The 144,179-nt window shown below is 40.1% G+C and overlaps 1 protein-coding gene across 1 annotated transcript; it reads left to right on the forward strand.

Annotated features, from left to right (window-relative positions):
- The first annotated feature begins 30,114 nt into the window (after positions 1-30,114).
- PLA2G4A (phospholipase A2 group IVA) lies at positions 30,115-116,420 on the forward strand. Its single transcript, XM_082312097.1, has 19 exons — positions 30,115-30,188; positions 47,311-47,409; positions 47,576-47,716; positions 55,017-55,098; positions 71,629-71,777; positions 75,419-75,532; positions 78,848-78,885; positions 81,071-81,212; positions 88,959-89,095; positions 93,079-93,301; positions 94,737-94,851; positions 99,070-99,207; positions 99,529-99,621; positions 102,163-102,234; positions 104,219-104,461; positions 109,620-109,804; positions 112,258-112,453; positions 112,669-112,826; positions 113,847-116,420. Exons 3-19 carry the CDS (start codon positions 47,684-47,686, stop codon positions 113,976-113,978), a joined length of 2,250 nt encoding a protein of 749 aa, XP_082168223.1. The 5' UTR covers positions 30,115-30,188; positions 47,311-47,409; positions 47,576-47,683; the 3' UTR covers positions 113,979-116,420.
- The last annotated feature ends 27,759 nt before the right edge of the window (positions 116,421-144,179 follow it).

The raw sequence follows: 144,179 nt of genomic DNA on the forward strand, positions 1-144,179 counted from the left end.
ATCATGTTATGTCTTGCCAAGACATATGACTCTAAGCAAAGGCAAATGATTTAGAAATTGTTCAAATGCTTTTATGCTTTTTGAGACAGCCAACTATGTAATGGCATAAAAAACCGGCTGGCTTGCTGGGCTCAAAAGGAAGCCTCCAAGGGAAATAATGCCATTGCAATACTCATCAGGAAATAAAGTCTCGCTGGTTTTAATTTCTTTTCCCTAGAATTTTCAATTAGTGAAAATGTATAATGAACAAAAATATAAAAATAGAAAATAATTAAGGAGACACAAACACTGCAGTGGCTGTAAGAGATCAGACCCACAGCCCATCTAGTTTATTATTTGCTAGGGAAAACATCTGACATTTCCTTTTGGTGCTTGAACTCTGTTATAGGTTGAAGCCTGTGTGCTGCGAAAGAAATGTCATTGACTTATCGTTTTATTTGTGTACATTAGTGAACCAGAACCCAGTGAACTGTACTGCTGCAGAGCACCTTTTGCCTGTAGGAATGCCCCTTTACAAAAAGCAAAATGAGGGGATACCTCCTGAAAGGATGTTTTCTCAGAAAAGGGTATGTGTTTATTTGTTCCAGATACTGAATTGTCAGCATACAGGTTAAAGGACTAACTCATGTCTAGCTGAACATCTCCTTGCTGTTTGTAAGAGTAATGCATATGATCTTGTGAACAGTTTTTGTTCTTGTACTCCACGCAATTCGTCCTATATCATGAATTTTGATGGAGTTTCTTTGTGGAGCAATTGTAAATTTGGTTTAATATTGACATGACTCTCTTCCACTATTTTTCTGTTTAGCCAGAGGTGGTCTCTAAAATATTTTTGGATTTATTTCCTATCCTAACCCTCAGTGAAGATAAATCATACAAACTCAACTGAAAACATTTCAGCTTGTCTGGTTCAGTTGTTTCCACTAGCTGTGGAAATTCTGTGCTGGTGCCACTTTGTGCCTTGCTGTGTGCTCCTTATAGGTAGTTCATTAAATCAATGAGGGCTTTGCAACATGTTCTGGCAATGCATGTTATTTTAGGTTTTCATTTCGCATGGCAGTTTTCCTGGGATTGTTTTGGAGAGAGCTGCCAGAGACCTCGGGCCAGGCAGCCCTCAGCTTTGGCTTGAGGACAGGTTTGGATGGAAATAGCAGGGTATATTTCACCATTATAGAGTTCTGTCTAGGGACCTAATTCTGTGCTGGTGTCCCCAAGGAGTTGTTGCTTCTTTGAGCCACCACCAGTTCCTTTGAAGTGACTGGTTCCAGACCATTGCAAAGGCTATCACAATCTTGTGATAGGCCTTCAGTGGTTTCTAGGTCAGCAGATGGTGGCAGGGCTGATGGGAATTACCATTCCCTGCTGGCTCCCGGTAAACTTTTCTTCTTTGCTTGCAGCTCCTTAAGAGTTTCAGCTCTTGCTGGAAAAAAAATGCATGACACTCTGCAGTGTATGTCTTTCCTCTTGACTTGAGTTTTGGAGGGAAGGGCCATAGCTCCTATGCTTATAGCTCCCCCATGGCTTGCTCTAACCACAAATACAGCTCCCAAAAGGCTCCTCCACCCTCTGTCCTGGACTTGATGAACTCGGATGATTCTGGGTCAGGCCTGTGAGGATCTCGGGGTAGGTCTTAATGGAAGTGTGGATGTGGCAAGCAAGACCTTGTGAACTTCCTCTCAGTGAACTCATTTGAAATAGCTGGCGCTCCTGCCTGTATCAATTAAATATGGAGTGTTTCACACAAAGTAGTTCTTAGGTGTTGTAACTTAGCTCTTGGGGATTTTGAAATGTTTATAGAATTTCCAGAGGGTAGGAAAGAGAAGAAATATTTATGTGTAGAACATTTTGTCGTTTCACTTGGCTGGTAAGAATGATTAGCCCCCTTGCCCAAGGCTCCTTATCCCCTGCTCTTTAACACTAATGAATGTAAATGACATAAAGGCAGTACTGTGAGAAGTCATATGTTATTGTCACACTATGAGCAATACTGAATGGGGAAGAAAAAACACCAACAAATGCAAAGCACTTTGCACAGCAGGAATTACTAGGTAATCCGGGTAAGATCCTTTTTCTATTTGCTGCACTTCACTGTGCATGCAGTATTACGGTATCAGTTGATTTGTTACCTGCTCCCAAACAAGTCTCTGCAGCTCCATGGAGATTTACATTGCAATGTTGTGGATATTCTACGAGTCTTATCCTGGGGAAGGAATATTTTAGTGTTTGCTAATTACCCGGAAGTCCTCCTCAGCACAAGGCAGTATAAGATTAATGTGAAATAAAGAACTTATGCACAACATCAGAATTTGGACAGTTAAAATGTTGTGGCAAAAAGGAGTGAAACAAGCCTGCATGCAGAAGTCTATCTTTAGATCAAATCCTAAAGGTCTCTTACACTGCTACCAGCCCATCAGCTGGATAACACTTACCTAACTGTGTAACTTGGGAACTGGTTCCTATGCAAAAAACTATGACTTTAAGCCTGCAGTCATCAAAACTAGTGTTGATTGGGGTAATGTGTTTCATTTTATACCCTAAGCCTGTTTGGATTTCATCCAGGTGAAAATCTCAAAACCTCCCGTTCCCAGGGTGTTCTGATTCCAACTTAATTAGGAGGGTAATTTTAATTTTCCTCTTGCTAAACTGTTCCTTTTTGCTCAGATGCTTAACTAAAATATTAATGAGTTGTTAACCTCCTGTGGATTAAAAACAGGCTTTTCCACCTGGCATAGCTATGTCCTTGTCTTAAGGTGAATCTTTTCTCTGACTTTGAACTTCGCATTTTGTATAGCCGTTTTTAACCATCTTTTTTAACTACCAGTGTCTGGGGTCAATAGCAGTATCAGTCCTGATTTTGGGATGGAGTGCTCAGCCCTGAACTCTAATTCCAGTTGTGCCCAAGGTCAGGCATTCATGAACAGAAGCACTGCTAGGAAAGCTACAGAACATATCTTTAAATATAGTAATCCCTGCCATATCCATATTCTTATCCAGGTCTGAAAGGGTATATTTGAAGCTTGCGGCAAACATTGCATTCCCCATTTGCATAATTTTTGTTTAAAATACAGCACAATGCTTTTTCCTGAATATGCACAAAGTGCTTTGTTTTGACAAGAGCTGAAAGTATTTTAGTCCAGCCTGGCATACAGACTCACCCATCTGCTCATTCCATGCATCTGTCGTAGATTAGAAGCGTGGCTTCCTAGAGAGGTTTTTTTATGAGTATGGTTTATGTTTTTTCAGTTGCTTGAATCAGTGCTGAAAGACATCAGGCAGTTAGGAAAACATGAAAAACAGAAGCTGGACAGACAGATTTGGAAGAAAACTTGCTGTTACTTTATGTCCAAGAGCACATCTAGAGCAGAACTACCATGATATGGTAGTGCTGCATGGTTTTTCAGATACAAGATGAACTGTGGCCGAAGAGCTTCCAAACTGGAATGGATTTGTGTAAGGACCCACATAAAGCATTTCATTATGTCTTGCACTGGATGGAGGATTTGAAGGATTCCTCTTGTGCTCAAAGAAGTTATGGAACAAGAAGCTGCCAGTATATTTGATGTGAATTTGTGCCTGATTCACTTGATGGATTTCATTGGCCAAGAGCTGATATATTTGCTGAATTAAATATCACTTCAAAAGTAACTCTCTGTTCCTGCTAATTTGAGAATAAGTCATCATTTTGTTGACATCTGTACAAAAAGGAGTAGATTACTGAAATCTCCTATTCTTCCTCCTTCTAGCTTGTACCCTCATCTTTTTCCAGTGAGAAAAAAACTGAAAATGCCTATTTTGACTGGGTATTGCAGCTAAGGAGGAAGATACATATATAAACCTCTGGGAAAAAAAAAGGAAACAAACTTTATTTTGCTAACTTCAAAAATAAAAGATAATAATTAACATTAAGGTAAACAACACTAACAGAAATAAATGTTTTGTTTAGTTGCTGAATAAAGTACCATTAGGCAAACTAGATTACAAATTTGAATTGACATGCAAATTGTACAGGGAATTAATCCTAAAATTATCCATACAAATTTTGTGGTAGTGATAGCCACCTTTCTTGTTCTTTGAATTCACACCACCTCCTTTTGCCCATATGACGTGACATGGTATGGGTGTTGTGTGGGAGAGGATTGTTTGCCTTCTCTAGTTACAAGAACTGTTCAGCTCACAGAGGTTGTCAAAACCCCCACCTCTTGAAAAGCTTGGGGATTATGGTGAGCTGCAAGCTCTGCAACACCAGGTTATTCCTGTGTAGCTGGGATAGTGTCTTCAGTTCAGAGACTGGACTTAATAAATGATGGGCATGGCTAGTTGATAATTTTTGGCTTGCTGTTGTTGTTTTGCCTGTTTGATGGCCCAGAGAATAAGGGTGAAAACTTAACAAGACTGAAAATGATCATCTGTTTGTAGGTTCTCCCCCTGTTGTCTTCTCACTTCCTTTTCAAAAAGGAAAAATGTTAGTTTTCAAAATATTTGCCAACTGAAAATGCACAGCAGGTTGCTCTCAGTTGGGTGTGTACATACGTATGATTCAAGTTCCTTTTTGCTGAAGTTCATGAGAGTGTACAAGTCATGAATTGCGATGTACATACGTGCCCTCTTCTATCTCCTCTCTCAAGTTCTAACCCCAACATTTTCCTTGTCAGGTTTCCAATTTTTTTATTTTTCATGAACTCAACTAAATAAATATGCGTAAGGCATAATAAAGTATATCTAAACATAGGAAATTAAAAGTAATTGTAAAAAAAAGTAACAAAAAGAAGAAGTATCAAACAAATTAACATTTTTGGGAGAGGACACCGTTTATCCACACAGCTGATAGCTCCCAAAGAGATTACTGATCTGCTTGCCAAGGAATATAGTTAAAGAGGGCTAATTTGAGTAGGATCAAATTACATGCAGGTCATCACAGTCCACCCAAGTATCCCTGTATGAACCTGTGCAGTGTAATTTAAACTGAGATAGCTTTTTACATTTTTCAGACTCATTTTAGATGTAAGTAAAAATAAGGAGGTTTTCATAGAATCATAGAATGTCCTGAGTTGGAAGGGACCCACAAGGATCCTCGAGTCCAACTCCTGTCCCTGCATAGGACAACCCCAAAATTCACACCATATGTCTGAGGGCGTTGTCCAAATGCTTCTTAAATATTGTCAGGCTTGGTGCCATGACTATCGCCCGGGGAGCCTGTTCCAGTGCTCTGCCACCCTCTGGGTGAAGAACCTTTTCGTGATGTCCAACCTAAACCTCCCCTGGCATATCCTCCTGCCATTCCCTCCGGTTCTATCATTGGTCGTCAGGGAGAAGAGATCAGCGCCTGCCCCTCCTCTTCCCCTTGTGAGGAAGCTGTAGACCGCGATGAGGTCTCCCCTCAGTCTCCTCTCCTCCAGGCTGAACAGACCGAGTGACTTCAGCCTCTCCTCGTACGGCTTCCCCTCTAAACCCTTCACCATCTTTGTGGCTCTCCTCCGGACACTCTCTAGTAGCTTTGTATCCTTTTTGTACTGTGGTGCCCAAAACTGCACACAGTGCTCAAGATGAGGCCACACCAGTGCAGGGTAGAGCGGGACAATCACCTCCCTTGACCGGCTGGCAATGCAGTGCTTGATGCACCCCAGGACTCGGTTGGCCCTCTTGGCTGCCAGGGCACACTGTTGGCTCATGTTCAACTTGCCATCGACCAGAACCCCCAGATTCCTCTCTGAGGGGCTGCTCTCCAGCCTCTCATTCCCCAGTCTGCAGGTACATCCAGGGTTGCCCTGTCCCAGGTGCAAAATCCGACACTTGCCCTTGTTAAACTTCATATGGTTGGTGATTGCCCAGCTCTCATTTCCTTTGGCATACTTGCTCTTTTAGACAATGATGACATTTGATAGAGGATCAAGTGTGGATATTTGGGGATCCACTGTACAGGTATGATTTGTATATATGCTCTGTTTGGTCTAGCTAGGTGTATTTCTGCATACTCTTCTATAAATATGTGCTTGAGTTTAAAAATGTGAACACCTGGACTAACAAGTCATAAAGAACCCAATGCATCTTGTATAGCTTTTCAGGGCAACCAGATTGAGAGGAAAATGTCTGAGCATATCATAAAGCCTCACAGATATTTGACAGGATAGAAACTAATTACCATCAGCTCCCAAAGGTACAGAAGAAGACACAGACAAAAACCAGAACAGCCTTGTCAACATCAGCTGAACAGAGGAGCTATGATTAAGACTTCATATCCATCGTCTCTTGTCCTTTGTGTCATTGAAGGAAACCTGACCACACAACCTTGAAACACATTCTTGGTGTGTGAAAGCTGATCAGACTACTTGGACACACACATCCTAGTGCTTGCAATCGTGTGGGTATGAGAGTGTGAATATGAGTAAATTAAATCAGCTTTGCTTTAAAAAAAAGTCACCTTCCCCTTCTACAAGCTCTTACACTGAGCTTTGATCCATTGTTACTGTAGAGTTATTTCCTCTATACTTTGTTTTTCAAAGGCAGCAGCAGTTTTTCATACCTATTATTTGGGTGACTTGGGCTTTCTTAGGCTTTAACTTTGTCAGAAATAAATGTTTTACGTACTAGTTTTTCAGTGACAAATATATTATTCATTTTACTTATCCAAGCCTTTAAATGCCTTTCAAAAAGCTGTGAAGTAGTGGTTCTCTTTGTGCTGTCTCATTACAACTTAAAAATGGGAAAGGTGACGGCAAAATAAGATTCATCTTGTGAAGGGCTTTGATTTAAACACATCCTGTGAATATCTATATTGAGAGTGTCATGACCTTGTCCCCAGGTTTTAATACACAGAATTATGATGAGGAAAAGTGGTCAGTCATGAATTTGCCATTGTGACAGTGTGTACAGTATGTAAAGTCCAGTCCATGAATTTAACAGTCCCTTGCTGCATCTGATTAATTAATGCTGACTTGACTGACATACTCTAAAAAGACAAGTATTTCTATAAAGGTAACAAAAATAGGAGTTAATACAAGTGGGATCCTACTGGAAAAGCTTTAGAAATAGCTAAACCTAGAGAAAATTGAATGGGAGGTTGTTTTTTTAAGCTACTAACACAAAACCCAGAACAAAGATAATGTAGGTGTGTGTATTATGTTACGGATTTTTGTGAGATGTTTCTGCTGCTGTTCCAACTTGTGACACATTCGGTTTAGAGGAGGGTGAAGATCCATCTATGTATTTCCATGCACCAATTGTAGATATTTATGTTCTGTGTTTAGGATGAGATAGTTACTTAAGGAGATGTGTATTCTTAAGAGCAGAACCATTGCTCTCTTCTCTATTCATCGTCTAGGAGCATATGGATCATATGAACGTTCTCAAATCTTGACCTAATCACAGTCTCAAAGCTTCTGTCATTTGTGACCAAGCATCTCACTTATTCTAACAGGACATGGAAAAAAACAATAGGGTTTTATTTAGAAGAAAGCATTATATTAAAAAGTGAATAATTACTTTGTGTGTTTTCAGTTTGTCACAAATTTCCATTCTTGCCTTTTTATGTGAGGCACTCCGTTATCGTGTTAAGCCTTATCAAAGATATCCCTGAAGAAATGTAACAAACAGGATAAGTGAACCAGTTCTTCCAGAATGGAAGAAGAAGGATGACTTTGAGATTAAAATTAGGTTTTTGCCATTAGCTTTATAGAATCATAGAATCGTTAAGGTTGGAAAAGACCCCTAAGATCATCGAGTCTAACCATTAACCTAGCACTGCCAAGTCCACCACTAAGCCATGTCCTCAAGCACCACATCTATCCGTCTTTTAAATACCTCCAGGCATGGAGACTCAACCACTTCCCTGGGCAGCCTGTTCCAGTGCCTGACTACCCTTTTGGTGAAGAAGTTTTTCCTAATATCCAACCTAAACCTCCCCTGGTGCAGCTTGAGGCCGTTTCCTCTCGTCCTATCCCTTGTTACTTGGGAGAAGAGACCGACCCCCACCTTGCTACAACCTCCTTTCAGGTAGTTGTAGAGAGCAATAAGGTCTCCCCTCAGCCTCCTCTTCTCCAGACTAAACAACCCCAGCTCCCTCAGCCGCTCCTCATAAGACTTGTGCTCCGGACCCTTCACCAACTTCGTTGCCCTCCTCTGGACACACTGCAGCACCTCGATGTCCTTCTGGTAGTGAGGGGCCCAAAACTGAATGCAGTACTCGAGGTAACCTGGTGAGAATTGTTTGGGCTCCTGTGCCAAATCCTAAGTGTAACAGCAGAAGAACAGGGCTTGTTTGTCACCTTTGCCTTGTCTTCTGGGCAGTGGCACTCTTCTGAGTTCCTACAGAATTTAACATACCTGGATTGCAGTGTCACTGGGAGTCTCTGGTGTTATAAATTGCATTTAAAAAATTGTTATAAATCTCCCTAAAAAGATGGATTGAAGGTTTATGATTGTAAACTCTGGACATCTGGTGTGACTCATGCGCGTTGGATTGGCCCTCTTTATATATCTTCAATTAAGACAAATTTTCAGGTCCCTCTTAATGCATGCTGAGAAGGGATCTGCAAACGTAATTGTATTTGGAGAAAATTTTTTTGGAAGTGCTCAAAATAGTCTAAATTTAAAACGTAGATGAATACTGTGCCTGATATATGGCTATTGTATCTCTACCTTTGACAGGTGTAGCTGTGATTTAATGACTCTGCTTTCTGCCTAATGTGGGGTATTTGTTTTCTAATAGCAGCACTAGGTGGCACACAAGGTCAGGTCAGAGCACCTCACTTCAGGAGCCGGGATTTACCTGCTCTCTTGGATCACCAGTTGAAATGATTGCAGTGAGACTGTGGCTCACACTCCAAGGCCTCCTGCCATCTATTTCAGGTTATTGCAAAATCCAAGGGATGCTGAAGCTGTTCCTGACGACAGCTGCATTTATGTGCAATAGCCATTTGCCACATCTGGATGTATTGTGCTGTCTTCCTGAAAGCACAGTTAATTCTACTCAGACTTTAAAATGAAAAATCACCTGAGAGCAAAGTGCACATAACTGACAAAAAGCAGCCTCAATGTGGAAGTTCATCTGTTCTTACTTCTCGTAACTTACAAGGAAGATGGAGGCTTGGTGGTCTGTGGGGTTACTTGGATGCTGGATGGTTCTTGCTCTGAAGAGAGAGCTCTGCACAGAGTCTGTGCAGTGAATTCCTGCTGTAGCCAGATCTGTGCAATCAAGGCGAGATCCTGGTAGGGAAGAGCATCAGTGGGGGACCACAGGTTAACACCACCACTCTAACAGAAGCTGTTTTCTGGTTCTGTTACATATCATTCGCGTTGTCTTCTTGTACCTTAGCTTACTAGTACCGATTTTGTAGTGTACTTAAAAATAAATGGACTCTTGCATTTCTACCAAGTAGCTATAAAGACTTTTTTTTCTTTGCTAGCTTTGTGAAGATATGTATATCTTCGTTTTATACTGGTTGGTGCTAAGAAACTTGCAAAGAAACTCCCTAAAAACCCCACCCTCACCCTACCACAGTGCAAAAGGACAGTCTGTGCATCCAACAACTGCCAGCCAAATTTACTGAGAGCACCACACGCTTCAATACTCATGAACAACAGGATGGACCTAAAGGGGTGAAGAGCCAAAGTTTGCAGTTGTCTTGGTTACTCAGGTCAGTTGAATCTAAAGCTGAATGTAAAGTTGCAGATGGGTTTCTGATTACTGACAGCCTTGGCAACATCTGGTGTATGAAATTCAAAGTAATGCATCTAAGGAGAAACGGTCTTAACTGTACTTATTCAGTGGTGGATACTAAAGCAGTTCCCTCTGAGGAAGACCCTGTGGAGCTCCCATACTCTGAATATTTGAAGCCACAGGAAAAATTTGAGAATGTTTTTAAAACTAATGTAAGTAAGTGCCCTACATATGAAAGTATTATACTAATGTTTGTTTAGGTACATCTGTGTTCAGCCTCAGCTTGATGTTTTTTCAGACACAAATCCACAGGACATCCCTGCTTCCAGGATGACTCTGTTTGCTTACCCACATGCTCTCTGCTGCTTGAGATGTTGACTGAGTATGACCTGTTTTTTCAGTTCTGGCTCATAGCCAGCATATTTCCATCTGAAGTTTTATGATCCTGATACCTAACTATCTACTTATGTATGTCTCAACTTCCAGCAAATGTTTTAGCTGTATCTTGTATCTCTTTTAGCAAAAAACACAGCGCAGTGGCATTTATGTCTTAGGTATGTGCCTGTCACTATCCAAAAGATCAGATTTCCCCAGTCCTTCAGGCAAACAAAGAGAAAGGAGTGGCTGAGCAGGGTCACAGCTAGGAAGCTAGGAGGCGTCAAGACAAGTCAGCAGATAAATCATCTGAGACAATAGCAAAGAATTAAAGCTGATAACCTAGTCAAGCCATTTTTCCACATCGTGGAGAGCTGGATGGGACTGTGTCCTGGCAAAATGCCCAAGAATTGCAGTCTTTGGTGAACATTAGCAAGGTGAAAATTAAATCCAGATTCAACAAGGACTCGGAGAATGATGAGTCAGCAGGGACATCTTTGTTATATAGAAGAGCGGCTGGCTGCCAGAGAGTGATGAGTGTCCCAAAGGAAAGCATCATTCTTAATCTTCCAGCTTCATTAACAACAATTTGTTAAACCTGAGCAGGTCCAGTTGTATAAAGAAAACCTCAGCTGGTAAGTATTTCTCTTTTGGTTTCTTTTATCTTTCTTCATTGTGAGTAATTGATATTATACACTATGATGCAGATTGTGTTTGCCTTGCTTTTTGTGCGTATTACTAGCTCATACCATACTGGACAGATGTACTTAAATAAATACAGAGGGAGTGTGTGTGTACATATGTGGCACATCCAGCCGCATAAACATGTACTTACAAGATTTTCTGAGAGTTCGGTATGAAAAAATAATTTGGTGTGTCTGAAACTCTAGACCTAATTCCAATCTGGATAAGAAATCTATAGTATCTAATTTCTGAAAGGTCTGTCTGTAGATAAGATTTTAGATAAAATGTAGATAAAATCTTTAAATTAACCAGTTTTGGAACTTGTGGTCATTTCAATTTAGATGTAGATTATTTCAAGCTAATAAACCAAGTGATTCACATGAATGCAGAGGCTTTGTGTGCTGCTGATGGTTTCAGAGTGTCACCATGCTCTGTGGATCCCATTTGACCAGGGGCTTGTTGCACTCAAAGAAGGTCAAATTAATGATGGCAGATCTATTTCCTGGCCTTCCTTCTCATCCTTTCCTCCTGCGTTTCCATCCAGTCACTTCAGTCTGTGGATGGGAAAATGGCACAGATATTTCTCTAATTTGGGAAGGAAGTTCAAGACTATATGCATGTGCACTGGGCAGCATAATCTGAGGCATTGCATAACGCCGGTAAAAACATACAGAGCTGTTCTGGCATTGTCAAAGTTGGCATCGAAGAGAAACAGTGTACTTTGCTAGAACAAACAGTTCCCTATTAAGACAGTGCAAACACAGGGATGTCTTCTCCTTGAGATTCTTTTAATTCTGTAGAGCTTTTACCATGGTGCTAAATTTAAATTGGAAATATCATTTCCATTTAATTATTAGGAAAGGAGCAGGTTTTTTTCTACGTAATCTTTCCTTGCTAATGACCCTCTGTGTCTGCTGGACTACTTGGTATTTTCTCTCTGACTCATTACACTTTTCTGCCAGATGAATAAAATGTACTGTGTATGTAAAAACCTTAAAAATCTACTGATAACAGGTATTCCTAGCGTGACATAAGGGTGCTGTGTTCAAAACTTCAGGTGTTGTTTGCTTCAAGCTTGGGTTAAAAATGCCACTTTAGACCCAGGAATAGTAGTCCGCCCCTCCAAAATTCTAACATTCCTTCTTAAGGGAGTTTTACAAAACTAGTGGCCGAAGAGATGACAGAAATCAGGACAAAAATACACAAAGTGAAATTCAGGATGGGAACTGCAAAAATTTGCAACCAAAAGAAAATAATCTGAAAAGTATAAAGAGTAAAGGAGGGAAATAGGGAAAGAATTATGCCAGTGAAATTCTGGATTAACAATTCCCAACAAGTTTGTCACAAATCCCCAAAACAACCTAGTGTGATTTTGAAGTTGGTCCCATCACATACCAGAGTGGGACATAGTAATTTTTAGCGCACTTACATCTAGTTCATGGCATTCCCTTCTGAGCTGGAAGAAGTTCAGAGCAGACCCAGGAATAACAAAGGTAATTGGCTGGAAGGTTTGGGTTATGAGAGGATATTAAAGTAGGTAAATATACTGCATAACTTGGCCTAATGACAACTCACTGGACAGCTAACTATGGACATTGGAAGGGTATATACAGGAGGATGAAAGAAGAGTTTCAGGTGTCTTTAAAAATAGCAGGCAAAGTAATGGCGGAAACATTCATCTGGATAAAAGGGAAAGGATCCTTTAACAATGATGTGTCACAGGCCATCACATTCTCTCTCTGGGAAGTGGTGGTGCCGAACAGTGCACGAGGAATGGGGAGGAGGTGGCCTGGTAGCGAGAAGCAAAGCAGGCACAAACAAGAGGCAGGAGAGGGGGAAGAAATGTCCTGTTCTCTCCTCTTCCCAACCGTGCTTGGCCAGTCCTCCCATTACTGTGCTGGAACTGACTTCTGGAGGACAACCGTTCTGCTGAGCAGTGGTGGTTTCATCTACTAGAGCCTTTCCAGGTCCAGCTTATTTGAGCATTTTATCTCAGCGACTGAGAATACATTCAGTCCTGCTTAGAACATACATTCCATATGAATGACGGCGGATTTTTAGTTAGCAGCACACATATTAATTGCCTTTTTTCAAGTGATTGGTAGCAAGGAGCTCTGATGTTAAGAGAGCCTGAATTCAAGGTTGGCCTGGCACCAGAGGGGATGCATGCTCACCCAGAGCAGTCAGAGCAAGAAATGCTCAATTGCCGACAGTGACACCAACTAATTGGGCAGTCATTTCAGAAATGGTAATATTCTGTGTCTGTTCTTTAGCGATGTGTTATATTCCTAATGGGCCAACAGAAATCAGAAGGCTTGAGAACATAACTGGAAAGATGGAGTCTGAGTAGAAAAGGATTACGGCAGAAGGATTTGTTTGGTGACCTTTACCCATTGGTACTGTTATAATAAATTCTAAGGAAATACACCGAGGAAATTGGTTGTTTGAAACAAATAATGGCCTGAAAGAGCAGTTTGCAGCCTTAGGCAAAGCTTAAAACCAAAGACGTAGCAAATTAATCATTAACCACGGTAATGATTTGTTTTCAACAGTTCATTATAAGAAAAGCAGTGTTTTAATGTCATGTCTGAGAATTATTACTTAAGCTTTAGAAATTTCTCCTAGTTAGGCTTAGGATGGTTTACACATACAGAATGGAGAAAGGATTTTGTCTTGAAAAAATGAATTTGTGAACACAAGAATTAATTCCCCTGAGGGAAATGCAAGATACCATAGGATTTTGAACGAATGTAGAAGGTGGCCATCTATGACCCATTTCAGACCAGCCTTTAAGTGTACAATTAAAATAAAGCATATGCTTAAATTTCTTTGACGTCAATGGGACTTCAACAGGGCTTAAGTGATGTCCTGATTAGAGAAGCTTCCATCACCTCATACTTCTGCTGTTTTAAAACTGGACTAAAACAGAAGTCCTTAAAGCCTATGTGCCCTTTTATGTGGTATTAAAGTTCGACTGGCAAATATGTGCACAATAGAATAAAAATGCAGTGACAAGCCATATTCAGAACCAGAGCTAGCTGGATTATTTATTGCAAATTTTTATATAGCTTTTGCACAATTTTCTACACAGGAAGCTTCATTTCAGGATGTACAGAAAGATGTTTCATTAGGTGAGAGGCAGCAGGGAAGATTTTTACATTCACTGAATTCGATGTTGTCCTGCCACATGAGAAGGGAGAGAAGAGGTAGCCAGCAAGGAAACAAGAGTTTTATTCTGATAAGCATAATGCTAGAATAAGCTCTGTGTTCTTGGCATCAGATTAGAGGGAATACTGATGTAAACTGTGCTGAACTTGCTGTCAAGTCCGGTTTGCTGTTTAGCAAGAAGAGTTCTGCTTGCTGAGATTTGAGTATTGACAACGCTTCCTGAAAGCTGGTAATGATTTATGTTAGTTCTGTAGTTTTTTATAAAAAAAAGCAAGGAGAACAAAAGAAGAAAGGTTGGGGTCTGTAAACCCGGAAGTGAAGAATGCAACTGCAGTTGAGGTACCTGGTCCGTATTCAGTGCTGTTTTCACAAGTGCAGCTATGCCGAACTCCACCAAATAAAAGGTGGAACAAAGAAACAATAAATTCTGGAAATGTCTCAAGCATAAGAACTGCTTTGTTCTCTTTTATTTTCTGCATCTTTACTATTTCTAATAACTTGCACGCCCGAGTTCTTTGTTACCATAATAATTCTTCACTGGGGTCTTTATGAAAGTACCAATATAGTCTGTCTACTGTTTTTCTCATGTGTTTCATTCACTTGACTGCTCCTCCAAGTATCCTGACACAAGACTATGTCCTTCTGCCAGTAATGGGCTGGTTTGTCTTGCTGAAACAATGCACTGTCACATATTAACAAAAACATAGTTTATACTTCAATCTGTAATTATTTTTTCTTCAGCTGTTTTGCTTGGCAGCTTCACAGGAGTAAGCCCTGTTGTACTGATGATAAATGTGTCCCTTAAGACAATTTAATTTGGACATATCCAGGAATGTAAAGAAGCATAATCATTGAGGATTGAGCTGTTGCACCCATTTAGTCATTAATAAAAGAGATTATGCTCTATCAAATAATAACATCCTCTACTAATTTGTGTATAAGGTTTGTTTTATTTGGCAAATTACTGTATATTCTTTTCCAGTAGATAGTGATACTTGTAAGGGGCGAGTAGATTAAGCGTAAAGCTAAAGGGTGTTTCAAAAATTGCAAAACTTATCCTCTGATATATTTAGGCTGTATTTACTGAAATGGGGGTTTGCAGTCTGTTCTTTTCCAGGCAAGAAAGCTGTTTTCTGGTCTTCTGCAATCTGATTTTTGGTTCTCCCCCGAGGCAGTGGGTAAGTGAGACTTGCAGTTTAAAGGAAGGATTATGGAGGGAGGCCCTCCCAGAAGAGTGAGAGACACTGCCCGGTGGGGAGAAAGCCACCATATTTGATGAGATGGTTGTGCCTTCGTTCACTGCCACCTCATTGGCATGGGTCAGTAGTATACACTGGAGAAAAGAAGATAAGAAAAGGTCAAATATCATGTCCAGCATTCAGCAAGCAATGGTTTAAGAACTTACTGAGGCTGAGGTAATGCCTGTAACATTGCATTTAACAGCTGCACATGGACATATCCTTCATGTATTTCTCTAATCTCTGAGTTCACTTAGTATTTGGACCTTTACAGTATCTTCTGTTAGGGATCTCCACAATTTTCTTATGTGACAAAAGCTACCTGATTCTACGAGGGTACAGTTCATTACTATGAGAAGTAATGAATGAAAAGCCTAACGCATAACCAGTGTTTATTTTGGAATCATCCATCACAGAGATTTTAATTCTTTATTAATTTAGCTACAACAGATCTCCCCAGATCACTGTGTCCCAGTGCAGAGCATGTGTCTTAAGAGCTGCAGGACAGGGTTCATAGAGCCGAAAGCCTTTTCTTGCCTCTTATAGACTTGAGCAGCAGCACTAGGGATGCAAGACTAGGGTGAGGCAACCTGCTTTGTGCTGTTACTGATGTACTGTTACAGTCTTAGACTAGTCAGTTTGGCACTGCACACTGCTCAGCACTCCTCACACTTCTCGCCTCTTTAGACTAAATTATTTGGGGAAACACATCTGCTAGCTGTGCTTTTGGAGGTCAGTCACATTGTGGCCTTAGGCTTAGTGGAAGCCTAACAACTCAAATAACAAGAAGATAGCTAATAACAGAAAAGACAACTCTTTGGAGGAAAGAAAAAATTAGTCTGACCCCAGAAACTTTCAGTCTGCTCTGGTGTTGAATTGATAGAACAAAGCACATTGTGTCAGTCTGCATGCAGGTTGAAGTAGCCTCTGCTGCATATGTTCCTGCTCTAGAGGTTATCTCTATAATTAAAAAAATAACTGAAAGTTTAAGAGAATGAGGGAAGAATAGGAAAATCACCTGAAATAACTCAAAGTTGTGCAAAAAGGCAAATGACAGGATATTCCCAAGCCCCAGGTTCTGAGACATGAAATGCAGATTTTTTTTCTTGCTACATTGGGTTGCCCAGGTTTGGCTGTAGAATGGTAAAAAAATATTTCTGAACGCATCATGTGTCATCAGCATTTCCATGTTGATCTCTCTGTTGGTCGCTTCAGATATTTCTAGGTTTTACTTCTATTTCTTCTATTTGCAAAGCTGACTGTCAGTTTGTTATTTTGAGGAGAGTGACAGATTGCTGTGGGGTGGGGTGATGTTGCTGATGTTTGTTTGGTCTTAATGTTTTCCAGCCATTTCTGGGAGCAGATGTCTTTAATCATTAGAATACTTTACTTTAGAAATAAGTGACGGAAGTATTCATAACAGTACATATAATTAACTGCCAGGATCAATTTGATAAATTACAGCAACTCAAAAATTCAGCTTTCAAATAGTGGGAAGTCTTTGGGTTTACTTTTATCCGGGAGTGCCTTTAACCATTTATAAGATAAAGAAAGGATTTCAGTTTCTCAGAGAGAGATGTTTAAGTCTGTATAATCTCTGAGAAACAGCTGACTCCTGATTTTCTTGGTTTTATTTGTATATTAAGGCAAACATTTGAGACATGTTTAATTTCCAAATGATCTATTTCTTATAGTGCAAAACAAAAACAAAGCCAGAAAAATACACAATTTTCTCATTCTGCAAATGTAAAAATTGTTCGCTTCTGTGTGTATTCTGCAAATTTGAACTCGGTTCTTCCCAAGCTTTAAAAGTTGCAGCTTGGGAGATTGTTCAATACAAGACTTATTTTTGATTATTAGATGCCAGATAGCGTGGGTACATTGAGGTTCAGCTGTTCTAGAAGTATTTTGAAAATTCCAATTCAGCCTCAGTACACTAAAATGTCTTGATTTCCTTGCAACAGAAAAGGACTGCAGATCCATAACTCTTAGTGGCAGAACAATTTCCTATTGAGTTTAACTTGTTTTATGGAGTGTTTCTTTGTGGTTAGGGAATATTTTTATGTGCTTTGCTCTTGTCATAATAATATAGTGGATTTAGAGCATTAGGGAATAAGGTTTCCTAATAGTCAAAGACTCCTTAATGATATCTAGGAACTTTACTGAATATTAGAACATATTAAAAAATAAAGCCACCACTCTGCCTAGTGTAGTTTCTCATATTGGTCTTTGATGTAGGTTTTTTATGTCTAACTTAGTTTATGGATATGAGACAAACAAAGTAACATTCAGGAGAATGAAGACAAAGTAACCCAAAGAGACTAAAGCAGAATTATCAGCAGAAGATGCAATACTCAGCAAACACATTTCTCAAGACCTTCTTCACGTCCGTCTGTCACACCTGGATTCCTGGGTGGTGAGCACTCCCTGGAGAATTCTCTGCTCTTTTGCAGCAGGCGGCACTCTTTGGAAATAGCACCTGAGATTTTCACTACCCTTAGGCTTCCATTTTAATTTCTGATACGGGTGTTGAGTCTCTTCTTGTGGTCACAGCACAGCTCAGATTGATTTTAGCCAAAGGAGAAGCAGATGAGTAATGGGCATTGTGAAAAAAAAAAAAAATTTAGCATACAGGATAAATTGGAAATCTGGGCTTAAGTAACAAAGCAGAGAAGACTGGAGTTGAAATGTTCATTGAAGAGGATGCAGCTGAAAAAATGCTTAACCTTCTTATTGTCACACATTTTCATTTTCGTAACTGCCTGAGCAAATAGTTCCACTACAAACAGAATTGTATTAATCTGAATAAGAAAGACATTTCTGGAGTATTTTAAATGTTTCATTGAAACAGACTACCGCAAAAGAAGAAACACTTAAAAAAAAAACTTCAGAAGAAAAATTAATGCCAAAATGAGACATTGGAGATTTGCTTACAGTGGTATGTTACAGTAATGGAAATTGTGTCATAAGTAATACAATGAAAATCTTTGCCATCACAAAAAAGAAAAAAAAAAAAAAGAAAAAAAAAAGGACATTGTAACAGAAATGCAGTCATTAAGGAGAGGAAATGTGCAAGTTACCCTTTAACTGGAGTGTTGCCTTTTAAGAACCTGAATGAAGTATGCAGAAAACCAGTGACCCATGTTAATAATAGTGTGTCAAGAGAATATTTATTATACAATAATTCTCAAAAGGGCAAACAAGGTTGTCCAAACACTACCTTCAGCTTTTTAACAGAAATATTGTATCTCCTGGAAAGTGTCTCTCAAATATAAACTATGCGTTTCCTTAAGTTTTCTTGTGATACTTGTGTGAGTTCTTTGCAGAAAACATCATTTGCTTGATTGAAGCCTTAGCCCTCTCCAGGACTATACACTCAAGCACAGCAACTGTTCAAGTGCTCCATTTCTGACATTGACAGTCAGAAACTTATTTCTAAAATTTCCATATTTTTTTGAATCATGCCGTTTTTCCATAAGTCTCTGTGCACATGAAACACTTCCAAAAATAGAACAAGCAGTGAGTCCTGCAAATACTTATACCCAAGAGTAGTACCATTTTCTTTATTTGAACAACTTCCATGAATAAAGGTTTGTCAGAAGGAACATGACTGGAAAGGATGGGACATGATGAAGTCCCTGAATGCCCTATATTCATATTCTTGTTATTGCTGTGATGAACAGAGTACAGTCCCAATGTGTACTTCTTTGCTTTTCACTGATGTGGCCTTCCAAGCTCCTGGATCATAGAATCATAGAATGTCCTGAGTTGGAAGGGACCCACAAGGATCCTCAAGTCCAACTCCTGTCCCTGCATAGGACAACCCCAAAATTCACACCATATGTCTGAGGGCGTTGTCCAAATGCTTCTTAAATATTGTCAGGCTTGGTGCCATGACTATCGCCCGGGGAGCCTGTTCCAGTGCTCTGCCACCCTCTGGGTGAAGAACCTTTTCGTGATGTCCAACCTAAACCTCCCCTGGCATATCCTCCTGCCATTCCCTCCGGTTCTATCATTGGTCGTCAGGGAGAAGAGATCAGCGCCTGCCCCTCCTCTTCCCCTTGTGAGGAAGCTGTAGACCGCGATGAGGTCTCCCCTCAGTCTCCTCTCCTCCAGGCTGAACAGACCGAGTGACTTCAGCCTCTCCTCGTACGGCTTCCCCTCTAAACCCTTCACCATCTTTGTGGCTCTCCTCCGGACACTCTCTAGTAGCTTTGTATCCTTTTTGTACTGTGGTGCCCAAAACTGCACACAGTGCTCAAGATGAGGCCACACCAGTGCAGGGTAGAGCGGGACAATCACCTCCCTTGACCGGCTGGCAATGCAGTGCTTGATGCACCCCAGGACTCGGTTGGCCCTCTTGGCTGCCAGGGCACACTGTTGGCTCATGTTCAACTTGCCATCGACCAGAACCCCCAGATTCCTCTCTGAGGGGCTGCTCTCCAGCCTCTCATTCCCCAGTCTGCAGGTACATCCAGGGTTGCCCTGTCCCAGGTGCAAAATCCGACACTTGCCCTTGTTAAACTTCATACGGTTGGTGATTGCCCTGCTCCCTAATTTGTCCAGATCTCTCTGCAGGGCCTCTCTGCCCTTGAGGGTGTCAACAGCTTCTCCCAATTTTGTGTCATTGCAAACTTAGTAATCCTTCACGTCCTGCATCCAAGTCATTTATGAAGACATTAAAGAGCACTGGCCCTAAGATGGATCCCTACAGAACCCCGCTAGTGACTGGCTGCCAGCCCGGTGTAACCCCATTTACTATAACCCTTTGAGCCTGACTCATCAGCCAATTGCTCACCCATTGCATTATATGTTTATCCAGCTCTATGCTGGACGTTTTGTCCAGGAGGATACTGTGAGAGACAGTATCAAAGGCTTTACTGAAGTCCAAAAGGATTACATCTGCTGGCTTCCCTTGGTCAACTAGGTGGGTAACCTTGTCATAGAAGGAAATCAAGTTTGTCAAGCAGGACTTTCCCCTTCTGAACCCGTGCTGGCTGGGACCAATGACTGCGTTGTCTTTCAGGCATTTTTCAATACCTCCCAGAATAGTCTCCATAATTTTGCCAGGCACAGAGGCGAGACTGACAGGCCTGTAGTTACCAAGGTCATCCCTGTTGCCCTTCTTGAAGACTAGGACAATGTTTGCCAGCTTCCAGTCAACTGGGACCTCCCCAGATTCTCAAGAGCATTGAAAAATCATTGAGAGAGGTCAGCCAGCTCTTTCAGTACCCTGGGATGACTCCCATCGGGCCCCATTGACTTACAGGGATCCAGCTGGAGCAGGAAATCCCACACAAGTTCAGGGTTGGTTGTGAGTTTATCATTCTCACAGTCATGGTTCTCTAGCCCAGGGGGTCCCAGAGCCCATCATCAGTGTTGAAGACCGAGGCGAAGAAAGCATTAAACATCTCTGCTTTGTCTATGTCCCTGTTTGTGAGGTGATCATGCTCACCAAGTAATGGGCCAATGTTATTTCTGGCCTGCCTTTTGCTATTTACATATTTTAAAAAGCCCTTTTTATTGTCCCTCATAATACTGGCCAGCTTCATCTCTAATTGAGCTTTGGCCGTGCTAATTTCCTCCCTACAGTGGTGAACAGCCTCTCTGTAGTCCTCCCATGTCACCTGTCCTTGCTTCCACTGGCCATACATTTTCTTTTTTTGCCTTAGCTCTAGCATAAGATCCCTACGGAGCCAAGCCAGCCTTCTGCCTTGCTTACTTGACTTCCGACGTTTTGGAATTGCCTGTTCCTGTGCTCTTAGGAGGTGGTACTCATTAAGTGACCAGCACTGATGGACCCCAGCACCTTCAAAAGCTTTTTCCCAGGGGACCTTACTCAGTAGTTCCCTGAGCAGCCTGAAGTCAGCTCTCCTCATATCCAGAGTTGAGGTCTTGCTGGCAGTTTTCCTCCTATTACCATAGATTTTAAACTTGACTGCTTTGTGGTCGCTGTGGCCAAGGCAGCCACGAATCGCCACTTCACGCACGAGACCCTCTCTGTTAATAAGCAACAAATCGAGGAAGGCACCTTTCCTGGTTGGTTCCCTTAGTACCTGTACCAAGAAGTTATCATCCAGATGGTTCAGGAATCTTCTGGACCTGTTTGTACCAGCTGTGTGGTATTCCCCATTGACATCTGGCAAGTTGAAGTCCCCCATAAGGACAAGGGCAGATGACTCAGAAGCATAAGTTGTTTTTGTTTTTGTTTTTTACAGCATAAGCATATTTTGCTTTAAATATTTTGAACCACGCTACTGTTTAGTAGTGGGGTCGACTTAACTTCTTTAGATTTCTGTGTTGGTGCAGTTTTTTCAGCTCATAAAGTCTTCATTAGTTATTGATTTTTAATTTGAAGTTTAAACTGAAATGTATTTCATATAGTTTTCTGTTTACACTGTCTTTTTCTGTTCCTTTAGATGTGTGCAAGATGTAACAGGAGCACTCAAGGATGATAGCAAATTGTAGGAAATCTAAATAAATTTAATGAATCCGTCCTCCATAGAGCAGAAGTCAATGAGATTTGCACAGTGGAGCCATTCTTCACGGGATGGGGTTAGAGGGAAAGTCTTAGTAAAAGAATTTTGTGACAGATTGATAACACAAATATAAGCATAGTTCAGGTAGCAAAAATTCGAACTGCTAATTTTGATGTGTGCAGCCTATCACTTGATTCAGTTTCACTGTGAGGCCAGTAGCCGGTGTACTACTGATTTTTTAACAATGGTTGTAGGGCAGAGCTGAGACTTCTAGACCAGTGAGTTCTTACTTCTTCCCAGGCAATATCAAATTATATCTATAAATATGTGATAAAATTATATCTATAAATATGTGATAACAACATAATTTTTTAAGGGGAAATCATGCCTCACAAGTCCACTTTGAAGATGTCAGCCACCCTTTAGGTGATCCAATTTGATAAACTGGAATTTTTGAAAAAGAAGGTAAAATATCCACAGTCCTCTCATGGATTAATAACTGGTTAAAAGGGGAAAAAGGACAGGAAGGAGTGTTCAGTTTTTGTAACTGAGAGTGATAACCAGTGGAATCTCTTGCTGCAGCCTGTGCTATTTAATATATTCATTCAGGAAAAAAAAAGTTTAATAGTGAAGGAACCAGCTTTGCAGCTAACAGAATTATTCCATGTAGCTAGAACTGCAGTACATATACACAGATGTAGATCTAAATTCAGTATTACTGTTTAGGAGGAGAGTGGGTCATCACTGTGGCTAGCTCAGCAGTCAGCAAAAAGCAAGTAGGAAGTTAAAAATAGTTAGGAAAGAAACAGAAAACAAGCAAAACCATTGTTACTGTATGAACTCACACTTAGCCTATGTTTTGAATGACGCATGTCATTCTACTTGGCCATCTTACGAAGAATATAGAAGACAGAAAATGTAAATGAAAGACCAGTGACTTACGCATCTCAAGAAAAGAACTAAACAAACATAGATTCTTCAGCTTGGAAAAGAGGTGACAGACAAAATTACAGGAAATTACTCGCTGTTACAGCACGAAAACTCAGCTTCAGCCAGTAAATGACCAACCTGTAGACAAACAAACAAAAGAAAGTAAGCTTTCTATTGACTCAAATTGTGGAATTTCTAGACATAGGAAGGTACAGAGACTGAAGGTATTCCATCAAAAAGATTAGACAGATATGATAAGAGTTATGTCCACAGACAGCTATTTAAAAATCATGGTCCTGGTGCAACCCCAGGGGGAGGAAGTGCCTAGTTTGCACATTGCTGTCAGGGAAAGGAGCACGTTACACCCTTTCTGGTTCCTACATTTTTTCCTTAAGTTCCACTACTGGTCACAGTTGAAGACAAGATACTGGGCAAGAAAGAAGGTGGGAAATTGCAGTGAGGACAGCAGATCTTCAGAATAATGAACTCCATACCATTCATGTTGTTAAAATGATTTTTTTTTGGTCTATTCCTTCTTTTTGTGACTGATTTTTGTTTAAACTGAGGCAACTTTATTTACTTCTATAATGTAAATGGTACTCCAGGGTATAATTTAATAAAATATTTGGTCCTGTACTCATCTCCTTTAAAATGAATGCTTTTAAGTGGTTCTATTATAAATAAGATCAGCTTAGTGTATAATTATTCTGATTTGTTGAAAAGTCACATGATTTTCCTGTCAAGCATGTGGCAAAGAAGCTAGTAATACTGTGTATGAGTTTTATATAATGTAAAACTACCTTGAAACATCAACTGCTGTGAGATTACTTAAACTGACCTGGTAGCTCACAAACTGGCTATGCGGAACGTTCAGCTGGCCCTTTGGGTTACACTGATTCGGGGGGAATCCAAGTGATGTGTCACTTTGTGATAGGCATGGCTGTTCACCGGTTCAGGATCCAATGTGAAGTAGAACAGCTCTGCCTGCGGGGAGGGGATCGAGAAGATGGAGCCAGGTCCTTCACAGTGATACATGCCAGGGAGACCTTAGACGATGGGTGTGAGTTGAAACAAGAGGCGTGCAGAATGGATCTAAAGAGAAACTTTTCCTCCACAATGACAGTCCAGCCACGGCACAGGCTGCCCAGAGAGGTTGTGCCATCTCTATCCTTGGAGCTTTTCAAGTTCCCACTGGATCAAGCCCTGGGCAACCTGGTCTGACCCCAGAGCTGCCTCTGCTTTGAGCAGAGGTTGGACTTTCCAGCCAGAGTTATCCTCTGGCTATCATTTTATGAAGTCAGACATTATAGACATAATAGTAGACAATTACAGAGACAAACTTCTTCCTTAATATGAAGGTTTCACCTGATGTGCTGTACTTCAAGCTCTCAGAAGATATTTCAGGATTGCAGGATTGTGTCTGAAACCTGTTGTTATTTTAGCCCTTCATGTTTGTTTCCATAACTGCCATGGGTGACTTGACCACAACCCCAGAAAACCACTGTGTAGGTGGAAGGAGGGACAGAAAGAAGGGGTCTGCCAAGGAATCAGACACCTGAGCAGAATTCCCTTTGGGTGCAAATTTTCCTCATTCGCAGTGGAAAGTCCTCCAGAATGATTAGTTATTTTTTAAGTGACAGGGGAAACATTTGCATGTGGATGTGGGGGAGTAAGTACAGAGGGAAACTGGCTTAGAGGAATTTCACTTTTCTGCTGTACCGATATGTCTGATAAATTGTCTTACAGGAGCAAACTGGAAATTAAGAGTGCATTTATTCTGCCAAATGTCAATGATAGGAGGCACTGGATAGCTGCTGCTAGCTGAAAATCCAGCTTTAGGCAGGGACCCAGCTACACTATTTCAGGTTATGCAATTGATAAGCAAATGGCTATTTGTCACTAGAAGCAATCTCAATAGCATTGTAAATCTTCAATTTTTCCCCACTGTGGTGTTATATACAATGGATTAAATTATTTTCATTACAGAGAGATATTTTATCTTGACAACAGCGAATGTCTCAGGCCTCATGGAGGCCTCAGGAACGTGGAGCAGGAGGTAGCCCTCTGTGGAATAGCTGAGGTTTGTAAGCGTGATCAAAGAGTGATTTTTTTCTGATACATTGTGAAGTGTCTGTGTTTAAAAATGACTGGAAGAAAATACTGGCTTTGTGTTAAGCATCTGGCAAAATATCCCTTTTTGTTTACTTAGTTGCTTGTTTGTCCTAATATGCCCAGTCTCACTTTTCCATGGTTTGCCTAAAGTTGTGACTGAGCTTTGACGCTCTTGAGCAGGACACAAAACCAGCCTCTGTAATTTGTCATAGCTTCCCTTAGAAGTCTGCTTCAGAAAAGACCTTTGTCTGCTTTGTACTTCACAATGCCATTTTCCACACACTCTAATTGCCTCACCACAGTTCATGGCTTGTTTCCACTGTGGACCAGCCTGTCAGGGAGAAAAGCTAAGGAGGCAGCTTGTGGTCTGGGGGCTCTGGCAGATCGAAACATATATACAGCATGTGTTGATCAGTGGAAGGCAGCAGTGATATCTCACTCCACGGGGTATTGGCAGAATGAACAGCAGCAGCAGGTAGTTGTTAGTGGGTTGAAATAGTCTGAAATAATAAAAAAAAAAAACATAAAAGGGAATGGAAGGAGGTTTCTTAACCCATATCATTCAGAGATTAGTTGATGAGGCACCCCACAAAATCTTACACAGGTGAGGTGAGTAAGGAGCTGCAGTGTGTGGGGAAGAGTGAGAGATGGGGGAAGGCATCTGCTAAACTTTTGTCACAAGAAAAAAAATGTCATGAAACCTTACCCGTAATTTTCTTGAAGAAATAGGATTAAGACCAAAAATAACTTTCATAATATTATATGAAATAACAGGAACAGTCATAATGCAAAAGAAAGCTTTTCATCTTGCGTCAAAAGAAGGGAAGAGGAATTTTTGCTTGCTAGTTAGTCAGCTCCTTATCAGGAGTCTGCGTTATTTCCTTGGACAGGGAGAAATCAGAGTTTTGCTACTCAGAACTAAGTCAGGGAGCTTTGGCAGAAATACTGGAGTTCCCCTGTTTGTTGGGTTTTGTGTTTATTTTTGCATTTGCTATCTGTAAAGCCACAAAGAAAGAATATAACCAGAGCCATACCCTGGGAATTGTGTTTTGCATAAATTTAAAATGCCAGGAAAGAGAGTTGGAGATTAAGCCTCAATTTGCAGATAACCCTTCCTTGGCACAATTCAGGGACAGCTAATCAAGCCTGTCAGCAACATGTGGCTCCACAGAAGTTTGCATGTGGCTGGAGCAGGATTGTACCAGGGTGGAGATGCCTGGGAGAAAGTTGAGCAACAAGACACAGCTCATACCTGGGCTGGAGTGGTGGGTGCTTACGGTCACCTCTGAGACATATTCACCTTCTGGAAACTCTGCCTCTCCAGCATTCAGCAGTATGTAGTACACGTCTTGGACACGTCAAAATAAGAAAATTTGGGGGATTTAGAGCACAGGAAAGGTGGTCATAGCCTTAGCCTTGCCAAATCAATCACCAGTCAAAGGGAAGAAAGTAACTAACTTCCTAAGAGCAATCATATTCATACCTTTTGTCATTTCTACATGTCTCAAGACCATTAGTGAGCTCTTCTGACACATTTTAAAGAGTCCTTTCCTACCAAAAGATGAGTTGATGGTGATCTTCAGACAGTAGTTGACTTGGAAGTCAAAAGGACCTGAATAATGACACCATCGTGGTTTTGCTGCATTTTTCTGCTTAATGTTCCCTCAAACAGGCATGATGAGGAAGTGAGTGAAGAGGTTGTCCACATCAAGTAAGTGCTTTCTGAGCTGGCAGTCCTAGGTTTGCTTTCTAAACATAAACTTGCCCTTCTTTGTAACAGCACTTGCAGGACAGCACTTTCCTACCATGCCTTTTTTCCTTAAAAGATGAGACAGAAAACTAGGTTAAAAGTAATGGCCAGAGTTGCTCAGCTCTTGCAGTGCATCATAGCAGGAGACCAGTAAGATGATGGAGAAAATGAGGTTTCTGGCTTGCATTGCTTTGCACCGAGGAGTGGCTTGCTGTCCTCTAGTTGTGGCTACCAGTTTACCACACATTAAGGAACCCTGTTAACAGAATGTGAATGCCACTTATTTACCTCTCACTTGTGGAAGTCTACCCTTTGGTTTTCTGTGCTTTGAGGAGGTCCTAGTTGAGTCATTTAAGCCATTTTTTTCTTTTATCTCTGCTTTTTTTATGGCCACATTTTTCAAAGAAGTGAGTTCCTATTTACACACTAAGTATGTGCAAAGCCCCAGCAAATTCCATCATAAAACTTAAAACTGGGTATTTGGAAAGAGCTTGATGTCAACATCAAAGTGAAACTCAGTCTCGTCTTTTGATGTCTCTAGAGAAGAACTGGCTTCTTTGAGATCTGTTATGTTGAGAGCACTAGTTATGGGCGAGCAGCAGCTGAGGTTCAAGCCTGTCAGGTTCTCCCACTGACTCACTGTGAAGTCCACAAACCCAGGTGGGAAGTATTTATTTGGGTGTTAATGATGCAGCAAATAATACAATACTTCAATTTATAAATATACTTCAGTATATATCAAAATACTTCAATTTTAAATCCTTTAAAGCAAAACAGAAAAAGTGTGGAAGGGAACTTTAAGGTCATCTTAAATCTTCACAAAGGGCAAAAGTCATAGCATTAATAAAAATTACTGCGTTGCCATTAAAAACAACCAAAACCAGACAGCTGCTTCCCTTAATCCCCTGCTTCCCACCTCCCCTTCCTCCGGGAAAGACCATTGCACACAGCCAAAATGCGCAACTTTTAATTTCATATGTGCTAGATGAGAAGCCAGTGGCATAATTTGAATGAGGCATGATGGGGGTTTGGTTCAGACTAAAATCTTTAATAATGCTGAAGTGTGAGGGGAAGCAGTAGCCTGAAAGTGAAAAGACTTACAGTGACAAGGAATGACTCCCATGTGTGCATAAGCTCAGCTGCTTTGCATTTGTAAGCCTTAGGGTGGTAAAATACTAACTTGAAAGTCAGGTTCTGCACTGTAGAGACTTTCTTCTCACTGAGCTGAAGGATTTCTATGTGGACCAAGACAAGACACAGAGATCTTGCAGGCAGCCAGCAAGCCCATGTGTGTGTCTCAGTGCAGAGCCATGCAGGTACGCTAGGCTGGGCTTAGGCAGTGGAGCCATGGGTATGGGGTACTGACCCCAAATACCTCGTGTCCCTGGTTGTTAGTGTACACTGTTGATATAGAGCTTCTGGATCCAAACTGCCTGTTTACTGATTTACCGTGAAATCAATTTAGCTATCTCTGCATTAAAGTGGACATAATTTCATTCTGTCAGTCTCCTACTTTGATGCCTTTTTTTGTAATTTAGGCGCATGGAAGGGAGAGGAAGCCTGACAGTTTTAAAAAGAGATTGTGGTATGTGTTGTGTTTAATGGACTGAACTGCCATTCCTGTCCATAGCTCTGAGGATTTTGGATGCTTTTTGAGTCCTATAAACCCCTGGTGTGAGGCCCAAAGCATGCTGCCGGGTCACGGACCAGAGGGCTGGTGCTTTCCACCTGCATCGGGAAGCGGTCACAAGCTGAGATGGCTGCACCAGGTCAGGAGATTCACACTGGTGACAGGCAGGACTCGGGCACTTCAGCCTCCCAGGCACTGCAGAGGACAGTACCGCTGCCCTAATACGCTGGGGTCCGGCTGCTGAATACGGGCTTAGCCACCACAAGCGGCTTTTCCCCTATTCCCACAGCACCCAATGCAGTGCTGCTGCAGGCACTTGGGGAGCAAATACATATGGTATTGAATAACACACATTTATCATAGAATGCTTTGGGATGGAAGGGACCTTTAAAGGTCATCTAGTCCAACCCCCTTGTAATAAGCAGGGACATCTTCACCTAGATCAGGTTGCTCAGAGCCCCATCCAGCCTGGCCTTGAATGTTTCCAAGGATGGGGCATCCACCACCTCTCTGGGCAACCCATTCCAGTGTTTCACCACCCTCATCGTGAATAATTTTCTCCTTGTGTTCAGCCTAAATCTACCCTCCTTTAGTTTAAAACCATTACCCCTTGTCCTGTCGCAGCAGGCCTTGCTAAAAAGTCTGTCCCCTTCTTTCTTGTAGGCCCCCTTTAAGTATTGAAAGGCTGCAATAAGGTCTCCCCACAGCCTTCTCTTCTGCAGGCTGAACAACCCCAGCTCTTTAAGCCTTTCCTCATAACAGAGGTGCTCCATCCCTCTGATCATTTTTGTGGCCCTCCTCTGGACCTGCTCCAACAGGTCCATGTCCTTCCTGTACTGAGGACCCCAGAGCTGGACGCAGCACTCCAGGTGGGGTGTCACTAGAGCAGAGTAGAGGGGCAGAATCACCTCCCTCGACCTGCTGGCCACAGTTCTTTTGATGCAGCCCAGGATACGGTTGGCTTTCTGGGCTGCAAGTGCACATTGCCGGCTCATGTCCTGCCTTTCATCTACCAGTACACCCAAGTCCTTCTCCTCAGGGCTGCTCTCAATCCCTTCATCCCCCAGCCTCTATTGATATGGGGATTGCCCTGATCCATGTGCAGGACCTTGCACTTGGCCTTGTTGAACCTCATGAGGTTCACACAGGCCCACTTCTCGAGCTTGTCCAGGTCCCTCTGGGTGTCATCCCGTCCCTCAGGCGTGTCAGCTGCACCACTCAGCTTGGTGTTGTCAGCAAACTTGCTGAGGGTGCACTCGATCCCGCTGTCTGTGTCATTGATGAAGGTACTGAACAGCGCTGGCCCCAGTACGGACCCCTGAGGGACACCACGTGTCACTGTTCTCCATCTGGACATCGAGTGATTGACCACTACCCTCTGGATGCAACCATCCAGGCAGTTTGCTACCCACTGAACAGTCAGCCCATCAAATCCATATCCTTCCAATTAAGAGAGGAGGATATTGTGGGGGACCGTGTCAAAGGCCTTACAGAAGTCCAGATAGATGACTTCCATAGCTCTTCCCTTGTCCACTGATGCAGTCACTCTGTTTATTCCCACATGAATATCCACAGATTGTCACTGCAGCAATGAAAGATGTGGATTTCTTTTTAAAGTTATTTTAATGCAAACTTCCATTTAGCCGCCTGTTAGATAAGAATTTTGGTTTTTTTTTTTTTGGTCGCAGTCAGTACCTGGTTGCTTTCTACGGCTTCAATTTAACGCTGCTCCTGAAAAGGCCCCACGGAGAGCCGGTATCCCCCCCAAGGAGGGGCAGCACCGCCCGTGCTGCCCGCCCGGCTGCTGCCGCCGCCCCTCTCCTCACGGGAGCGCGGGCCGCAGCCATTAGGCGGGCACGCCGCCCTTAAGGCTGCCTGCTGCTCCTCGAGGCTGCCTTCCCTTCCGCGGAGCCTGACCGCCGCGCCCCGCCATCGCCGCGCGAGCTCCCTGAGCGGCCGGAGCTGGAAAACCGTGCCGAGACTCCGCGCTTTGCCCCCACAGCCGCCGCGGCCGGCCGGCGCCTCACGCCTCCTTAAGAGGCGGCGGTCAGCTGACGGCTGGCACCTCCCCCGCCGCGCGGGTGAAAAGTGCCGTATGCCTGCAATGGGGAACGGGATCGCGCGCTAGCCCGGAGGGATGGCCGAGCCCGCGGGACCCCAGGCAACCGTAAGCGCGGTGCCTCCTTCTTACGCGCTCAACAGCGGCTCCTCCGCGGGGTGGGAGGGGAGGGCTGACAGGGCGGGGGGTGCGCGGCTGCTGTACCCGGCCCCGCGGGCAGGCAGGGTGCGAAGGGCCTGGGCTTAGGCGGTTGAAGCATCCGCCGGGGCGGACCAGAGCGCGGCGGTGAGGAGAAGTGCCGGCTGCTCTCTCCCGCGGCAGGGCAGGCGGCTGGTCGAACCGCCTTCTCTGAGGGACGCCGAGAAGAGCGGCCGGGGTCGGGGGAGCGCCGGGCGGCGCGGAGCGGCGTCTTCCTGCGGGTGCCGCGTCAGGCACCTGCCGCCGCGCTGCCCGCCCGGCCCGGCCCTGCCCGCGCCCCGGTCCGCGCAGCGCGGCCGTGGCCGCGCGGGAAGGCGCCCTCTCCGCTCGCCCCTCTGGCAGAAACACAGTCGCTGTACGGCCTCCGCCGTCCCCAAGCGCATACGCGCGTAAAATGAAGCTTTCGTGAGGTAAAAGAAAGGCAGCGAGGGGTAAAAAAGCATTTGCGTCCCTCGCCATGTGTGCCAGAGCAGCACAACGTGTGCAGCGAGAGGTACGAGGGCATGCCTGTGGCGATCGTGCAGCAAATGGAAGGAGGGACTGCAAAAGTTAAATAAACAGCATTACGCATTGTCAGTTCCTGAGTCTTGGGGTGCTAGGTTCATGCTTGACTTCATCCAGTGTCACTGGAACCGATTTTGGCAACAATTACTGTGAACTCTGCCATCTCATTTACTTATCCCCACATAGTATGCACGATGAAGCAATCCATTTTGAAATTTAGAGGGAAGTAAAACAATATATCTGCTAAGGAAAAATTTCACAAAATGTCTGCAACAACAGCTTTTCTTTTGGGTCTGATATGAAAAAAATATGCATAAGAGGTCCTGTTTGTGACTTATAACAGGCATCTGTTAGCATATATTAGAAGTATGATCACAGACCATAATCCGTTGTTTTCACGGGGCTATATGTTCCTCTTTGGGAAGAAACTTGCACACTTTTACTGGTAGAGGTTAATTTGTTGTCCTGGTTGACCTCTGGTCAGTCCTGCTGCATGATTTGGAGAAGCTGCTGGCTCAGTGGTATGACCAGTTCCTGTGCTGGTGGTTGTGCTTCCCCCCCAGTAGCTCAGTGGTTTGCATTGGTATAAACTCAGTCTCCTTCCCTTGAGCAGCCACTGAAACTGTGTTTGAACTACTGCGCTGGGCTGTGAACTGGAGCTGCTGAGGCTCCAGCATATGTTGGCTGTGTGACTGAGCACTGCAGAGCTGGTCAGAGCTCCTCTGTTAGCACATTGTGTCCTACCTTTGGGGAAAATCCCTTCGGCCACATGAACTGTGGAGTATGAAACTTTCAATGTGGAGGCTTCTTGCAGATGAAGGCATGCAGATTCTGAAACTAGATAAAGATCTAATCCCAAGTGAGGAGCAATGGTGTGGGTAGGAGTTCTAACTGCAGTGGATATTGCTGGCAGGAAGGTGGTCTTCTGCACCTTAGTAGGCTCAGATACTTACTGTATAGTAACTATGTAAGTTCGTAGGATCAGCTTCTTTGTGGTTACTCAGAGTTGTTCAGTATACTAAGACTTTCAGAGAGAAAACGTGAACCTAAAACTGATGGACTTATTTTATTTTCTTTCTGTTAGGGGGAAGGTTTTGATTATACAGTGTAGAGTTAAGTGCTCCTCTGCCATTGTTGTCTCTCAAAATCTCCACCTTGTCCCTTTATGACCACCTTTCTGCACTCTCTTGTTCTGCTATGGCAGGGATACATAACAAAAGAGAAATGAAAACACTTATTTATGCTTGAATCACTTAATCTCCTCCTGGATGGCCAGTTAATCTACACTGGAAAAGTTTGACTCTTGGCACCAAGTGCTGTTAATGACTTGTTTTTCTGAGAAGAATTAGACAAAAAAGAAAAAAAAATCCAGTGCTGTTGCTTCACTAAGATTGCATACTTGATTTTGTCTTAACTTGAATGTGTTTTATTGAACATAGTTATCATAAGGTGCCCTTCTTGAATTTTCATGATACTTTGAATAGATTACTTTTGTCAGCTGGCCTAAAATAGCCAGAATGGGAAATGTTTCAGCCAATCTGTTTTTGCTTTAGTGTACTTCAGTGCTTAGCTTTTAGTCATACATAGGGGAAAAATAATGAGTATGGAGTGAGCCCTGACTATTTCCTTCAGAGGTATTCCTGCAAAGCCATTGAGCAGGCTTCACTGATATTTTGGGTAACCTCTACTCTCTTCCTTGGCATGTTTTCCTGACAATACCAAGGGACTGAATCCAGTGCAATCACTTTCTAGGGGCACATCTCTTCAAATCTGTTTTAATTGACATGCAATGTTCAGGTATGTGGCAACTTCTGTGACTTGCATATGGACTGGAAGAGGACAGCACTGGCAGTAGAACTGAAGCCATTCTAGATACTTGGGAACTGTGAATTCAAATTGAATTGAGTTAGCTGACTGGCTTGGACTGGAAAATAACAGGGACAGACTTGCGTAGCAGCCAGAGAAGGAGGTGTCTCCTGCTTGTACCCAGAAGTTCAAGCCTATGACAACTGACTACAAAATACAAGAAAATACTTAGTTTCCCATGGAAACTTTCTAGAACAACAAGTAGAAGCTTAGAATACAGTATGGCACATGGTTAGTGTGTGGAGTTGAGAGATGGGAGATTAAGTTCAAATTTATACTTTACCTGATACAAAATACTGATGTGGATCAAAGTCTCCTTATCCTTCAGGGCAGTATCCTAACAAGGGGAATGACCTTGAGGGAGCAAAACCGAATTTTTAATGAACTGTTTACTTGACATTCATGGGGAAGCCCATGTTTCAGTGGTTGCTCTGAAGAGAAGTACATATCAAAAATATGTGTGACTTACAGTCCAGAGGTGGTTTAACCAGTAAAATCAAGTATTTTCCTACACCTCTGGTTCAGCTGGTGTTTCAGCTCCTAGCTAAAGCCTGGGGGAGCAGTCATGAGACATGTTTTTAAACTGAGTTTACAACTGCTCTGTTTTTGTTTCATTTGCCTCTTTCTAAACAGAACCTCCATGTAATTTGTGGAAGGATTTGTCTTTAACTTCATGGGCAGTGGCAGCAAAATTGGCTATCATCTTTCTCAGAGGTGATGAACTCTCTCATGTGTGTTTGCCATGCCTCAGTGATATAACTGCGTCTTTCTCACTAGCCATAAAAACAAATCCCAGAACCTGTCTTAGTAATGGAAATGATCTCATTGCTGCCCTAGGTTATAATAACGTGATGCAGTAACAGAATACTTTCAAAAGAACTTTCTCTTTTTTAAAAAAAAAAACAACCAACAACAAAAAAAACCCAACAAAAGAGACCCAAACCACCCTGGTATTCAGACTTTCCTGACGGCTTTCATTTACTGTTTACCTCAGAGAAATGATATGAATTTCCTGACTGTACCAATTTCCAGTAGCCTGTGTGTCAATGTCTGGAGCAGTATTACTCAGCCCGTGGTACAGGGATGGCGAGTGGTCTGTAGGACATGTGAAAGTGGTCCACAAAGCAGGAGCAAACAAAGCACCAAGAAGCCCCCCAATTTTTTTTTTTTTTAAACAGGTTGTGGGGAAAGTAAATGTAACTAATGAACATTTAAACTTCAGCCTAATTTTTTAAAATAGAAAATATTGTGGCAGTACTGCAAGAGAGAATTGGTGGACTTTCCTTAGAAAGATCAAGTAGTTCTTCAGCTTTAAAGTATTGTATGGAATGAGATGATTTCTATAAAAAATAAGACCACAGTGTTGGTGAGGGGAAAAATATCAGACATATATTGATAGATGATGGGGCCATCACTGTACAGATTTTACTCATTTTCTCTGATGTTCATAATGAAATTGAAATCCATGGGCTGTTGCCCATGGATATACATGGAGTTACAACTAGGAGCTGTAACTCTCAAGCCTGTGTTGGTCCTGTAACAATTGTTGGGTGGGCAGGGGCACAGACACTGGAGTTTTTCTCCCAATACATTTTCTTTTCCCAGAAAGACAGTTGCTGAGATGACACTTTCCATTTTAGCTCATGCTTTAGCTGCATGCTGGGGCTTCCAAGACTGTCAGTGTGTGTAGTGACGGAAGCTTTTGGGATCTGGACTGACAAATACAGACATAGTAGAAGTTGCTGTGTGAGTGAGTTGCCCAGACTCTTCAAGTAATCCCTGGAGGAATAACAGGCACTTCCAGGATAAAATTAACGTGATCCTAAAGCAGATATCCAACAGGCTGCATAAATTATGTGCTAGGAGCGCCTCTATCTCTCCACTAGCTAAGCACAGATGCAGACTTTTATATGGTAGGCATTTGAAGTTAAGTGAGGTGAATCCTGCATCTGGGATCTGTGTCTCTGAGCACAGTAGTCTCCTGTGCAGACTACACAGCTCTGTTTGCAAGCACTCTTTTTTAAGTTTTGAGATGCAATCTCCTTTCAAATGAGTGGTAACATTGGTAATGGTGCATCCTAAAGCTGAGTGCAAAGAGTATAGTGATTCTTTTTTCTGCTGATAACAAAATTACTTTGGCAGACACTTACAGGCTTAAGTACTAAATTAAATGTTGCTCATTGCTAATTTTCACCACCTTAGCATGCTGAAAGCATATTTTTTGAAATATAAAGTAGGCTGTTCGCAAGCAAGAATCCTTGTCTCTCCATCATTCCAGCTTCCATCCCTAAATATGCAGATTTAGGAAGGAGACAAAGTGTAGGGTCAAAAGCTTCCACATACACAAATTCAGAACTATACATGATTTGACTCAGTCAGTTCTGTGTTTTTTGTGGTTATCTGATAGTAAAGCCATTGAACTGACTCATCTTTGATATTTATTTAATATTTTCCTTAAAATGATCTCAGCATAAATCAGTAAGACTTCTATTTCTTTTCCTACTGGTATTATCAGCCAGTTATAGCAGTGCTTATAAGATCTGTAGGAATGTACACTTTCATAATAAATTATCCTTTTATATTTACAGTGATTATAAAGTTACATATTTATTTGCACACACACAGAGGTTATAATAAGATCTCTACAAATGTGAAGTTATTGTAATAAGTGGCAGTCACAGCCCCCAAGGGATTGCATTATAGAAGACACGCGTGATGAACAAGACTGATAAGTGGAATGTTGGGGCAGATGGAGATGATGGAGTAAGACGCATGGTGAATGCATTTGTATGGGCTGTCTCATCCTGTCTGGTCCATTGCATTGGCCAGACTATTTAATAGAAAGATCTGGCTTTTGGAAAGCCTTGTATGTTAAATGTGGGGGTTTTTTTGTGGTTTGTTCCCTGCCCCCCCCCCCCCCCCCCCCCCCATTACTCTGTATCTTCAGGATATAGTCTCTAAATGGGGCTTAACTACTAGAACTGTATTTCTCATGCATTTAACTTACTGCATTGTCAATCAGACACTGAAAATAAATGTCCCCAAGTAGAGGATTCATTTTGTCCTGTTCCAAAACCCATTAACATCAGTGGGTTAACACTCACACGGAGGAGCTCTCACTGTGGCCTGAACCATTACTTTGCATGCTCTGTCAGAAAAATTGTACCTTTGTACTCAACATGCAAAAGTGTAACTCTATGCAAAATCAGCAGCTGCTGCCTAACGTTGCAGTTCTGTTAGGAAAAAAACCCACAGACCTACAAATAATTTTGGGGAGAAGGTGACTGTGTAGACCCTTGGAATGTAACTCATTAGAGGTTTTCTGGTCTTGTGTACCATCTTTTAAAAATAACCTATAATGGAGAATTGTAAAAGATAATGCACTTTTGAGGCACTTCTGTTCTTAAAAGTTTCATAAATACGGATGCCTGCTTAAATGAACATCTGGAATAATGATGATAACTTGGCATAGGCAATTTCTATAAAATATGAAACTAACCACTCTTATGTTGCTGTTTTGTTTGAATGCTTTTTCCTCCTAATCCAAAATGAATTGATAATGAGTTTCTAACTGTAGCACTAAGTGCAACACCCCTTTTATCTTTTGATGAAGGCATGAATCTGCTAAGTTTTCACAACCATAGTGTTTTTGGACTGTTGTCTTATGTGGAAAAATACTTTTTCTTTATGTAACCAAAACTCTGCAACTATGAATCAAGGACAGTGCTAGTGAAAAACCTCAAGACAAACAAGAATAGTAACTTGTACAACATCTAACAGGAAGATGGTAGGAAGCAAGTCCTAGCTTTTCTTATATCCAGTTTATTTTTATGGGTTTGTGTGTGTTCAGCGGTGATAATTGAAGACTTTTTTTTTATTTTTTTTATTTTAAACCAAGCAGTTTAAGGTTCCTGTAGGAAGTTGGTGATGTCTGTGCTTACAGTAATGAAAACCAGTTTTTTTTCTAATTGCAAAATCTGCCAACATCTTGTATTTCTCTGGCATTTTCCTCTTTGAATAGCACATGCTCACACAGACCTTCCTGGTAAGTGACTGATTACATTTAACTACGACATACTTCCAAGTATTATTTTCCTTTTTATACTTAAATTCAGTTTGCCAAGAATCCTGAATTTATTAATTTAATGAGCTCCTCAACTCTTGTGTGGCCTAGTGAATATAGGTTTAATTTTTATAAGGGTGTTTTTGATATAGAGAAATTAAGTAGCTTCTTCCTAGTCATTAAGTCAAATCTGAAGCAAAATTATGTATAAAAACCTGAAACCATGTCTCATAGTCTCACCTTAGACATTCTCCCCTCCCAAATCCACAGTGTGGTGAAAAAATGGCCACTATAATTATGGTGAATTTTATTAGGTATTGTTGTCTGAAAAATACTAAGGCATAAGGTTTTTTTTGTTTGTTTGATTTTTGGCTTATCTTTTATGTGCTTCTGAGGATTAGCTCTTGTAATTTAGGAGCTGAAATAATGCAAGCATGAAAAAGATGTTTGATATGGCTAAAGCAGAAAGAAAACAGGTTTTGTTGCTTGTAAAACTTTTTTTTTCACCAGTGAATGCAAAGTAAGGAGGATCATATGAACTGAGCTTGGCTTCTCCCTCCAGTTCCTTCTTCTCTTTAAAATTACTATTTTACATAGGTCTGCCTATGATCAGCTGTAACGTTGTATAAATGTTTCTGAAAGAATCTCAGAAAAAATGACGGTGCTAAGTAGAGCAGAGCAGGACAGTGCTGGCTAACGCACTCCTGTGTGCAGGAGGAGAGCAGTGTCCAATCTGTTCTCTGCATAGTTCAGATGAAGAATTTGACCCTGAATTTTTTGCATGCTAGAGAAGAATATATGCGTGGTTGTGGGTCAGTCCTGCTTCTTGGTATCACTCGCTATGCATAAATGAAGGGCCAGAGAAAGAACAAGCATTGGGGATGAGGGAGAACAAAATTCATATGCGTGCTCTGAAATGAGTAGTGTGGGAAGGTGAGCATTAATCTCCCCCAGCTGAGAGTGACCTGGCCACGTACAGACTGGCTATTTTGAATTAACTTCAGTTTTGAGTATAGACGTGATAAACTCTCCCAAAAAGAGTCTTATTAAAACCGATGTAGTTCTTTAATAATGGCTTTTTGCTTTGGCAAATTGACGTTTTCTGAACAAAAACTCTTGTTGAAAAGTGCTTGAACATCTCCACTGGGTGTTCCTCTGTCCGGTAATATGTGTCAGTCATTTTCCTTTTAGCACAGAGCGGGCACATCAACTGGTGTTTTAATATGCTGAGAGAGAGTTTGAGTTGGCAAGGGAGGTAGTAAGCCCTCCGTGTCTTAAGAAATAGTTAAATTAAAAGCTTAGACTGTTTGGTAAGAGAGTAGTCATAGTTCATCTAAGTTTTGCTGAACTTTCTCTGGCTGACCAATCCTCTATGCCTCAGAGAAGAGTATGAAAGTCCCCCTTATGTCCCTAATTTTGCAAAGCTATTCTAACAAGGGAATATGCAAATTTGGGGTTTCTTCCTGACTTTGATTGCTGTCCATTTATTTCTTGAGTCATTGTTTGTGGCTCCTTAGTGAATTGATTGTGTTGCATTCCTGAAGGCCACATTTAAGGTCTGGGTAGCTAGCAGTTACTGCTTTTTTGTTAGTTTTGTGGGTTTTGTTCACTTTATGTAACCATTGGTGTAGCTAACCTTTTGGAACTGGTAGAATCGGATTACAGTAAGGTTTGACATATCTTCTTGCTTATGATAAATAGAAAAATTTCCAATAATTGTAGTAAATCAAAATGTTATTTTCAGTTTTAACCCATCTCCAAAGCCTTAGTTGGTAATGTTGTGAATCTGTTAATAGTGGCTTGGATCCTTCCCCTCATCCTCTTAGGGGCTGGCTGTGTTGTTAACAGTAGCACTTGAGGTAGATGTCTAAAAATGAAGCAAGCATCACCCGATTCAAAGCTTTCTTCTGAAATCTGCAGAGAAATTGCAGTAGAGTTCTTGCAGCAGCTTGGCGTTTTTGCTGTTGTTACTCTTAACTCAGTGGAAATGGTGGGGCAGAATATTCAAGCCATTTTGATGCTGCTACTATAGCCCTGGGAAAAGAGCCGGCGCAGGTACTTGTCGGCTGGAGCACGGATGGCAGAGATTACCAGGGAAGAGAGAGCACCTCAGAAAAGTCGTGAGAAGCATGGTACAGAAAGAGGAAGCTCCAGAAGGGGCAGAATAACGTGCCACTTCCTTGTGCAGTCGCCAAGCAGGAAGATAGCTTGCTGCTTACCCTCTCCCGCTGGGAGAGGAGGGCTGCGGAGGAGGTGCTGCAGTCTTACTTGAATTTGTAGAGGAAATCAAAACACCTGAATAAATGCTTTGCTGATGTAAGTTTGGCTTCAAACGCAAGCTGGTAACTCGGGAGCTGTTTTGTAACTGCTCAAATCCTGCACTGATGGCCCCTCTGGCTAGAGGCGCGGCTGCATGGGGATAGGCAGGCTTTGCCCCAGGCTGTTTCTGGCTTTGTGTGGAAGCCGCGTGTTAGATACGAGAACACCACCACTGGTATTGATGCACTTTCTTTTGCAAAAGTGTCCCGCTGCAGACTTCTCAGGAAAATGGATAGGGCAGTTGAGCTATCCTGCTGGGTCTAGTATTTATTTATTAAATCAGATGATTATAAAATTATTTATATATGAAAAATGCAAAGAAATCTTTCCTAGTGGAAGTTTACCACTTAGTTTCTCCTCTCAAGAATATAATATATGCAGTAGGGATGTTTACATTTGCCTTTGTGTCTATGTGTTTGTGTCTAAAACGTAGGTTTATATTACTTAAACTCCAGCTTGGCAATAGCCATAAAATATTTCCATACAAATTTTACTCATATTATTTAAAAGAGGCTGAAAAATCTCAGCGTCAGAAGTTTGTTCATGACTACTTTTACTAGAAAGTCCTGACAAATTCCTTGAGTCACTCTAACTACTTTGCCATGCTTTTAATGTTATGATCGTATAGACCAAAGGAAGTCCAGCACAATTGTCCCCTTTATTGCAGACGGTGACCAGAGCTCGTATTTTGAGTGAATAGTCCAAAACCAGAACATGAAAGCTGTAATGCTGAGTCACGCTGTACAGACACTATGAGTGTACGATGACGAAACACACCTTTCTTGTGCAGTCCTTTCTCCATCCCTGCAGTGCCAGCATGACAGTAGCCTGTGTGTGCTGCCTGGCATTACAGTTGGCACTGAAATGCCAGGAAATTCAGAAGAAAAGAGCAGTTTGGATAACTTGCTCTGGATACGAATTGAATTGAAAAATAATTTTAAAAGATATTTAAAGGAAATATTTGCCTAACTTTCAGCTAAATTTGTTTTATTGTTGATGTGCATTACCTGAACAGAAGCCAGCTGTTAATTTCACCAGCTCCTTGCATTTTTAGCTATTATTGTGGTTGTTCTTTTGTGTGTAACCACTGCATAACTATAATGCAGAAGGATTGTCATCTGCAATTGAAGCCTGAGAGCATTGGACAGCTTTGTATGCTTGTCTCTTCCCCAAAATGTCAGACATAAATACTAAAATAAAAATTTATTCTAGTATTTTTCCCTGAAGTTTTTTATTTTAAACCATCCCTATTTTACAGCAGGGAAGCAAAAGAAGGAATGAAGGCATAGATAAGCTAAAGATATGTAAGAACCAAACTGTCATTATTTTAATAAAGTCTTTAAAAGGTGTTGGCCCAGAAATATTTAGAAGTTGGATGGCATCCCTGTTGTCACCAAGGGAGAGTGAGGGGTTTGGATTGAGATCTTTGGAGTGTATATCTAGTGCCCTAAAACATTTGGCAACAGTTCTTTCCACAGTACCAATGAGACTTCTTAAAGGGGGTTCCTGGAGGTTTTGGCAGGCAACAGCTCTCGGCCAGCACACTGCAGCACAGTAGAGGAAATGGAAAGTTTTGTCAAAAATCCAGGCAAGAATGGAATGCAGGGGAGTTTTTTCTTTTCTTCCCTTCACCTAAGTTTTAAAGGAATATATTCAACAAACATCTCTGTCCAGTCAGGTGTTGCACTTGAGATGTATATAATTGAATTTTAGAAGTTAAATTATTTAAGTGTTTTCATTTTTGGCAACACTTTTAAAGCTGCCACTGGTATTGAGTTTTTACATTTCGGAGAGCCTGGCTTGACATCTCAAACATGCTAGGTAGTTGGGGCACCCATTATCTTGGAGTTAAGTATGAGTTTTGGTTCTCTGCTGCCTTAAGTTTGGCTTCCAAAAGTAAGAATACCCTTCAACTTTTTATCTGACAGTTATTAATTTATTTGTGGAATAATTAAATTCCAAAATCCTAATGTGCAGAATTGCTGGGTATTTTTTAATCTTGCCTTTTTTTAATTGCAGTGTGCATATAACAAATAGCCTGCATAGATGATCTTCTTGAAATGATTTAAATAATAGGTGTACTTGACTAGTGTACTATAATTGTTTTTACGGGGAACATATCGTAAAAATTCTTTTTTCATGCGACTTCCATCAGATTTTCCACATTCTTCTTTGGTATTTGGCCTTCTTGCTGGAAAAACAAGCTAGCTGATTCCTACATAAGCTACAGGGAGTCTGAGCTATACAGTGGTGATTACTGATCAAATGCCTGAGGTTTTTTGACACATTTTGAGACTCTGCTGTCTAAACTATCTGTCTTGTGGCTTGGATTTCTGTAGAAAAAGGCAGTGATCTTTGCCATTTTTAAAGAATATTCTTGGAGTCCCTCAGCTGAGTTGTTTTTTTTTTTTTTTTTTTTTTTTACACCCAAAGCTGTGTTTTATTGCTAGTGCAATTTCAATTGAAGTGAAATATAAGACATTGGAGAAAAGTTATATAAAGACATAAACTCAAAGAACCCTTTCATTCTCAGAATAAATTAATTCCTTACTTTGAATTTACTCAGTCCCACTTTCTTATATTTTTGCAAGTTCCCCATACAGTAAAATCATGTATGATGTCATGGCTCTTTCTTGTAACCTCTTGCATACTGTTGCAGTGAGTGTTTCTTGTTAACTCTCCTTTGCGTAAGCAGTAAAACTGTAGGATAAACCATCATGCCCTGAATCAGTTGCCTCTTCCTTCAGGCCTGTAGTTAGTGTTCATGGTGAAAATACAGTACTTGCTAGATAGGAAATGTACTGGGAACTTCCATGGCTGATGTGAAATAGGTGCAGGTATTAAGGCAGAAATGCTTCCAGCCTCTTGAATGTTCCTGTTGGTAAGGTCATTCCTTGCAGAATGTAAGATAGGAATTTTTTTTTTGTCTTGGACTAAATCTAGCTTAATTAATTTTATTATGGGAGCAAGTCTCATTTCCCCTGACTCACCAAGTCTTGCATCCTGTTACAGGAGGTTACTATAACATGGAGCTCTTCAGGAGGTGCTAGGCAGTAGTATATAAAGAACTGGCCTGATTATTTTACCACTTCTGTTTTCCTTGCTTTTGGCCTCTAAAGTAGCCTCCAGCACTAGATAAGGTATAAATTTACCTTGCTCAAGACTTCTGTGATGTTTCCAGAGTTTCAGCCCTGCTAGGATATTTTATAGTGCTCTCCTTCCATTGAAAGGAAATCTTAGTTACTCTGTGTCACCTGTAGTTTCAGTAATTGCTTTACAGGCTGACAGGTCATCTTTCAAAAAGATTGACGGTCTTTTCATCTGTTATGTCCTCTTTAGCAGGAAGTCAGATGTGGTTTCCCAATCTTAAAATCTCCTGTCTGTGCTGTGTCAACTTCCTTGCCAAACCTCACCCCAGAGCATCCTCCAGAAATGTGGCACAAAGGTTGAGCTTTTTGCTCTTCTGCTCAGAATCCTTCCTTCCACCCATGTTGTCTTAGCATGGGAAGAACAGTCATTGCACATCAGCCAAGCATATACTTTTTCATTTGTGATGAAAATGGAGTGATGGGTTCTCTACACAGGGTAAGAGGTAAACCTTGTTTCTTGTGTGGGAAGACCTAAATTAAGAAATAACATTACAGTGATTTTCCAGGATGCTAGGCAAAATCATGTAGAAACAGATTATTTGTTATTTCTGTTATACAATGGCAGGATCAATCTGTAACCAAATAAAATTCTGTAATCTGATTTGATAAAAATGGATGCTGACATTCATACCAAAAGCCTGAGTCAGTAATTAGCTTGTGTCTGTACCCCTTACTGTTATCGTATTAGGTTGAGCATTAATGACTGTACCAGTGAGTCACACTTATTCACTTTTTTGTTTTAATTGTCCGTGTCTTTGATTTTTAAGAAGAATTGGCCAGCTTGATGTAAACAGTCTCCCTTTTATGATTTTTCTTACTGTCTTGAGGATGTATTCTGGTGGTGATATTTATACTGTGTTGTGCTTTACTCATTTTCAGAGCTTTTCCGCTCCGTGAGACTAACTGTGGAGTAAGCTCATACTCAGCATGAAATGGGAAAATCTTATTATTCTTCTTGTCCTTTGTCCTCAACATATCCTGTAAAACTGAATTATCTATGGGAATTTACTGGATCAAGACTAAGAATGAAAACATTCCAGTAATAATCTCTAACCGTGTGTGTGTAACTTCTTTTTGTGGAATTGCTCTGTTATTGTTGGTCTTTGGATACTTTATCCATTTCAGTCTGTCACCTCAAGTGAAAATGAGCTAAGATCACAGAAGAATCTTGATTTAAACAGTGATCCACTTATCCGCTAATAGCTTGTTACTTTTGATGTCTGGAACTGTGCCTAACAATTAAATGCTCTGGGGCTGACAAAAGTAGAGTTCACTTTTGGGTGTAAGTGAGATTTAGGAACTTAGCAGAAAGCTGTCTCTATAACATGACTAAGCTAAACTATGGCCTACTCAAGAGGCTATGTTTGCTATGATGTTTTGTAAGCTTGGACAATTTGTAAGCTTGGACATTTGTCAATAAACCATCAAGAAATATATTGTTAATCAGTCTGGTCAGCTTAGTTAATTCTGGTGATACTGTATGAATTGACAGAATTTATGCTTGTGTTGTTGCAGAGGCACTGCATGTGAGGTGCTTTGCTAGTCCTTTAGGAAGAAATGCTATCAGCCCTGGGAACAGCACAGTTCACAGATGATTTAATACCACCAGATAGCAGGGAAACAAAACAATACATGTTAATAACACTAAAGTGTCCTTGAAGATCTGCTTAGAGGTACTGCTTCCCCTGTAATCTGTCAAGGGTTGGCCTGCCATCAGCTTCAACTCCAGTTCTTTGTATGCACTTGTGCTACAGTCCTTAATTAGTTGATGATTTTTCCATTAGGCTTTGTGGGATGGACAGTGTATAGTGGCAGTGTTAAGTGAGATAATGTTGTGATCACAGCTCTATTTACTGCAGATGTTTGAAGTAAACATTCTTCAAGACTTTCCCTGCAGTTCTTGATAAGTGTAATAGGTAGCTACTGTTAGTGCTGTATTTTGGCTCCTCTGCCACGTTGAGACTTTAGATATAGAAATATATTAGTGTGCTTAACCCAAACTCCATTGATAATGTAGTGCAAGCTTGCAAAGGGCATGCTGTAATTTTATTAGGGACAAGTAACTCCAATTTGAATTAAATCCACTGTAAACGACGTAAGTATTCGTCACTTATACATATATGTCTGCTACCACTTCAGATGTCCTGCTGGCTTCTGGCAGAGCATGGATACCTGTCCATCTGCCAGCCCTGGGGTACCGTAGGTATGCTCACATGTTTGAAATGGCACTGGATGCCTGTCTTTGGGTACATGCCTCAGTTTATCACATCCTGAAAGACTGCAAACCAAGAGCTCCAATTTGGAGTAGTACCAGCATGACTAGGGCTGGGATCCATCATGCTGTTGGTTGGAACTGTATGGAAAATCAGGATATTAGGCTTTGTGTATTACATCAGGGTCTACTTGATCCCTGGCCCTTTTCTCCCTATCCAGAGACTCTGCCTGTGTATCTTCAGCTTGCAGTTTGTGCATGTGTGTTTGTGATACAGTTGTTACTTATGTGATTGCATATTTGTCTGTTTGCATGATCCTTGCCTCATTCAACATGGAGGACAGATGGCGCTCAGGGATTCATTATGGCTCTGTAGTCAGAGAGACTGTTGTTTGCAGGATCGCAAATGTGTTTCCTGCAGATGTTGAAATAAATGAGGCAGGGGGTTATAGGAAAAGAGAGGATGATCTCATGTCTAAGCCACTCATCCAGTTGGGTGATGATCTGGAGAACTGGAACTCTGCCTCTAGGATGCTGGACAAATAACTCAAAGCAGGCTGCTTGTCCTAGGCCTAATTAATTTTCTTATTTCCACAGATAGAGCAGTATCCTCAGCTTAGTTTCGTGTATCTTCTCAAAATGAGCGTGGTTACTTGTTGGTAGTTGACTGTGCAGTTAGGGGAAATGGTGTATTTTCTGTTTTATGACTTAGAAATTTCCTCTTCATTACAGTGGTTGGATAGCCCTCACTGTTCCCTTTTCTTGATTCCCTTTGAAGTTTGTAACACTTCCTCAAAAACTGATATGGCAGGGCTTGTTTACCAAGGTTCTTCAATGTCCTACTTCAAGTAGGACAGAAGGTCAAATAAACTGGAATGTAACAAACCAGCTATACAGTATGCCTATTAACACAATGCTACTTCCCTGCCATCTGCCTGTTTATGCTACTGCTGAATTTGGCTGATAGAATTTTAATAAAAATAAGTCTTTGCAATTATTATTACAGTAGCAGAAATAATGGTGGATTTGTGTGTTAGAGATCTTCCTTTAAGTCTGTAAAGGTACTTGCTTTCTGTGATAAAGATGGCTTGTACCTGCCTTGAATGAAAACTATGAACTGAATGTATGTTAGTATTTCTTATTCAGACTTCCTTAGATAAAAACAAATAAATAAAAACAGGGTAATTTCTCATCTCAAGCTATTGTTAGGGCTGGCAGGATCAAAGAAGGGATATTGTAATATTCTAGTGATCATAATAAAACAAAATTTTTATGGAAATGCCTGCATATAATTGCTCAAGAGCAAGGGTTTTGGGAGTGACATAAATCATAATTCTTTAGGGCTTATTCTGCCCTTTCAAAATTGGGGATTAAGAATCATTTCCTTGAGACCAAGCCCCTTGCCCTTCCTCTCCTACCCCCCCCCCCCGGGTGCTTTTTTTCTTTGCACTCTGAAGCTTCTGCTGATGGTTTGGGTCTGACTGTGGTCCAGCTGAATCTGAGAACTGATCTTGTCCACCAGTTTCTGTGGTTTTTTTTAGAGATGCAGAAAGGAATAACCCCTCTTAATATATTTTACTTTGATGGTTGGAAACAATTTTGAAGTTTAAGGCCTCTGGTGGCCCCTGATTTCAGTAGAAATCTTCACAAAGTGTTTGGAAATGTCCTGGTTCGGCTGGGATAGAGTTAATTTCCTTCCTAGTAGTTGGTACAGTGCTATGTTTTGGATTTACTGTGAAAATAATGTTGATAACACACTGATGTTTTAGTTGTTGCTAAGTAGTACTTACACTAAATCAAGGACTCTTCAGCTTCTCATGCTGTACTGACTGAGAAGGCTGGAGATGTGCAAGAAGCTGGGAGGGGGCACAGCCAGGACAGCTGATCCATACCATATGATGTCATACTCAATATGTAAACTAGGGGAAACCTGGCCAGGGGGGTTGCTGCTCAGGACCTGGCTGGGTATCTGTTGGCAGGTGGTGAGCAATTGCATCATGCGTCACTTGCTTTATATATTCTATTATTATTATTACTATTTTACTTTATCTCAATTATGAAACTGTTCTTACCTCAACCCATGAGTTTTCTCACTTTTACTCTTCTGATTCTCTCCCCCATCCCACTGGGGTGGGAGTGAGCAAGCAGCTGTGCGGTGCTCAGTTGCCAGCTGGGGTTAAACCATGACAAGAAAACAGTGGCCTATGAAGAACCTGTTTAAATCCTGCCAGCTCATTTGCAGTTTGCCCATTAAAGCCTTTTGTGGATCTCTGTAGACAACTGGGGCGGCCAGGGAGGTTATACACAGTTTCAGCTGGAATTCCCTTCCCAGGTTTACAGAGGGCACTATTGCTGATCATTTATAGTTAAATGAGCAGCTGCCAAATGAACTCTCCTGTGCTCTTGCTGCAGATTAGATGCTGGAATTCGTTTTCCATTATTGTCTTAGATGTAGTTAGGTGCAACTTTAGGAATTTGCTGTTTGTGGAAGAAGCTTTCAAAGTGAAGGTGGTATGAAAAGCTGCATTAAAATGGCTAAAGGGATCTTTACTATGGAGGGTTGCAGTTGTCTGGTGCAAGTTGCTGACAATCGTGCTTGTGCTGTCCAACTGGCTTTTCAGTTCTAAAAGTCATGTCCCTCAGCGTGAGTGCAGGACTTGTCCTTGTACCTCATCTTGTACAGGGAGGAGGATACAAAGAGGAACTTCACCTCTGTCCTGTCCTGACCATGTGAGCATCTTAATATAGAAGCAAAGCATGGGAACCAAGAATTTGTCACTACAGTAAAAAGGCTGTTAACTAAACATGGATTTCTTTTTTTAACTAGGATTGTAATGCATGGAAGCATATACATTTGAATGTACGTAATGGTTAAATATAATTGCTCTATTCTTTTTTTTTTTTTTTTTTTATCTCTAGAGCTGCTAGAACTACTTGGATGACTGGAATTCAAGTTATTTGGTTTATGCTCTTACCCTGAGGTAGAGGAGATAAGCACAAGAAATTTCTCTGGTTCAGGCAAGTAAATATCTGTACCTCCATAGCTTATATGAAATTAAGTTCTTGGTAAACAAATGAATTGTGGGAACCATCTTAAAGTGGAGGAACTCGTTTGCTCTGTTACAAAATATAGTTTTAAAAGAACATAAGAAATTTAATTAATTTTTTTTTCATTATTTCATAGTTAAAGGATCTGTCATACTGAACTCTGCTTTGAAAAACTGGGAAGCCTCTTCCGTGTAGAATTGAAGTAGACATTTGACAGTTGTCTTGAATAAAAATTAAGGCAAAAATGTCTGTCATAGATCCTTATCAACACATTGTGGTAAGTAGCTTTGGATCTTCCATGTATGCTGTCTTGTATAATATATACTGTCTTGTATAATGTATCCTATTAGAAGTTACTCTAAATAAGCACACAGCATTAGCATTATCATTAATTCCTTAAAGAAATGGTAAATGTGGTTAGAGCAAATTTTTTCAGAAATTTATTTGAATGAAATTTGAAAGATTCAAGTTAGCTTTTTGAAAATTGGAGTGTAGTTGCTCATGTGTAAGTCAAAATGGAATACGGGCTCCTAATAACCTCATGGGTGTGATGTCGTAGGGTATCATTCTAAAGGACTTGCCTTTTCAAAGTGTTATATCAAAGTGCCAGTAGTTGACTATTTCATACAAGTTTTTTCACACACTGATTGTCAAACTGAACTGTAGTCTACAAAAGTAACATCATGTGTCTAACTTTCTCCCTTAAAGTACAGGGGTTTTTTTTCTTACAATTCTAGTTACTGAATAACTCTCTTCCCTTTTCATCAGTATGGATAGAGGAATAAGTTGGCAATTTTGGATATTTAGAACTTAAACCAGCGTGTATCAGTGATGTCGATTCAAAGAGAATCTTCAAAATACAGCCTGCAAACTCTAGGTAAAGGTCAGTGAAATGATCTGTGCCATTCAACAACACACTGCTGCCAGTGCTTCTGCTCCCTCCATCCTGCTACATTCCAATGTTCCTGCTGCGTCCCTTGTATGAGCTCTCAAATGTATCTGATCAGAGTGAGCCAATCGACCTTGCTGGTATGGCAGAAAAATAGTTCAAAATATTAGTTCTCTGCTGTCAGAGCTGGCCCAAGGGAAGGGTACAACCATGTGAGCACAACCTGTGTAAGCAGAGAAAGAAGGGCAAGGGAAGGAGGAGAAGGGAAATGGGAGCAGAACTGCCCTTTGCATGGCAAGCCAGTGGAGTGGCTCAGCAGCTTGTTCAACACTGGCTTTTGGCTGGAATATTCAAACATACCTTTGCATGAGCGACCTTCCAAAGTAAACACTGAAATCACACTTCCCGGTCAAACTGAAATCCTGAAACAAGCTGGGTGTGTTCGTATCAAGCACTTTTTGTAACAGTCCCAGAATCTCACAGCAGGAAAAGTGATATGTACTCTCAAAGATAGTTACCATACACTTGTCATAATGTTGAACTTCTGTGTTGCTAAAAATACAGCGTATGCTTCCTTGAAGTGATCTCTTATCAATTATGTGGTTTCTACCCCACACAGTCACATCCTTTACATGACTTTGCAGCCAGCAGATGTCAAACTTGTGTTTTGCTCATTCTGTAGTTCTGTGAATGCTGCTGCGAAGACAAGTTTCAGGTTGATGGCTGTATTTAACAGTGTTAATACACTAACTTCTTTCTGCATCAGTGCCCTCTCCTGGATGGAATGCTTGATCTGATTTGTACCTTTATGGGAGAGGTCTCTGAGGCACTCAGTTATATTTCATTGAATCATTCATATAAAGGATCTTTTTTGATCTTGATATATATACTATAATGAACAAAATGGAGCCTTAGAAGTATATGTAGTTACAGTCCTCTGGCAATGCTGAGCTGCTGGTGTGGGAATGTTGCTAATGCAGGAGAGGACACTGTTAATGCAAGAGCTGATCCTATAATTGCATGAAAAGTGAATGGAAATCTTTGAGGCTTCTTAATTTGAAAATTGAAATTGCCTGGAAAGTTTTACTAAAACATAGAACAGTCAAGGGCAGCAGGCTCATATCAATGCAAAAAATATCAATGCAAAGATCTTGAATTTTTAATGACATTTAGCATTAAAAGACTCAAGAGTTCTGCATTTTCCAAAAGTCCTTCTGTTAACTATTATGTGTTTTCCAATCTCTTTATTTTTCTTTTTTTCCTCACTTTATGAAAAACTCAGAGGAATAAAGTAGGGCATTCACAAAGTTACTGCAGGTACAGACAGAACTGACTGTACCAAAAATGCTTCTGGATTCAGAGAATAAAGAAATAAGATGCGTAATTCATCTTCAGTTAGATTGGTATGGGGGATAAATACTATAACAATGGGAAAAATCACTTCAAGATAGAATTTGTGTGCATGCGCAAATGTTTGTCTTAATTGTAATACCCTGTGAAAGAAGAGCATGGACTTTATGAAAATCTGTTACTTAAGAAAACGTGTGAACATTTTCATTTGTCCAGCCCAATTGTCAGCTCAAGTGTCCTTAATGTTAAGGAAGTAAGAGTAATAAATACTCATTACACAATCTATCTACACCAGAGCTTCCTGATTGGTATTTTATGTGCAATTATATCTCCTGATTGAGTTACATTTTGTGACTCAGCATTCTGGGATATGAAAAATGTTATATTCAATGTATGCAAATCCCTTGCTTTCTCAGTAAGTGCAGAAAGTTCGTAGGTAAAACCCAATTGTGTTACAGGAAATCTTAGCTTGTTGTTCTGTTTTGCAGTCCTGTAAGGTAATGGTGTTTATGTACATACAAATGCAGTGATATGTAAAATAGAGGAAATCAGATAATTAGGGAAATTTTACAGGGAGGAAAAAAAGCAGTCAAAGGTGGGAGAGGAACAAAGGAGGCAGGAGGAGTTAGAAGAGATGGAGAGCTGTGGTGTGTGAACAAGAGATACTGAACCATTGCTGTGCAGGATGCTTGGAAAACCTTGTGGATTGAACCAGTAAAGAGTGAATACTATCCACAGGAGTTTCCCTAATTCAGAAAACCCGTGTTCAGACAGGGCATATTGAAAACTTTTGTTTTCCTCTTTTCTCTAAATTTTTGGAGAAAGAGAAAGTGAAATGAAACAGATATGTAAAGCTAAGTCACTTTGAATGATAGGATTTAGGTTTTTGAGTTAATTGTGAGCTTCTGGAATTTTTAACCTGGCTTAGATTTTTAAAGGTATGCAGATGTTGCTCCACTCAGTGTTGCAACATTTAAGTGATTTATATACCATCATCCATTTTTCAGAAGTAATTGAGGAGTTGGCAATGTACAGATTTTTATCAAGACTTCAGGTGAACATAAGTCACTTTAGAAAATGCAGCTTAGTCATCTAAACTAGCAAGGGCTAGATTTATAAAAGTATTCAGCGTCAATACATTTCTTATGGTATTTTCAGGGAGCATCTAACGTCTTTAGAACTCAGTCTTTCCAAAAACTAACCAAAAAACGCTTCTGAAAGTTGTGCTAGCTGTTAATATGGACATTTCTGAATCTGAATTCTCTCAGTGCCAGGAGGCACACAAGGCGCGGACATTGTTCTTCCACTTCGATCGGTCTGCGGCTGCGTGCTCTGGAGTCCCAAGGGCCACAGCGCAGTCTTCTGTTGTTTTTTTCCTCAAGACATGACCGATCCAGTTCCATCTCCTCCTCCTCACTTCATTACTGATTTTCTCCATCTCCAAGTTGATGCTCGTCGTTTCTGCAACTTTTTATTTTTTTTTTTTTTTTCTGGGAGGAGGTAGTTGGCCTCCTGGCCAACCCCCATGACTTGGAGGGCAATATGGACATTTAGGTCTCTTAATACCCTTAGAAACTGTATCCAAAGTGGAAAATTGCCTTAATTTCCGATTGTACTTAAGTTGCATGAAAAACGTTTATTTTAGAGTAAGAAAAGATCTAGACTTCTGAGCTTCCTGTGTTTATCTGTGTATTATTTTTTTTTTACTAAGAGAGAACGTTTATTTTAGTAGTTGCAAATTTCTTCCAAGCGTGTGATTATGGCCAAATATTAATAACTCTGTAATTATAAGCCTCAGTGTGTTATTTTGGGTGAGGCATGGTGAAAGAAGATAATGTTTTTCTGTTTTGCCAGACCTCTGTGTACTTACATTCATTTCAGAGAATACCAGATCTTAAACCAGACTTAACTTTCTTGACAGAACAACAGCTGGAATAATGGGGTTTGCTGCTTAAGTCAATAAAAAGCATTTCTCACCATAGTATTAGCAAAACAACATCAACTTATAACAGAAAGTAATGATGATCTCTATATTGCTCTAAAGAGAATACATTAGTAAGTGGTAGCTTGGCCTTGTTTTGATGGTAGACATTTTATTTAGGCATATGAGTTTCATGAGTAGGACTAGAAGATGCCAGAAAACTACTTTACAGAAGTGCTTTTTGTCAGTGAGCATCTTGTAGTATCCCCATTTTACAGCCAGGATGCTGGGGCACCAGAATTGCACACGAGTTCCACATAGCAGCTGAGAACTAAATCCAGCATTCCCATGTTCCATACTTGTAACTTAATTATAACTCCATCGTCCTCTTTGTTGCTAAATGTTCGGTGATCTCTGATTTGTGGTCTCTAGTGAGGACAGGCTCTTTCTTAACAGCTCAGAATAAGGAGAAGGGTGGTGTGTTTGTACTTTGGGCTATTTCTCTTAATTATAAGGTTGTGTATGACAAAGGAACTACATCAGTCTGTGTGAACAAACTCTGGGGCCAACGCTGCATTGTGAAATCGACACTTCAGCCATCTATGTGCATGTGAAGGTGGCACACACTGATAAAACAGTTTTGAGCACTGTGAAGAAGCAAACTGAAAACAAGGGACAGTGAGAGTCATTGTTTTCTGCAGATTCACAGCTTGTAAAAATTCTTGAAGCAGGGTAAATGACAGAACTGGGGTAACTTTATGTAGCTGTGTTCACAGTAGTACCAGCTGTTCCCACATACCTGCTAAAATCCCCGTTTATCCTGCTGTGATGGAAAACTCTGGACTTCTGCCATGTGGCAGAGGCAGAAGTTTGTTCAGAGAGAAGTCTCGTCCTCCTTCCCATTCATCCATCCACTCTTGGAAGCTGTGATGCAAAAGGTGATGGACATCAGGAAATCTGTATGTCTTCATGTCAGCACAAGGCAGGCTGTTAAACAGGTGTTGCTTCTTAACAACTTTGAATTCTCACATCTAAACTCTTTCTGTTGGGTTTGATACTTTTGAGGTGAGTTAACAGTCCTGGCTGAGAGAATCGATTAGAGTCTAGATGTCATTTTTACTGCGGTTGGTGAACCACTTGCTGCGCAATGACGATTTCAGTATACCACTTGTAAGGTAACAGTTTACATTGCCACAGTTTTCCCCCTGCCTGCTTACTTGTTCTTTGAACCAGACAACTCCTACAGCTTACAGGGGAAGAATTACAGAGTTGAAATTTACTGCTGGGCAGACTATCATGAAATGAGCCTCCAGTAGTTGTCACAACATGTGGGTGATTACACCCTTAAAGATGCAACAATTCAGTGTCTGGGTCAGCCAGTGTCTGCAGTGAAGTCACACCCTCAGTATCACTGTGGGCATTTTCTCCTAGTTATTTTTGCCATGGTGATGTGGCTATGCCTTTGCAGACCTCTAGACTACAGACTTCTGGAGGAGTTTGTTGGTATCATTTGCGTTGTTTTTTTAATGTGTCCTGACTCAACTGTTACTTGAGCATTCACAAGCCACTTTTGCTGTCTTTAGAAGATTGATTTTTGCTTTTTTCTTTTTTTGAGAATATAACCTATAGGAAACTGTCAGTTTTTTTTTTGTTGTTGTTCATTTGTTTATTTGTATTAGAGGGATCCAATTTGGTTCTAGTCTCTGGGTGTAAATATGTTGTAGATGTAAAATAATAAGGCTTGGCTGAAGCAACCAGTATTGAAATATTTATGAGAACCACCTGAAGGCCCTTATAAAATCTAGCAGTTGAAGCAGCAGTAGCTTAAATGGAGGCATGTGCCACTGTTGAAAACTAAGCCACATATGGATTGAAGGGTTTTGTTGGCTTATCTGTTTGTTCCTTTAAAAAGGGGGTTAAAAAAAAAAAAAAGGGAAATATCCAGGTGAAAACATAGCAAGAAAACACCAGGCACGGCCTCAATAAGCGTGTTCCATGCCCCATATCAAGGGTATTGTCTGTCATTTTAAATAAACATCAATGAATTTCCTGATTCTGGTACTTCCCTCTTTTCCTTCTGATTGGAATATGATCTTTAATATTTGGTTGTTTTGGTCCTAATGACTGATATGCAGTGTTTATTTTAATGTATTTCACAAAGTTAATGAGTGGTTAGGAAAAGATAGAAAATATCATTGTTTCAGTTTCAGAAATGGAAACCTGAGGTAGGAGTGTATCACTGTGTATGATAGGTGACTACCTGAGGTCCCTGTGCTTTTGATACAGTGGCTTGAGCTGTAAGAGCCAGGCAGCTTGGGCCTGATGGTCTTTGTAGAGGCAGAGCTCAGGTGTGAGGTGGTCCCCTCCCAGTGCCTGAGTTTCTGTTGCAGGAGAGTGAGCTGGTGCTCTCCAGGTTGTACCAGCATGTGAGTCAATGTCTCTAGGCACTGCGGGCAGTCAGGGAGCTTGAGTGTCTTAAGACTGGCTTTAAGATAGCAGTGTAGAGGTAAGTGCTGAGAGGCAATTGTATGAGATCTGATCCTGGCTCTAATACATAAAACTTATCCACAAGCTCTGTGCTGTGTCCCTGTAAAGGCCAATGTTGTCTGCCTTGCAATATGCAGTGGTGATTCTCATAATGGTATCCAGTAGGTCGGTCAAACTTAATGCTATGTAGATAAAGTAACAATAGATGTGAGTTACTGACCTTTTTTCATTAAGGTTTTTACTTTTGTTTCTTAATTTCGCACCTTTTTCTCCTTCCCTAGTTCATTCAAGACAGACCTGCTCTTAGAAAGGCAGCTCCTGCTGCTGTGGTTGGGCTTTGCTGGAAACTAGAGGATCCAGAAACTGCATGAAATTTGCTTGTGAATGTTTTAACAGCTTGCTTTTCACCTTCCCTCCATTGTCTTAAGGACACTTGCACTTTGTATATTGATGTGTACTAAAAAGGTGTATTCAGTGCATTACTAACTATATCCCTTGCGTATGCAGTATGCATATATCTGTTCCAGAACGTATACTTTGAAATAATTGCACCCATTCTTTTTACTAGGGGAAGGCAATTACAAAGACAAGCACGCTGTAAAATAGCCCCCTTTTTATTTTTTTCTTACCATACCAAGTTGTCGCTGGCTGACTAAATGCCTTAAAGCAGGTTCTGTAGAGAGGAGGAGTGTTATTCATTGAGATTAGTAGGTGTGGCTGCAGGAAAATCAAGCAACCCTAGTATAAGGTTTGACCTTTCAGTAAAGCTACAGGGTGCAGTTCAGCTTTAAGATGCTCTATCCAGTATGAGTTTCACTTACGTTTTGACTGGGTGATTTCTTTCTCTCAGTTTTTGGACAAAATGAAACCTATTTTGATAGATGGTTTTTGATTCTGGAGCTTAATCACCTCTAACTCTCTGACTTCCAGGTGGAACACCAGTATTCACACATATTCACTGTGACAGTAAGGAAAGCCACAAATGTCACAAAAGGAGCGATTGGTGACATGCGTGAGTATTTCTTTCTGTTTTGTCTCTTTCTTCTAGGAAACTGCTGTAGGCAGGGGCAGATGACACATCAAAGCTTGTCATGAATTAAATGATTGTTAGTGGGTTGGTGTTTTTTTTTTTTTGTCTTGCTTGTTAAAGCTAGGGCAATGTACCCATTTCATTGCACACTCACTCTAACTCAGAAAGCAGATTTGCCGCTCCTTCTTTCCATTGATCCAAAAAAGCTGAATGAGTTGTAAACAATTTGCCTACAAGCAGGCAACACCTACACTTAGTTTTTTGGCTTAGTCGGAAGTGCTGTTCTGAGTATAGTGAAACTGGCAATTGCTGTATCTTCAAAAGGCTGTGGTTTGGTGGTGGGAACACTTAAAAAGAAAGAAGCCCAGACCTCTGCTGAGTCAATGTAGTAAGAAGAAAAAAAGAAAAAAAAAAAATCCAAAACAGATAAGCAGATCTCATGGTGGAGAGCTATATAAGACACCAGCACTTCTTCCCCATTCTGTTAGCATTCTGAGCCTCTGGACTTAGTAGCTGAACAGGAAACCACTAGGAAGAATGACCTGTGAAAACTCTTGTCTGCTCTTAAGGGGGGAAGAGGGAGAGAATAATATATTGACTGAATCTGTAAAAAGAATATTCCCCCTTCCTTGATTATGACTGTTTTGCTGTCAGGTCATCTCTCCCTTTCCCGGATGCTTCATGCAGAGCGTTGCATAGCCCAGAACTTGTAGGCTGGGGCTGGGAGGATGAGTGTGGTGCTTCTCTCCTGCTCTCTCATGAAGCTCATTTGACATGCAATTGTTTCTTTCCCAGCGCATTCTGGAAACTGCTTTCAGGTCAAGCTACAGCAGCTGCTCTGACACACAGCTTTGCTTCAATGGGTTAATAGTTTTTTTTGTAATTAATGTCTACTGTTGATATTAAACTTGTGGGGTAAATGGGAGGGACAGTTGGAAGGGGAATGTTCAAGAGCCCCAGGTATGAATGGAGAGAGGGGAGCCCTGGCAGAAGGGGAGAAGAAGGAATTGGGAATCTATTTAGCATCTACTGTGGGGTGAAGGAAAGGAGCACACAGAGAAGATGCAGTGGGGTGTTACCCTGGTGGCCTCTGTGAGAGGATCTCTATGTAAGAATACCTCGGGAAAAGTGCTGTAAAGAACAAGGGGAACACAGGTTTGTGTGTGTAAGAAGATGGGCTAAATGGAAAGACACAGGTTCTCAGACACGGAGGTCTCTGGCATGAGGCAGCATGGGGAACATGTGAAGGGATGAAAGGGGGTTGAAATGGGGACCCCATAATAAGATATGATATTAAGGGGAGTATGGAAAGGGTGAAGAAAGCCAGAAGACCATGGCATTATTCCCCACCCCTCTGACAAGTATGGTCTTGTAGTATAAATTCCAAATATTATCTATCAATATAATTGGATATTTTTTTATTTTTTTTTTTTTTTTTTTCCAGAGAAAACTCTCTATCTTACCAAATCATCAAACCCAAAAAGCTACTCAGGAAGAACTTTTTTATTTTGATAAAACCTGACAGAACTATGCTCAAGGGCCACTGAAACCTGCTTGGCTTTCTGTCTGAGGCAGCTACTAGTGCTCCGTAGCCTGAGGCACCTGTAGTCTGAGGCATCTCTGAGTGAGCTTCCAAGTTCCCGGGGCTTGTTCTTGGAGTCTTGGCAAATCCCCCAAAGTGAAAAAAACAGATTGTTGCTTCTGTTCTTATTTTTGGAAAATGAAAAATTTTTCATTTCCCATGTATATACAAAACTCGGTGTGTTGGAGCCTGGAAGCTATTTGATCAAATCATTAGTCGTGTTAATTACTTAAGAAAGGTGCATGAATCTGAGTGGTGGAGGGTCTTTACAGTTGATCGTGCCAGCCAATATATATATATATATATTTTTTTTTTTTCTTTCATTTGATTTGCCAAAACTGTAACTTGTTGAAGAACTTTTCTTGAACTTTTTTTGAACTTTTACTTTGAGTTTCTGAACTCAAGGAGAGGATTCACTACCAGGCAGGGTGGCTGTGATACATAATATGAGATGCCTTGGTTGGGGTGGGTACATGAGTGTTGCTCTCTCATGATGGACACTACCAAGCTGTTGACTATCCTGGTGGGTTTCTCCTAATTCATTCTGTTGTTGTTGCTCCAGTTTGTGTAGACAGTGACTGCTCTGTGGGCAAGAGAGGTAATTTTACATTGTGGTGGTGATGGAGGTCCTAGGGAACATGAGAGATTGTGTGTAATGTTTTGCTTTTCTTCTTTTTTCTGTATCAGTCTTTCCAAGACTTTCTGGAATAGCTGTGAAAGATCTGAGTAAATCTAAGTTTATTAAATATGTGGAAGAGCTTATGAACCGAATGAGGTTCAACAGGCCCAAGTGTAAGGTCCTGCACCTGGGTCGAGGCAATCCCAGACATGAGTGCAGACTGGGAGAAGAACTTATTGAGAGCAGCCATGCAGAGAAGGACTTGGGGGTCCTGGTGGATGAAAAGCTGGATATCAGCCAGCAATGTGCACTAGCAGCCCAGAAAGCCAACCGTATCCCAGGCGGCATCAGAAGAGGCGTGGCCAGCAGGTCGAGGGAGGTGATTCTCCCCCTCTACTCTGCCCTCATGAGACCCCACCTAGAGTATTGCATCCAGTTCTGGAGCCCTCAGCACAAGAAAGATGTGGACCTTTTAGAATGGATCCAGAGGAGGGCCACAAAGATGATCAGAGGGCTGGAGCACCTCTGCTATGAAGACAGACTGAGGGAGTTGGGGTTGCTCAGCCTGGAGAAGAGAAGGCTCTGGGGAGACCTTATAGTGGCCTTCCAGTACTTAAAGGGGGCTTATATAAAAGAGAGGGAGAGACTCTTTATAAGGGCAGATTGCCATAAGACAAAGGGGAATGGTTTCAAACTGAAAGAGGGGAAATTTAGATTAGGTGTTAGGAAAAAATTCTTTACTCAGAGGGCGGTGAGGCACTGGAAGAGGTTGCCCAGAGAGGTTATGGATGCCCTGTCCCTGGCAGTGTTCAAGGCCAGGTTGGATGGGGCCCTGGGCAACCTGGTCTAGTGGGTGACATCCCTGCCCATGGCAGGGCGGTTGGAGTTAGATGATCTTTAAGGTCCCTTCCAGCCCAAGCCATTCTACGATATAATTTTGCAGTTTGTGTGATATTTTTCATCTTAAGGATTTGAGGTCTACCTCTGCTCAAGGAGTTTTAGATGAGAGGTCTAGTGTGCCTGGTGCCCCAACTCTGTGGGTAGGCATGGATGGCCTGACTTCTCTGGCATGGTTATCCACACATCTGTCTCCTCAAGCCTAGGCTGGGGAGATATGCAGTATTTTAAGCAAATTTTTCAAGATTTCTTGAGCTCTTCATTAATGGAGAGCACAAATGGTTGTGTCATCCTTAAAACTAGGTAATAGATGCCTACTACACTGTAACTTCCACAGGCAATGTGTTTCCTTGAGTGAACAGTTCACGCACACAGTACTACTGATTCAAGACATATTTTTAGTGTCCCAGCTGATCTGGGTGGCTGGAACAACAGAGAAAGGTGGTGCTAGGATAGCTTCCAGCCCTCTATTTTTATTTTATTTGGCTGAGATTTCCCATTGTCTCTGTAAGCTTTAAAACTTTTGTAGAGTGATCTGACAAAGACAAGCAATCAAATCTGAATCTGGGTAATACCAGGATATGAGTAGCTAAGCTACAGTAGCTGCTTTTGTTTCTCACTGATAAAGCACATCAAAATAAATGAAAATGGCAATAATTGCATCATAGAAATATTCCATGCAAATGCTTTTCATATATGAAGGAAGTTACTGTACTTATACCAGTTTGTCATTCTGTGAATGTATGTGTGTGTATGATAAATGAGAATTACTGTAAGAACACATGACCCAGGATGTTGAGGGGGACGATGACAGAGTTTTGAGAGTAGACTCCCTCTTTCCCAGGAGTTCATTTAAGTCCCTTCTTATTTCAGGTATCTGCCCATTTACTGTTGCTTTCATACAGGAGTACTTCCTTTACTGATTTCACTTGTTTTAATTTTATGGTGTCCCTTTCAAGGTGACTCTCACATTCTAGCTACTGTCCTATCAACATCCAATTGATGCAGCTCTATCTTTACAAAAGATTCACATTTTGTTTTAGTGACTGCTGCTCTAATAGCTGTGCTCAACTCTTCTGGCTAAGTCTTTTTACAGGCTGGAAGATTTGAGATGAGTAACTGCAGCAGATGTGTGGTGGGTTGACCTTGACTGGCTGCCAGATGCCCACCAAGCCACTCTACCACGCCGCCTCCATCAGCAGGATGGGGGGAGAAAATACAACGAAAAGCTCTCATGGGTCAAGATGAGGACAGGGAGATCACTTATTACCATCACAGGCAAAACAGACTCAATTTGAGGAAATTGCTTTAATCTATTGCCAATTAATTGTAACAGAGTAGGATAGTTGGAAATAAAGCTAAAAACACCTTCACCCCTCCACCTCCCTTCTTCCCAGGCTCAACTTCACTCCTGACTCTTCTACATCCTCCCCCCAAGCGATGCAGGGGGATAGGGAATGGGGGGCTATAGTCAGTTTGTAACATGTTGTCTCTGCTGCTCCTTATTCCTCACGCTTTTCCCCTGCTCCGGTGTGGGGTCCCTCCCACAGCATAAACTCCTTCACAACCTTCTCCAATGTGGGTCCTTCCCATGGGCTGCAGTCCTTCAAGAACTGCTCCAGCATGGGTCCCTTCTGTGGCGTACAGTCTTCAGGAACATACTGCTCCAGCATGGGTCCCCCAAGGGCCACAGTTCCTGCCAGAAAATCGGCTCCTGTGTGGGCTGCTTTCCATGGGCTGCAGCTCCTGCCAGGAGCCTGCTCCTGTGTGGGTTCTACATGGGCTGCGGCTTCCTTCAGGGCACATCTGCCTGCTCCAGCGTGGCATCCTCCATGGGCTTCAGTGTGGATCTCTACTCCACCATGGTCCTCCATGGGCTGCAGGGGGACAACCTGCATCACTATGGGGGGTTCTCTGCTCCAGCGCCTGGAGCACCTCCTCTTCTTCACTGACTTGGTATCTGCATAGTTACTTCTCTCACATTTTCTCCTTCCTCTCTCACAGCTGCTGCACTGTGTCTTTTACCATTTCTTAAATATGTTATCACAGAGGTACCACTAGGGCTGCTGATGAGCTCAGCTTTGGCTAGCAGCTGGTCCATCTTGGAGCCAGCTAAAGCTGGCTCTGTCTGACATGGGGGCAGCTTCTGGTATTTTCTCACAGAAGCCACCCCTGCAGTCCCCCTACCCCCCTGCTGCCCAAAACCTGCCACATAAACCCAATACAAGATGGAATATCTCAAAATTTGCATGTTTTTGGCAAGGATTTAATTATCTTAATTGATTAGCTTTCTGCTTGTCTCAGGGGTCAATAGACTTTGTAAAATCACTTCTTTGACTGGAGCTTTTGGAAAAGACCTTGCCTTCAGTCCAGTGAGTTCTTGCATAGTGGATGTTTAATTTTGAATCTACTCCAGATAACACACCACACTGTAGAGTCTTTCCTTATTTCCCTGACAGTACAAGAACTTGTAGAAATCCCAAACTGCAGCATTCCAAAAGAGAAATATTTGCAAACTGTGGTTCTTTTTTCTGTAGGATCTGTCCCCATCTGGATTTTCAAGAGGCTTGGTGGGCCAAAGGAAGCATCATAAAACTTGTCTTACATCTTTAAAGATCTATTTTTCTTTAAGTATGCTGGCTTTCAAAACAATTGGTAGCATCTACAAAGGAAACTAGTTGTATGACTCTACTCTTAATGATTACTAATCTTGCTTAATCCTGTTTTGAATTTTCAGCTTTTACTTGCTTCACCTACTTTTGATGTTATGATGATAAACAGTGTAATTCCAGGCATTTTTAAGGAAAAAGTATTTTCTTAAAAATAAAAACATTTAAAGTTTGGATAGCTTGTGGCACTGGTACTCAGCTTCGATCCCAGTTTCTGTCCACCCACTTGGAATTAAGGATGCATTTCCACTGTAGTTAGGCTGCTCAGATAAACAAGTTAAAGTAGTGGGAGCACTCCTGTCAACAGAGCTCAACCCTGGTTGCAAAACGTGCTAACACAGAGGTGGAAAGCAGCTTCTATCAGTGCATGCTGCCGCAACCAGCGATAGACGTCCCCCGCAAGTTAAGGAGATGTTCTTCCACTGAGGCAGTGTCACTGATGTGCTTCCTGGTTGCCTCCTGCTTCTCCAGAGGAAACTCCAAAGGAGCTGTGACAGTGTGGGATGAGTGTGCACCTTTTCCCTGCTTGCGGCACCAGCCTGGCCCTGGTGGCTAGGAGCTGCTTCAGCAATGTGGAGGGAAAGGAGGTGATGTCCAGTGCAGTTTCAGTCACTGTTTCTCTCTTTGTACACCTTTACCTGGGATTGTGCTCACTTTCAGCCATAGCTCTTGGTGTTGAAGCTGGCTCATGTAAAGCCAGTCACAGTAGTCTAGTGCAGTTTAGGTATACATATGCAATGTTTTAAACCTGAGCTATCTGAAAGGGAAGGAGTTGGAGCTTTGCCTGCTTGTGTTAGAGCAGGAACAGAACAGTTTGTGTTACAGCAGCTCATTCAGGACTAATCCAGCTGTTCTCTGTATCACAGCTGGCTGGTCTTGCACCCTGGCTTAGCTACGGTATACTTAATTTAACTGTTGAAGTGTCATCAGATAATGCTTTTCCTGCAAGGCTGTGAAGCAGGACCTGGTTTTTGCAAGGGAGCTTTAAGAGGAAAACAAGCCAAACTCCTCCCCTTTGCCAACCTAACAACCTGGAAAAAGTAGGTCAGAGTTGGCCAACCTTTCAAGTCCTACAAGCTGCACATGCAGATCTTCATGTGGCCAGGAGCTATAAGATGTACTATACGCCTAACAGAGCAAAGCAGAGGAGGAACACTGAAAGTATTCTTGCAGGAAGGAGATAGAAGTGTTCCCATTTGGACCCATGCTGCTCTAGTCTCTGCTAGGGTGGCCTGGATGGGCAACTGAGTCTCAGGATGGCCAAGCTCTGTGGGCTTCAGCAACCCCTTTTGATTTGACTCTTCCTGACAGCCCTTGTACCAGCCCTACTGTCGGTTGTGTCCTGTAGTGGTCCATGCTCCATCGCCAACCATAGCAGCTGACTGGCTCTAGAGCCATAGGCTGGTACTGAAACATGTGTCCTTAAAAGATGTGTATCTTCAAAAATGAAAAATACTAGTAACAACTGCTCATGAAGTGTCTACTGCAGACAGATGTCAGTCTAACACTGAGGCAACTGTAGACTAGATTTCAGTTTCCTTGACACATGCAATATTTTTGCCCTGTTATAGGGTTAGCTAGAAGCAATGCTGGGAGGTGAAAGTCATGTTGGTAATAGGCTTGTGTGTTCCACAGTGAAACTGATCTAGAAAATGCTGCTCTTTCCCATTGCAAAAATACCTTTTGGATGAGAACCAAATTCTGTCTCTGGACACTTGCCATGCAGTTACTGAGGCAGGAACTGTTTCTGTAAAATGTTAGTGAAAACTTGTTTTTGTTGTAGAGGAAGGCTCTCCTGTTAACTGTGTTACACTGTAATGATAACATCAAAGCAGTTGTGCTGGCTTAGACCAAGGATCCATCTCGCCTGATATTCTGGTTGGAGGACCTCCTTGTCTCCCTGCCCTTGCCATGCTGTGACAAACTGCAGCCCCAGGAGAAGGGAGCTTAATGGTGACTGGCAACTGTTCTGTTTCATGTGCTGTCACGTATCCAGGCAGAACTTCGTGGTGGGGCTCTCCTGCAGGGAGTTGTGGACACCACTGTGTCTCCAGTTTGAGCCTTTCACTCCTTCCACTTAGAAGGGGTCTCTCTCCTTTTATTCCATTTGTCCTCTCTAATAATTTGATTTCTTCGTGCTTTCTTTTTTTCCTTCTTTTTCTTTTTCTTTTTTTCTTTTTCTTTTTCTTTTTCTTTTTCTTTTTCTTCTTTTTTCTTTTTCTTTTTCTTTTTCTTTTTTTTCTTTTTTTCCTTCTTTTTCTTTTTCTTTTTCTTTTTCTTTTTCTTTTTCTTTTTCTTTTTCTTTTTCTTTTTCTTTTTCTTTTTCTTTTTCTTTTTCTTTTTCTTTTTCTTTTTCTTTTTCTTTTTCTTTTTCTTTTTCTTTTTCTTTTTCTTTTTCTCTTCTTCTTTTTTTCATCCCACTTCCCGGGGAGGGCTTTGAAGTTGTGTTAGGGTTGGGCTAATGCCTGATCCTAAGGGAGAATCAGGAAGAGTATCGGTCATAGTCAGATGCAAAGGAAAAACACGAACAGGGTAAGCATGTGATACTTTCCTCTCATCCTCTCCAAGTACTCAGCTGTCTTCAGTAAGGGACTGTCTGAGCTGGATGTGCTTCTGATGTAATTAGTAGCCCTCACTGAGTTTCTCTTCCATAAACTTCACTGGTTTTCCTTGAATCTACATAAGTCTTCTCATCCACAGCTCCTTTGATAAGGAGTTCTGTGGGTTGCTATCTACTGCATGAAGAAGACTTTTAATTTGTTTTGAAAATGGATTTTTAAAAGTGTGATTTGAAGTATGCTCTGGTTACTTGCATTTTGCAGGTTGCTGACTGTCCCATGTATCAGTCTATACCAAAGAAAAGTTCTTATGCATAAATAAATGTGCTAATTTATGTATTTGTGACTGAATGTGTTCTGAAAGGGAGAAAAAAAAAATCATTTAATCTTCATCACTGTGGAAAGGAACACTTTTGTAAAGCCTGTCACTAAAAACTATGCTCTATCAAAGCGTCCGGCCAACAGTGTTATAGGACAGTTGCAATACAGGAAGTGTCTGCTTAATGCTAGGTTGTGCCATGCTTAGTTGGACAGATTAACTCAGATGCACAATCATCCCTTTCCCTTTATGGACCTGTTAACATTGGTGTGCATATGGTGTTCTGACTAAGTGCTTCACAATCCATTCTTCAGTCATGTAAGTGAAATTCCTGTAATAACCTGACTGAGCAGTGAGGTTGGGGCAGATTCAATTCACAGGTGTCACTTTATTTTTGAGTTTTCTGTAATTGATTGCAGTAGCAATGATGATGGTTTTACTAAGATGTGATGTTTATGTAGCCAGCCTGAGCCTATACTTAGCTACACCTCTGCCTGGTTAGGACAGCTCCAGGTTTTTAAAATGTTCCTGACAGTTGTCTGAATTAAAAAGTCGAGGGAAGAGCCTCTTCTCACTCAAAGGCCTGGAGGCTGCACTTCAGCAATACAATAAATCAAGCTCTAGGGCTGCTGGTAGAGGACCAAAACCTCTGAAGCCTCATGATACCAAACACAGATCCAGTGTAAACTTGTTCTGCGTGTTCAGAGAACATTGCCAGTTTAAATTTGTATTTGCAGACTTTATGCCAGAGTAGGAATAATCTATACTCCATCAGCTAACATAAATCTGGAATAAAAGTCATATTGTGGATTTTGAGTAATTTACCCGGAATGTGATGATATGCCTAAACCTACTCTAGACCAAATTATCACTGCCCAGATTTGGCATTACTGTGGACCAACAGTCATAGCTGAACTAGGCAGCCACACCGCCTGTTCCTTCTCTCCTGCTTGTGTCTTTGTTGGCAGAGTGAACGTTTCACAAGTTTAACACTGAAAAAGCTCTTAAGAACTAGGCTTTTCAATTAATTAAAAGAAAAAAACTAAAACCCCTTAGATTCTGGCACACTACTAGAAAACCAGTTTTTTCTCTGGGCTATTGCAAGCTAATGTTTTAGTCACTTTTCACTGCTGTCTGTCTGCAAAGGGAACTGTACAGATAACCTAGAGAAGTGAATATTTTTTTGGTCTTGCTACTTCTACAAATTCGGTGTGAACCTACTGAAGGGTTCAGCTGACTTGTTTTTGTTTTTTGTTTTTTTTCCTTTCAAGGCTGGATCAGTGAAACCGCTAGTGGTGTCCCACCCCAGTAAACTGTGTGGTAGTGCACAGCCTGTGCTGGAAGTTCAGTTCTTTCCTTCACTTAAGTAACGCCAGAGATGAAAAGCACTGTAATACAAGGCACTAATAATCTCTAATAAATGTGTTACCCAATCACAGGATTTCTCATAGCATAGCTGCTGCTTTGGGAGCTGCCCTGCTTCACTTGTAGTCACCTTCCGCCCATGAAATCTCACACTGCATCATCCCCTTTGCAAAATCCCTCTTGAATATGAAGGCCAAAATCCCTGGTGTTCCCTGTAGTACCTTAAACACAGGCAGCAAATAACCTATCACCTCCTCCTTGGGACTCCTTACTGGTAATCTGTCTGTGTACTCATGGATATTTTAGGTTCCTTGTGGCCTTCTGGCATGTCTCCAGACTCTTAGTCTAGCATCTGTATTACTGCTAGACTATGAATTCATCTGTTTGAAGACTCTCATAAGTATCTGCTCCGAATGTATGGGAGGCCTGAATTTACAGTGGACTCAGCTACAGTCCTCTTTGAAAATGGAAATTCAGAACGTATCTAAAAAGACATATCAAAAGTTCGGCCTTGTTGCTGTTAGGTGCTGCAGTGTTTTATGGTATTGAATGGAGGGCTTGTGATTGTGCAGTTGCAGTACTTTTTAATGCAAAGATTACCTAAGAGAGTGACAAGATGCATTTATATGTGGCAGCCTGACATAGCCAGTTCTCCTGGCATTCCCGGGCTCCACCTCTTCAGGCGGGAGAAGAACTTCTTGGTTTCCAAAATCACACCGCCAGCCTCTGCAACAAAGACTTTACATACTTACTTGTTGCCTGTGAATTGGCAGGGAGGGTACACCAAGCCAATGTCTTGCCCTGAGCACCCAGCAGCCTAATCAGACTGTTAACCATCCCCTCCTTCCTGTCACACAGCCAGGTAGCGTTACTGGCTGCTCTATGGGGGACCTTGTGGCTCTGCCTTTTTTCTGTTCCTCCTTGCCTGTCTGATACTGAATTAATTAATCAATTATTGGTGCCTGTGTTGTCCTGAACACAGGAGATATCTTTTTTTAGGCCCTTGTGTTAGTCTGTCCTTTCACTAACGTGCAGCAAAGCGAGGGTAAGCCAAACCTAATAACTCATCTATTTGTTAATATGTTGTTTGGAAAACTTTAGTTATTTGGGAATTATTGATATTTGACAATTATTGATAAGTACTGTTTTTAAGAATTCCCTTTTTTAAAACTGGAAAATCGCATTAAACTGGGAAAAAACATGATTTCAAAATTCATTACATTTTCACCTGACTGTGGCAGAGATCCAGTTGTGTTTCCGTGCCACTATGAAGCATATTGTCCAGTGAGCCCCATAAAAATCACTATTTGAATGAAAATTCAGTCATTATTTTTAAACACACATCAAAGTTATGTTTCTGGCCTAGGAAGAAATTAATGTAGCTCATGCCATGCTGGTTTACTGTGATCGATACTAGTTAGTGTTCAACCCATTGAAAGTACCCTCATGCCCCCTGCTTCAGGTTTCTGTAGGGAAACGGTAGGTTTAATAACTTCCATAAAATTCAGAGGAGCCCTGCAGCCAGACAGCAGTGAGTATGTGCTGCATAGCCTGCTCAAGCTCCCTTCCTCAGCCAGAACCGCTTGTGCATAAGGCACAGCTGGCATTTTTTAGCTTCCTTCCCCTTGGAGGAGAGGGAGGTAGTCCAGCAATTCCTGTTATTAGCTTGGCTGCAGTCAGATGGCTCAGCTGCATGTAACTTCATGCTAATCAAGTTTTACTGTAGTGCAATGAGCCAAAAAAATGGTGAAAGTAGACAAAGATGGTCATTCAGGACTTAGTAAGATTTTATGAATGGAGTTGCACTTAATGATGGAGGATGTTGGCTAACCAGAAGGCAAAAAACTCCAATGAACCAAACTAACGTAGTTCTTTAAGGAAGTTCTGCCATGTACTTGCTGGAATATTACTGTAATTGCATAAACATGGTATCTGGAGATCACAGGTCCAAAAAATCTGGACCCAGATTTACTTTCTATAATGGTGATGCATATATTAACTGAAATGAAAGTTAATATACTTTTATTTAACATCCATTATGGTCACAAATGCTTATGACATGCTCATGTGGAAAAAAAGGACAAATTCTTATGGTGCAGAATTTTTTTGTAGCAAACCAGATTTTGGAATACTTCAAGAACTTTGTATTTCTTTCAACTTTTGATGGAAAAATGAGATAAATTTTAATGTATGATGGTAGTGGCTTCATCCTTGGTATTTTATATTTGAACAGGCTTTCAATAGTTTCTTTATGTCCATTATGCTATTGAAATAAATGAAATTGGAATGACTGAAATATAAATTATATGTCTGAAATATTAATTATATTAGTATGGGGGCCTGATGACAGTCATCTCACCAAATTAGTAACATAAGATCAAATGGTTTCCAGTCATTGTAGAAAATTTAACAGGTTTCTTTAATAGACAGATTGCTTAAAGCATTACTCATTTTTAATGTGAAAATTATTGATCCTAATTACTGTCCATTGTGTGTTTCACTTCATGATTCATAATGTAATTTACAGATAGAATTCTATAGCAATTACTTAACCAGGAGATAAATCAAACAAGGAAAAGTCATTAAATCCTTACTTCCTACCTCTCAGCCACTTCTTAAGTCAATGTGTTTAAAAATCAACACTTTAGATGCTGACTCTGCTTTTGTTACTGGATATCTGTCTTCAACCCCTGGAGATTTGGTGGATGCTGTAAATCTTACAACAGGATTATTATGAACATTTTGTTAATTACATTTGTAATTCATCTAGCTGTAAGCTGCTAATTGCAGAACCCTCTGTTAGTTCCATTGACATCAATGCTGAAACTCTTAATTTTATTTTTAGTGTAAAGGTGGAGTTTTAGATACACTTGTACTTGATTGTCAGTTCATATTCATTTTTTCCTGAGAAATACTAATGGAGCCTGGTCCCTCTATTCCAGAGCGTTATCTGTGTCATTATGTATGAAGCTCTGTGACACTGGGAGAAGTATGACATTTTAGTTGCATGCACATGTTGAGGCACTTACTGTAAATAGTCAAAGAGTGCCAGGAAGAGAGGAATATGGAATCATCCCATATAGTTACTGTCTTATGGTAGCGCATGTGTCCATTTGCAAACCTTCCAAGTTTTCCATTTGCAAACCTTCCAAACTTTGCCTACATTAAAAAGTTGAGATGCGCTGCAGATAGCTAGCCCACAAATTATGGAGGAGTCATGCGAGAATGCTTGCGCAAAGAATAGCCTGGAGCCTAGCTGAGCTGTATAGAAACTTCGTTTTCTTCAGAAGTGTCCCGAGGAAGACGTACATATTCTTACACACTGCTTCTTTTGAAAAGCCCGTGGTTGCTATTTCAAGTAGGCTGCTAAAATAAAAGAGCAGTTCCATGACAGCGTTGTCTCTACATAGATAATTCTCTTGTATTGATTGTACTCGCGCAAAACATCAGCTTTTGACCCATAAGCCATTTCATAAAGATGCTTCCTTTTAAAATCAAAATACAGATAACAGCAGCTACTTCTCACTTACATTTTCAGATTTTTTTTTTTTAAAAACATACCTGGCAAATCAACTAGCAAAAGCACAAACAGGAATAAATACATCCATGCAAAAGGATACACACTCTGTCTGTTTTATCTGCATTTGATAACTTTAATGTTTTGAAATACATTAAGTGAACACTTTTGTGTTACTTGCCAGTTTGCTGGTAGCTGGTTTTTGGTCCCCAACCAATAAGGAGTAAGATTTTGATTACTATATTACAGCTTAATGCAGTATCTTAATCAGAGTACACAGTCTTCTAGTATTTTTCCTCTTCATCTGAAGAAGGAAGTTATAAAAGACTAAATTTTCATTTTCTTAATTGAAAACAGCACAAAATAAACTTTAAAACATGAAAGGACAGATGATTAAGTCTTTGCCTCGGGTTAAAAAAGGTAATAAAGGCAGGGAGTGAGGAGGCGGCTTGGCAATACTGATCACGAAGACTGATTTTTCTAAGTTTAGTTGTTCTGTGCCTTGGGTTTAGTTTCTGTTTCAACACCTATTTGGAGTCTGTCTGATAGGAAGTTAGTAATGGCATCTGTGTGCCAGCTGTGCAGTGGTATGGTGTTTCCACATGCTTCGGGATTTTGAATACAGATAGGAAGCCATTTACTGTTTGTGTTTAAAAGAAAAAATTAGAGTTTTGTAACTTAGGGCTGATCACATAATCACATAAAAAATTGAATGGAAAGGGAAGCATTGACTTTTTGCCCAGAACACTGTTCAGCACCAGTATTTTGGTTAAAAAACAAGCTTTTGTAGGCAAGTTCAGTCTCTTGGCAGAGCAAGTCTGTAGAGTTTATTGCCAAAGTAGTGCTCCATGTCCAGACTTGCCAGATGACATCTTGTCATTGCTGATTTCATTAGATATTTTGCTGTTTAGTTTCAAGGGACCTTGATTCCCTTCTTTCAGGCACAATTTTGGGTAGTAATTCAAGGGAGCTAATGTATTCAGTAAAAGTTGGCGATTAGTTACATCTGCTAGTGAGAAAACATTTAAAAAACACTTGGGGGTTGATCCCCCTGTTCCCCTGACTTCAAATAAGAGACAAGATCAGATATAAATATTTAGAAGCTAATAAAGGTTGCTATTTAAAGGCTTTCCACACTGATACCCAACTTTAAACGACTGCTTCCTAATTATACAGGTAGCAGTGTGACCTGCCAAGTCACAGCAATTAGCTAAGCCCCACAGATATAACACAGTGTAAAACTCCCTGAGAAGTTCTGGGGAGTGTTGTAGCAGTGCAAGGAAATTCTCACATAGTGAAATCTTTGAATCACAAAATCTATTTGCATACGAAATTTTAAGTGAGGGAGCCTGAGTCTAGGACTAGGTTTGTTTACCGTCCCTAAAGGTTCCCTAGCAGAGGAATACTTAATTGAAAGCATGACCCTTGCATGTTACTCTGCAACTCCAGAGAGATTTGAAGCACTTTGTGGATAAGTTCAATATCTTTTATGTTTGGCAATGGCATCAAAAGGTGCATTAGGTCTGGCTGATGTTTCCCAGTAGAATTGCCGGGAGCCCAAATGTTTTGAGTTTTGATTCCTTTCTGCCCTGGTACACATACAGAACCTCCTAAGTCATTTCAAAAAGCCTTTTTTTTGGTTGTTTGGTTGTTTTTTTTTCCAAAAGACAACTGATTCCCATTTGAAAGTATCAAACATTTTGTTTTGCTCTTTTCCTCCTTCTCCCAGCTGAAATGACCATGTGGTTCTGGGCCTCAGTGATCTCAGTGATAATGTTTAATTGAAATCCAAGAGTCTCTAAAAACATTTGGCTTTGTTGAAAAAAGTATCTTTAGACTTAAAGTGTGTACACTTAAAGTGCGTACAAGGAGGAATGTTCAGACCTGTTTTACCTAGTAATGGGTTTTAATCTCTTTCAAAAAAAAATCTTTAAGGCAAGGATTCTTGTTTATGGTGGGTATTCTATTTGCTTGAAATTGTTTTGCTAAAGCAGAGGACAGACTTTGAAGAGAGGATGCTGGAAAGATGTGCGTGTTTTTCCACAGCAGAGCAGGTGGCTTTCACCAAAACCACAGAAATAACTTCCCATGCTTTCCTGTGAAGCATCTGAGCAATGTTTTAGAGAAATCTGTAAAGGACTACATCAGCCTTGGCCCAATTTGACAGAAAAAAAATCTCATTGGACAGAAAAAAATTACATGCTTTAACTGGTTGGAAAGGTAGGATTTTTAGGGCTGCCAACAATGCATTCTTTGCCCTCAGGAATGGCTATTATTAGACATATCAGATAAGTTTTGTCGGCATATATTTTTCTGCCACTGATAATTCTGATTAGCTATAGTTGGCATATGTTTCTATATTTTCAGTTAGCATTCTGTGCGGTTGTTATTCAAATATACTGTGTAAATAAGATCTTGATTCTGTGGTGACGTCCACAAAGCCCTGGTGATTGCAGTGGCTTCATATTTGAACAGCTCTCCTTACGCTGTGTTTAGCAGTACATAAGTGGCTTGACTGATTTCCTTTATGATTGCCAAACCAGCAAAGGTGAAAGAGGATCCAAAACTGTATACCAAGCTGCTTGTTTTCCTTGTTAACTAAAGACTGTTGTTGTGGAATACTTACTTCTGTGACACAAGCCAAAGTAATTAAAGGCTAGAAAGAGAGGAAGGGGTAAGAGCTTTTAGAAACAATTACCACTGCCTAGTAGAAGTACACATATTTCCAATAAACTTGAATCGGTCCCAGTGCCATTCTGTTTGTTGAAGGCTTTTCTTCTCCCCTCTTAAAAGCATAATGTCTGTTTCTTTTTGGGAGACTGTTAATATCATTTTATCATTCATGTCATTTTATTCATTTAATTTATATAGTTGAATATTTTTCTGTCATAGATGATGAGGTGATCTGTGGTTTCACATAATTGTGTTGATTATTACAACCCAAACTTGAGTTTTATCTAACTTGAACATTGGTTTTGCTCTGTAGTTGACACTCCAGATCCCTATGTGGAGCTGTTCATCCCGTCAGCCCCTGACTGCAGAAAGAGAACGAAACATTTCAATAACGATGTGAATCCTGTGTGGAATGAGACCTTTGAGTTCATTTTGGACCCCAACCAAGAGAATGTTCTTGAGGTAAATCACATGGCTGAGCTGCATCTGTGAAAATGGAAGTTGTACAATGTCTGTAAGATTAAAATAACAGTAGCTTCTACATGTATGGCATCTGTTGTCTCAAGATTTCTACTTTTTTGTAAACATTAAAGGCTGTTTTTTGCCTTTAGGCATGGCGCTAAGCAAGAGGTGTTGTATAAATTGTATTATTCAAGGAGTAGCCTTGAGAGTCATTGTGAGATATGCCTCTGAGTCATCTCTCGGACTGCTCCTGAGGGCTAGTAGCTTACTATTCTTCACATCAGCCATAAATTATTTTCTCCTTGCTTCCTACACTGATTCAACTATTATGAACAGTGAATAGCTGGGGGTAAAGTCAAGTCTCTGCCCATTCCCTGCGTCTCCCCGAGGAGACAGAAAGCAGAAGCATGGTTCTGCTTTCTCCTCTGTGCCTGGAACCAAGGGCTGAGGAGCCCACCCAGTCATGTTTGGGTACTCTTATTCCATGTGCAGGCTTGTTGACTAAGCCACCATTAAGTCTCGGTATGTTAAGCCTTTCTGGGTTGCGTACAAAAGGTGAGTGTTAAGTGTAACTATTTTATAAGTGGGCACAGCAAGTATTTAAGGTTATCTATAGTCCTTTGTTAGCTTGGTTCTTCGTAGGGGATGGCCCTAACACGTGTTGTCTTCTAACCCAAGCTTATGGACTTTCAGTCTAAATTGGCCAACTGGGACAGAGGCTAAAGCCTGTGAAGCTTTTCATTGAGCTAGTAACCATAATCTCTTGGGGCTAAACTGTTCAAGATCTGAAAACTGAATTGTGCTTCCTGCAAGGCTCCCTGTGTTCCTTGGGAGAGGAGTAGGTTCTACAGTTCGGGGAGGAAGAATCCCATGATCAGCTCAATGGACCATGAAGAACTATCATATGCATCCTGCATAAGAGACAACAATACTAGGGAATTCACAATAACTTCACTACAGCTTTGCAGAAAGCATATTACCCAAAAATAGCTTCCACCAGGTGGACAGGTGCAACAGTCACTTGAGTTGATTCTTACTAAACATTTTGGTTGTAGGCATGCAAACTGGCCGGATGAAACTTGAGAAAAGTTTGAAATCTCTGACTGAGTTCGTGCTTTCTAATAACAAGTCAGGCAAAAAGATATCAGGAATTAGAAAGAGGAATGGAGTCATACTAGTTTCTTCGTGATAAAGCATTTTGGAAACAGGAAGAAAAAAAGAAGAACTTGGGTTCATCAACCTGCCTTTGTTGCAGTATGGGAAATAAAAATTTTTTCAATTTCATCCGAGAAAGCCTTAGTGGATTCTAACAGAAGTCCTGGGGCAGAGATTTTTACCTGTTTCTTTGCAGATCCTGTGCTTTTTTGGAAGATCTGCAGGAGCTACAGCTGGCTAAATAATTGATGTGATCTATAGTAGTTCTCTGATCTTCAAAAGGTGAATGGAATGGTAAACTGAGCAATAGCAAATAATAGCTAAAATATAGTCCCTTGGTTTTACTGGCATTGTATAAAGACTAGGTCAGATTCTGCTTGTAGTTACACTTAGGCAGCTTCTCTAGTAATGTATGAATTTGTTGAGTACAAAATTTCGTTCAAGTGTTTTTAAAGTATAAATTATTAAAGTCACAAACAGCAGCGGCCAATGGCTTGCCTGCTGCCTTCTTGGGAACAGTACCACCTCTGATACTCTGCATCGTTATGCGTTCTGATGTGAAGAAGTTGAGGTGCTGGCAAGCCATTAATTTCTTACTGTTACATGATCTCAGATATTTTTGACCATGTGGAGGCCTGGGTCATTGACCTTTCTTCTGTGGTAATAATGTGACTAGCTCATTTTCCACCAGGATAAGAACCCCCAGTTACTAAAACATCTTTTGTAATTTGGCTAATGTTTCGTAAGGTGTTTCTCAGTTTTTAGCATGCTTTTGTGCCGTTGTTACAAACTACAGGGTTTTGTGAGCTGGCACGCTGTTGATTTCCAGCACAGTATGGCCATAGCATACAGCCAGGTTCTGCAAATCTCTTATCTCCTGTAACAGAACACAGCAAGACTGATTCTAAGTAGAATTTGGAAAGATATGTTTACAATAACTAAAGGCTGTTGCTGGTTTCTAAAACACATGCTATAAAATTCCGTGAAAATTGTCTGCAAAGAGCCAGTGATACCATGTAATAATTGTTAATTGCAGACCTGGTTGATATGTATATTTGCATACACATATATGTGTTGTTCACGGTAAACATTCTCTTCACTGTTTAAGATATAGTGTTTAGGTTAAAACTGATGTTTGTGTTCTGCCATTGTTGTACACACACGCAGTTCCTGGCAGAGCCTTTGGATTCTGCATGGATTGCAGTGTCACAGTTAAAATCTGTGAAACCACCTCTGCACCCAAAACCTCATTGTGAATTCCCAAGCTCACACAAACTCCTCAGATTATTTTAATATAGATCTTTAATTCTATAATTCTTTAATTCTATCCCAAGTGCAGTTTTCACTCTGAAGTGTTAGAAGCTCTCCAAAATCCCATTAAGAAATTTTTGCTATTGCTGTTGGTTTTAAAAGACAGCCCTCAGAGGTTGCAGCAATGGGCGTAAAGGTCTGCAAGAAAACAGAAGAACGTAAATGCCATTAAAATAATGAGTTCTGTCCTAAAATACAGTTCATCATTTCAAAGGATTGCTTGTGGCACAGGATGAAAAAGATTCTTTATAGCTGAGAAGATGCTGAACCCAGATGTAGCAACTAGTTATTCAAGTGATTGTATCTTGATTCCATTTGTTTTATGCAAAAGATACAGTCCCAGCCGCAAACTTATGATATTTTAGAAGATACAATTCCACAAAGTGGAAAAAAATCATAAGCCAAATGAGTTTGGAGAGCTCATTTAATAGAAACCATGTAAATGGTAATTTGAAATTCTTTCTGAACATCTTACTTGAGAACTTGGAAGGCTGCCACTGAGAAAAAAGACTGCTAGACGTAGACCCACATGTATTAGAGAAAAAGCATTGAACAGTATTCTCCGGTATCCATGTATATCTTTGGATAGTATCACATTTTGAAAAGATATATGCTCTGACATGGAGAATATGAGAAGAGACTTGAAGATCTGGCTGGATACAGAGAAAAGCATTGTGTAATTTGGAATGCTGCACATTTTGCCAAATCATTGCTATAAAAATCCTGGTCTGTAGATACAAGGCTAGGATGTATGGATTCTATCTTCAGTGAAATGTTTTTTGGTGTATCACATTTAAAACTATATTAGTTTCACCATGGAGAAGTTTTACTAACTGGAAATTTGAAGTAATTGTATATTTTATATGTATGATTTGAAGTTATTGTGTCTGCTTAGAAAGATGGTGAGTTTTACTGACAAAGGTGCCCAAATGAAAAACACTTTGTAAATGATACTGTTGTACTCATGCAGCTGAATGCCTTGAAGGTGCCACCTGCACTGTACATGAGCTTAGCCTGTTTTAAAAGAACATGTCTGTTGGCCCTGGGTGTTGACTGGGTTGGGTTAGGCCTATTCCTTTTCCGTTTGTTTTTTTTTTTTCACTTTAGGCATAGGCTGTATGGAATTAAAAAGGGATTTATCGAAGTAGAATTCAATAGTCATGTGTCTTTTCTAGGTTACTTTGATGGATGCCAACTATGTTATGGATGAGACTCTTGGCACATCCACATTTCCGATATCTTCTCTGAAACTGGGAGAGAAGAAGGAGGTCCAGTTAACTTTCAATGATGTAAGTTGCAACATTCATAGCTTTGCCTGTGTTTGGTGCAGCTTTGAACATGATGGAAAGTTCTTATAAGAGCACCTGAACTGAGAGGCCTAAACTATTGTGTAGACCAGGACGTACCACGTTTCAGTCCTTTATCAGGTGTCTGAATTTTATCTATGCCCCTTTCTGGTTAGATAAAGCTTCTTCACAAATCAATAGAGGATGGTGCTTATAAAAGCTAAGTGATGTGTCCTAAGGACTCTCACCGAGGCTGATGTTACTCAGAGTATTCCCTCAGTCACTTTCTTGAAGCATAAGAAAAACATTTGGCCTGCTCTTGATACTCATCAGAAGTACATGCTCCTAGACGAAAGGAAATCCAAGACTATACCTCAGTACTATGTATATATGTGTTTTCTTAATATAGAGCTAAGTTTTGAATTCAAGAAGGGATTAAGGTATATCATGGAGGGGGTAAGGGTGACAGCCTTTCAGTCAGGAAATAGCTGAATATGTGGGGGCAGAGGATGGGGTATCTCAGGTGAGGATTGTTCCCTTCATACACTGTTCTGAAGCTCATTTTCTAAGCGTTCACTGTTGTCTGTTGTTAAACACAGAGTACTGGCCTAAAGGCACTGTATTTATCTTACAGTCATGCTGAGAGGAGAATTAAGCAGTGCCACTGAATGTCCCTTCTGAGAGAATCCTCTTTAAAAGTCTAGTTTCAAACTTTTGCTTGCTAAACCAGTTTCTGCACCACTTGGTTCAATTTAGTTTAATTGTCTTTCCTAGCATGAGAGGCTAGGCAGATTTCGCTGGTCAGTATGTTACCTCTACTACCTGATGCCTGTGGCTTCTGGAAAGCTAACAGAAATTCTTTTATTATTATATGTTTCACTTTCAATAAATGGCTTATTATAACACAGCCCTAGTTAACATGCAATAATGTGAACGCTCTAAAAAAAGGCAGGTCCCAATTGGATTATTCTCTTTAAACACATATACAAAACAGATGGAGTCAGTTTAACAGGGATTGTCTGCCTGCATGGTAACTCCTGGAAATTGTTGTTAAATCTGTGTGTAATTGAGCTTGTTGTGCACGTATTAAAATATCATCATTTATTAAAGTAATATATCACAGGCCATTCTGAACATAATTCAGTACTTGTAGTTATATCCATCACATTGGGTTGTCTTTATATGTATATATATTGTATGCATATAATATATGTATAAATACTGTCTGCATTTCTGTTTTGGGCTGTGGTTTATTATATGCTCAGAGATCTTGATCTGCGACTGCTCTGCTGTTTTCCATGTGTTATAACTGGTTATAACTGTGGCTTTCCATGTGATATAAGTGTGATTACAGCAAATAACTGGTTAAAGTCTGTTTATTGGAAATTGGAGAGTTTCATATGTAAGATTTAGCATTTATTAGGCATAGCCTTAGGGCAGTTGGAATTTTGATACCCTCATTTTTTTTCCTTTTCTTTTTTAAAGCTACTGCATTTTTTGAAGTCTCTGCATATTTATTACACTAAGTGATTCAGTAACTTGGGCTTCCAGAGTGTGGGCTGACTGCAGATGCCTAGTTCTGCCAGGCATGAGGTGAGGTAGTGAGAACAAATGATGATGAACAAATTTTGAAAACACAGTTTACAAAGCTCATGCCAATAATATGAGGCCTTGACACATTACAGATATGCTTTAACTTCTCATCAGCACTCAGCAAAACTTGGTAGAGTACATAGGGGAAAAAAAATCAGCGAAAAAAGCCAAATACACTCTGAAATTTAAAAGCAAATGGTAAGGGAACATCAAGTCAGGTTGAGCCCAGTGTAGACAATTTGTATACACAATGTGTATTCCTGAGATTTCTGTGGCAGTCTGTGTAAGATATGGAAAAGAGCATGCTATTTCCCTATTGGAATGTTTCACTTCAAGGGTTTATTTAATACCGTGTGCGTACATTTTTTTCAACCATTGGATTGCTGTGTGGTTTCTGAAGTGCTTTCTGAATTAGTAATATCAGGTGCTGGAGTAATGTAATTAGTACCCTGTCTTTGAGGCATTTCCGTAAATGACTCTTCACTCTGTTTCTTCATGTTCTTCCTTTGTTATTTCTTTGCCTTTTCTTTCTCCCACCACCCTCTTAATATGCCACCTCATTTACAATTCTCATTTCAAAGGGCAGGAGTGGAGTGCCAGGTTTTACCTGGCCCATCGGCAGGTACGCAGGATGTGGGAGGCCAGAGACAGCTTTGCACTTCCATGTCTTTAACTACTCTGTATAAATGTCAAGCAGACATTCAGTCTGAGGTGTTCTAGCTGGTGTTCTAGTTCAGTTCCTAGTGATCACATACCACAAACAAGGAGGATAATCTGTTTATAGCTAGAGGCAGAGTGAAACAAGACACTGTGTGTGAGTCTGTTACACATCTACAGGGCTGTACCAGTCTGTTGGTGGCCATTGTGTATGAGAGAGCTCGAGGAGATGAAAATGCCTGTCCGTTCTGTCTTAGTTCTAGCAACCTGTCCGTTCTGTCTTAGTTCTAGCAACCTCGTACTCTTGAATTTTGCATAACAAATGCAATTGGTGCTTTAGCCATTGTTTTTTAACCTTTTGCCTGCAGGGAACCCCTTTAAGTGCTGTATGAAAGAAGTAGAGGAGACAAACGCATAGCTTATGAGTCAGGTAGTTCTATGTGGTCTGCAAGTGAAATCATTATGCAGTGACATTTATTAATTTATTTGCATCTTTCAGACACTTGTAAGCAATCACTCTTCCTGATTGATAATTTGAGTGTATTTAACTGTGGAAAGACACTTGATGGCTCATGTGGAACACAGACCAGTCATTCCCTTACAAGTCTTTGTTTCAGATACAAGTCGAGTATGAAGTTTACCCAGTGAACTGGGAAGCAAGTGGCAGATAGACTGTGGATGGCAATAGAAACAAAGGATCCTAAGTGTGTGAAGACTATTAGATCCCTTCAGGCCAAAGATGAATAGCACTGTCAAAAAGTGATTGTTAGTGGAAGAATGCCAAGACAGTGGGATCTGATGAATGAAAGTCAGGACCTAGCAGCACCTGAACAGCATTTTCTACTGTATTCAGTGCTAGTGGTGTATTTTGGAATCACATTGTGTGCTTTTAAAGAAAAAGTTCCGTAGAAAAGAAACTCATTCATGTATTTCAGAAATGTCCTTCTTTTTAAAAAAAAGTGATTTAAAGAAAAATTCTGACAGTAATAGTTGGTTTATGTTCCAGGTGTGTTTGTGTTCTTTTCCCTCTGTAAGTGGTGTAACTATATTTAAATATTTCTTCTTTAGGTCACAGAAATGACTTTGGAATTGTCTCTTGAAGTATGGTAAGTATCTCGTATTTTAAAAAAAAAGGTGGAAAATGTATTAGCAACAAAGATATTTTTTATTTTACTTTGTTTGCTAGAATTTTCTTAAAAACCTATCAGGTAGAGTGCAAAAATTCCATGTTTTAATATAGAAATACCAAGTACTATAAAGTCAAGAGATTTTAAAATTGAGGGTTGTTTTCACATTGTAATTCTGTCATTGACTTATACACCATTACTTGTACTAATAGGTGTCTTCTTTCCAAATATTTACAGGAACAAGGCCATCATACATGAATTTCTCATCCTGGTTTATATTAAGTGCTTTCCTTTTCAAGGGCTTTTTGTCTAATAAATTCACAGACATCAGGTTCAGCTGTTATCCTCATTATTTTACCTTCTACGGTAGCTTTGTGTCTCATGTTAACTTTCAGCATATATGGATACTCATTACAAAGCTGCCCCTGAAATGTAATTGAATGTTAATACTATACAGTACTGAAGTCAAAGGTGGATTGGGCCAGGATTTTACCATATGTAAAGCTAAGCAGATGCCTACCTTTTTTTTTTCTTTTTTTTTTTTTTTCTCTCTAGCTGTCTTTCTCCCTCTTTCTGAGCTTATCTAGGTGAAAGACCACAAATCACCTTGAGGCATAGTCAGAAAAATATCTTTTAAGTCTAAAAATGAATTACTGAGAACAAGGCATTTAAAGAGTCTTTTTTTCTCTGCAACTATAAATAGCAGTACTGAGCACTGTAACTGTAAATGTAGAACTCTTTCATATTGACTCAAGAGACTGACAAATATCTCCCAGGGATAATTTCTGCTCATCATTTTGTACTAGTAAAGATGCATACGTGGGTGGTCTTTGAGAGTGCTCCTAAACCTTCCTTGTACATTGCAAGTATTTCATATCTCTGACATTAAATGAACAGAAGATGCTTGGCTATGTCTTGCTGCTCTTAGGCAGTAGGCTTTGAAATATGTTAAACAAAAGGATCTGATCAAGTTCTACTCTGTTATTCTTGGATGGCCACATGGTTTTTTGATTCTGCATGGACCTCTTGTTCATGGTATCATATATACCTTCATGGAACATTTCTTCTAGGCAGTCTTTTTCCCCCTTTTTCTTAATCCCATTATTTTATTACATAATAGGTTTCTAAAAAATCTGAGGAATTATTATCTATGCCTAAATAGATCCATTTCACCATTGTATGTTTTTCATAAAGGACTCTTAAAAATGCTGCCTTGTAACTAACATGTCAAAGTATCTACAAACATTTTGAGCTCATCTTCATAAATACCAGAATTTCAATGAGGCGGATACCAGAAAGAATTTGTACACTCCTCCTCACTGCTATCTGCTAGAGGCAATGCTGCTGGGAGTTATTGTGGTTCAAGCCCTTTGAATGACATACCGGCTCAGTGAGTTAACTAGCCCAAATGAGGGGACAGTTCAAATTGTTTATCCTGCCTTGATACCCAAAATGAGCAGTGGGAACTGAAGTTGTAGCTTTTATTTAAGTACAGTATTGAGGTCTTTATGCAGCCCTATGTACATTTTTGATCACACAATGTGGGGAAAAAGCTAGAGAAAAAGGCTTAGTTTTTCCTGTGGCCAGCCAGTACAATTTGTGCTGACATTCATACGGTTTTTGACTGTAAGACTGAATGGATAGAGAGTCAAAATTACTCTGACTTAAGAAGAGTATATGTTAGTAGGAAGTATGAAAATTTTTCATTGCCGTTCTTTGTTCAGACAATAAGCAGAGAATTCAAATTTCTAGACTGTAGATTTATAATTGTATGCGAGTGGCGAATTCACCTGCTATATTTTAATTTAGTGTTTTGTAAGACCACGTAATATACCACTAGAAGCTGCATATCTTGTGTTTGGTTTTCACTAGTATGTGAACAATGAGGTTTCTATATAAAATGCATGTCCTAAAGACACAGTGTGCCATTGTTCTTTGTGTCCATCACTCCATGGAATCAGCTGATGCAATTGTGTTGCGTGAATAATCATAATCATTATTTTATTTTATTTTATTTTATTTTATTTTGTTTTATTTTATTTTATTTCATCTTATGTAAGTTAATGAGGACTTTACTCTTACTTCCATTTATTTCCCTATGTGATACTTCTAATTCTGTTTTGAATTATGTCTTTTGTTAAAGCCTGTTTGTTTTGCAAAATAGCTCTTCAACTGATCTCCGGTTCAGCATGGCTCTATGTGATGAGGAGAAGAAATTTCGGCAACAGCGAAAAGATAACATCATGCAGAGTATGAAGTCGTTTCTAGGAGAGGAAGACAGCAAGAACTTGACCACTTCCCGTGATGTAGGTTTGGAGAGTTCACATCAAAATTAGTATCACCTTTGGAGTCTTGTGTTTGTCTCTCAAAGGAATGAATGAGACATATGAGGTAGAAGGGTTCAATGTAAAGACAGATGGCAGAAGCAAAAAAATTTCTTAATCTTCTATGCACGTACAATATTTAGGCTGGAGAATAATTTTTCTTGTGCTCTAAATTTATAGATTGAAGTTTAAGGAAACAAAATCCTGTGCCAAAATGAAGCTGCACTTAAATAAGATATGCCCATTATGTGTAAAAGGATAATACTTTGTAAATGCCATCGTAGGATAGAAATCACAGCTTTTCATTTGCACTGGCACCTTAAACAAGCTGCTGTAACTTTTATCTGGTTCTCTATTGTTTTAATCCTTAGCAGGCTGTGCCTAGGTTAAAATTGGGGAAAGGAGATAAATCCAATCTTTTCATTTTGCTCTGATTCTGAATTCCATGCTTTGTTAAGGTGTTGGTTCTGAGCTGAGATAGTCATCTGAAAAATGCCTAAAGGGCATGTGAAATATCTGCTGCAAACCAAGGGTGCAGTGGCTCTGGGCATGTGCCCAACTCTAGAATCTGTCCTTGAATGCTTGATATTCAGCCTGTGCTCATAAAACGGCTTTGGCTGTATGGCCTTCATGTCTAAAGGATTAGGCAGGAAATGAGCTGTTGTAATGTTCATATTCTTTTTGTCATCATCTTCCCTTGGTATCCCTCACTGTCTCAAATACTGAAAGTTTATCAGCTAAATTGCATCTTCCAAGACCAGACAGTAATCTCTAATTATAGGCTTATCAAGGAAGGACTGAGGTAATGTGATCCTCCCGTTTTTCATATGCCAAATGTGTATTTTTAAGCTGACTTGTCAGAATTTTTAGCTGTTTCTAGTGATGAAAAAACCCTTTTTGTTCAAATTAAAATATAGTTTTGTCCTTATAGCCTGTCATTTTTGCTTTTATTGCTACAGATGGGAGATAGCAGGAGGATTTATAGGATGTTTGTAGTCTTAACATGGCATCAGAAGTTGGGAGACATAATGAGCGTTCTTAGCTGCCTATGAGTCATTGTTTAATCTTAAACAAGTCACTTACTTGAAGTTCACCTAAGTTTCTTCATCTGTTAATAGCAACACATGTGCCTTGCAGGGATGCTATGAGACTTTAATACCTGTGAAATAATTATACATCCTTGGATGGAGAAGTGAGTACTTCCAGATATCCTTACTTGATCTTGAGGCACACTCTGAAAACACAGAGGATGAGATTTCTCGTACCTGTGTTATTGCTCAGTTTATTTTTATAGTTTTTGTTGCTTTAAACAATTTTCTAAAAATACCATAATCAATTAAAGAAAGCATATAGTTCTCTAAGACTGGATTTGCAGAACGATTTTTTAATAATCATCTGTGTACCCCGTGGCAATTTTTTTTGCACCCCAGGTATTCTTGTCCAGATTTTGTGCACTGTGTTTCCAGGGCATTTGGATAAAAACGTCTACACCAATCATTCCCAAAACAAGATGTAAGATGTTTTAGCTTTTTTTGACAGATTACTGGAAAATGTGATTGAGATCGTCTTTTTTGGAGCTCTCTTTTCTTAAAGCATACCTTGTTTCCCAAATTCTTTTCATTTTCATGCCCAGTTTGGTGATTAAGCAATTGGCAGTTGTTGAGACGAGGCGCCCATTGGCTGAAGTAGAACTGTATTGTGCTGAGCTTGTCCATGTAGTACAGTGCCCCATGGATCCTAGAAACAGTACAGATGTATTGACAAAACACTTCATCTGCGTTGTTAAATCCTGTTCAATGGAGTTTGTTTGGATGTTATCTAAGCTGGTTTGTTCAAAACTAGCTTGGGTCTCTCAGATTGTGCTGTGCACAGGAACCATAGGAAGAAGAAAGCCATGCTGGAATGACCTTTTGGTTGTTCAGAAGTGGGCACAACCATATAGAATTGAGTGTGGCAGTGTGGTCAGGGATTAGAGCAATGGGCTTTTGTCTCCCAAGACTTTTGAATTCAATTCACATTTTTGCTGTTGACTCACTGCATCGCTTTCTTGTGAGTCGCTTACCCTTTTGGTCTAAGTTTACTAATCTGCTTGAATGGGTTTAGTACCTCTGCCCTGGTTTTACTGATTATGTACAAAAGACTTCAGGTTCAGAGTGCCTCAAAGAGTGGAGTGTGTCAGCCCCAGCCCCTGTGTACATGGAGAAGCGTGCACACCTTGGTATCCTATATTTTCTCCATTGTTTCTGAATCATGAGATGGGTTCTTGGTTCTTTTCCTTTCATACTCCATCTGCAGCTACTTCGCCCCTGCCTCTGCCCTATTTATCCTAGAGGGCAACTTGTAAGATGGGTGTATGTAATTTCAAATTTTACCATTTCTTGCCCTTAAACGTGTTGGAAACTAAATTGCAGCTAAAAAGCTGCTTTAACAAACCTACCTGCTTGGAAATGTGCTCTACCTTCCTCTCCAGAGCGGGAAAGGACTCTTAACCATCATCACCTGACTTATGCCTACAAGTCAACTTGTATTCTGTTGGCTGAAATAAATGAATGTAAATGTGCAGTAGATGCTTCTCTTCGGTTATTTTTTTATCATTTAAAAGCTTTATTTACTGTGGGAAGCTTACTTAAGCTGCTGCCCTCTACTCTAGACCTCTTTAGTTAAATTTCATTTCTGAAAATAAAACAGTGATTGCAACTCTTCATACTTTGCTTTGGTATCAAGTGGAAATGAAGAGATACTATACCTACACCTACTTCTCGGTACGCCCACCCTCCCCCAGTATAGGAATCTATAATTCCCAGGATGCCTGTGGATTAAGTATATAGGAAGCATTTGCTGTCGGGATCCTAGTGACTCTTTTCGACGCTCATGGTTAATCCTTCTTACAGATTTCTCTGCATCCTGAAGAAAACTCAGATTTTCCCTTATGCTCATGCCACTGCACTGATGAATAGATTTGTTGAATAGTGGTGCTTTGGAAGTGTTCTCACATACTTTTTTCAGGCTTACACCTGCAAACCACTATCTTTATCCTGTTGGGATTTGTCTGTGTAGGTTAATTAGGTAGTGTTTGTAAAGAGCTTTCAAAGCCTAATGTACATTATTAAATTTGTGATTAGTAATATGGCTCTTCTGTTCAAAGCAACTGCTCCGTTATTGGGGTGTTGGCTTAACAAAACAGGCATGTCCTAAATCTTTACCTTTGTTTTGTCATTTTTTGATAGATAGCTATCTCTGGAGGTGCATGATGAATGCTGATGCCATTAAATACCTGTGGTTTCTATTACTAAAGCTTAACACTTATGAAGATAATCAAATAATCTTACTGCATCAAGAATAAGCAGTTTTTGTGGAATGGAAGCCTCGAGAAATGTCTCAACATATTTGGTCATTGTGCATGGTCATTTCCATGTGACTGTGCATTTTCAGGCCACAGGGGAGTTTCACAGCTTGGAGTGTGGAGTCTGCAGAAAGAAATTGAACTCAGTAGTCACATGGTTCCTTTTCGTATAACTAATCCCATCTATTGGCACCTTAAATTGTGTTTCAGTGAAATTTTTGACTGATTACCAGTTTGATCAGATAGAGGCTTTCTGCACAACTGTGTAATTCTTTTTATACTTGGTAACAACCAACAGGTTGTTACCTTATCACCATTGAACAGTGGAAAATTCTTCTAGGTTTCGGAAACTGGGAACCAGGGACCTTTGCTGAAACACTTGATAATGTTAGCAAGTTAATTTTTAGAATCACAGAATCATACAATATCTCAAGTTGGAAAGGACCCATAAGGATCATCAAGTCCAACTCCCTGCTCCTCACAGGACCACCTAAAACTAAACCATATGACTAAACATTGTCCAGATGCTCCTTGAACTCTGACAGGCTTGGTGCCGTGACCACTTCCCTGGGGAGCCTGTTCCAGTGATGGACCACACTCTCAGTGAAGAACCTTTTCCTAATGTCCAATCTGAACTTCCCCTGACGCAGCTTCCTTCCACTTCCACGTGTCCTATTGCTGGTCACCAGAGGGAGGAGATCAACACCTCCCCCTCCGCTGCTCCCTTGAGGAAGTTGTAGACTCTGATTATAGACAGTACTGAGGTGGGGCTGCGCCAGTGCAGTGTAGAGTGGGACAGTCACCTCCCTTGAACGACTAGTGATGCTGTGCTTGATGCACCCCAGGACAGTCAGCCCTTTTGGCTGCCGGGGCATACTTGACTCATATTCAACTTGCCATCAAACCAAACCCCCAGATTTCTCTCCGTGGGGCTGCTTTCCAGTCTCTTGTCCCCCAGTTTGTATGCATAACCAGGATTACCCCATTCCAGGTGGAGAATCCAGCACTTGCTCTTGTTAAATTTCAGACGGTTGGTGATTGCCCAGCTCTCTATCCAGATCTCTCTGTAAGGCCTCTCTACCCTTGAGGGAGTCCACCGCTCCTCCTAGTTTAGTATCATTGGCAAACTTACTTAAAGTACATTCAATTCCTGCATCTAGATCATTTATAAATATATTAAAGAGTGCTGGTCCTAAAATTGAGCCCTGGGGAACCCCACTGGTGTCTGTCTGCCAGCCTGATGTAGTGCCATTTACTATAACTCTTTGAGCCTGACACGTCAGCCAGTTGCTCACCCAACATATTATGGACTTGTCTAGCTATGACATTTTGTCCAGAAGGATACTGTGAGAGACAGTATCAAAAGCTTTGCTAAAATCCAAAACCCCCACATTTACTGGCTTCCCTTGGTCAACTAGATGGATGACCTTGTCATAAAAGGAAATTAAGTTAGTTAAGCAGGACTTTCCCCTCGTGAATCCGTGTTCATGCTATGTAGTAATATCAGATGTTTTTATTATAAAATGTTTTTTTAAACTCCTGGCCAAAATATTATTTGCCTCCCTTCTGTTTCTGATTAGTAACTTTTACTGGTTTTAGCTCTGTCACAAAGATATCATTTGGATTAAAGCTGGTGTTTGGTTTGCTTTAAAAATTTCTGCAGTTTTGTAACTAGTTTATTTAAAAACTAAATTTCATGTCTTCTCTATTTTGGATTATGGATAAAAAGGAAGGTCATTCTAAAAAAATTCTGAGTATATTTTTATTTAGAAATCTTGCTACAAGTGGCGACTTCTTCAAATAGATTCTAATTCTTCAGAAAGCAGGCAATTAGAGTTCTAAGTAACAGCATCATCAGGGCAGCAACTTGCTAATGCTGAGGTCTGACATGGTTTATTCACTCAATTTATGGACTTATTGGTTGTATTTTAAGGTCTGAAGCAGTGCCACAAATCTGTGTGAGTGAACTGAACTTGAAATTTTGTACGTTATTTCAGTAGTCAGGAAGCTAAGGAGGGTCATAATGGTAGTATTTGACTTTCACTATATATGTATATATTTTACTATTTGACCTGAAGAATCAGACAAATCAGGCATTACCTTTCTGTGCCTGTAAGGAACCTAAAATGGAGGATTCTGCACAGTAATATTATTGTGCCCTATTAGCAAGTAGTATTGAATAAAAAGTACGATATAATCGCAGTTGTCTCTGAAAGGAGCACTATTGCCAACACTCAGTTTACTGCCAACAGAGAAAATTGGGGGGATTCTGCCTAGCAAGTCCCAGAACAATCCAGAGTTTAGTAAATTCCAGAGTTTAGTAAATTCCAGAGTTTAGTGTATGCCAGAGTCCTAACTCTGATGCTTACTTCCCAACCTTGGTCTGATCCTGAACTCAATCACTTTGTGAGGACTGCAACCCAAGCAGCTCCTGGTGGCCGTGTTTGCCCCTCGTTCTTTACTATTTGTGAGCAGCAGGTGAGGTACAGCATTAGTCAGCCCCTCCAGCATTAGAAAGTTGTCACCAAGGCAGTCTGCAAACTTCCTGGATGGCTTGCACAATGGTGACCTTTCAGCGGGGGATTAAAATCCCTTGTGAGGACCACAGACAGATCAGGAGGCTGCTTCTGGTTTTTAGAGAAAGCCTTACTCACTTCATCCCATTGGTCAGCAGTCTGAATCTGACTGCCACAACATTCCTAGCATTACTTTCTTTCTGATCATGACCCAGAAGCTCCCAAAAGTCATGTCTCTGGTTGCATCCTGATGTTCTGTGCAATCAAGGAACTGCTTTCTTGTAGAGCACAGCCCCCTTGCACCCTTTTTCCCCACCTGTCTTCCCAGCCTCCACCCATCCATGGCAGTGTGCCAGGCATGCATGCTGTCCCACCAAGTCTATGTTATTCTGATTGTGTCCTAGACCTGTGACTGCACTTGAACGTCCATTTTTTCTTGTTTGATGTCTCTGTGCATCAATATAGAGACATTTGAGGTAAGCCTCTGAACACTCTTCCTTTTGAGCAGGAACATGCAGGTCTCACTACTAGCTTTCTCTCATGCATTCCTGCTGCACTTGCAACATTTGCACCCTTTGCTCACTTAGGTCCCCATCGTTGAAGTTAGTCTAAAGTCTTCCTCATCAAATTAGCAAGTCTGTTCATGAAGGTGTTCCTCACTCTGTTGGTCAGGTGGATTCTTTATTTTCCCATGGACCATCTTCATCAGCAAGCAAGGCTTAATGGTTAAGAACCCAAGAGTCTCACTAGTGACACCACCTGAGCCTGATAGCATCTGCTTGAGCCATTCCTCTTCAAGACTGGAAAGATCAAGTCCACAGGCCACAGGCTTGTGTGCCTGTGCCCCTCATTCTTGCTCCAAGAGGGGGCAAAGCACCTCTCATCTGCTCAGGGTCTCCCCTGCTTGTGTCACAGTTGCCCACATCGATGAGCAGCGAGGAGTAGCATCTGGAAGGCCAGGTGAGACTCAGCCATTTCTGCATGCCATCATGGATCTGGAGTCTGGGCAAGCAGCAAACCTCCCTAAACAATCAGTCTGGCTGGCAGGTTGGCCTGTGTCCCATGGAAGGGGGAGTCATCAGCTACCATCACTCATCACTTTCTTATCCAGTAACCTGTGGTGTCTGGTCCAAAATCCTCCCTGACAGCATTTGTTCCTTCTCTGTCACAAGGGCTCTGAACTGAGGTGAAGAGCTGCAGGTGAAAGGGAAGACTTCTCTTGCATACCAAGTGCTTTGTTACATGCCATCTGTTTGCACCTACTGGTTGCTAATGCTCCCTAGGTACAAGAGAAATAGGAAGCTGGAAGGAAGTCTGCTCTGCCCCTCCGTGAGATTTCCTCTTTGGCAGACAGAACCTCTCATGCTGCTGGCTGGTTCCTGGCTTCCCTTGCTTATGATTGGCAGTGCTCTCCTCCCATGTTGCAGTCCAAAAGTACTTCTGCCATCCAGCTCTTTGTGAAGCAGAAGGAACTGAGTAAATGACGTACAGATATTGTACATCACTCTTGAGCCCAGAGAACTGAAGAGGGACAGGTAACTTCAAGGATGGGATTATAATACTGTTTCGTTCTACGTACAGTGTTTAAAAGTCATATCTCAAAGTACTTTATTAAAATATTTTGCTGTTCTCTTACACACGTACCACTAAGAGATTGCAGAATGCCTTCTTTTTGGCTTGTTAGAACTTTTGTGCACAGATTTGGAAAAGCATGGGTTTCTTTTCTGTTGTGAGGATCTCTGGATGGTGACCTATTAATTGCACGAGGCTGATATGTGTGGCCAGTGACTGATGAATAACGTTTATTTACTACTTTTAAGTCTTTATCAGAATTGATGTGGTGATATGCTGTTCTTCTCACCTGTGCAGGTACCAGTGATAGCAGTATTGGGTTCAGGAGGTGGATTTCGTGCCATGGTAGGGTTTGCCGGAGTCATGAAAGCACTTTATGAATCAGGAATTTTAGACTGTGCGACTTACATTGCTGGTCTCTCAGGATCCACGTGGTAAGGGTTTTTTCTTTTGTTTTTCTTCCGTTTTTCTTCAGGAAGTTCAAGAACCAATTTTCATGAGAGTTGACTTATTTCTAAGGTTATAATTCACAGCAAATTTTCCGCATACACTATCAGTACGGAAAAGACATATGGAGCCAGCTGTCTTGCAGCATAGCAGGTCAGTGGAGCAAGTCTGCTGGTGGAGGTGTTTCAGAATGCCTTGAAGGGTGAGGACATCTCAGTCTCCGGTGATCTGCCTAGGAGCTTTGATAGCAGGAATGGATGAAAAGAGGTGCTACACATATGCACCCATGTTTCTGTATCAGCAGCCAACACTGGATATACTAGGACTGTGTAGCTGATTGTTTCATCTTGATAGCCAAAAAATTAAGAATGCAAGCCATTGGTACAAATCCAAAATATTTTTTTGTGTTGCTTTATTTTCCTGATGAAATTTAAAAAAAAAATCCTTGCGATTTGAAGATGATGACTCATTCAACCCAAAATGGATTATATCCTTTTTGGGCACTTCTCAGAGATTCTCAAAATCACTGTAAGATCTTTTGCTCCATTTCAGACTCAGTAGTCCCCTTCTTAGTGGATTCACTGGGGATATCTAGGACCCGTTCACTGATTCTTTCTTAGTGTAAGGAGATTTGAGCAGATGTATTTCAGTTTGTAGGAAAGAATACCGACTGACTGCGATGCTGCAGGGCATCCTGCTGTGGATTGCCTTGTATCACTCCTATTGTCACTGTTTAATTAGAAATTACATTGTTTTTTAAAATAGTTTGTTAGTCAGATGGGAGAAAAGATCTTCCAAGATGTCTCAATTAGAATTCCTTAATCAGGTAGTTACAATGTCCGCCTGTCTGACTCAATGAATTCTTCAGCCCATTAACAGCAACAACATCACCAGGAGAAAATCAGAGTGACTTCACTGTGTGAAAGGCATTCTCTGGGCGTTATGATCTCAAGGCTTTGGAGCCAGCAGAATGCTTTGAACCCCAGTATTATGTTTGCCTCTGAGAGGGTTTCTCTTCTCCCTGCCTTGTGCTATGAACCTGCACCCTTTTGTCTTCTTGGCTTTTATAAAAATTGTCCCAAATCACAATTATTACAAATGTTGAAACTATTTGTTTTGGCATTTCTTAAATGAAATGATGTAACATATTGAAAAGCTGTGTGATTTTCATCAGCCAAAGGCATCTGACAAATTCAATCCAAATTTCTTAACTGTTTGAACTCCTTAACACTACATTTTTTTCATTAAGGGAAAAATTGCAGACTTTTTTTTGTCTAAGTTTAAAACTTAGTTTTAATGTCAATGGATCAGGTTGCAGCAGAGAATGTTATATCTTAAGAAAATTTTGAACTTTTCAAGGGAGTATCCCAGATGTCACAAAATATGATTTTATCATAACCATTTTTTTTTTGTGTACCGGTTTGAATACTGGAGCTGCACCTGAATCCAGGTTACGGCCACCTAGTACTAGAAAGGTGTTCTGGATTAATTCTGTCAGAGTAGCACCTAGGGAATTAGGGGACTGGAGCACATGAGAAAATGAGGCAGCTGGATTTGTTTAGCCTTGAGGAGTAGGCAGAGGTAGTGGTGGGGGGAGATCTTACGGTTATCTTCAGCTACCTAATGGGTAGCTGTAAAGAAAACAGACTCTTTTTGGAGACACGGAGAAAGGACAAGGGGTAATGACCATAAGTTACAGCAACATAAATTTGATTAGCTATTAGGAAAATTATTTTGCAGTGAGAGTGGTCAAGCACTGGAATGTATTGCCGCATCCTTACTTGACTGGGTTGGGTAAAGTGTCATCCTCTCTCTATCTGACTCAGTGCATACTTCATGTGAAAGTAGAACTTGACTGAACAAAGCCCTGAGCAACCTGATCTGACTTTTAAGTTGGCTCTGCACTGAGCAGGAGGTAGAAATAGAGACCTCGAGGTTCCTTCCAGTCTAAATTACAAGATTATATGAATATCTCATTTCTTCGAGAGTAAAGGCAAAAGACTTTTGTTGGAATAGCTAAATATAAATGAGCAGGGCATCTGCCTGGGATGAGTTTTATCCCCTGGTTTAACTAAGGAAGCACATGAATTTTGGTTCGACACGCTCTAAGGAAATACTCTGACCCCAAAGTTGTTAAGTCGTTTGAAAACTTGTGTGGTTTTTTCAATTATTTTTTACTTGTAGGAAGCTTGCTTCCCCCCTCCCAGACTGATAGAAAGCTTTCAGAATGCCAGGAGGTTTTGAAATCCCAAAAGTGTCTATGAACTAGCGGAAGTTTCTCATTCAGATTGAACTGTAGAAGATTGGCATTCCTGGAACCTGGGTTTTCTATCAATCACTAGTGGTTGGGGAGGCAGATTTATCACTGTCTATTGAGACACCTGGATGTACTTTTGTCAAATTGCAAAAAGTGGAAGATATAATTTGGCTGGATGAAGAGCAATTGAATAGTGCAACACAATGTGAAAAATTTTTCACTGTGTTTCTAGGCAATGGTGTGTAGTCCCTGTTCTAAAGAGACATGACTCAGCTGGCCATGAGGTCCTTTTTTGGGAAAATCGAGGTGTGAATACATACTTGATCTAATGTAAACCTGTAAAATCTGTATTAAAATAGCAAGAGTATCTGAACTGATTTAGTCAGGAACATATGTTGGAAATAGTTGTATTTAAACAAATTTGCTTTTGCTGTCTTGGTGATGTCACCTATTGAGACTTTCCTTGCTTGATGAATAAATAAATTGACACTTTGGCACTCCCTTTGTTTTTTTTTTTCCCGTGCAGTCTATTACTTGGAATAATGCTCTTTTCTTTCTTTTTTTTTCTGAAGGGTGGAGAATTCCTTTCCTGCAGGGAGAGGCAGGTTTTTGCTTGTTCAGTCAGATGCATGCCTAACCTTGGAGCAATGCATTTACCTCCCTGATTGTTTCTGTCATCTTGCTTCAACCTTGTACAGAATTCTTCATCCTGCATTTTCCTTTTTCTGCTCACATGGAAGCTTGCTGCTGTGTTTGTTCCACCCACGAGTTGACGTGCATGCTAAGCTTTAGAGACTGTGCACGGACTAATGAATCAAGTTCTTACATCATGCATGTGGCAGGGTTCATCATGCTGTCAAGTAAATTGCCAGGCAGTGATCTCAGGGCCAAGCTTACACAGTGTGTATCTCACTGCTATGCAGAATTATTCCTGCAGTATGGTATGTATACCTGAGCCAGCTAATAGAATAAATAATAGTGAAATGAGCATCTAGTAGATTGGAACAGCCTATCTTGAGTCTTCAGCCATAGTGTTACTTAAGCCAGTGAATTACAAACCACAGTTGCCTGCATGTGTGTCTAAACTTTGTTTTGAGTAAACAAAACTTCAGTTTCCAGAGTTACTCAGTGACAAAATCAAGATTTGCCTGATAGGCCTCTTCTGAATCCTCAGACTCAATTAAATCTCTGCACAGTTTGTAGTTATTGTGCTTCATCTTATTATGAAAACATCTAGATCCTGGAAAGCATGCTATATACTCTATGTTAGGAATTTTTAAATAATAATAATGAACTGGAGAGTGACAGAGAGAGGTACATCTTAGAGTGAAAGAACTGCATGTGTATACTTACAGGACCTCCAGTCTGCCAAATTTAGGTACGCTGTGACAACTTGAGGAACTGTTTTTTCAGCTTATGATGATTCTGTCCATTGTCCCTTAAAGAGATAAATGAGGAACAGTTTAATCTTTTACATCATACACATTAGGTAAATGTATGTTGAGCGTTTGATTGTACGCTTACATTTAGAACAATTTGTTTAGCTTTCTGTGCCTTGAGAAAAAAGAAATTACAATTTACTTTATAAATGGAGAATAAATTAATCTGATTTAATCAGTAATTGTATTCAGTTATTTATAAGCTTATTGTATGTTTTGGGCAGCTGACATTGAACCAGGCTTTGATACTTAGAGAGCCTATTTTACATTGCAGGTACATGTCAACTTTGTATTCACACCCGGATTTTCCAGAAAAAGGACCAAAGGAGATTAATCAAGAATTGATGAACTCTGTGAGTTACAACCCACTTCTTCTGCTCACTCCTCAGAAAGTCAAACGCTACATTGAAGCACTGTGGAATAAGAAAAGCTCAGGCCAGCCTGTCACCTTCACAGATATCTTTGGAATGCTAATAGGTGAAACACTTATCCATAATGTGAGTTCATTTTTTTATGATTATTAGAGTTGTGAAACTATTGCATAATAACCGCTGCTACTATTTTTTTGAAATGACCTTGGTAACATTTAACAAAGCATGTTTAGCAATAGGAATATTTAAAGTTATAGCTGAACAGATACTGGATAAGAAACTTAGAAAATGCTTTCCTTGCTCTGGGACATGTTTCTGAATGGTACTCATTTCTTTAAAAGCTAGGAAAACATCATGCATTAATGTGCAACAGAAATGAACTCAACTGCTGGGTACTTGCAGCAAGCTCTTAACATTGTGTATCATCCATTAAAATTACTGCTCAAGCAATTTCAACAAAAAATTACAAAATGGTATAGCCTCTTTACGTACATTTTGCTATCAGAAAAGCAGCATTTGCTTAACAAAATACTAATTTCAAGGTGAAAGATCCACATCTCTATTTATTATTACTTGTTTTTCTGAAAAAAGAGACAATAGGAGGGCTTCATACTGTTATATTTTATTATTGACAAATCCTAATGCACTGAATCAGGCTCACAGACTTCAAGTTCAGATGAGTCAGGTGAGCAGAATTTGGATTTGATCTTATCGTAAGATTGAAATGTGTTAATAGATTCACAGACTTGTTTTATACACTTGTATCTTTCATGAGTATACGTTGCCATTAGGTTTTAAACAGTAAAATACTGAAAAACAGGCAACACTGCTTTCAGTTACTGTGATATATAGGGTGAGTTTCTGACGGTGAAGGGATATTAATGATCCTGTGAGGTTGGTTAGAAGTCCCTGTTTAATACGGAGTTAAACAAATGCACAGATGTTTAGCTTAAATCTGAACCTGACAAAATCAGTGAAAAATGGAAATAAGGCTCTTCATTATTCACAGATAACATCTTGGTACTATCATGTCATAATGACTTTCAGTCTTTCGTGATTGCAGACTCCAGAATATTTTCTGGGGGAGATGCAGATCCTTGGTTAGCAAATGTAAGCCTCTTAATAGTCCATTTGCTTTTCTTAGTTATCTTTGCTGACTTTTCAGAAACAGCACAGATTGAAAAGCATTACATGATCATTAATGGCAGTTCTGCCTAAGATGTTTTTCCTTGCTTTCATCTTTTACAGTAGCAGAGGGAAAAAACTTGTTTTGTCCAGCAGTACTGTTTTCTTTTTGGCCATGTTATTTTGGATTCTGTAACATATGCTTATTTCATATTTCTGTCATGTGTTCTCCCACTCCTTCCTTCCTGAATTGTGCATTTAAAAGGTATTCAAGCAGATTACTTCCTTCTGCAAGTTCTTCTGTTCTGTTTTTCTTGGAAGTAACTGAGTTTGTCCATTGTCCTTCTCTTTGAGGATTTCAGAGATGAGTAGTCTCCCAGGTATCAGCAGGCCTTTATAGGATCTGTTTGGACATAATGTCTTTCTTTTCATGCAGAGAATGGACACCACTTTGAGCAACATGAAAGAGAAAATCAATAATGCACAGTGTGCTCTCCCACTCTTTACATGTCTCCATGTCAAACCAGATGTCTCAGAGCTGATGTTTGCAGGTATGTTTTCAGTCTGTGTATTGAGTAACTTGTGAAAAGAAGAGAGAATCAGAGAATCGTTTAGGTTAGAAAAGGCCTTTAAAATCATCAAGTCCAACTGTTAACCTAGCACTGCCAAGTCCACCACTAAACCATGTCCCTAAGCACCACATCTACATGTCTTTTAATTATCTCCAGGGATGGTGACTCAACCACTTCCCTGGGCAGCCTGTTCCAATGCTTGATAACCCTTTCAGTGAAGAAATTTTTCCTAATATGCAATCTAAACCTCTCCTGGTGCAACTTGAGGCTGTTTCCTCTTGTCCTGTCACTTGCTACTTGTCAGAAGAGACCAACCACCACCTTGCTAAAACCTCCTTTCAGGTAGTTGTAGGGAGCGATAAAGTCTCCTCTGATCATCCTTTTCTCCAGGCTAAACAAGCCCAGCTCCCTCAACTGCTCCTCATAAGACTTGTGCTTTAGACCCTTCACCAGCTTTGTTGCCCTTCTTTCGACACACTCCGGCACGTCAATGTCCTTCTTGTAGTGAGGGGCCCAAAACTGAACACAGTATTCAAGGTGTGGCCTCACCAGCACCGAGTATAGGGGGACAATCACTTCCCTAGTCCTGCTCGCCATGCTATTCCTGGTACAAGCCAGGATGCTGTTGGCCTTCTTGGCCAATTAATACTTCTGAGAATAATTGTATCCTGCAACTTGATACACATTGAAGTTATTAGTCTTATGGCAAGGATTAGGAAAGAATTTGCCATGATATGAAACATTCTTTGGGGCTTAGCAAAATTTGCGTTGTTATAACTGAGTACAGGAAGATTTTAATTTATAAAAAGAACAGGAAGTTGTGACGTTGAAGGATATACCAAACACGCACATCATAAGGACAGTTCTGATGGGTTTTAAAAGGTGATGGGGAAATGGCCACCTTTGTGTTCAGCGGCTTCTGGGAATCTGACAGTAGAGTCTGATAACAAGAAGTTACTCAGGGATAAGTGATCACATACTTAGGTAGGTGGATACTTATTCAATTGGTGCAGTATTTGCACCCCGATTACAGGGTTGTGGAGAACAGGCATCAAATGGACATATTCCTCAAGGCATACCATGGAACTGAGCCTTTTCTTGGCTTTTAAGATGCATCTTTTTTTATATATCTTTTTAGATATCTTTTATATATCTTTTTATAAGTCAGGCATTGTATCCACATTTCCTAAAAAGATTATTTGGAAAAGTTGCTGTCAAAACTTTGTTCGTAATGGAAAATGAGGTTGTAAATTAGGTTAAATTTTTCATGGGGGAGTGTCTACTTTCCTCCTTAGGAAACTGAAAACTTTTTGTTTGAAAATAAAAGTTGTTTGTTTTTTTTTTAAATGAGCTTCTGTTTTCTGAGACATTTTAATTTCGTTACTTATTTACCATTTTAAAAACAAAATTATCTTTAGTTAATAATGGCCTTTCCTAAGCAAGACCAGAAGCACCTGAAGGCTGGTCTAATTTCTCTAGCCTTACCAGTTGGTCTAAAAAAGGTGTTGCCTCTGCCAATGGATCTTATTTTTGCTTTTTTGAGGCTATCATTTATATCATTATATAGGATGCTAGATCTTGATTGTTTCTATTGTAAGCTTTTTTTCTCCTTTTAGAACCAGACAGCTATTCTTGATGTGAAATATATAGTAAGTTTTCAACAGAAATATTTACACTTTCTTATTTACTAGATTGTAGATGTAGGTGAGATTGTTCATGTTGTTTCAAGTTGAAATGCATTAATTATATCAGATAACATTCCTTCCAGGAGCAATGGTGCAAGATTTCATGCAGCTGCTAATAGCTTTCATGCCCCAGGCTCTGCGTGTTTTCCCTACCAATAGCATTTCTGACCCAGGTGTCACTGGCCATACCCAGAACTGCAGTAATTGTTTTAACTGAACGTAATTACAGTGATTTAGTTAAAGACTGCTTTTTTTTTTTTTTTTTAATTACAATAGCTTCTTTAATGATAAGAAATCACCTGAAGATACTGATATCCAGTGTTAAAGAGGGGAGTGGAATTTAATGTTTGGCTTTGGTATTGCTTGCTTCCATCCCCTGACAGCCTTGTTCACCAGCTTTGCTGCTGCTGCAATACCAGACCAGTCAAAATTTGGATTTGGGGGTTTTGCTCTTGAAAGTCATTATAGTAAACTTATGTCTGTGAGAGGGTGAGTGTGTGTGTTACTCCATACCAGTAAGTGCTACGGAATTAATTTGGGAAGCAGGGCTGCCTTGATTCATAGCACTCGGATCCCAGGCTCCAGGTTTCAGAGGGATCCTTCAGTCAGTGCTTGGTTAGCCATGTTCATCACACATAGTGGATTGGGTATATAGTTTTGGTCTGCCCGCATGCAGCAAGGCTGTACTGTAAAGTGAATCTGGTCTCAGTGTGTGAGTACAGTACATTTATGTGCCCAATCTTGAATCTGCCAAATGCTTAATGTTGGCAAAATATTACCTCTCTGTCTTCTCTTCTGAGAACAGGAAAAATCTGTTGCATCTTCAGCTGGTATGAAGCAGTGTAGAGTTGTGATCTGGCTTAGATCAGGGCCACATCCAAAATGCAGTGAACAGAGCTGAGAGGCTTGACTTTAGTACATTTTGGATTAAGCCACAGTCAAGGAACTCACCCAGTTTACTGGGATATAAACATTAAGTATTTCTCTTGGTGCAGAGTTCTTGTCTCTTGGGACATTCAAGTCCTGCTCATTTAAATGGCCACTGTCTCAAGGAGCTTCTGAAATGGCAGAAGCTAATGCTGAACCTCTTTAATTTTAAGGCAGAAATCTTATTTGCCTAAGCAGGATATGTCATTTGAGAAATGATCTTCTTCAGTGCAAATAGAAAAATGAAAGTGAATTATCACAGATCAAATTCTAATTCTAAATTTAGTTTTGCTGTCAACATGGTTCTGAATACATATCTGCCAATTCCTGTTTATATATCTAAGGGGAAATACCGTTAAATTCCTGGATTGGGTCTTCAAAGGAATTTCCTTCTGTTCCAATAAATGTGAAGATTTGTGGGTGGTTTATTTGGAAAATAGGATGTTGTATTTGACTTACCATAGATAAGCATTGCCCCATGAAATGAAACTCTCAGCAGTCATGATTAAATCTTTCCTTTTCAGGACGAGTTAACCTTATGTTAACCTTATGGTTAACATTTCAACAGAAACACTGAATATCTTGAGGAGTGGATGACATCTTATGACCTGTGGGGCTTTTTCAAAGCTGTTTCTTTTGCCTTTCTATTTCAGAATTATTTCCGATTTGTTTACAGAAGCAGTCAAATCAATCACTACTAAAAATATGGAACATAAAATAGATGAATGGGTGAAATACTAAAAATGTAGGGTATTTTTTGTTCATATTGCTCCCTTTTTGAAATGAATTCTCTGATATAAGCAACTCCACTGGTATCAAAGAAAACATTTCAAAATCAGCTAAAATCCATTTTCGAAAAAGGCATACGTCATAGAATGTAAAGGACTTTCTAAATTTTCTGCTAAGATCAGAAAGTGCATTTGAACATTTTATTCCATATTTTTATTGAGCTCTCTATTCAATAAAATGGCATGTACTTTTAAAAATACATTTTACATCCTTTGGTATTAATAAGTTTCTCAGCTGCCTCTCAGCTTTGCCTTTTCATATTGGCTTTCACTAGAAACTTTAGGTTTTGGTGGAATCCAAATACCTCTCCTAGAATCTTTCACAACTTCTGTGATATTAAATAATTTTTCTGCCGCCTTTGTCACTGCCCTCTACATTTTTGGTAGGATCACAGTGAAAGAAACGAAACTTGGAACTTAGACGCACGTTGCATTTCATGTGACAGGGAATCATATTGAAGCATGAGATGAAAAACAGATGTCATTTTGTTTTTCTCATTTGTGATCGCTACTTTTATAATTCTGTTTTTACAACCTCATATTGTTTCACCAAAGTTTGTTGCGATAAGAAAGAACGGGAATTCCGTCTCTGCTGAGAGATTAGGCTGTCTTTCATATGAAATCAAAATTGTGACTTCTGCACAAACTAAGACATATTCCTGTTGGTTATTTAGGTTCCCATTTAACTAAAATTTCATTGCTTGGACAGAGGTTTCGTTCATTTGTGTATTTTCATCCTCTGCTTCTATTCAGGTTGAGATTGCTAACTAAGCACAATTTTGTTTATTATTTTGCAGACTGGGTGGAATTCAGTCCGTATGAGATTGGTATGGCAAAGTATGGCACTTTTATGTCTCCTGATTTGTTCGGAAGCAAATTTTTTATGGGGACAGTGGTGAAGAAGTATAGTGAAAATCCCTTGCATTTCTTGATGGGTGAGTATGTGACAGAAAGAGACCTTAAAATAAAACTAATTTCAGTAGTTCATGGACAAGGGCTTTTAAATACAATCACACAAAGTGTGAGACAAAAAGTAGAGTTCTCAATTTGTTGGAAGAGATCCATTTGAAAGATTTTGCAGAAATGGATTGGCATTCACTGTTTTTTTGTTTCTGGTATGTACATTTGTGCTTATGACTTAGCATGTTCCAAAATCAGAGGTGTGTTCAGAGAGCAAGCAACTGCTTAAATAGTGCAGAATATGGTTTTTTTTTCTTCTACCAGCCTCCATTCATTGTTTACTTTTTCCTTTTCAGGCGTCTGGGGCAGTGCATTTTCTATATTATTTAACAGAGTGCTTGGCGTCTCCAATTCTCAAAATAAAGGTCCCACCATGGAAGAAGAGTTAGGTAATATTAGTAAATAATTCTACTATGCAAAACAATTACTAGCAAGATTCAGTGTACTCTTACTCTGTTAAAGAATGGCGTTCTGCTGGTAGTCATTTTAAGAATGTGGAATTCAAGTAACTTTAATTGCTGAAAGTGCTAGATACTGATGAGGTCAAGGAAAGAGGGTTAGTAATTTTCTTTTCTTTCTTTCACTTTTGATTCTGATCAGTATCAGAGGTACTGAAAGTCACCTGCATATATCCAGCCATTTTCATGAAGTTAAAAGAATCCAACTGCCTTTTTTATGCTGTTATGCTAGTTTTTGGAGATTAGAAGCTGACAAATACTTGGTAGTTACTTGTGTAGTCTCTTGACACTGGACTGTAATATTCAAGGGATTAGTAAAGTAAAACCAGATTTTATCATCTCTGATTGTTAGATTGTTCCATTCTAACCACAAGTCGCCTGTTGGTATCTGATCCTTTGCTTACTAATTTAATGATTTTGGTTTCATTCCTAATGCACAAATGGCATAATGACTGTAAGGAAAGAGTTGTAGCTTGGTTTGAATAGACTTTATTGTGTTTTATTTGAGAATGCATTTGATAATGAAGGGTTTATTACACTTTTTTCACATATAATTTAAAAAGTATGCTTTGAAGTGGGATTAGATGTGAAAATATTAATGTGACTTCAACTACAATCTATTACCAGAGCTGTAGGTGTCCCAATGAAGCCTTTGTAGCACCAAAGTGAATGGCAAAATGCCAGTGGACATCAGAAGAGCCAGTGTTACACACAGCATGTATAAATCACACCTAGAAGCAGTAAATAATAAATTTTGCATGGAGGTTGCTTTAAAAAGATGTTTGATATCCAAAAATTGCATTTGTTGTTTTTGTTAACTTCCTTTTTTGGTCACTAATTTTTATTTTGTCCTGTCTCCTATGGCATCACTCAAGAATTTGTACGTGTTTGTCTTTGGTGTGTGTTTGTCCATTGACAATATTTAGTATATTGAGGACCCACTGAGTATTAAAAAGAAAAAATATTTAAGGAAAAATACATGATGACTAAGCTCTTCTGTTTCTGTGGGGATTTTTATGGTGTTGTATGTAAGCCTAAGAGGGCATAATCCCCTTTAGAAAAAAAGCAACAGCAGTGGTCATCTGTATCCAGTATTCATTACTGAGAATAATAAAGCTGTGGTTTTTTACACATGATATTACGGTGACTCTTCAATCTTCTCTTTCAGCCAGGTGTGCTCATAAGAATTAGATTTCAACTTAAGTAAAAAGTGCAAAGTGTAATTGCCATTGTTTTGATACTGCATTTGGTAGAAATTACAGCATTTGTTGGAAATTTCAGCCCAAAGCAGGGGTATGCCACCAGAGACCAACATCTACATTATCCTTCTGTGAGAAAAAGTAGATATTATTTAACTTTTAATGGAAAAAGCAATTAGTTGATAATACGTTCAAGTTCATTAGGAAACAACCCTCATTCAGTTTATTTTAACTGGCTGCAATTTTAAATTAGAGGTGATTCCTAGCATACATTATACTAGGGAGTAAAGGGTTTTAGTTTTCAAAAATCTTCTTTTGGATACAGTTGCATTACTGGACTTCAGTCTCTGTCTCCAGTCTGTAGGATATAAGCTTCCAAAATGAGACTGCTCATAAAACATTGCAAATCTACTGTATTTCTAGAAAGGCTTCCCTCCATAATTAGCGAAAATAATGTTGTCAGCCTATAATCAGTTTTCACATGAATTCACTTCCACTACAAACCTTACCTGAGGGGTGGAATGTGCTACTTTTTCAGTACTCATTTTGACTTTGAAATAATTCCTTGAGATAGTAATTAACAGTTAACAATGACTTTGTGGTTGTTTTGGAAACAAAGCTGTTAACCCTAACAAAATACACATTTTTGCTAGAGAAGGTCACTCATTTCTGTTTTTATTTCACTCACTTAATGTTATGAGATGAAAGCCATTGTCTTTTCTACCCATGTAACTACATTGGCCTTTATTTTTCACACATACTCCAGTAGAACTTTTATAACCATCTTGGCTTTTGTTTTTCCCCCACTATTTTTAAGGGTACCCATTCATACAGGTATGAGTGAGGTTAAGTGTTCCTCTTTTTTAAAAAAATTAGCAGGTAATTAACAGAAATTAACATTGTCTTCCTAGTTCACTAGGAGTTATTGAGAGGAGAGAAGCTATACATCTAAATTTTAATCACGGTGAATGAAATGTGTCAGGTATGCAGTGCAGAGGTGAGTGGTAAATACTGCTTTAGGATTACATTTTGTTTTCTCAGCCCTTTGGCTAATCTCCTTAGTGCAGGAGCTTTGTAAAAATTGCAGGCTAAAGCCAATATATTCTGATCAGATTCTGAACATAGAGATGCCCACAGCAGATTGAATCTCTTCAGCTGTATTTTCTATTATGAAGACTATGATAGTTTTATGACTCAAATTATTTTGAAATTCTTAGCTGTTCTGATAATTAAACCCTAGCAGTTTAAAGTAATTTTACATTTCTTTCAACAGAAAATATTAGGCTAAAGCACCTTGTAAGCAATGACAGTTCAGACAGTGAAGATGAATCACAGCATCCAAAAGGTAAGGAAATCCTCACATTTTATTTCATAGTTTAGTGTTTTCGTCAGCTTTTGTGTAGCATGGTCAAGTTCGTGGATGTTGGTAATTAGGCATAGCCGGTTTTCCTTAGGCTTACCAATAGTCTCTTATAAGTGTTCTCATTTATACCAATGATAAAACTTAATTGCCTAGCCCAAGGATCTGAAAGGAGCCAGTGGCTTAGCAAAATAGAGAAATGTTGAACAAGACACCTCAGGAGGGCCTTTGGCTTGACTTCATGGCTCATGCTCAAGCTGATGATCAAATGATTCTCTCACACATCTTCAGTCTTGGCATCAGCCCAACAGGGCTTCACAGAGGTCTGCAATTTCACATACACCCAAAAATTAGGCTAACTGAGCCAGTAATCTCCAGAAGTCTGTTGCCAGCAAGCTACTGAGCTTGGAGGCATGTTCAAATTGTTGTCAGCCCAGCAAACTAATGCTATCCATTATTTTCAGGGGTGCCTTGACCAAATGTTACTTGGTGTTTCCAGCATTCATAGATGTCTTCTAGCACCTTTAAAATGACATCTGATACAGGAAGTTCCTAGTGCTTGGCACAGTGTTTTAAACAATGCCCAAATCCAGTTTCCTAGAAGAGGCACAACCACAATGGGAACATTGGGCAGTGGGAAGAAAAGATCCTATTGAATATTGTCTTTAGGCACCTAAACACCCTAGGGATTTCTGTGATTTTAGTCAGGGTCTCTGTTTTGTCCTAATAATGCTTTCTGGATTTGATGACACTTTGGGGGACAACAGTGACTTTCACCTGAAGAAATCGATTATGTTTTTAGCAACTAAACCAAAGATAGGAATGCAGCTCTTTGTAATTTTAGGATCTACAGGAAGAAAAGAAAGCCTTGTATGATGAGACAGTGAATTATGTCATTAGCTCAGTTAAATGATTACTTCTTCACTTCCCCTTATGTGTAAAATAACAGGGAGAGGGTGATATCACATTTTGTGTTTATTTGCGGATTTCCTGTTAAAGCACTATAGCCAACATGAAACACTACATTTCTCTCATAGTTTGTAGCCGTAGTGAACAACCTACAAATCTGTAAACACTTGGTAATCCCTCTCACTTCTATAGAATATTGTTGTACAGATGTTGGACCTCTAAACTTTGTGGTGCTTAATGCTTGTTTTATCCCTATGTGTATAAAAATAATCTCCTTTACAGCCTGGATTAAAGAGGCACATTTCAGTGCTGGACTTAAAGTATTAAGCCTGAGCCTGAATTATCTCCTTATACAAAACACCTCAAAAAGTCAAGTTCTGACAGTACAAATGCAAGGTGACACCAATTCAAGTTATTTTTACTGCGTCATCTAGCTGTAGACATCTAAGTCTGGATGTTTCATTGTACTCTTTAGTTAATTAAAAGCAGATATGGATAGTAGTCTACAGTTTACTGAAAGGATGTTTTCAGATATTTTAGAATTCCCATGCTATAGCATTCTCTTTTATGCAGGCTGACTTTGCCTTCTTAAGGAAAGCTGGTTTTCTAGCAGTCAGCAAAGGATGGAGAAGGGTGTCAATATACAGCCAGATGAATTAGGTCTACATAGAGCACGTATCTTGGTGACTCAAGTCTGTCCCCTTAGCCCAGGAGAGTTTTCATTTTGGGTGCTAGCACAGATAAAGCCATATCCTCATTGCCCTTGCCATCCAGACTAGTTAAGTCTGGCTCAGGTCATCTGACATATTCTCAATCTGTTTTCCTGATGGACACATTCACACTACTATACTGCACATGAAAAGTTTTACTGGCCTATGAAGGTAAGAGGATGGTTTCTCTCCATTCCTCTGAACATTCAATCCACAGCTCCTTTAAAGAAGGCTATGACCCAGTTCCTTTTATTTTAATAGGTCCTTTATTTTAGTAGACCCAGAAATCTTGGTTTTATACTTTATGTGTTAACTGTCTCACCATTGATTATTTTAATTTTCCTCTGCAGGCACTGAGAATGCTGAGGCAAATCAAGAATATCAGAACAGCAGCCAAGAAAGCTGGGTGCAGCGAATGCTGATGGCATTGGTGGGTGATAGTGCCCTTTTCAACACCAGGGAAGGGCGTGCTGGGAAAGTGCACAACTTCATGCTGGGATTGAACCTCAACAGCTGTTACCCGCTCTCTCCCCTGGCAGACCTTCTTACTCAGGAGTCCGTGGAGGAAGATGAACTAGATGCAGCTGTTGCAGGTTAGTTTGCAGAAAGCCTATGTTGCTGCATATTCATTAGTAAAACCAGAAACAATGAGTTCTCTGTGTGGTAACATTGAACTATGAGGTTTACAACAGCAGGTACAGGAAGGTAGGAGAACGTTTCTGTAGCGGCAGTAGCGAGTATTGATCAGCAGCAGAGGTTATGAGGTTCCTGGGTGTCGCAGAGGGCACTGCACAGTGACTTCTGTCTGCTGCCTACCTCCCATGTCCCCTGGCAGAGTGTGCAGAAGTCAGTACGTTTTGGAGGGGAAGTGGCTCTTTGTTTTGAAGGAATTGCTGGCAGAGGTGACCAAGCTGCTTTTGTGTATGGTGTCCTTCATTAAGGCCACTTTCTCACTCTCTTGGACTTCTCCAAAGGGCATCTTGTGTTGTTCCTTTTCTCTTATTGGTGCTAAGCCTTCTGGTGGAAATAAAACCTTTCATTGTCCCCCTACAGGGCTTCCCTGTTGCAAAAATTTTGTAGCTCTTCTGCTGTCTTTGTCTTTGTCTTCCTCTGGAAAACCTGTGGAGGCAACACACTTCTTTATGATCTTAGATCCTTGCTTTGCTGACACCATGTTCTTCCCAGTGTGACTGATCTGTCAGGTGCATTCACATTTCACCTGTGACTGATGTGTAGATGCATCCACATTTCATGTTGGCATAAGCAGGAAGCAGGAATGCAGATGGAAAATAAGAATTTCAGAAAAATGTTAATTTGCAAAAGACGTTCAATGTCTTCCCCCACTCCATGGAGTATATGGTGTCTGGGACAGTAGCTGCAGAGAATTAGGAATCATGTTTGATTAGTGTTTTGAAGATTTGCTATAGACAGTGTTCATTACAATCTTCTCAATGAGAGCCAATGAATTTCTTAGTATTCTTCTGGCACTGATGCTTTTTTTTATTTCCTCAGTAGGCACCAGAGCACTGAGTTGAGGATGTGAGTTTCCCTATAGAAAAGTTATGTTAGAGTGAAGATGCATACTTGGTGGAGCCTCCACATACAGTTTCTGTGACACAAACTGCAATGCTTCTGGATTATTGTGGATTATTACTGACGTCCATCAAACCGAGGAACTACAAACCTCTGAAAGTGGTGTTCCTCCCATGTTCTTTAGTAGCAGCACAGCATTGCCTATCATCCCTCGTAATAACAGTAGTCACTTCAGCCCTTATTTTCTATTCAGAGGAAAGAGATTGTCCTAGCTGGTCATTATGCAATAGTAAATACCAGATGTCGTTTAAAAGTTTAAGTAGCAGACGCGCTCTAATGTGTATTTGTTAATGTAACAAATCCCTTTGAGTGGTTGTATAGTAATTTCCATCTGTACTCCACTTTCTAAATATTTTTATCATCTCAGAGGTGTTTACAGCTGGGTAATCTTAATATTTATAGTAGTTGTAAAAGAGGCAGGAAAGTGGGTAGTAAATTTATGGTTGGAAAAAATGACAGTTGATGAGAATTTTACATAATTAAGACATGTGGATAATCTTCAGAATCAACTATCAACTTCCTGGGTTTTAATTTCAATTGAAATAAAATGCTGGTTTGACAGAACAAGCCTGCACCTCTGAGACAATTACTTTTGAGTGCCTGAAATTTCTTTGGGTAAAATGTCTGGCAAAAGCTTGACATAACTGCAATTTTTTTAGTGTTAGCTGAAGCCCACACTCATAAACCTGAACTAACAACTTAAATCTAACAGCTATGAGTAGCTGCAACATTATGGTCAAGAATAGTTAAAAAACCCTTGAAATTTCAGTAGTTAATATAAAATTTAAACATTTGGTAGTGTGATTAAGTGTATCCAGATTTTAATGCTGTGAATTTTGCTAATATATTTAAGAGCCTAGGAGCCCAGAGGAGTAGATAGAAAGAAAACTTTGGTGTAAATTTCAAATATTGTATATTACCAAGGCACTGGATGCATTTAAGCTTTGAGTACTTATTCCTACCACTATCAGCTTGAGTACAGAGAGAAGTCTAAATTGCTTTAGAATTTACTTTCTCTTTATTACCAGACATTCCAAAGGAGAAATAAATGAATTGGAAAGGATATAAAGAATACTTTACATCTCCAGGTGTCTCAGACCTTCTGTAGACCCACTGAGTTGCACTGCAGAGGATGAGCTGTGGCAGACCTAAGCCAATGTTACAGTCATTACTGAGGATTGAATTTAGGGTCTGCAGCACATACAGCAGATATGCTTTAAAACTTTACACCCCTTGAATGATTTAATTGTAAACTCAGATTTGTTCTGTTTCTGTTTCTGTGCCTTTATATTACAACACATCAAAATCACTTGAGAAAATGCCAAGTGAATTACAATAGGGAAAAAATAACTCATAATCTCTACTTCCTTATTTCAGTAGTTATGGAAACTCTTATAGTAGATGCACGTCAGTAGCATATGCCCTTTTCATCTCCCATACTTCCATTGAAGCTGCCATCTGTGACAATGTTTGGTCTCTAGAACATGTTCTCTTTTTTATTTCCAAACAGTTCTTAATATCTGTTTGTGTATCCAATTACTGCAAATCAGATAGGCATGCTGTACTGGTTTAACACAGAGCTGTACTCCTAAACATCTTCTGTTTCTCCCAGGTTGCTGTTTGGTGGACTGAACGCTTCTCGTAATATGGGTGCATCTTTCATAAAAGCAGTCTGCATGGGCTGAAAATTAATGTTCCAGGCTCTCAGAGCATTAATACTCCATTCAGTCTTCATACTGTTTGATGAATAATGATGGATTGACATACCAGGGCTGCGTATACAGAATGATTGCCCTGGATTCATGTGTTGTAAAGTATAAAAAGAACACAGGTTTCTTATCGAGCCCTTCAGAATAACTACAGCACAGGTTATAGAGTAGATGATGCTTCTTTTAGCATCAGGGATACCCATTGTACGTTACATCTCTCCCAGGGGCAATTGCAGGCTCACCTGCAGTGTCCTGACCCCACAGTTCAGTCTGCCTGCTTGCCTTGTCTCACCGGGGTATTGTGTGCCGCTTCTGGCCTCTGGCTCCAGATCCTGTGTAAATCAAGTCAAATTACATGCTGAGTCTGCCTTTAAAGTCACGTTGTTAAAATAACACTGGATTATCTTTGTTGCTTTTTGATTTCTGACCCCGTAACATGGACACAATTTGCATTTTGGAACTTTTCTTCTCAGTTCAAAGATTAGAAATGTACCTCTAAAATTAATTGTAATAAAAAGAGAAACCTTAAAGTTGAATTTCTCCTGTAATCACAGAAGACCACGTCTAAAAAACAAATCTATGTGGTCATTATAAATTTACTGACGGCATTATGATGTTTTATCATTTAAAATATCATAAAATTATTATGATAAATTCGATGATAGAGTCATGAAGGCTGTAAGCAATAGGAACCATCTTGTTCTTCAATGCCTTTTTGTTAGGAAGTTTGTGTATGCAGTAACACTCCTATCACAAACATTATTATAGGTGGTACTATTCTTGTTTAAAGCATCGCTGTTGACTTTCAAATTCAGATTTTGTAAAATAAGATAATACAAAACTTGAACAAAAATGTTTCTGCAATTTTTTAAAATTCTATTGAGAACAAGGGTTAAATTATGTTTGAAATGTTGTGCTTAAAAAAGGAGGGGGAAAACAAAACTGGTTTACTTATGCTAAAAGGATCTGTAGTAAGTTTATTTTTTTTAGCAGTGTTTTTTTAATTGTAATGAATTTGATTTATGCTAATTCATGGTTATGAACTATATCTGGTTCTAAAATAGGTCTATAGCAATATTAGCCCTTTAGCAATAGGCAATGATTTGAAAGTGATTTCTCCCTTAGAAATCAAGGCAAATATTGGGAAACTGGTGCCTCATTTCTTAGCAAAGTGCCCTCTAATAAATAATAATAATAACAGAAATAAAAAGTCAAAATATCTGTTTTGAGTTTTTTTGCTGCTCATAACAGTAATTCTTCTCATGGATCTTGAAATGATAGGAACTAGAATTTGAATTATTTTTTTCTTTTTTCATTTTTATATATTTTCTTCACATTAAAATATCTTTTTTCAGATTACTTCCTTTGCCAATAAGTTGGTGCTAGGAAATTTAATTATACAAGAAATAATTATATTATTCTATTCAGCATTCCTTAGATTACACTGCCCTCTACAGATATGAGCATTAGTTTAACTCAAAAGGCAAAAACATGCACTGGAAATATTTTTAAGATCTAGAGCAAGAAAAGACTGTCTAAATGCTGCAGCGATCATCTTGTAGTATCCAGAGACCTGGATAAATGCAAAGACACTTACGAAAAATTGCCTGTTGTTTCCAGAGCTGCACCCAGGGAATATTGGGGTTAAAGGGAAACATCATCTTCTTCAGCCCTCAGTTTGGGCATTAGAGATAGGAGACTATTTTATATTATACCATAACAGTAATAGCAGTAAGTGGCTTACATGTAATTCTGCCCAATGCTTAAATTTCAGATATGGATATGGGTTACCATTTCTTTTTGTTCCTAGGCTAGTAGTGAGTATGAGGTCATGAGATTTGGTGTAGGTTGAAAAACAAGTCATTTGACTTGGTAGTCCTAATTTTAATGGACAGAAACAGGCATAGAAAAGCATCACTAAAGAGCAGAGCCACATCAAGGCTGTTACACAAATTTCAGTTATTTGGGGAAGAGGGGCTGCGAAGAACAGGGGGTTTGGGAGGGAACCTGGGGGAAGAGGTTTGGGCAGGTGTTGTAGGACACTGAGGGGATGTACGTTAGGAGTCTGTCTCTTAACATCTCATAAACCCTTTCCTTTGTGTATGGGTTGTTAGGGATGAAGGGGTAAAGTTGGGAAGGCTGGGGTCAAACATGGGCATTTGTCCCCTTCAGTTTTGCCTCAAGCCACCCCTGCTTCTGCCTTGGGACAGGGCAAATGTGTACTCGACATAGACGTCCCTTCCAGCTGTGTTTATTTCCCCTCATTCTCCAGTTGTTAAGATGAGAGTTAAGGTTACACATGAGTTCATGGTATGCTTAGCTGGGATACTGTACATTTTGAATTCTGTGGAATCTTCAGTACTTGGGGAAACACTTGAAAGCCCATCACAATTTCAGTTCTTAACTTGTGTGTTCCTGGTTTTGTTTTGTTTTCATTTGTTCTGCGCAGATCCTGATGAGTTTGAGAGGATATACGAGCCACTAGATGTGAAGAGCAAAAAGATTCATATAGTGGACAGTGGGCTTACCTTTAACCTGCCATACCCACTTATCTTAAGACCTCAAAGAGGCGTTGATCTCATCATCTCTTTTGATTTTTCAGCGAGGCCAAGTGATTCCAGTCCTCCTTTCAAAGTAAGTAAGATAGGCCATTCCTTTCTTTGTATTCATAAATTTGACTCAGTTGTATTCTTCCAGTCAGGTTGGTTGCACATTTCATGGTTCCAGAAGGCCTTAGTGCTATTGTATCGACAGCATTGGAGCAATTTGTTTCCACGTCAAGGCAGAATATTGCACTCTGCCTCAGTTCCTGTTTACGTGACTCACATGAGACAACTGACACAAAGAAGGCTAATATAATTTGTTTGATGTAGTAGCTCTGTTATTTTTGTGGAAGTCGTGCCTGCACACTGAATTGCAGAGTTTTATTTTATGTCAGTATTAAACAATTAAGTAAGCCATTTACCTTTGTGCTAGTGCTCTAGCTTTCTACAGCTGTTCTCCTCTGTGATGCTATGATGTAAATGAATAGTTTTCTGTCATCATCTTGCAGAAATGTGTCTCAGTCACTCTGGTATTGCTAAATATATAGCATTTTGGAAGTGGGGCTAACTGTTCATTTACATCTCACTAGGATCTCAGTATACATCTCACATCATCCCAGTACTGGTTTAAGTAGGATTCCTAAATCCATTCAGGCAAGAGCAAAGCAACCCTAGAAGAATCCAGCAGGTGTGGAAAGCACAGTTGTCGTTCTGTATGACCTGTACAACCTATGCATCCAGACAGCTCCAACTGATCAGAAAAGTTTAATGTTGGATCATTTTGGTAGCTAACACAGAAAAAGCTGCTCTTACAAGACTTATTGTGAGGTACTCAAAATGGAGGCAATATTTATTTGTAACCCATGTGGATTTTAAAAAATTATTTTTAAGGAAACCAAAAAAGCTTGCCTGTTTGAGAAACAATTGGCATCCTTTGTTGCTTTACAGAGAAATTTCAGTTAGAACAAACAGAGTATTTTTTTCCTTCCTCTTGTTATCAAGGGACAAAACCCCAAAACAACTTCAGAAAGTAACAGCAGTGGCAAAATGAACTCTAGATCAGTGCTGTCAAATGCAAAAAAACCCCAAGCTTCAGGAGAATAAAAAGGAGTAACTTCTGTAATCTCTAGGTCTCTTGGGGACTACCTGGAAGAGTAGAGCACTGAGAAGACTCGTACTAGTGCCGAGATCCTTCATTTGTCCTTAATTGACTGAATCCCACAGTCTGTTTCTTCCTTTAATTTTCTATTTGTTTAAGAATTTGTCTCCTTTTTTGTCATGACTGAGTATTTTCCCTGTCAGCTGAATTTGCACTGCCATCTCCTCTGAAACACCTTTTTCCTCTGGCTATGTTGTATTCTGCACGTGGAGTCTGTGCAAAAGGCTGTGTATGGTCATCTCTGTTAACGTTGGACTGTCTGTCTTCATCAGGTGCAATTTTCTATGCTGTTTCGGGGAACATAACATGACATGGAGAGATTGATTGGAAGTCAAGTGGTATCCTGAAGGTTTTTCTGTAAACTCTAATTTCAAAAAGGCAAAATCCTTTTACTCAAGAAAAAATGGTAGGAAAATTAAATGGTGCCTTAGGTTTTCATGAAGCCACCATTGAAGGGAATGGTTCATTATTTCCAAAGCACAAATATGTGTATAATAAAAAGGTGACGTACCTGCAGCTAATACACAGGTATAATCCACAAGCAGAGGCTGTGTGCTAATGGCCTAAAGGACAGAAACCAGTTCTGTTTACTGGCTGTACAATCCCATTGGTTCTACTTGCATTACAAAGAGTAAATGCCAGTTCAAGAGTTGGCTGGTATCTATGGTAGCGCTCTAATACACTTTTATTACTCCAACACACTGGGAAATCAGCCAGCTGAAGTCAATGACTCTACTCTTGTTTTATCATTTTACACCCACTGTCTTTTAATCTCTTGCGTATCCAAAACAGTTGCCCAAAGAAGGGTCCTATTTCATTCAAAACCAAGATTAAAGATGTTGACCTTCCCTCTCCTCCTTCTCACACACCCTCATTACACGCTTTTGAGTCATTATTTACAGATTATTTTGTTTACTGAGTTGTCACGAGTCAAAAAAAGCCTGTTTTCCAGACTTACTTCTTCACTTAGCATGCTTTCAAATGCTGGCCTGTGCTATGATGTGACTCTGAACATAACAACGCGTGGATTGGTGTTTATTAACTCTCATTGGTTTCCATAGCACTGATACTCAGTTTGCAAGTAAAATTACGGATGGTTTTTTCTAGCTGTCAGCTCTGTAAATTCACCCAAAGATTTATGTGACAGACCAGCTCTTTCCTTCCTGTGAATCATCGCAGGTGGTGAAGACTGGGCAGGCTGAATTAGGTGCTCAGTTTGCCATACTGAGTCGTTTATACAAAGGTTGACTTGATCAGTTTTTCTGCCATAAAGAAGTGTGAGTTAATAAAACTGCTTCTAGTAACCAATCTGACTTGTGTCTCTACATAAAATCTCACTTTGCAGTGGATGCTTATATGCACCTGCGTCTTTGTTATCTTTTCAGGAAATTTTGCTTGCTGAAAAATGGGCCAAAATGAACAAGCTTCCTTTCCCAAAAATAGACCCAAATGTATTTGATCGAGAGGGCATGAAGGAGTGCTATGTTTTCAAACCAAAGGATACGTCTTCGGAGAAAGACTGTCCAACTATAATCCATTTTGTTTTGGCCAACATCAACTTCCGGAAGTACAAAGCTCCAGGTGAGCACACAGTTTCTGATGCTAAATCTAGCTTTCTAGATCCTTTGAAGGTTTATAAAGACATGGTGATTATATCCTAGAAATGTTTTGTCTCTGAAATAACTCTTAAGTCTATCTTGAGTAGCTAGGGATTTCAAAAGAGCCGTTAAAAAATAAGATGGTAAGTCCTCAGACCTAACATTTAGATTGTATTTTTGTATTTGTTCTGTATGCAGGCGTTCCAAGAGAAACACAGGAAGAGAAGGATTTTGCAGACTTTGACATTTTTGATGATCCGAATACACCATTCTCTACCTTCAACTTTCAGTACCCCAATGAAGCTTTCAAGAGGCTTCATGATCTAATGGAGTTCAACACCCTCAATAACATAGATGTACGTATGCCAGTGTGGAAGGGGCTTAAAGGCTCTAGATTTTTAAAGGGGAAAGTCGATGATGTGAGTGAAGCCCTACATCTGCCTTACAGAAGGTACAGGGGTTTACTTCAATGTTTTCCTGATTGTTATGATATACAAAGTGCTTCCTGCATTTAGTTGTGCCCCTTGCTATTCTCAAAGTTGTGGCTGGATCAAAGCACATTATAGTTAGTGGAAAAAATGTGTTTTATTTAATGAGGGCTGGAGTATACCCTAGGTAAGTTCATATTCTTTGTAATTCGGTTCCTGTGGTTTTTTTGTCATTTTACCATCAAAAAATCCTGCAGGATAACTGAGCAAACATGTCTTCACAGGATGTAGACATCATGTTCAGGATTTTATACTCAGTTCTTTATGTATGCTGATTTTCTAACTGGAGAAAAGGGAAAACGGAAAATTTTTGTAAAGATCTCTGGAAATGTCTTTATCAACTAACTCAGTAATAATTATTTTTAATTTATACTAGCTGTAACACGAGACCATGATCCCAGCATCCATAAAGTGACTTGCCATATTCACAAGTGTAAATGATCATGCCAGATAAAGAAATGATTTTTTTTTTCCAATATAGTGAACAAATCTTGTTACTTCAGGACAAAGGAAGCAAAAGTGAAGATTCAGTCTTTCTCAAGATAATAATTATTATCTATATCCTTTAAGTATGGATTTTATCAATATTTGATTTACCTTTCAGAATTGCATTGGGAGTCGGTTTAAATGGTGTGTTTTCTTGTATGACTTCTTTGACGTTGGTGGTGTGCTGTCATATCTTTATATATTAACTACATTAAAATAATTGTTTTATACAATCAAGAAAACAGTATTCATAGTAATACTCAGCAATCACTTTGTTCAATGATGGAGCCGTGATAAAAGCAGGAGCAACAGTTGTTAACATGTGAAGGGGTCTTTCCTATCAGTTAATAAAGCATTTAAATGTTAGTTATTTCCCTGAATGACATGTTCACTGTTTTCCAGGTGATCAAGCAAGCTATGATAGAAAGCATTGAATACAGAAAAGAGAATCCATCTCGCTGCTCCGTGTCTCTTAGCAGTGTTGAAGCAAGGAGATTCTTTAATAAGAACAATCTTAACAACAACCATACGTAGAGGATGCATCATAGGTCCCACTCTTTCAAGAAGCTGGTTCTATCTTTATAACTGGAGTCAAAAAGACGTTATCAGAGCATCACTGTTCCTTTACAGGGCTGTGCAAAACTCCTGAAAACATTTTCTTGTGAATTTTCAAGTTTCAATATAATTTTGTACTTCTTTTTTTAAACTAAAAACATTGAAAACATTTCAGTATGCTGATATCCTTATTTTAAAAACTATGGAATTAGTTTACTTTGACTATGGTCATTGGGTTCAGTGTCTTATTTTTTTCTTACAAAATTGTAAACACTGGTTTCTCATAGTGGGGCAATTGTCTGATTTTTAATTGACGTGAACTGGGCATATCTTGAAATGTAAGATGGAATTAGAAACACGATAGAATAAAACTTTAATAACACAGACAATATGTGTACCTGGGCTTGGGCCCAGATTCCACTCTGCTTTGTATCAATGAGATTTCCTCTGAGTTGGGTTTGAAAAGTCAATAATTGCTAGCTCCTACTAGGCAACAGCAGCTCCCTACTATATTTTGTCACTTGTCTGCTTGCTAGCTCTGTTAAGATTGATTTCTTATACTGGAAGGGGTTTTGCTCACTAATAACCATTGGCTACATTGGCCTTACCAAAACTCCATCATCAAGCTGTGTTTCAGATTTCACTTTTCTTGCATGAGTGGTGTCTCTTAAAAACAAAAACAAAAACAAAAACAAAAACCAACAAACTTTTGATAACAAATAGATATCAAAGAAATGGGGTTTATATGTCTTTGATATTATAAGTAGGATCCTCAGCTGGTTATTAATGCTAGTAGAGCTTTTGTAACTCGTGCTAAGAGGGATGTGCTCTGAATCTTTTAATCTCAAATATTTTCACAAAAATTGAAGTCTACTTTACTACTGTTTAAGAATGTATGTATCCACTTAGCAAAAAATCCAGCCTCTGATATTTTCTTTTTCTCTTTTGTTCCACCAAATTACATTGCTTGAATTCTTGAACTAGTAGAACCTGTGTGTTAAATTATTGTTAGTTCATGTATTTCTGACCAAAATGTTTATACGTAAATTAAAAGTGATTTTGCATTTGATCATGATTAAAAGCATCACATTTCTGCCAAGGGACAGTGGCAATGTTTACTGGGGATAGATAAAACATTCCTAGGTAACAATGTGAAGTAGTTCAGGTGTTAAGGGCTATTTTAAAAAATAAATTTTTAGTACGTTGAATAATGAAAGACCGTGCATAGACACAGATTATTTTAGTACCATCTCAACAAGCATTGAGATAACTCTGCAAACGCGTAGAAAAATGCAGTCGCACCTCTGAAAACTTCCAGCCTCCTTTGAAATAATGTAATCAGCAAGCGTGTAACATGGGAAAGAGGAAAAGGAACTGATGAGGTCACTGATGGCCTTGCACTGTGTGCAACATCTAGGAGTCACACATTTTCAGGGTGCTTGGCTGGCTTGTTTCATTTTTTTAAAGTTCGTGGGATTAACTCTCAGCAAATGCACCTGGCAGTCCTGGCAGTTGTTTCTTAGCTGCTTTCTTCGAGGGTTTGAAGAAGATGGTTGGGGCTGAATAGTTTAGTTCAAGGCGAGATTGCTGTCTCTGAGAGTTAATGCAGAAGAGCATAGAAAGGTGTTTCCAGAGGTGAGAGGGGAAAAACACATCCCCAGCTGCCCTGCAGGTTGCTTGTCCAGCACTCCACAGCAGATGGAGAAGAAAATCACACCTTTTGCTAGGAATATCATCATGGTGAAAACAAAGCACATTTTAAGTAGGATTATTTGCAGTGTTGTGGTCAGAAGGCACACGTGTTTCTCTTCAAGAGCTGTAAGTGGAATTTTGGTCTCAAGATTACTGTTGATGTTAATGGGGTTCCAATTTCACCCTCTATCTTTCTGATAGGCCTGTCAGGATCCTAGCAAGTGCAAAGATGATGGTTGCGATGAATGCCATCACTGTGCACAGTCTGTTTGAAAACATAGCTGATCTTTTGTTTGATTGATAGTTTTTCTGACAAACAATTTTTACAGTAACGGTTTGTTTATCAGAGTTTATTGCCAATTCAGTGGCTGTTCCTTTTAATGTGAATTATTGACCTATTTTTAATTGCTAAAATCTGTAGGCCCATGGGAAGGGAAGTAATTATAATGCATTTCTTTTAACAGCCACTGCATCATCCCTCCTTAAATCTACATGCAATGTTATGTGATTAATAACATTTTCTGTATTGATTAATAGGTTTTATTTCTGTTTGAGTTAGTGCATGTTTAAAATCAGGAGAGAAAATAAGAGTAACTTATCTTAGTGCTGCATAATTTAAACATTTTCAATAAATTTTTGAATACAGGAAGAAACTGGTACTGTTATTTTATTGTAATATTTTCTTTTTAATTTTTTTCCCTTTTGTTAGCATAATATTTGTATTTTTATTTTATTATATGTACCTACTCTGTTTTATGGAAGTGTTTTATCATGCTTTATACAGTTTATATTATCACAGTGTTATCAGACAATAAAAACCTAAAACGTAACTATATTTGGCACCTACTGTTTTCAGACAGTTTATTTTGATCATTTACATGACATTTTCACTTTTATTGTGAAGAGATGTGGGACAGCTCACAAAAAGGAAATTAAAGGTTTTGCTTGTTAGTCTTTTTAGTTTAGATGTTAAAACTACAACTTTTTTTGAGCAGTTCAGTGTGTGGGGACAGCACATCCATTTTTATTCCTACTGATATATTTTGGTATCAGCACTCTGCCAGATACTTTGTGCTATTCTGTTAAGAGCTACTACAGCAAATTACAGTACAGGTTTGGGTGTTGGGTCTTTGCTGCCTTTAATCTCAGATTTCTTAAAAAGCAGGTCAAGGAGGGAAGTGCCTGTTCAGATCAAATAGCTGCTGGCCTGTTGCTTCTGTTTGCTGAAGACGGGGAGCAGTCTGTCATTTGCAGGTGCTTCAAAATGCAAGGGCATCATTCTGATAGAAAGTGTGTAAGTATTTTTCTCCCATTACTGTACAGCAAATAAGGCTAAAAGTCAGCTACGACCAGTAGGTCTGAGAGTAAAATGTTAGAGGCATCAAAAGCTTGGGGCCTGATCCGTATATGGGGGGAATAACAAGTGTCTCAATATGCCCAAGTTCTCTTGAGCCACCACTGCTGAGACGTTGCACTGTTGTAGGTACCAGTGTGCGTTTTCCTCATTGTGGAGCAGACTGTCTGCTAGGGCAGGAGTCCCTCTTCCTCTGCTAAAATCAGATTTGTCATAAAAAAACCTAGTTCTAACTTTTTCAAGCATTTGAAGTGTCTTGGGCTCCCCAGAAGCTCACTGGGAAGTTCATAAGTGTAATTCCACGATAGTCTCAAACAAAAAACCTCTCTTACTTCTGTGTCCATAAGCTTCTAATGGAAAACTCCATTTTATTGTAATCAGAAACTTAGAAATTGAAACCTTATTTCAGTTCAGCTGCAGAGCAGAATACTAGGACATTATATTAAAAATTACTTAAAAGGAGAATAATAATGCAGAAAAAAAACATTTTTTCCTTAGCCGAAAGAGTTAGACCTTTGCTTCTCATTTTGCCTTCCTTCAGTCCCTGGTTCATCTGTTTTATGCCTGCAATATTTTTTTCCAAGCAAACGTATTATACCTAGAAGGTGGTAAAAGGTGGGTTTAGAGAATGAATTATTTCAGATGTCAGAAATTATTTTAGGTGATCCTTGCAGGATATGGAAGTGCCATCGTGCTAGCCCAGAGTGACTGCAAAGAGCTCAGCCTTGCAGGTGAGCATAGCTCCTGAAAAGCAGATGTGGACTATGTGTCTGTCCCACTCCAGGGAAGCCTAGCACCAAACCTGGCCCTGAGGTTGTGTTTCTTTTCTGTAGGACCTTTGGGCAGTCTCCAGCTGCTGGGATCGGTATCTGAAATCTCTGCTTGTGCTTTTAATTTAGCAGCGGAAGCGAATGCTCAGAATAAAATCCTATGACCTCAAGAGTGTTTGCATCAGTAAGAAGAAAATTCATTTTGGCAGGGAAATGGCGCCGCAAAGAACGTGCTTTCTGGTTTGACCCAGCATATTTTGTCTGTGGGATGAAACTTGAGAAGTCAGTGTAAACGAGCTGCAGTGTTCTCTTTAACACAGCCCAGATCACCCACAGATCTCTGCCTTTAGAGCACCAATAGGCTCGTTTTTGAGGGGAGTTGTTCAGCCGCTCTGTACACACAAATGGACATGAGAGCAGTAACACTAAGGAGCGAGTTGTGCAACCACATTCATTTACATAACACATTTGCTCTGATGCTCACTCAAAGAAAAAGCGTGTAGTCGTTTCCTGAAGCTGTAAATTCACCCATCACTCTTACTGCTTTTGTACTTCACATACGGGCTAGATTTGTGTATTGAAGTGACTCATCCAATTAAGTTATATACACTGGCCTTTCTCACGCTAGGTAAAGGCTAGGTAAAAAGTAAAAACCATCAGAGTTCACAGGCAAGGAATTCCCCATGACAACAAAAACATGAGACTATTTTGCATGCGAAGAACAGGCAGTGCAGCAATGAAGTTGACAGAGTGACTTGTTAACCTTTAGACTAACCAAAAAATACAATATTCGGTACAATAGGAACAGGAATTCCTTATGTCGCCATTTAACCCTTGAGTGCCAAGCCACACTAACTTGGCTCAAGCAGAAATTAGGGACCAAAGGCCAAGCCAAAAAACTTCTGTTGTCTTTAGGTTTTATCAGGAGATGTATGGGAATAGAAGACGAGAACTCCGAAGGCAGGAGACCCCAGCATGGGAGGAGAGACCTGGACCCCAGGGGCACCACAAATACAGCTGGGTCCAAGAAATAGATACCCTGGGGGTAAACGGGGTGCTGAAAGGGAAACCCCAGCCACAACAGGGTCACCAGGCAGTTGTGCAAGGGCTGGGGCAGAGGAATGTCTGATGTCTGCAGAGGGGAACCGTCCTGCCAGTGCTTTGAGCTTCCCTGCAACTCCATCTGTGCCAGGAGTCGTCAGCCCTGTTGATGAGGTCTTCCTGAGACCTGCCAGAAAAACCTCAGGGAACTGAACCTTGACCAAACTTTATGTTAAAAAAATATTTTCCCTTTAATCAGAGCAATGGTCTTCCAGTGCTTCCTCCTTGAAGCCTGTGGCCAAGCTAGAAACATAAACCTGAGCACTTTGGGATGGTTTTGGCCCTTGTGTTTCCCTCTAATTCTCAGCCCGATGTATTTTTTTAGGCAAGTCAAAAGTGAGAAGGGAAAAATAGGCAGCTCCATTCTCATTTGGGTGTGAAACTATAACTTCTGCCATTGCAGAAGGAGCTACATAGGTAAAGTTACACAATTTCTTTGTTACCATTTTCTAATTTAGCTTCATATCTGCTCCTTGCCCAACTTCCTGGACAGGGTCATGGGGATGCATGTCTGGGGCCAGTGCTTGCTGTGCACAGGAGATGGAAACTTGCCTCTTCTTTAAGGCAGGTCATTAAATGCTTAAGATGAGGAAGTTAACGTAGGAGGCATATTCCACATCCAGCTTGTGCTAAACACACATTATAGACATTTTGTTGCCAACACATTGTTTAGGGTGTGTTCTGGAAAATATGAAACAGAATTGACATGATGACATTAAAAGAAATTGAGGCAACTATTTTGCCAGTGTGTTTGGGAACTAGAAACACTGATACTTTGCAGCTGTAGATTTAATACAAATCCTTCCTTCTGGTCCAGTTTTGCTAAACCCTGGGGATTTGCTACAGGACATTTTTGTATTACGGTCAAACACTGTTTATGGCACTAACTAATCCATGCTAGCTGTCAGCAGAAATAGACACAGCCTGGGCAGCTGAGCTATAGTATCCGTGTACCAGCAGATGTGGATGTGAAAGTCCTTCTGTCTGTTTGTAGCCCCAGGGCTCTCGCTTTTGGGCAGGACACCGCGGGCGATGGCTGCGGTGGAGCCATGATCTCATTTGCCTGTGGATCTTGGGTCGGGATGAGCGAATGTGGTGGGAGCAGACACTGAAACGTGGTTGGAATCAGTGGGCAAAGAAACCCATTGGTGCTGAAGTGGGATGCGTGCCGTGGGCTGTCTCCAAAGTTTGTTTTTGCCATCCTGTTGTAGCACTCACAGCTGATGATGAAGGCTGGAGGAACTAACAGCCCGACAGCCTGCAGAGTGTTTAGTATTTTTCCATTTGCCTAATAAAGCTGATGGAAAACACCAGTTAAGAAGTTTTGCCTTCAGTAACGTCTTCCCATTTTAAAGTGGTGCTCATTTGACCTTGGGGAGGTCCAAAAAATTACTAATATGCTAATTAACTCTTGTTTGCCATTCTCTCAGTTTCAAGTCTCTTCTAACAGCTTGTTTAAAGCCAGTTTTTCCCCCCATCCTTAAGTGGGGAAGCCTCTTCCGAGCAGGTTTAGAGCAGGTTTCAATAACCCACTGGACCGTAGACCTTCTTCTGTTACTGCATGCCCCTGTGTTCTTTCTCTTTCTTTCAGGCAGCGTGGGACAAGGGCTTGCCAGAAAATAAATGGGAGGATCATTTGGCATCTGAAATCCTCACTGTGTCTTTATTGATTGCTTCCTTTTCTTCTTTTATTTTTATTTTCGAGCCCGAACCGTTTCTTCCTTAGTCAGATGTCAAACGCTGTTTGTGAGCAAGTAGGTGGTGACCCTAGGATTGATGGCGTGCCGACAGCATGTATGTCATGGGAAGATTGTGCAGTCACGGGCTTTGGCGGCAAGACACAGAAGCTGTTCACCAGTGTTGTATGTTCTTAATTCCCCAAAAGGAATATCTGTGCTCTCTTTTCCTTGCCACCTTCCATGGCACTTCTGAAACAAGATATGGAAATGACACCTGGATTGGTGAGACGCCTGTAATTAGTAAGCTTCATTAAGTCACTAATGAGTAATGGTTGCATCCAGCAGTAAAGGAGATCATGAAAACCGTGGGTCGCATTATCAAATATGACTAATAGAAGTCGCAAAAGGTCACAGCTGATTTTTCTTTATTCCACAGAAGAACAGCTTAAAATTCAGCTTGCTTCCCTGCCCACCCCAGCATGCTCGTCTTCCTGCTGCAGCCGTCTGCTTGGATGTACTGCATGAGAGCAGGCGGGCAGTTAGTGTCTGCCGAGACGCTGTTCTCCAGGTCAGCGCAAGGGCCAGGCGTGTTTCGCCTTTTTCTGATTGATTTAGTTACACGAAGCTTTGTAACAGAGCTGTGAGCTGGGATAGCCAGAAGATCCAGCAGTAGGGTGCGGGGTGGTGTGATGGAGCATCAGGCAGCTGCCTGGTAGCTAAGTGGCTCCAGATATGGCTGTGGCAAAAAAACCAAAACCAAAACCAAAACAACAAAAAAGGTTTCTGGTTCACTGGAAGTTTTGATGTTTTGCAACTCGCTTTCAGTATGGAAAATACCAAAGAAAAGCATCTGGCTGGCACGCTGTCCCTGTGGCCACTCTGGAAGCAGCCATTCCGCATAGTTCTGTTGCTGTTTCCAGCTCCCCCAATGAGCTACTGGAGCTGTGGCATCCCCTGCCCTGATCCAGACCCTTCGGGTGCTGCTCCTGCACCACAGCCCAGGGCCAGGGCCTGGCTATGGCGCTGATCCTTCTCTACACTAAATCATCAAAACCAAGGTGTTTCAGTGGAATATGTGTAAATAGCTGTGTCCCAAAAGTCTCCAGACTACAAGGAGCTAAAGGCAGGGCAGTGTGTGAGAAGGATCCCCTCATTCACTCTACCCATTGTAGATAAAAACCTGCCATTTGCAGAGCGCTTTGGATGATTTCTTTTCACCCATATTCCACAAAAATATAAGAGACTATAATACACCATTACTCACCTTAGACTTTATATTTGCCAGGTGGAAGCATATGGGGGAAATAAGACAATTGTCTTTTTCACAAATCCTATCTCTTCCCCATCCCCTTCTGGCTTTCAAGCCGCTTCGGAAAAATAGAAAGCTTCCCTTTACATCCAGCTGCCATGAAGCAAGATGTTTGGGTGTTTGAAACTATTTTAAAAGGTCTCCACCAACTGGTTGAAATACAAGAAATACAATCTTCTAGATGAAAAACACAGGCAATTATACAGTTAAATATATATATATTTAAAATTTATGTTCAACTTATGAGCTGTCATTGCTCAGGAGCAAACCCAACTCACTTTTCTTCTCATCCCTGTGGGCCAGTGCACGTTTCCAGATAAAGGAAATATTAGAAGTAAAAAGGATCATTGCCCTGATGTTTAGTTTATGTGTCAGTAAAGGCAGGAGAGTGACAGGGTCGGGGTTTGTCTTTTTGCTTGTGAATAATTTGGTACCAGTAGCGAGAAGGGTGAGTTGTGCATGCAGCAAAATGTGATGAATGTGACCTTCTGTGTTTAATAAAAAATTGGCTAAAAACTGGGAGGAAATGAAAAACAGGTAAACAGTGAGGGATACCAATTTGCCTGGTGTGTGCTTTACACACTAACAGACGTAGAAAGCCTCCCTCCATCTTGAAAGCTGTAGCCTCAGGTGTTTCATACAGCATATACTTTAACATAGATGTTTTTCTTCTAAGCAATGATAACTAGCTGCCCATGATATCAGCCAAATTTCAATCAATTTGAATGAAAATTCAAAGGCACAGACTTTAGTCTACAATTCTGTTTTACACTAAAACCAGCCATTCTTTCTTCTGCCATGAGTTCCCGTTCTGTTGAACCAAGGCAGTTCTGACCCGTCCCTGACACGGCGTAACCCAGGCAGTGAGCGGTCTTTAATCAGTGTCTTTTTTTATTCTTTTTATGTAATGCTTTGTTTTTAAAGCACACTTTGGTGCACTGATTCGAAAGGATTTACCAGGAGAGTTTTGGACTGGACCAATGACGTGGCTGATTGATATACAGAGGAGAAAACAGGTCAGCTAATGTCAATGGAGCTGATTGATTGAAATAAAATAAGCCCAGCAGCATGGTGCTTTGTTCTGCGGCCTGAATTTTAACATGTAAATGGGGGTACCTGAAGGCTGTCAGAGAGCTTAAGTGACAGGTGGTGGGTTCCCTTCATTGGCCAGCCACTGTCATCTAAACAACATCCAGCAGATATTGTTTTATTTATTAAACAGAAGTTAACAGGAAGGAGGGAATGCAAAAAAAGGCAAGCTGTAAACCCAGTGTCTCCTTCTGTGCGTGTAGCTGGAAGGGTGAAGCACAAGGTTCTTCTTGCAAAAATACACATAGTGGCCGTTAAGCTGGAAAAACATGCACAGAGAAGTATGCACAGAAAAGTTGCTAACTTGAACCTTGCATATAGACCTGAAGAGAATTTGCTATTTTAACTTTTGTTTTCTTTCAAATCACAATGAGCAGTTGGAGACCTGTAGCTGAACCACTTCTTAACAGCTCACTTTGGTAAAGGTTTAACACTTCACTCGAATGTAAAATTTCGACATTTATGTTCTATAGTGTAATGAAAGCCAGCTTTTCTGCTATGTTGTGTAATGTAGTAAATGTCACACTGAAAAATTCAACTTAATTGCAAAGTCTTTTTATAATTGCCCATGATGTTGTAAGACGCACTTAGCAAAAATGTGTTGACTTAATGGATACAACAGAATCAAGGTTTTCTGATGGCAAACTATCACAGTGGAAAACAGACTTTGCTAATATTTTCCCAGTTCCCTGTGTGGCAGGATACTCAGGGAAGCTCTTGCAAAACACAAAACTTTGTCTTATGAACGTACAGGTAATACCCAAGTAATGGTCTTTTGCCTTCTAAGTAAACACAGTTGATTTAGGAAAAATAAAAATAATTTAAAAATCCAGCCTTCATCTCCCAGCAGAAGGAGGAAACGGGGCTCAAGTGCCTCTCTGACTCTAGCTCTATCTCCTTCGGTGTTTGCATCACCACCAGCGCCCCCTCCCCCCCCTTCACTGCTGTAGGCTGATGTTTTTTAGCAGAGCGATGTAATCCTGTGCGGTAAGGACAGTCCTGGGGAGTGATGTGCTGCTCCCCAGAAAGCCTGGGCAAGTACAACCCTCGCTCATCCCACAGAGGTCATAAAGCCCTTCCCCAAATGGGGACACACAGACAGAACATGGTGCTAAATGCTGTGATTTATTAACTCAGTAAATGGGGATTTAATGATTCATGAGATTTCTCCTGGATGCACAAACACACTTTTTGCAGGACATTAACACTAAGTGCCTCTGAGCAATCTGGTTGCCTGTCAGGTGAGGAGGACGTGACCTGCTGTACCCAAAAGAGTCTTTTCCAGAAAGGACAGGCCACCGCAGAATCAGTCTATTAGGATGTAAAAAAGCTAATTAACCTTGGAATAGAAATTATTTCAGTGTAAAACTGAACAGGTTTCAGTCTTCCTTTACGGTAGGGCATGTCTGCCAATTTGTCATAAGATTTTTTTCAGCAATCTTATCCCAAAATGTTTTCTACTTCTCAGTGATATCACAATAAAAATAATTTTAAGTCTACTTATTTGTGCAATAGAATTATGTATATAGATATGAGACATTCATGAATGAAGTCTTGAACAGCTTTGTGTTTTATGGAGCCTGTAGTTATGTTTAAGGAAAACATGGAGAAGACACTGTCAGTGCCTCCATGCACTAAGCCTCTGAGCTTACCCTGGTTCGCTCCACCTGTAGATGCTGTTCAAGACTGTTAGTTTAGTTAGTTAGTTAAAGTATGGTTATTTGCCAAGTAACTTACATATCAGTCCACCCACTTCATAGCAGTCTGTGGCTATAAAAAACCCCTTGTCAGCCTGCAACTCATGTTATGAACAAGGACAACAGTGTGTCAAAATAAAAAGAAAATAAACCTCTGCTTCTAAGAGTAGGAAAATTCAGATTTCCAATGGTTTTGTGGCAGTGACAAATCAAGGAAGAGCTGCTGGCTCTTTCTTTTATCTAGTAGGAATTGCAGTGAGTCAGTGTCCACACGGGAGTGCGGCCTTGGCTGTGTTGTTGAAAACCGCAGCGCGTGATCCTCGTGCTGCCAGGGCCATCAGTGTACACGTATCTCAGGTTCTTCCCATATCTGCATGTGGGCCACTGAAGGACAGTTGTGTCCTCTGGGGTTTCTGCTTGTGTTTTACGTCTAATAAACTCCTATGCCACTGTTTTGTTACAAATGGGTTGATGGTAGTTTAGGGTAAATTTCAGCCATAGGCAAAAAAAAAAAAAAAAAAGACAGACAACCTAGGACATCTACGCACCAAGTGAGTCAATTCCTGTGATAAGTCCCTGCTGAGGATTTGGTCTTAGAAATGGAAAGTAAATCCATGGGGAACAGGGCTTCCTTCACAGGGTCACTAATATTTTGCTCTGTGCCTTATCATTTTTCTTGCCTTTAGGTATTTTCAACTGTAAAGACCTAACAGATAGATAGATTGCTAACATATTATTAGGTATCACTCTGGTCTGAGTAGGCAAGAAAGAAAATGAGATTCTGTAGTTGGACTTAATTTTGACACATAAGAATTTTATATGTACATCCATCCATCCATATATTTATAGCAGTTGTTCTTTACAAGTGACAGATCCAACATAACATTCAAAATGTGTTGGATTTAATATCAGATGGTGGAGGAACCCCTGGCTTTTTGTGGGCTTTGGGTTGTGTCTTGGGCAATGCCTTCTGGATGTGCTCTAGTACAGGTTGAGTACTACATACTATACTTTCATACATAAAATCTGTTGGTTAGTTGTTTAAAAAAAAAGAGATTGGTTCAGATGTAGTATAGATTATTTACATGCACTGGTAATATGATGGGAGGTTTGATCTCAAACCCTTTTTTTTACCAGTAGTAAAAATTCCTGTCACTATTTCCTAAACTTGCTTGCTCTTCTTTCCCATCTTTATTTTCACCTGCTTCTGATCCCATGAGGGCTATGAGGGTTGAATATACCACCTAGTGGTCTCTGGGACTTTTTGCATTTTGTAAGCAGTAGGTGAAAATCTCTGAATAAATATATACTTTATCAGAATTTCATAGTGAGGGGAGTCACACGGATGCAGGGATGGGGGGAAGAGCAAGAGGAACCGAGGTTTACCAAGCAAAAGAGAATAAATTTCAGCATGTCTTCCCCACACATAGCCATAGGTATCTCTAACAACTGGGCATCCATCAAAACACTAAAGAAAGTCATCCTGCCCTTTTTTTCTAGTTGCTAGCTAGTAACGCTTTCAAACTCCCCAATTCTTCAGCCAAACAGGAAAACTAATTAGCCATCGTGTTTTTCCCAGGTGTGTACAGCATTGTTTTAAGTCTCCAACCCAGAACTAAATAAACGTTTAGTTCCTTCTTAGTTAATATTTACCATTGCAAATAATGCTGTGATTATTTCACAGGTTGTCTTGTAATAGTTACCTGTTTTATTTTCTCTTCCTGACAACGAATTACAAAATCCTGAGGCTGGAAGACAACTAAAATATTGTATGAAACTGTAGCTCATATTCATCTGGATTTCTGCTTAAGGACAGTTACACTAGAATCTGTATTTTTATCCAAAACAATCTCTCTCCAATTAATAGCTAATTTGTTTTGGAATTCATCAAATAAGTCCATAGTAAGAGTTCTTTCAGAATTTAAGGAAACATTCAGAATTGTGTAAAAACTACTAGAAATGTCTCCAAAGGTCATGAATTTTGTAAGGATGAGGAATTTTAGCAATTAATTTAACAGTTCCTTGTTTTAGAATTAATACAGGGTATTTTCATTTGATGTAAAAAGAAAAAAGAGTCCAGAGAAAGTTTTGTCAGTCCAAATATTTCTGGAAAGTCTTAATTCCATATAATCATCTCACTTGGTAAGAGTTTGAACTGATTAGGTTGTTGAGGGTAAGGCTTGGTTCTGAAATCCCATGTGGTTAAGGTTCTGCAAACACTTAACCAAAATGATGGCCGTGGAAGGAGTAACAACATATTAAACTTTTTCCTGAGTTACTTTTACAGACCCTTGACTCAAAGATGAGGCTTGTTCACCCGCATGGACTACTGTTGTTATTGCAGTGAAGCTGTTAATTAAAGTCAGTTTTAGCTCTAAAATGAATGTGAATTTGCAAGTTAAGTCTCGTCCTGTCCCCGTCCTATAGAGGGAAAACCAAGTAGCATTTCTGCAGGTGTTGGCTGCTTGCAGGGGCCTGTCTGGGTATGTGGCTCTCTGGAGAAGACCACTTCCCAGCTGGGAAAAGGTCCTCCCATCACTAAGCCAATATTGGTTGTCGGCTGTTTGGCATCTGGCTGCAGAAATGGGGTCATTTCAGGGGGAGCTGGAAATGATCCTGGTTGGCAAAGAAGTCACTGGACTCCTCTGTGTGGTGGTGTTGTTTGTTGTTGCTGTTGAGGATGAAGCAAGAGAGCAGTAGGGTCAGACCCACGTTGTGGTTGGGGCTGTGCCCTGTGTCTCATGAGCTGAGAGCTGCTGCTTTAGTGCTGAGCTGGGCCCAAAAACCTTTCCTCTTTTGGGCTGTGTGGGCTGACTGGTGTTAATGCAAATGCTACCCATGCTGCACATAAACCCCTGCTTGGGTTAGTCCATCAGTGTGGACACAAAATCCATCTAGTGGCCCAGAAGTCCAACATTTTTTCCCTGTTTCTCCTTTATAAGTTCTGCCAGACCCTGTGTTTGCAGCAATGCTCAAATTTTGCTCCTTTACCTCTTGAAAAAAACGATTCAGCCATACTACATTAGTTGCTTGAAGGTCCGTCCAGTTGACCCTTTCAAAAGTGTACAACTGTCCTCTGTATGTTGTCATCTAAAGCAGAATGATAGGAAAGATAAGGCAGACCCAGGGAAAAAATACATTACTGTAAAGACTTTTCATTCTGGTAGGTGAAGTGTTTAAATTCACATGTCATTTTTGTGAGTATTTTGAAGAAATTTGTTTATATCTGTTACAGTGCTTGGCACTCACGGTAAATGGTGTAAATAAATACAGAGCATGCACTGTGTTGGATAAGATGTTAATTTTCCCATGCTTGAAGAATCTCCTAGTGAAGATGGAGGGTGCTCTTCTAAAGTAATTTATGCTTAGGAGAAAAATGTAGAAGGCACGAAAAGCGGTAGAGTTTTCCACTGATTGCTTGCTAGTAAGAAGATAAAGAAAATTACAAAGGCAGCTGGAGGTTACTTTAGACATAAGTCAAAAAAAGTATGCTATAAGAAATGGAAGAATATAATAGTCTTTTGCCACATAACTACATGCATAAAAGACTCTCTTTTTAAGTGAAATAATTCAACTGTATTATTAAGCGTCATGGGGAGAATAAATATATTCTCCCGTTTGCAGAATTTCCTGTTAAATCAGTACCTTGCTGGCAAACTAGCTACTTATATCTGTGTTGGTTTTTACCATCATCGCATGAAGATTGCCCGTTGTGCTAATGGCTTTTGAGTCTGTTGTCATCCTGCTGTTAGGTGGAGAGCAATTGATGGGGAAAAAGAGGAAAAAAACCGTACACCATGCAGGCAGAGAAAAAACCTAAGCAGTAGGATGAAAAGCAGCCCATAGACTTCGCAGGAATTATGTATAAAGGAAAGAAGACTCTGTGGCTGTATTTGACTTTACTGCTCCACTTACTTGCCATTATGCTGTGAAAATAGTTTAATTAAAACACTGACAGCACTCCAGATGGAACATGGCTTTAAAGCAGGTGTATGCAGCATGAAGCCTACAGCGTGAAACCTCCAGAGCTCTTTTTCCCCTTCAAGAGACAGAAGAAGGTCCAATGGGTTCAGTGCAGAATGAAATCTCAGAGTTTTCTCAAAAGCATGTTTAAATATTGGAAGCCCCCCCCCCCTTTTTTTTTCTTTTTTGGCAAGTGACAGCTATGAGGAAGACTGCTATGAATCTAGACAAATACAGTTTAATAAAGTTAAAGCTTCAGCTCCTTTCCCTTGATAAAATCATGGAGTGGATTTACGGGATGTTTCTCTTGCTGTTAATTGGCATTAAGCTTGGTATGTCCTTCATTCGTGTTCAGAAAAGCTTTAATAGAAGCAGCTATAGAAAAATCAGCCCATAATAGTTATAGCTTTTAGTCAGTGACTGGGTACTCTGAAGTACTGGCTTATCAGTCTCTCAAAATCCTGCATATATTTTGTTTATTTGTATAAAAATATATTTTTAAAATGTTTATAATGTATAAGCCTCAGTGAAATCTCTTGACAGTGAATTTCATAGACAAATTTTAACGAGACCCTCCCCACATTCTCTTCTTTGTTAAGAAGTGATATACTTTGTTAAGAAGTGATATACTTGCACTTTGATTTGTTTAGCTTTATTAATTTCTACACTAAAAGGTTTCTTTTTCTCCCTCTGGGAATATACTGAAGATGCAAGTCAGGCCAGTCGCCTGTCCCTTCACCTCCCCTATTCAGGAAAACCAAAGCACATGGTGATGGAGATTTCCCCATGGTTGGCTAGCAGCAGAGCCCACAAGGTTACGTTATACTGTTTCATGTTTTCCACCCTGTTACTAATGAATTCTAAATGTTGAACTCTATTTTCTGACATTACCTTGAAAGGTCTTTCTTTTTGCCAATGTATTTTGTGCATCTACTTTTATCTTATCCTTGAATGCTCCTGTTGGCTGTTTGTCCCTGAACTGGACTATATGTAAATAAATTTTACCCAACTACATCCATATTGCAATGCCATGGTATAGAAATGCAAGTAGAAGAAGTCAAGAGCCTGTCTTGAATAATCAATCAGCAAAGATTGTGGGAAAGGAGCAAATTGCTTATTTGGGGTATGCAAGGCTACAGTAACCTGAGATGTAGATGCCTGGAGCCTGAGGAGTCGGGAAAGCTGCCGAATCGAGGCTGGAAAGGGCTGTTCATCTTTTTATACAGTTTATCAAAAATCTGCCAGGTTCTGATATTTGTTTTTCACCTGCCTTTATAACCCTGATACGAGCAGCATTCTGCTGAGCCGCTCCCCTACCTCAAACCAGTCTCGCAGGCATCTACTGGTTTCTGGGCGCCACCTCTTGGTGGCTGGGGATGGATCATTGCTTCTGCTAGGCTTGTGAAGCTCTTGTTCGCAGCCTGCTCTGTTAATTTCACACTGGACTTTCAAGAAAATAGTATTAAAACAAATGTAACGCAAATGAGAACCTTACATTATTCACGATTTGGTTAAAAGCAGAGCAATATTACAACAGTGCGCTACAACGCAGTCTTCAAGTAGGTTGTCTCCTGTGAAGACTGGCAGCAAAACCTGCTGGTGTTAGTGAGAGCTGGATCATGGTTGTGTGATTTCAATGCATTTTCCACATTGCTTTTGAGCTTCACTATAGAATGCTGAGATCTGAGGCATGTGGTCAGGTGTCCTCCATTTGGTATAGGGCTGATGGATGGGCTCTGAGGAAAAAGCTCTGAGGAAAAAGCTCTGAGGAAAGCCATGAATGTAAGTGATGGCAGTTCATTCCAAGCATCCCTCCAGCATCAGCTGGAAGTTTACTAACAGCATACCAAGGAAATGAGAAAAACCTGCATCGCCAAAATCAATTCCAAGATTGCCTCTGTAAACCACACATTTATGAGCGGAAACAGAATCTAATGTTTTGGATCAGATCAGGTTTGTCTAGTTGGTTGTTTTGTTTGTTTGTTTTATTATTGTGGGAGTTTTTAGTCCCTAAGACCAGCCCGTGCCAAATCTTTCAAAGAAACCCACTATACCCTACAGGGAGAAAGTAGTGTGATGTGAAAACATCAAAGGATGAGATTCAGCATCCTTTTTATTAACTCACAGAAGCAGAGATGCAGTTCTCCATTGTCTTTCTTTTCATTCATCCAAACTCTTACGCAACTGATTAAAGTTTCAATAATCGATTAAGACAATGCATTTCAGTTCCTTTGTTATTTCCTACTGGAAAGCAGACTTCCCCAGCATGATATGTGTTGGAGGGTTTTACATGACTGACTGCAAATCCCCGGTGGCACGTGGAGAGAAGACTGAGCAGATGGTGATGGCTTTCCCTTGGGATCCCACGTTAACATTTGGATGAAAATCTCAATCGTTAGTTCCTTAATGTTGAGTGCTTGAATGACTCTTTGGACGTTATCTGAGGAACTGCAAATGAAGGAGGTCTGCATAACCACGGGTGGGATGGAAGGTGAGCATTTTAGCTTAAAATGAACCTTTCTGCCCTGTGCCTGCAGTATCTTAGCCATTGCAGTATCTGAGCCCTTGAATGTCATCATCCTTTGAGCCTTCTCATCAGACAGGTTCACCTCCCCGCTCTAAAACCAAGTGCACTTTACTGTCTAATTAAGGGACTTGTGCCTTCGGGCCATTTTCTACCTTTAAAGGGCAGGAATTGCAGCACTATTAGTGGTGTTAATTAGATAAGTAACAGTTTTGTAGCCTGCCTCAAGTCCTTGAAAGAGGAGCAGAAATGGAAGGAGTTAACTGCTGCTGCTTTTTACAACAGGGATTTGTGTTGCAAAGCTGTAGGAATGATTTGCTGGCTTACGGTCTGCCTCTGTTTGCAAGTTTTATGATGCCACCCAGGATTAACTAATTTTGCCATTAAAGGCAGATAAAATGATAAAACTAAAAAGCAGTCTGTAAATTCCAGCAACAAGAGGTGCCAACCTCTGTGTTTTGTAGTGGATGGGACTTTGACATTTTTATGTTCCTCTTTATTTGCAGTTTGGCTCTAGCTGGGGGAGACAACATTAATTGTTAGGAGGTGGAGAGAGAACAGCGCAACTAATAGCAACATGAGTTTATAGGACTGTGGGATAGTTTGGAAAAGGACAAGGATATTCCTTCATATTAGCCTATCTTAATCAGGTATCAAGGAATCATTAAAAGAAGCAATATAAAGTTTTAAAGGAATGGAGGAAAGCCAACAAATATTTAAAGAGTAGGGTGGAAAGTCCAGGTAGTGAAGGAAAATAAAAAAGTAATGGGATTAAGCTGCACCAGTGAAAATCTAGTGTAAATGTTCCCCCCATGCATGCCCTCCCCCCCCCCCCCCCCCCCCCCCCAGCAGTCTTCATTCCTCTCACAGGTATGACTTGAGCATCCATCACATCTGAGAACAGCCCCAGATTTTACAACCAGAAGTGGAATTGCTTTTAGACCTACAAAACCTATGGCTGTATTTCATCGCAGCGTACCTACACCCTGCAATTGGAGAGGTCAAGCACTGCTCCCTCCATGCTCCAAAGGTGGGCAGCAAACTGCAGGGTTGTTTGCTGAAGGGCTCAGATGAGCTGTGTTCATCACAGTGGTGTTATTCATGTGCAGCAGACCACCACCTGCATGCTCTGAAGAAGACTGGGTAAACTGATGCTTTCCTCTTGGCACAGCTTGCAGTGACAGCATTGCTTTTTGTGGGTTTTTCCCCCTTCAGAAGACATTTGGCAGAACTCTGCTCAGTTATGCCCAGAGTCGGTATGATCATTAAGAAGGAAAGGAACTGGAAATTGGTACACCTCTGACTGGTCGATCATTTACTCTTATTACAGCTTGAATTAACTAGGACAGCAATACCGGCATGGCAGGAGCAAAACACTAGGGAATAAAGTACCAGGGTTTGGTTATTTTTTTTCTTTTTTTTCCCCCTAAAATGAAAATGCGATGATCTGTGCCTCCCCCATCCACTCCCCAACCAAATAAAGGACTTTATTTCAAGTGCATAATGATGACTGTCAGCTCTAGAAAATATTCTCTTACTCACTGTTTTCCACTGCCACAGTCATAATTCAAGGAACCAGCTTTGTTCCATAAAAGTAAAATTGCGAATGGATTATGCTTGGAGTTGAATTTTGAGGCATGAATTGCAGACTGGTTTTCATCAAGAGAAAGGAGCTTGCAGGGATCATTACTCACCTTAGGTAATGTAATTTATTTACTCTTGTAATCTGAGCTAGGTACCAAAACCAGAAGAGAGTTTATATAACTCTAAAACATTCATGATGAACCAGCCTGTTCAGCCATGTTATGCTATGGGCCATCCCTTAGGATGGCCTTACACATGTGGCATTGCCTATTTTCCATATGGTATCTTAGGGACCTGTATTCTCCTCGTCTGGCTGGTACATGCAAAAGTTGTGAGGCTCAAAGGGATATTTCTCTCCCAGATACTCATAAGGCTTCTAACATTGCAGTATCTTGTTTCTGAGTATTTGATCTTATCCTCCTTTAGCTCTTGTGTAGTAAGCAGTAAAACTGGAATTATTCCATCAAATCTCCTTGTCTTTTTCCTTACCTAGAAAACCAAAGGTTTTCCTTGGTGGGGTCAGGGAGCAGGGGGAGAATAAAAAGTCAACAGAAAGAAAAGGAAAACCGGTAGAAATTGAGTTTGCTAAAAATAAAAAAATGTGTTTTCTGTTTTCTCTCCTATTTGGTAGGAGCCTAGAAACAAGCTGAAATGAAATCACTAATTTTAATTGTTTAATCTGGAGATTAAAAATCTATCTGAATGCAAAAATTTCATTTGAAAGAGAAGTTCCATGTAAATTTAATATATTGTCCATGTTGAACAAATGAGAGTCGAGGCACAGGCTGTGGAAATTAATTAGCTAATATGGGATTTTGAAAGTCTGGATGTATATCTGAGTGTATATCCTGGGCCTAATACAGACTATAATTTTATTCTCCTCATTTATTACCATGAGGGGTAAGTCAGGGAAAACTGAAAGTGGCTCAAAGGACGGTTTAACTGATTAGTGTTTTGATCTGATCTTGCAAAGTTGAATTTTGTAGGAACAGTTTTATAAGTATCCTAAGAAGTCAATATGGATGTACAAAATGCTCTGAAAATGCTCTGAATTTCTCTTTCTAATTTTAACCTCAGTTTTGACCATGGGTAATTATTTTAATACAAACAATAAATGGGAAAAGATAGATTAGTATTGAAAGATGCAGTCTGTAGTCCAAGTAAGCAGTAAGTAACAAACTGAATTACTCTTAAAAAATTTTTCTTTTACCAATAACATCAACTCATAATGTCTTGTTCAAAATTACATTTTTATATCTTTGAGGGGAGGGAGTCAGAGAGATTGAGACAGGAATGATGCTAATGTGTCACTTTGGGGTCTAGCAAGCCTTCACTGAATACTGGGATATAGATACCTTCGGATAAATTCTCATTTGCACATTTATGTTGCTAAATTGGTCTTATAGTAAAAGAGAATTGAGCCTCTTCTAGATATCATATCTATCTTTAAAGCTAGAGGAGCAAAATGTGACACACTTTTGTCCCTCAGGGCTGCAAAGCATTTTAGCTGAAGAACACTGAATATTAAGTCGGATGGTCCTAAAATGGAGTGTTTGGGAATTTTGCTTTCAAGGCTGTATTATTAGTCAGGCCCCGGTTTGCATGAAGTACCCGAGGCTGCCTCCAAGGTAATATAAAGCTTTATTGCTTTCTCAGTGAATGGAGTGGTGGAGAAACTCTCTGCAGGAATATATTTACTTGCAATTTGCTTGGTTAGCATACTGTAGCATGCAATTTATTTATTTTTTTGGGGGAAAAGAAAAGAGCATGCAGACTCTTCCCGGTGTCTCTTGCTCCAGGTAGTACTTAACTTCAGTGCTGTTATTGACCTCTTTCTTTCAGTAACTCGGTCCTCAGGAGTTCCCCAGGCCCAGCACATTTGTGCAGTGGGTCCCTGGGCACCCCTGCTTGAAGAGGTATATTATATCGAGGTGAGAGCCAGTCTGCCTCACGGGGCCCTGCTGGCTGGCGTAGCTGATTTCTATTTCTGAATGCCACTTCCATTTTATTCCTGGCAGTAAAATTTTTGTGGCAAACTTAATGAAGTTTTTCTTACATTTGGAAAATTTTTAAAAAAATAGTAAACACTTATTCAGAGCTAGTCTAATATATTTTCAGGGATGACAGGAAGAGAGTAGAGGGAAGGGAAAGACACCTAATGTGTTATGAGCTGGTGGGGGAAACCAGACTGCAGAGGTCTGACTTCTCCAACAATGAGAAACTACCCGGAAGCAACAAATCCCACCATCAATTTAATCAGCTCACAATTCTCGATGTATTTAAGAGTTAGCATAAGACCACAACAGGTGGGATTCAGTTTCCAGGAGAAGCTGCCAGAAGCTGGTAATCATGTTAAAACACATACAGAGCAGATACTAGTCCTTCTGAATGCTTCCTTTATCACAGCTGGAAACTTTGCAGAAGGAGCTAGAGCAAAACCTGAAGTGAGCAACAACAAACATTTAGGAAGATGAATAAATGAACCTAAATCTGATGGTCCTGCAAAATTTGCCCCAGAGAGGGTGAGCTGAGTTATTCAAATTTAGTTCTTTAGATCTTTAAATAAATTTCAAATAACCATTAATAACAGTTGGTTGGGAGGTTCAGAGAAGTGTCTGGAGTGAGTAGAAAGGAAGTCTTAAATTGCCAAAAGACTGAAGGAAACTAAATATCAGATCTACTGGCAGTAAATTAGCAATGCTTGGTTTCATGTGTAAATAAAAGAAATGTAGTATTTCCTCTAGAGCTTGTGGTTTTCCTTCTAGTTCTTCACCAGGAGGTACCAGCAGGAAGGAAGCTTCCTGCTATGAGCTCTCTAAGTAATGTGAAAGTCCAATATGTTGTATAGCAGTCTTGATGGTATACCAGGGAAATTGCTGTACGAATTACTGTATTCTTAGTAAATGGTTATCAGAGCTGTGTGTCTGCACTTGTCTATGTGTATGTGTACCTTCTAATGGATCACTCTGTTTACAGAGCGCACCATTCAGTGACACTAGAAGAAAGATGTATGTGCAAGTAGCTTGTGCTGATAACCTATTAGCACACAAAAAATAGAAGATAATAGCAGAGGGCCCCCAGGATACAAGCACGAGATGCTACAGAGGCCTTGAGAGTGCAGGGCACAGAATAGTAACTACTTGTAAACATGTACCATGAGCGGTCATTACTGGTCCTTAAAGGATGTAACCATGGATGCGGGATAAAGCTGATTTTAGGTATAACAAAGAGAAAAAAGAACAAATATCCAACATACAGTTACTCTACAATATACAGTAAAATTCGATATAATATGGAATTTATGCACCAAAGAGGAGAGAGCAAGTAAGCAAACCATTAAGGAAGTCATAAAAATAACCTATACAGACTCAGGAGTGAAGAGGAAGAAATCCCATTGTCACCATTATAATCCTCCTGGTGAGGAGTGTGGCATGCTGATGACGATGTAATGACATTCAGTGAAGGGTGGGTATAACACCAGAGAAAGGGGTAGCTGTGAGAAAGTTTTGCCTGTATAAATTTTAATGATATCATCATTGCAAAAAAGCTGTTATAATTGGATACTTTGGACTATAAATGCTCGTATAATTGTAATTGGACTAACAATAATTCTTGGATTAGACTGTCAAGACTTTAATTAGACTATCAATAAATTCTTGGCCCTGAATATCAGGCTCACATAGGTTGGGTAGGGTGTTGGTTGGGTCGTCTGCCCTTGAAGTCCGTTGTAATATCTGGATACAACAATATGTATGATGAATAAAGGGCCTTTTCATGATCTTTCAGAACAAACAGAAAAAGTGGTACAAGTGATTTGTTAAAACTAGATATGTCACTACTAATACAATAGTTAAAAGAAGTTATTCTTGAAAATGTTAGTATTTGTGACCCATTCCTCTAAAACAGGGAGATTATAAAACTAGCCAGGATTAAACACCTAAAAGAACCTAGTGAAGACTGTCATCCTGGGCAGCTGACAGCTAAGGGAGCTACTTGACTATAAAGAACAAAATTCGATGACAAAAGAAAAAACAACAAGCTTTATAAAAGTTTGAGCAGTCAGACAGCTGTAATAGGTGGTTGTCTCTTGAGCATGTACTAAGAGTACTGAAAGACTTAGAGGGAACAGACCCAATGCCTTCACATCTTCATTGAACCTATCTGCTAAAGCTATTTGATTGTAGGGGCTTTAAAATTCAGCTACACATTAATATGCATGATAATGTTGAGGATTATATATTTTTCAGCCAGTGGGGAAAAATGGAGTATAGATAGTGGAAAATCTTTTTGCTGGGCTGAATAAAATTCTTTTAGGTGGACTGAATTTCATTCCAGCTGATTGCTATTGCACCACTTTCAGCAAAGAAACTGCAAGTCCAGCTGTAGAAATTTCCTTTAAATTGTAGCCAAGGTGAAGCAAAAGGCCTGGAGGCAACTGGCTTTCAGTGGAGATGTGGTTCTCTCTTGGCAGAAGTCGTGATAACAGCTGCATGTTCAGGTAGGCTTTCAGTAAAGGAAGAGATAAGGATTGGTTGAATTCTGCCTGAGAAAAGGTTCCTGGGAGGATTTTTGCTGCTGAAGCCTTTATGAATTTGAAACATCTGGATACGGGTTCTCAAAAAGGAGCTGTGGGGCACAAAGTGAGCTCCTACTTTTAATAAATGTGTAAGAAAAGAAGAAAGTTACAAAGGAGGAGACGGTGACCTCCCAAAGCTCGCATTGGATGTCTTTGAGCACAGTGACAGTCAAAGAAGGTTGCAGATCTAGTCAAATTAATTTGTTTTGAGGAAACAGGAAGTTGTTCTTCTTATTCAGAATGACAGAGTTCGTATTGTATGGCCAAGCTTATTGCTGAGTTTCAGTGAAAACTGACTCTGATATAAAAGCTACCTCCAAAGTAAAAAACCTCAAAGTGTCCTTTCAAGAAAAGAAAACAACTTTCAGATAATATAAGAAAAAAAGACTAACCAAAATATCCAAACTGAAATGTTTCACATTTGGCTTTCTAAAATGTTAAATTTTCCAATATCCATTTTTTAATCTGGTTTCCTGATTAAAATGATGATTTTCAGATAATTTGTTACAAGAGTTGATGTTTTTCCATCTCTTCTCATCAGAGATGAGACTTCAGCAGGTAGCTGAGACAAATGAACAGTGCCTCTCCCATTGCTAACTGTTGACTTTGAGAGAACAGAGAAATAAAATTCACCTTGTTTCCCTTGCCTGAGTTTCCAAGGTTTCAGACCATGCTATAAGACAGCAATCAATAAAGTTGGCTTCCTCTTAGGAAGACGGCGAGTTTGCAGTTCAGTTGCTGCTCCCTGGATAAAACATTTTGCCAAAGAATGAGACCACCTCTATAAAAAATAGAGTTTCCCTTGCTTTGAGAGTATTACCAGATGGGTTTTTCTGCACTAGCATATTGCCTATGTAAAATAATGTACTGAGACCCTGTAAATTAAGGGAACTACTCTTTTTGGTACTTGGGTGCAGAAGCTGGGTGCAGGTGGACTGATTTTAGCATCTCCTCCAAGCTCTCCCTTCCTGCAGCCCATCATCATCTCCCCAGCTGCTGTGAGGTTTGCAATTTTTTTGGTGTATGTGTGGTTAATTTACCTCTCTTGCCAGCAGAAATGCCAAAGCATCCCATTTAAATTTGGCAAAGTGGCAGTGAGATTTGACTAGGGCTGTTTAAGTAGGTGTATGCGTATATTTTTAAAAAGGGGGAGGGGGTAAGGGCATACCCTTATTTTCTCCTTAAATCTGTTTCCATTCCTAATGGTGAACGTGGAGCCGCAATGTCCCGCTGTGGAAGTTTCTCCCACATCCACTAGATGTTACTGTTGCTCTGTAGAAGGGCATTACAGCAGCTATATTAAATTCCTGACCAAACCTCTGTAACTGAGTGTATGGAGCTCGTTCTGTGTCAAACCCTTCCCCATCACCAACAACCTCTTCCCCCATAATTTACTTTTTCGATTGTTACTGGCACATCTAGAATTTACAAAATTGTCACTTAAGAGTAGAAAGTGACAATTTCCTTCTAAATCTCCTAGTTGTGGAGACCTCTCTTGTCCTTTTTCTAAGCACATTAAATGCACCCAGTACACGGCAACACTTTAAGGAGCAAAACAGCAAAAAGTAAGGCTATCCTTTTTAACTCTTCTGTGAGTTTATGACTTCAATCCTGCAAAGTATTACTAATGAGCTTTACATTCTCTATTATTAGTATGGGAATTAAAGGAATATGTTGTGAAGTTTGTCATTAATTCTAACTTTGGGTTCTCATGTTTTCATCTTTTTTTTGTTGTTGTTTTGTTACATTAACACTTAGGAAAATTTAAAGAGAATTGTTGTGTCTTTGCAGCCCTTCTGTTATGTTTGTCCTCCCTCTTTCCCCTCATTTAAGGATACAGCCAAATGAGCAGGGCTAGTGCAAGCCTATCTGCTTACTTCAGTCCTGTCACACATGGTCATGGCTTCCACTGCACCGGCTTCAGTGCTTTACTCACGCTGTCATTAATCCAGCAAAAAACCAACCCAGAAAAACCCCTGCAAACCTAGAAAAAAGCTGCAAATCTTTCTGCTGAAGAAGCAAGCTTTGTGGTGGACAAACACTAGGAGGCGGGAGACAGGATCCCATCCTCCATCTCCTTGACGGTTTTGTTCTCCACTGGCATTTAAGGAGCTCCAGCGGCTGGCTGAGGACAGTAGGAAGCAGCTCCTGGAGTGAGGTGGGAAGGAGTGAGCCTATTGCTTTTGGCACTGTTGACTTTCTAGATAGGCTGAGCCCTAATTCATTGTAAAGCTCCTGAGTTTTACCTCACAAGCTTGACTTCTACCCTGTTTCCTTCCATCTGTTTAGGAGACCCTCAGTAAAACATGCTAGTGGAGAAAGTCATGACTTAGGCTTTCAATCTACTATCACACTGGGGAGTTTAGGGAGGGTAAGCCATCCACATATCCTGCTGAATGGCCCCAAAATTGTTTCATGCTGTCTGGAGGCTCAGGAAGGTGATGTTGAACTGATTATGCTTAAATACAAATCAATGGCTATCTCTGCAACCAAAACATTAGGGAATAGCAGCAGCTTCTCAGGTTGTTCAGGGACTCAATGTGCAGGAGATACTGGCCTTAGCAAGGTTAAGCTGTTTAAAACCCAGATTGCATTCCTGTATCAAAGGCTTGCTGGGTGGCTTCAGCCTTGCCTTGCCTCTCCAGTCTTACTTTTTAATCACTGCACCAGTCTGTCCTTCATTATCAGTGTGTGCAGTGACCAGGGAAAAGGGCTTGTAGGCTCAGCTGAGTGTGGCACAAATGTCAATTAATAATAGACAACTTATGCTGTGGAAGAGCTGGTTGTGCTCATTTTTGAATGTTCTTTTCAAAGACCAGAAAAGGCATGTACACCAAACCCTTCATCCAGCTCCTCAGAGGATGGTGGTTGTTTCAAAGCTGTTAAGCAACTTTGGACAAAGGCCACAAAATGTCTCCCTTATTAGCCATGACTACATATGTGTGGTGTAAAGCCTGTGGTCACATGTACATGCTTTCAGAGGAAAACTGCAAATTTCTCAAAGCAAATCCTGATGGCTTTAGTTCCTGTTCCTAGTTATTTCTGCATGCACTATTTTAAAATGTTTATATACAATCTAATTAATCTGAAGTTGTTAATAAATTTTAACTGTCTGTAGTAACAGCTCAATAAATTGGCTTGATCAAGCCAACCATATCTCTTGCAGAAACTATTTAATGTCTGGTAGCTTTAGGAGAGAGGTCACGGGCAGATGTGATTTGGCTGATTGATCCTTGGATGCAGAGGCTGCGATGGAGGTGGACAAGTAGAGCAGCCTGGGAGCACTTGTCCTGCCCCAGCCCAGGCTGTGCTGGCTCTGCCTGTGACTTTCTGTGTCTGGAAGAGAAGGGTCAGAGCAAGATCATGATGTTGAACTGCCTTTTGAAATTAGATGCCTGTGGAATTTCTTTCCCATGAAACTCATTCAGGGGAAAAGAGGTAGGGCTCATGGTCATCCATGGTGCAGGAGACCTTGGTACAGCTTTCTCTTCTATCTGAAAGGTTTTCAACTCATGTGTCCAAGAAAAGTGCCTTCATCAGTAGGTTGGTTCTCTCTTCTACTGCCTGCAAGCTTAATTTCCCTTGGGGTAACCTTAATATGAATATCAGTTGAAGGTCACCACCATAGTGGTATCAAAAGCATTCAATTTCTTAAATTCTTTTCAAAAGGACAGAAAAAAATGCACATGCCAAACAGTTCTACTGGGTTATCAGCCCCAAATAATTAATATTTACTGGGGTGAGAGAAGTGCTGAGCATGACCCAACTGGTTAGAGCTCTAGCTGGTTCCACCCTGTAGTAACGAGTTGCACAATGACTCTGGCATGAGCTCAAGAGCGTGTTACAACAGCTTCCTTTCCTCCCTACAACAACTTGGCAAGCGTGAACCAAGAATGTGGACAAGTTTCTCTGCTTACATGTTGTGTTTAGGCAACACTTCAGGGTGTGCTTCTCCCAGCTTAAGATATGGAAAGTGTTGAAAACCCTTCAGTTTCTTCCCTTGTAAGATATTCATTCCTCTTTTTGTTATCTGGCTGAGAGTCCAATTCTCTTCTGAATGCTCCAGGGAAAAATCTATGCAAAACTGCTGGATCTCTTCCCATTACCAGTCATTTACTTCCTTCAGAAGATCATGAAATATAAGAAAGAAAATAAAATAGAGCAATTCAGAGATGCTCTTTTATATCAGAAACACTTCCCTTTTCTCTTCCTAACTGCTTGTCTCACCTGTGTCTGATTGCACAGTGCACATGGTTGTACGTACTGAGAACAGCACATCTGCAGTCGCTGAGCTGACCGATACAGTCTCTGTTGCCCCCAGAAGAACAAATTGTGTGACTTTGGAGAGAGTGCCTTGGGGATGCAGACTGGTGAGCCTTTTTCAGGCTGTTATTCCTTTGCTTTTCCTGAGGCTTTTACTGCATGTGGCCATTCCAAACTGCATGTAGCCATTCCAAATCATCCCAGAGGGCATTTTATACAGGGTGTAAATATTATAATATGATAAATAAGGAGTTTGATATTTTGAAGTTGTGTACTTTCATGTAGCTGTTCTGCGGGTATAATCTTCATTTGGTTTGGTTTGGTTTGGTTTGGTTTGTGTCAGGAATTGGAACAGGATGGGAATTTCGTTGCTACAGATGGTGCCTTGACAGAAAACTTTGATCTACTACAAATGGAACTGAAAATTCAAGTTATGCCCACAGGCTTAAAAGAAGAGAATCCAAATCAGTAATGCAGCAGGTGTTGGCCATTTGTAATTTCTGTTCCCTCATTCAGGCAATAGCAAGCATCCTATCAGTTCTGGGACTTGTGCAGCTTTGGCTCTGATGTATCAATGTCAGCAACACTTTTTATTTTCTCTAAAAGGTAACATCTCTGCATACAATTTAACTAGGATCCAACCTGAATGTCAGTCAAGGCTTTTCTATTCTTTGTCTGTCCTTTTGTAACAACTCGTTTTCCACCTGAAATGAATGTATTGAGCTTTACTGGTGCCTCTACTTAGGATCATCCTTATTTAAAATCCTTGACTGCAAGCTTCAGCAACTCTTGGCTCTCTTATTTAGAAGCCATGAAGTATCTTGATGGTCTTGGCTAGCTTGCTGTTCCCTCTTCACGAATTAAAGGGAAAGTTTGAGAAGAATTAAATTCCCTTGAATATGCACAGGAAGCATATCTGCATATTGTCAGGGTAAGGGAGAGTAACACAAAGATTTCAGGAAGTCATCATATTATTGAGTTATGACTAAATCGGTTCAAGTAATTATGTAAACCTTTTTTAAAATTTTCTAGATAAAGGAGCTGTGATTGGTTTTACATTTTTCTAGCATTATACCATAGTAAAATGTGTACGGCTTTCCAAAGCAAATGCAACATTGGTCTTGGTGCCTCACTGGAGTTTATTTTAGACAGTGATTATAGCAGATTTGCAAACTTCAGGTTAGTTATGCCACATTTTTGGTATAGAAGAATGGAATTTCTTACAACAAGGTTCACCCCATGTCAGATAATATTTGCTCATAGTTGACCTCAGTGATAATAACAGAAAGTTTTTGAACCCTGTGTTTTGTTTAGAAGTCCTCCTATGCCAACAATTCTTCCTAACTCTGGTATAAAATAATATGTTTCATTTAATAAATGAAGAGACAAGACTATGAGGAAATATTCTGACCACTTAGTTTAACTTTTAATAAAAAGGGGGGATAGAATATATCTATTTTTAAAAAAAAAGCTTTTTTGGAAATATTTAGGTATAAAAATTTCTGGGATCATTTGAAAGTGCCACCACCAGAACTGTTAAAATACAAGAATCTAATCTTCTGCCTTAATTTGTTTGATGGCTGTTCTTATATCTTTGGGCCTTCTCATAGATTTTTTGGCTAAAATTGAAGAGTTCAATGCCACAGATAAATTCCTTGTATTGATGTTTATAGATCATGATTAAATCTTCTTTTGACTTCTCTTTTGTTCAAACTAAGAAGACTGAAGTCTTGGACTCTTTCAATGTGAAGTAAACTTCCAAAATCTGTGATTTGTCAGTAAACTTTTTGAACCTTATGCGTCAACACAAGATGGGGTTTGCTGTTTGTTGGCTCTGCCATCTACTTAGAGATGTACAATTTTATGTTTCTCCATATTTAGAAGAGTGCTGCTTGCTTTACCTGGTCTCCTAAAGATTAATGTAAGTCTTTCATGTTTTCCCCTGCCCCATTCTTTGTTTCCCCTGCAAGATTTAGTGAGGATATGATGGAAAGTTTTCCTTCCTCATATCACTAATAAAAACATGAAAAATAGCAATTAATCCTTGTGGGATCCTACTGAAAACACTCCCATTCAATTCTGTGCCTTTTCTGCTTTACAGTGGTATTTCAAAAGCTGCCAGGTAGCTATGTAGCAGCTGCCACAATGATTTTTTTTTGTAGTACCAGTTACTTTATCAAATCACCCACTCTACTTAATCAAGACTTTCTGATAAGGAAACACATGGATACTTCAGTTACAGATACTTACATCTTGCTAGGTTAGTCACAGAGCAGAGGAAGCTGTCTGAAGTGCATGGGAAGTCTGTGCCTGGGAGAGAACAGAAACTCCCTCCACTTGTTTTCAGTCAGAGTTCTCAGTCAAAATCAAGATCCTCCTACTTAATAACTGAACCTGTGTCCAGTACAAAAGCTGCATGGGCATACTGCAGAGTCCAGACAAGGGATACAAAGATGATGAAGGGACTGGAGCATCTCTCTTATGAGGAAAGGCTGAGAGAGCTGGGACTGTTCAGCCTGGAGAAAAGAAGGCTCAGAGGGGAACTCATCAGTGTATATAAATACCTCAAGGGATGGCAC

This window comes from Platalea leucorodia (genome assembly GCF_965183815.1).
Source record: "Platalea leucorodia genome assembly, chromosome: 5".
Lineage (NCBI taxonomy): Eukaryota > Metazoa > Chordata > Aves > Pelecaniformes > Threskiornithidae > Platalea > Platalea leucorodia.

Bases quoted from the DNA above. Each gene is read 5' to 3' on its own strand.
- PLA2G4A (XM_082312097.1), top strand. From the start codon at position 47,684: ATGTCTGTCATAGATCCTTATCAACACATTGTG. The intron at 78,886-81,070 runs GTAAGTATCTCG...TTTGCAAAATAG, and splicing joins GAATTGTCTCTTGAAGTATG to CTCTTCAACTGATCTCCGGT. The intron at 112,827-113,846 runs GTACGTATGCCA...ACTGTTTTCCAG, and splicing joins ACACCCTCAATAACATAGAT to GTGATCAAGCAAGCTATGAT.